At 46.2% G+C, this 131,155-nt stretch overlaps 1 protein-coding gene across 2 annotated transcripts; it reads left to right on the forward strand.

Annotated features, from left to right (window-relative positions):
* Positions 1-7,977: 7,977 nt before the first annotated feature.
* Positions 7,978-115,170, forward strand: Sel1l3 (SEL1L family member 3). Of its 2 annotated transcripts, none has more exons than NM_001427327.1 (24): positions 7,978-8,305; positions 20,787-21,357; positions 32,951-33,077; positions 35,039-35,160; positions 36,181-36,296; positions 39,354-39,412; positions 46,675-46,807; positions 48,850-48,982; positions 51,103-51,243; positions 65,027-65,238; positions 66,503-66,682; positions 74,955-75,074; positions 76,272-76,412; positions 80,752-80,814; positions 83,453-83,629; positions 85,417-85,544; positions 89,387-89,470; positions 98,059-98,149; positions 98,284-98,368; positions 100,181-100,290; positions 104,612-104,739; positions 105,371-105,473; positions 105,547-105,619; positions 113,770-115,170. In NM_001427327.1, exons 1-24 carry the CDS (start codon positions 8,132-8,134, stop codon positions 113,907-113,909), a joined length of 3,411 nt encoding a protein of 1,136 aa, NP_001414256.1. In that variant the 5' UTR covers positions 7,978-8,131; the 3' UTR covers positions 113,910-115,170. The 2 variants fall into 2 exon arrangements, with proteins under 2 accessions (NP_001414256.1, XP_006251095.1); XM_006251033.5 differs by lacking the exon at positions 7,978-8,305 and adding an exon at positions 10,473-13,097.
* Positions 115,171-131,155: the final 15,985 nt, after the last annotated feature.

A 131,155-nucleotide genomic window follows, 5' to 3' on the forward strand; every position in this document is an offset into this window, starting at 1 on the left:
GTGGCCATCTGGGCATCTAAGAGTTGAGACCAGCGGGCAAGGCATGCTCATCCCCAGAGCCACCGTGAGAGAACCCAAACCACACATTCTCTAATCTCTTAAAACTCCATGCCGCTCACCTCTCTGACCTCAGAGGTCACTTCATGAAGAACAGCTTTCAGAAGTGCCAGGAACTTCTCAAAGGATCGACGTACAGACCCAAGGACACCGCACAGGGTTTCTGTTTTTCTCCCTTCTGCTTTTTAGGGTTAATTCCAGAAAGAGGTGCGTCCTGGTTGATTACAAAGCTCAGGTCTAAATTTCAATTCTGGGCTGAAAAGTCATTTCTCCTCAAGGTTTGAATAAATCATCCAATCTGCTTTGGTCTCCACTATTTTCAGCATTTCTATTTTCGTCATTAATTCTGCCTGCTTAGGACCCTGAAGTCACTGAGCCTGTTTGTGACTTAATTTGGGAGGAGTCTGAAGCAGTAGGCACAAGAAATGGTGAAAAACAAACGAGGGGGGTGGGGGGCTTGAGCTGATCTGACAGAGTCACCCACAGGGGACTTCCTTCTTTGTGATAACCATGATTCTTTTGGTTCCCCTAGTCAGGCAGGGTACAGAGTCTGAAGGGCTGGGCTGTCTATGTTCTGGTAAACATAGCAGAGACTCCTGAGTGGTTTCAATTTTCATCCTGATTTGTCAACATTAAAGTAGGTTGACTCTGTATTCGTGTAGGGCCTTGTACTACAAGACAATGGATGCAGCTAATTCATCCTGCTCCCGTCTTTGCTTTGTATGCTAGGAAGCTCTGGGCTAACAACATATTTGAGTTAAAAATATCAAGTTGTTAGGGGCTGGAGATAATGGCTCAGCGACTGAGCACTGACTGATCTGACAGAGACCTGGGTTCCATTCCCAGCACCCACATGGCAGCTCGTAACTGTCTGTGACACCCTCACACAGACATACGTGCAGGCAAAACACCAATGCATATAAAATAAAAATAGATTATTAAAAAAATTACCAAGTTGCCCAGGGTTCTGTTTTGTTTACCCACTGCTATGGACAAGCTGCCTACAAGATGAGTGGCTCACATGACTATTTATTTTTATCTTTCATGGGTCAGCAGATGGACAAGACTTTATTCAGTCGTTTGCCTAGGGACTTCTGGGTATTGGAGGTGGTGTGCTCGTTCATCTATCAGCACCTGGGCTGGCACAGCTAGGCTGAGGAGAGACCAGCCACGCATCACTCTCGCCCTCTACGTGACTATCGTGGGCTTTCTCACCGAGTGAGGTGATCACAGCATCCCTCACACCGTACCTGGCATCTCCAAGAGGACAGACTTCCCACAGCACTCTAATGGGGCTGTGGCTCATGGGCGGAGCCATCCTTGGAGACCAGTGGCGGGCGTTACATGTGCACCTTTTTCTGTTTTCCAGGATCTTGCAAATCATGCATCTTTCTCTGTGAGCTTTAAAGTGAAGTTGGTGAACACACACAAATGCAGGCAATGTGTTTCTCTTATCCAGGGCCTGCCAATGTGCCCTCCACCATGTGGGCATAAGAGGCCAGAGCAGCCGCTGTGTTCCAAGTCTTACAGACGTGAGGACTGAGGTTCAATAATTATTAGAGGCAGTGGTCAGCTGGGCCTCGGGAAGGTGTCTGCCGTGGCATCCCATGTTCCCCTACAACTAGTGAAGAAGTGGCAGAGATCCAAGTCTGAAATCCACGTGGGACCTCACATTCTGGGCAGAGCCTGGCTACCTCGTTAGTCCCTCACAGCACGAGTCTGATATACTGGTGGGGGAGCACCAGGCCTTGTGTAAAACTGCCCTGAGTGAAACAGTGGCAGTATGCTTGCTGAGCACACACAGCACCCTTTGCTCAACCCCCAGGCCCACGATGATACTAATAACTAATAAATAAATAAGGGCCCGGACTCAAACTGGCTATGCCACCTTCCAGCCGTGGGCCTGGGACTTTCAAGTACCCTAATTTCTTCATCTGTGAAATAAGATTGATAACCGTGGCGGCGCCTGCCTCAGAGGCTTGTCATATGGGCTCACTGAATAGGTATATCAAAGGGATGTTTGATAAGAATGAGGAAGACTTGCCTCCGTGGGAAGAAGTAGGGAGAGCTGCTGCCGAGAGGACCCAGGTCTTGTTGAGCCTTCTCTGCTTTCCCGGGTTTGGTGTGGAGCTTGTTAACCAGTATCTGCCTTGCTACTGCTGTTTTCTTTGGCTTGATAGAGTACATTCCCAATAAACCAGGAGCCCCAAATCCATGCTAATGGCTGCTGGAGGACTGCAGGGTCAGTTACGAAACAGAGCCGTGACGTGTAGGCACATCCTTTTCCAGGCTTTCTCGGGAGCGTTCCTGTATATCTCTTTTTGCTGATTTGTCTGGCACTTTCTCTGGCTACAGATCAGTTTCCCCTTTCATTCCCCAGAACATCTATGCTCAGCCTCAAGTTCTCTCCACTGCACTCTTTTTCCACACACATGCTCTCAACTCACGCACTCTAAGATACCCTTACCCTTACAGATCCAGGTCCTTGGCTTTCTGCATCCTGGGTACCTTGCCTGGATGCTCTGGTAGTTTCTGCGCCCTCTAAGCCTGCAATGTTCCTCTATCCTATCCTAAGTCCCCATGAGGATGGCCAAAGAATCGGACAGGAAGGAAGCAAGATAGGGCTCTGGACACCTGCATCTACCTGACCCGGGATGTTCAGCCCTCAAAACTCTTCAGTGGTCCAAGAAGACCAGAGAAAATTTCTCCCTTTAGCCAACCAGTACTCTGCCCGAACAACCCATGTGCAGGGCAAAAACTGCCGTTGTGAGCTGCTCTTGGTGGCGCAGGTGCTCCTGACCCAAGAAAGGCTTGGCAAAGGGAACTTGCCTGTTTCTCCAGCTCAGGGTGAGGGAAGAATTGAGCTGAACACGCACCTATGCAGAAGGGCAAAGAGCCAAAAATAACTAGGAGCAACGACATTTCATTTGACAGGCCCAGAAATAGAGCTCATTCCGGAGCATACCAGGGCTCCAGCCAGAGAGATTCCGAGACCTTCAATATCCCCCTCCCTCCAAAAAAACCACCAGGATTCCAGCACTCCAGCCCTGCCTTTGTGCTTCTCAGAGCCAGGCTCTGTCGTCTCAGGAAATACTGACTGGTCATGGTACAAGGTTCACGAGGAGTTGAGGATGGAATCTGGTAGGGTGGTCTAAGGAAGGAGCAAGGGGGAGTGGCAAGAAGTGGGAGGGTCGGAAACAAAGAAGGCCCGGGTGAGAGACTCCAGGGATCACCAGAGGTGGAAATACCAAACGTGAAAAGCCACCTGACTTCGGATACAGCCGCCCCGAGGTCATCCATCTAAGGCAGAGAGGAAAGGCCATGATTTCCCTTCCTGGGAGGGCGGCCTGACTCACAGCAAACTCCTTTCTGTTTTTGCCTCCTTCCCTTCTGTTTTGGTCGGAAAGGCAAATGTTCATCATCGACCCTTTGAATAACTGAAATCGCAGAAAAGAGAAGGGAACCCAAGTGTGGAAACGGATCGGGAGATAACATGGGTGGGAGAGGAAAAGAGGCAGGGAGGGAAGGAGAAGGACAGAAAAGCAAGCAGACATGAGAGGATTCGGTGGGTGGGCTGCACATGAGGCGTGTGGCAGGCATATATACAGCAGCACTCAGGAAACATGCACTGCTTTCCAAGACACCGTTTTATTTGAGGGGAATAAGCTGCCACCCAAGCAGGATCTGAGGCAGAAGTGACCAGTGGCTACTACACAACTGACTGACTGCCTGCTTTGGAGAGGGAGAGAGAAGGTGTGTTGGCTTAGTTGGGTGTCAACTTCACGTTAACTAGAGTCATTGGAGAGGTGGCAGCCTCAACTGAGAAAAATGCCTCCATAAGAGGCCTATAGGGCATTTTCTTAGGAATTGACGTGGGGAGGACACAGCTCATCTGGGGTGGGGCTACCCCTGGACTATTGGTCCTGGGGTCTATGAGAAAGCAGACTGAGCCAGCAATGGGGAGAAAGCCAGTAGGCAGTACTCCTCCATGGCCTCTGCATCAGCTCCTGACTCCAGGTTCCTGCCAATTTGAGTTCCTGTCCTGACTTCCTGTCGTGAACAGTGCTGTGGAAGCGTGAGCCAAACAAACCCTTTCCTCCCCAAGTCACTTTAGTCACGGTGTTTCACAACATTAACCCTATCGGAAAAGAAGGCTTCCTAGAGCCACCGACTCCCTGGACCCTGGAGATTTATATAGGAGGGAGTCAGAGAAGAGACATGCCACAGTTCAGAATGCCTTTCCACCTCTTAATGCCCAGGGGTTATGTGCCTCTGTGGGACTAGATCTCTTTTTGCTGGGTACGCTCTTTGCCTGGGGCATAGTTTCCAAGTGTCCTCATGGACCATACTAGGTCAGAGGTGAGTTCCTACTGACCCTTAGCAGGAGAAGACAAAGAAAAGTTGTGAATTCTTCACAAGCAAATTACATTATAGCTAAATGATTATCTATCTATCATCATCATCTATTTCTGGTGTGTATGTGTGTGTGTGCAGATGTGGAGGGCAGAGGTCAACACAGGGCATCTTTTGTCACTCCTCCATCTTTTGAGACATGGTCAGTGCATCAGTGAACCTGGAGCTCCCTGCTTCGAGTAGACTGGATGGCCAGCAAAGTCCAAGGCACCCCCTGTCTCTGTTCCCCAATGGTGAGGTCTCAGCATGTCTGGCTTTCCCACGACTGCTGTAGTTCCAGACTTGTACAGCAAGTGTTCACCCCCGAGCCAGCTCCCCACCCTGGGAGTTAGTTCTCCTCTTCTGTCACAGCGTAGGTGCTGTGAATCGTACCCAGACCATCGGCCGAGCTGCGGAGTCGGTATCCTGTCTGTGTTCTAGACTGGCCTTGTGTTCTTGCTCCTCTTGCCTCAGTTTCACAAGTGCCGGTGAGACAGGCATGAACTGCCTCTCCTCTCTACCTCCCCCATTCTCTAATTAAAAAAAAAAAAGCCTTGTCCTTTGGATTAAATGACGTTGACAGAACACTTTTAGACTTTCCTTCTCTAAGTGTTTTTTGCTCATCAGGCTTGCTGATGTTAAACCACCTCAGGGCTTGAGAATAACTGGTTGAGAGACGGTTCTTGCAGAGATGAGCAGGGCTATTCATTCCCCATGGTTCTAGATCCTTGGCTTCTTCTCCCACTGGGTCACCTGAACTCCCTTGATTGCCTTGGTTTTGGTCAGGGTTCGATAGGGGTTTGCTCCTCTCTCCCTGTCTCCTTAATGGGGAGATGATAAACTATCTTACTTTAAGGTAGGCACAAGGGAGGCCAGATTCAAACAGCCTCCTCCTGGGGGCCTTTGTATTTTAGTGGAGTATAAAAACTTAATTCAAACCGATGAATTGTGATGATGGAGTTTCAAGTCCTTCCACAAGGCAGTGGGGGAAACAGATCTGTTTCCAAACAAGGAGCTTTCTTCTGAAATAAAGCCACACCCTTCAGGCAATCTAGTAGAGCAGAGCCTTGAGTAATAAGTGATTGTGTCTTCTAGACCCAAAGATCGCTGTGTGAAGAATTCCTGACTTTTCTCTGCCCCTTTCCAATATAGGGGTCATCAGGCAAGTCCATTCTCACTCCCTGGGCAGCAAAAGTATTCACAGGTCATTTTAGAGGAGCAAACTGTATTTAGGTCAGTTTTCTGTGCCCATTGCTCCAGATAGATGTTCCTGCCCACTTCTGAATACCTCAAGAGTGGGACAGTACCCAGAGTCGCAGAAGACAAACGAATACATGTCTGGATACAGAACACTACGTGAAGTATGGCCCAGCTCCAGTGGGACACCTCTGCATGGACTACACTTGGGAAAATGCAACTGCCTGAAGCTGACAACACTGACCATTTGGTCTCCCTGGGGATAGAAGTAATCTGGGCTCCCCAAAATAGGACAGAAACTCCAAAAAAGCCCAGAAGGCAGGTGGACACCTACAAATTCTGTCTTGCCTCTGACACCCTCTTTTCTTAAACAAGCCAACAATTCCTCATACACATATATTAACAACCTAATGTGGTGGTCCTTGCCTGCAGTCCCAGCATTCAGGAGGCTGATGCTGGAAGATCTCAGGCTTCAGGCCAATTTGGGCACATAGATTCATGGCCTGTCTCAAAAGAGGGAAAAAAGAAAGAGGGAAAAAAAGGAGAAAATCAGGGGGAAAAATCTGTGGAGTATTTTTTTTTCTTTTGATGGAAAAAATACAGATGGGATCTGGGACAAAGCCACCCCATCTTTTGTTCCCTTGGACACTAAATGGAATAAATAGTTCCCTGCATCACAGAGGAGAATTTTAAGTGCTTTGTCTCTGTGGAAGTGGGACAGGCATCCTGGCAACATCTGTCAAACTTCCCAAGTGCTTTATTGTGCCTGCAGCTGGCTAGGCAGTCAAGCATCCTTCCTGTAAGCCAATGGTTCCGAAAGTGAGACCTCCCTGATTTTGTACTGTCACCCTGAAACTCACTCCCCAGGAGGCTTCTCAACACTATCCAGGGCTGACTGAGGCAGAACTCAGGGGCACCCAGCCATCTGTTTGGTTTGCTCTCCAGGTGCCTTTAACCAAACTAAGGTCTGAGAGCCTTCTAGCTGTGATTGGCCTACAACTCATAGGCAACCTAAGAAACTAAAAATGAGCAGGGAGTCCCAGCTCTCTGCTGATGTCCTCACTGTAGCCAGGTCCGTGAACCCCCACTGGCATGACTTGGACCACAGAAGTGACAACTCCTCAGGGAAAGGATTGTGCTCCGTGACTTCCAATCTATTAATAGTTCCCAACCACACAAATCCACACCAGTGCCAAAGGGACAAACTTTTCAAGATGGGTTAACTATCCTCACAGCAGTTTTCTCAGCAGCAAGACAGCCAAGGACTTCTCGGAACTACAGGGCAAAAACCCTGAATTTCTTGCCCTGTGCACGAGGCCCACCTCAGCTGCGACTGGCTACAGAACCAGGTCTACTAGCATCGGTCCCACCCTGCCTCCCCAAAGCCTAGGATGTGTCCTGATTTTCAAAAGGGCTGTTTGCGCACTTCAAGGGCCTCACCTCCTTTCATTTGGGGCTTGGGTACGATTGTACTGGCCTAATTAATTCGTTTTCTTCACGTCCAAGTGGAAGCCACAGCTCAGGGATGCAAATCAAATACAAACCCGCTCTGGGCGCCAATACTCCGGACAATTAAAACAAAGAGCGCAGAGGCAGCAGTGGCTACACCACACAAAACCCTGGGGAAACATCCAGAACGCGTCGCCAATCAGGCGGCAGGGTGGGGCACAGCCTGGGCTCTAAACGTGCAAGCAGGAAAGCGGCCCCAAGCCCTGCAGGTGGACAGGTGGAGGTTGGCAGGGGTCAAAATCCATCCCTAAGGATTAGAAACCAAGCTGCTGCAAGGCTCAACTCCAAGAAAGCACCCTCGGCCCCCGCCCTGCCGGAATGGCGCCCGGGCCACCACTACCCCTCCGCCCCCAAGCCACTAAACAAACCCCGCTGCCTAGTGCCGGGACGCGAAGTGGGAATGAGCGGCAAGCAGCAGGGTGGGCACCGGCTAGAGATACGAGAGGGAGAGATGGAGAAGGGAGGGAGTTAGGGAGAAAGGACGTGGAGGAAACGGAGAAAGTGGGGAGTAGAAGGGGTTGGGGGGTGGGGGTGGGATCGCGGACTGCAAGGGCGCGGAAGGGGCGGAGGAGGGAGCAGGAGAAAGAGATGGGGGCGGCCGAGAGCCCCACGGACCCGGGGGCGAACAGCGGCCGAGGGGCGGGACCACGCGGTCCCCACCTGTGTGGGCGCCCACAGCCCGGAGGGGTGGACGCCGTGGGTTCGGAGGGAGCGACCAGGGAGGCGGGCTGGGCAGGGAGGCCGAGGGAGGGAGGGGACGGGACTGCGAGCGGGGAGGAGCCGGCGCTCGGTTGGGGCTGCGGGGGCGGCGGCGGGAGCGGCGGTGGCGGCGGCGGCGGCGGGTCCGGTGGCAGCGGCAGGTGGCCGGGCGCGCGGCGGGCCGCCGGCCGGGGGCGGGAAGGAAGGTGGCGCCTCGGGCGGGGGCCGGTCCCTGCACCAGGTGACCTGTTCCGGCCGGGATCCGGGCGGCCTCGCCATGCAGTGGCGCGGCGCGGGGCTTTGGTGGCCACGGCGGCGACAGCAGCAGCAGCAGCAGCCGCCGCCGCCGGCTTTCGGTCCCCGGGCCGCAGCCATGGTCCCCCCGAGCGGCGGTGTCCCCCTGAGCCTCGGCGGCCGCCCTGCCAGCGCGCTGCTCTTTCTCTGCTACCTGGTGAGCGCCGGACCTTATTAGGGTCCTTCCTTCTGCGCGGGCCCTGGGGACAGGGTGGGGGTGGTCTGGGACCCCAACCGCAGGAGGTAGGGACCTCGCCGCGACTTTGTCTCTTTTCCTTGTCACTGCGCCCCGGGCGCTCCCAGCCCTTGGGATGAGTACCCGGTGCGTGGACCGGACTTGCCGGCTACTCTCGATAGAGTCCATTCCGCTTCCTCGCTGCCTCGCTGGAGACCAGGGCTAGGTTCCCCTAGAGTACCCTTCTTGTCCCCAGCAACGCTGGACCCTCCCTACCCTGCATTCTTTTCCCGCCCCTTGGAGTGTGGCTGTCCGGCCCTATCCCCACCTGTCCTGGGCTTTTCTTTCACCTTCTTGAAGCTCCTTTCCTTCTTGTGCCCAACTTCTCCTTTTCCTGCCCCCCAACCCCGACCCTCCTTTGAGTTTGCATCGGGTCCTTCCGGCCCAGACGGTTCTGTGCCACCGCACCTCGCGTTTCCAGAGGCTCTTCAACTCCTTGGTCACTCCAGCCAAGTTGCGGGTGCCAGAAAGAAATCTACTTTGTACCACGCTTACCGCCAGAGTGGTGACTTTAGTTGCGTCTTGAACGTTGTCATTTCAGAGCTGCGTTTGGCTTATGCACATCAGTTCGCAGTTTACACACTTCTTGCCTTCTGTTAGACTTACAAACTAGATGGCAGTAACCTATTTTAAATACCACAGAAATGAAGACCCTCAGAGTAAGGTGAGGAGATATTTCCCAGTTCTTTGGATGACTTGCTTTCTCCCATTTGTCCCTGAGTTCTAAGCAAATAGTAAATTTACAGAAGGCTACACCCTTGCTGCCCAGCCTACCTTATGTTCCAGGATCCTGCGATCGAGCTTAGGTTATCTCGCTATATATTACTGTAAATAAATGAAAAGGAAAATGCTGAATCATGAAACTGATGTAATAGGAAATTCACAGAATGCTAAAAAAAACAAGCAATGTCAATGTCCTGAACCCCATTCATGTGGCGCTGCCAGTGTTCGGATCCCAGTCTTCTTCAAAGCTCATCTGCTGAGGGGATGCTGACAGGACTTGGAATTCAGGTTTGAAGAATTTTGTCGCCTATGCAAGCTTGCTGTTGTTTCCAACACTCTTTACTTGGCTTTCATTCCTTGAAGCAAGACAGTGTAAAAATGCAAATATTTACTGTGCCCCTCTCTCTACCTGTTGAACAATCTCTGCTTATACTTGCATTTTAGAATTAACAATACCATTTTTTTGTGGTTGGGTTTACTTTATATTTTCATAAGAAGATGCAGGTAATGGGAATGATTTTTTTTTGGCCCAAGGGATGTTATTATTTAATATTTATGCCACAGGGTTACAGTACACAGACTCATAAATAAGGCTGCCGTGACAGATGACAGGGGTTTTGTTTAAACAGATGATCCTGTATACAGGGCACTGCTGGTTAGTGCAGCGCCAGGATTTATGTAGTTGAGCAGTCCATGAAATAGTTCCATTCAGATGATCTGGAAAGTTCCATGCGAGACTCTCAAGGCCTGGCTGGGGGAGGGGCATTTCTTGACAGCTGACAAAATCAGAGTAACAAGTGTAAAAACCTAAAGGCTAACGTGGCAGAGAAGGAAGCTCCATGCTCACCAAGGGGGACTGGGGGTTTGCAAGGATAGATCCAAGAGGGGAAATGATCCAAGAGTCAACAGGAGGGACCAAGGGAGGTGAGCGGTGAGGAGTGGATATGAGAAGATGAGGGAGGCACCTGTCAGGGTCCATGCTTGAGTGCCTCCTTCTGGAGGGTGTGCAGGGGTGGAGGGGGGCAGCGTCTGATAGCAGGATATCAGACACTTGAATGAGCAAGAGAGCCACACATTGCTGACCTAGAGGGGTTTGCCCACCTAAGCTAAAGCTGGTTTCCAGAGGCAGCCTCCATATTCTGTTCTGAGTGGCCAGCCATGTGTTGGTGACTGTGCTGCTCTGGTATGCTTTACCTGAGACACTTGTGGAAGGTGGGGCTTCTACATCTTGGAGACGCCTGGGGCGTGAACTGGGGGAAATGTATAAATCTGTCATGGGGCGGGGACAATGAAGATGTGGTGTGCTATGTATGGGTTCTCCTTGATGAAGGGGTGCTTCCTGGAGAATCTGACTGGTTGGGAGGGAGGTAGAGGCAGGCAGGTGGAGCAGAGTGTCTAGACAGGAGCTGGTGGTGAAAGCCACTTCAGACCTTGAAAGCCATAATGGCGGCTTCCACTGTGCTAAGTCACGTGTGGCCACTGTCCAGTATGAATTAATCTTAGTATGTGAGAGAGTGGCTCTTGTGATCTCCACTCAGATGAGAGAGGAGTCTCACAGAGGTTAAGCAAGCTGTTGCAGGCCACACAGACAGGCTGAGGTGAAGCCCACATCAACCTCCTTCCCGAGACCCATGCTAGCTCAATTGTCTTCTGGAGTTTGCTTCTGGTAGACCATCCCCCCTTACACAAACGTCCTGTGCATTAGCCGAGCTCCAGCAATTGCCAGCTGCCATGCAACTGTCCAGGATGTGAGGTCATGTCTACAGTAACCTAAGATGGCCGGGCCACGGAATAGAAGCAGGATGTTAAAGAGGAAGGCAAACAGAAAGAAAAGTAAATCCAGAAACTGTTTACCATTGGTAAGGGTGAGGTAAAAACTCAGGTGCAGCCTTTGAGCTGCCTTGTGTCCCAAGTAGATGGTGACCGGACAATGGGTGCTACAATGCCAACTTGCTCACGACTTGGTGGTTCATTCCCATTTTCTGTCAGCCTGCTCACAAAGACTGGGATGCAGGTAGCTTTCTGTGCATGCCCTTCTGGAGGAGTCTGTCCCCTGGAGTCAGGGTTCTGAGGAAGGGCACCTCCCTTCTTCATTGGCTGGGACAAAGTAACCTTCAGTGTCAGCCCACAGGAGTTCTGTCCCTGTAGCTAGGATATTGCTAGAGCATGAATAATTGTGACGAGGCCTGAAAGATAGGCTGAGAAGCCATGCCAGGCAGATTGCTGAAAGATGATTCCTGGTCCCAGTGACTGCCAGAAAATCCTGAGGTCACCAAAGGTCAAGATGAAGAGAGCCTCCAGAGAGAGTAAGGGCCTCTGAAGCAAACGGTTGGACTGCTTCTGCTGAAGTCGCTGCTGCTGAGAAAGCTCCTCACACAGGACTCACCCTGCACCACAGAGCCTCCTGCTGTGTTCTGACACCATTGGGCTTCCCTTCCTCTCCTTGCCTGGCTAGAACTGCCCCTAGTCCTACCCTTGACATTGGAGCTTCTGGAAGGCAATTCTGCCAACTGAACTCTTGTCTCCAATGAGTAATTTTTTTTCCTTAAGTGAGAAAATAAATCTCACCGTAGGCAATATGGATGTCAGCTGGATAGCTGAAGTATTCAGAGCGGACATTTGAGCTTGTTAGACAACTAGGGACAAAGAAATAAGAGGACATTAGCAACTTAGATATATAGAGAGATCGTTAGCCGACAGCGACTGTGATAGAGTTCTTGTACCGGAAGCCCTGTTAAGTGTGCACATCCCATCCATTATCATCCAGGATTATTCATTATCCTTTCACAATATCAGCACAGGATGTAAAAAGTTCTTAAAAAAATGTTAAAGACCCTCAGTTACTCAGCTTGTGGAGCTGTGATTGTGGATATTTGGAATTCAGAGGTGATCTCCAAATGTCCTGTTTGTCACTGACATCCCTGTTCGTCCTGACCGTTGCTCTGGACTCCCCCACGCTGTGGTCCCCACCTTTTGTCTCCAGCTTTCACTGCCTGCCAAGAGTGCAGGAGCAATAGGAACTGTGGTAGAGAAGAAATAAAGGACCCAAGCAATTCTCCCAGATGATGGATAGGCTGGAGCAAACCATAAATAGTCCAAAGTGAATTTAGTTACTCTTTCTATTGGCTTGTCCTGTCCCTCAGAGGGAGGATCTGAGGGAAGAGGTTGAGGAATTGCTGACAGGGTTGTGCCTTGGCAGCTCCTGCCTTCTGTCTTCACCCAGAGAATGGGTTACTCATGCTGGAGTGTATACCCAGGCCCATGTGTCTCTGTGTGACATACTGTCTCTTCCCTGAAAAATGTGGAACAGATTGACCAGAGGGAGTCTTGGTCCTTCCCTTTAAAAGATGAGATGCTGGTGTCTCCAGGTCTCCTTGCCTTAAAACAAAGAGTGGAGACAGGAAGCGGGCTGAGAATACTGTTCGGGGGTGCTTCTGGAAGACAAGAGAGACTGTGCTAGAAAGTGGGATGGGGAGGTAGGCTGCACCTGCCACAGTGCCCAGCACATAGTAGGCCTCCAATCTACTTTATTTAGAAACCAAACCAACCCTCATTCGTCCTTATAGGGTGTAAGCTAGAGTGAAAGTGCATGCTAACTAGTATTGAGGGTCTCTGACACAAGCAGAAATATTGATCACTGTTGGGATGGTGAGTCTCTGGTCAGCTCTGACTGGGAAGGGGCTGAGCTTGATGGGAAATGTCTCCCCAGACGTATCTTGATGGTGAAGGCTATGTTGACATCATTGTCCGGTCTGCATAATTGCATGCTTTGTGGGCATCAAGGGAAGTTTTGCTTATTTACTCAGCAGAAATGGAACAAAATGGGACCTTTAAGCCAATGCAATTGCTTTTTTGACCGTGGAAAGTTTGATCCAGCCAGTTTGGAGAGAGAGTGCTCTGGAGCCAAAGTCTTAGGTGATGGATGGAGTGGCCAGCAGGAGAAAAACAGCCGTGGTTATTGTTTGCGTATCTGACCTGCTCCCACACACTGGTAAGTGTAAATGAACTTCCCATGCAGAGAGTGAATGATTTTAGATTCTCCAACCCCTGCCCATTCCTTCAATACTCAGTAGACCATGTAGAGAAGAAAGCTGGTCTCCCAGCTCTGTGGAACAGGGCTATTCAAACAGACTCACTCCTCATTGATTTGTTTAAAGGAATCAAATGCACTCATCCTAAAAGAAGTTTAGGCCATGTGGATAGTTTTGCTTTGTTGCTGTTGTTTTGTTTTGTTTTTTAAAAATCCGGAAGATCTATGGGCTCATCTGTCCTTGATGCCCAGGCTGAATCAATGAGTTAAGGTTTCTAACTTGGGTTCTTCTATTATGAACACACATTCATAATAGAACCGATCTATTCCATTTTCTAAAAATATTACAGTACTCAATTACAAAGGCAAAACAGTTTATGTTTTGTGACAGCGCATGACATTCTTAAATTTGACTTTGATTGGGGCTCCCTTCTGCCGGAACCAGTCATCTGAGGGCTCTGGAGTCTTTCCCCGGTCCCGAGTGAACAGAGCAATTCTTTAGTTTATGGAGTGGAACATTGATATGGTCGCTTAAACAGCATGATATGAAAGGGACCAGAATTTCCCCTTCCCACCCTGAATGCCTAGCTTAGAGCTGCAGTGCATTTGAGGTTTGTGTGTTTTTGTTGGTGGTAGTGGTCCCTCCCCAACCCCCCACATTATCTCAGAAGCCTAGAATACAAGTTCAGAGATGTGGCACTGCCATGATCAACAAGAATGAACCTGTCAGATGAATCAGAATCCAGCAGGGTAAGGGGCATGAGTGGAAAGTTTTTTAATAATAATAATTTTAAAAAGGCTTTAAAAGTTTCTAGAGGCATGGAGAAATTTCAGGATGTAGGCTGGTCGTCTGAAAGATCAGGAGGGAGGAAAAAGCTGGGAGAAGTCTATCCCAACTGGTCCAATTGGTGCCACCTTCTAGAACCTCTCAGGTCTTAGCTCAAGGCTTGTTCCTTGGCCTGGCAATGCTGATGGAAAGAGGGAGCCAGGGAGGCTTCGTGGGGAGTAGGCTGATGGTCATCCTTTATGGGAGAAGTTGGAACAGTAAGGACGGACAGTGCACTCTCAAGTTTGGATCAGCTGTTTGGGTTTCTAGGTACCTTCGAGGGCTGTGAGGCAGGAGATTGACCATCCAAACACCTGGTGGATCCTCTTTCCTAATGCTTTATTTTTTTCCAAGGGACATACTAAATCCCACCATATACCAAGGTCTCTTTCAGAATCTGGAGATGTGACAAGGATATAGGCTCTGGCCTTGGAGTTTCTAGACCTAGGGAAGTGCGGGCAGCCCTTTTAGTCTATGTTAATGCAACCTGGCACAAGAAAATACCTATGACGCCTGGACCCGTGTCACACCCGAAGCTGGAACTCTTCAAGTTAATTGCCTTATTTTCCTGGCAGGAAACAGCTGACAACCACACACATGGCCTGAGCCAGGAAATCAGCTTTGGCTTAATCAATATTTAGAGTGTGATGTGTTACTAATCGGTGTTGGTTTTGTACATAGCAGAGGTAGCTGCAGCTCATGGTGTAGCAGCTGCCCTCTGGGCCTGCTCCCTCCTGGGAGAAGCCAGCTTGCTTCGTTGTGGATGTGTCCCAAAGACTAGAGATCCTAAGGGCTGCTCAAAGGCCTTAGGCCAATGCTGTGCACACCACACGTGGGGTGATTTTAGGACCAGCGTATCCCTATTACATTACAGAGATGCCGCCCTCTTCCTGCAGTCCTGTTTATGCTGCAGCCACCACGAGACTTCTCCTACTTCTCAAATGAGCTGCCTCGCTGCCCAGCCTAGCATCAGGTTCTCATCCAATTTGAATCTTTACTAAAAGAAACAATAGCAGGATGTCAACACCTACCACTCGGGTGCCTTAGAGAACACAGCCAGGCCCCATCAGGTCACTGTTCCTGTGTCTTTCATCCTGTGTCTCCCACAGCAACTCCATACAGAGCTCAGCTTCTATCACTCTGTGTTTCAGAACTCCACCTAGAAAAAAGCTTGATGTTGTTGAACAGTGGTTGGCAAACTACGGGCCAGCCCAGACAGTGTGCCTGTTTGCGAACAGAAGTTGTGTGGTACAACAACCTCCTTCAGTCATATGTAATCCTGTTGACTGTTTTCCCACCACAAAGGAGTGCAAGTGGCCAGAGATACCCAAGATGAGTCAGACTTCACATCCCATGGCTTCTAAATCCTGAAGTTCAACCAATCAAGGATCAAAAATATTGAACGAACGATTGCGTCTGTACTGGCAGATGCTTCCTCGTTATTTTTTCTGGAACAGCATAATATAACAGCTATACACAGAACATTTATGTGACGTAAGTCACCTAGAGATCATTTACAATATATAGGAAGAGGGTCAGAAAGATGACTTGACCAGTAAAATGCTTGCCTTATAAACACAAAGCACCCAGAACGCATGTTAAAAAAAAAAAAGTTGAGCATTGAGCCGACATAGTAGCACACACCTTTAATTCCAGTACTCAGGAGGCAGAGGTAGGCAGATCTCTGAGTTCAAGACCACGCATTTGAAGCTAGCCAGAGCAACATACTTAGACCTTATTTCAAAAAAACAGATGACCAAATAAGACCAGATGAATGTGATGGTGTTTATTTTTATCGCCAGTCCTGGGGAAGTGGAGGCAGGGGGATCCCTGGGACTGTCTGGCTGAGCTTATTTGGTACGTTTCAAACCAATGAAAGACCCTGTCTCAAAACCTCAAAACAACACCACTCTCTGAACAAAACATCTAAACAAACAAAGAAAATTAGGGTGGACAACAGCAAACGTCATCCTCTAGCCATCATATGTGCATGCACACACATGTGCTCCTGTTACACACACAGTTCTACACAGTTACCCTGTACTGTGTAAGGCACCTGAGCATCCACAGACGTTAGTATTGTTTGGGGGATCCAGAAACCAATGCCTTTCAGAGACGGAGAGATGAGTGCTTTCTTACCATTTAGCCTTAAGAAAAAGAACAAGTTCAATGACCTCAAATCTCGAATAGCACGATCCCTAGAACAGTTCGAGCTACGTCTGTAATTTTACATTCAGTAGTTGCCACATTGAAAAAGTAAACAAGAACAGGTATGATTCATTTTAATACATTTCATTTAATCTGAAGTATCCAAATATTATCATTTTGACGTGCAATCAATGTAAAAACCATTAATAAGATACTTCGCAGCCTTTTGTTAAATAACAAAGCTTTGAGATTCAGGGTATGTTTTACACGTCCAGCATGACACAAGTGTCTGCTCTGCCTCCTGACTATCACAGTGGAGAACATATGTGTCGAATCTGCATTCTCTCCGTTTGCTTTTGCTGACTCTCAGGGCTTAGAACCAGAGGAAAATACAATAATCTTCATACGAGTATCCAGGCATTTTCTTTTGAAACGGAATTTGGAAGCAAGGCCCCGGAGAGGTGTGGGGTGAGGTGTGACTCCACCTCCGTCAGCCACAATGTGACGAGTGTAACGCGCTGGGCAAACTGTGGCACTCTGCCCTTATTAATGCAGGAAAGTGTGACGGGCGCATTTTCAAGCAATCAGATGTAAAATAATGAACAGGCTTATTAAGAACCACACTTCGCAGGGGAATCAAATGGCTTTCCCCCTGCTTTTCTGTTCAAAGGAGAGCTCTCTCCTTTCAGCATTGAAAATGTGCTGGGGAAAAAAATAATAAAATAAAAGCAAGAAAACTGGGCCTGGGTGAGTCTTTCAGAAGGTTTGGAAAGAATGGGAACCAGTGTTATTCTCTGGAAGAGAACATTGCTGTGGTATGCGCTGTACCAAGGTGGGCTCTGGACTCTGTGTTTGCCCGGCCTTAAGAAGTGAAAGGTTCTTGCATGGATTCCTATGGGCAAGCATCTGGGGCATCACCCAAGCATAAGATGCGCTGGCCAACTGTCTGCTGGCTTTGGGGAAATTATGTTTGAATGTTGAATGAATGCATTCTTCCTGTGGACCAACACTGGAGTCATCTATTTGTGCAAAAGGAGGATGCAGCACAGAGTTCCCAGGCAGCCATGAATCTGTCTAGCCATGATGTGCTTTGGGGTGGGCATTGTGTCAGTGGTGGGTGTGTGAAGGTGAAGAAAAAGAGTCTGTCTCCTGGGTCAGCTCTGCTAGCCCATCAGTGGGGAGACATGACCGATGCAGATGCTTGCTGTTTCCTCGTCTGCAAAGTGAAGAAGAGGGCCAGCCATTACTGATGGCTCCTGCTCCTTCCAACTATAAGATTATTTGTAATGTGTGTTTCCTCCCTGTAATTTAGTGGTATGGATGAGAGCAGAAAGCAATTAATCCTCTTCCAGAGGGGTGGACAGTTGGAGCTGTTCACACCCCTTACAGATTTCGTCCCCCTGGTTGCCCATGCTGCATGTAAAGGAAGAGTCAGCCCTACCACTCCCTTTTTGCCATTTGTGGAAACTGACACTTTCCTCTCTTAGGATGGTTGCTCTCCACTCTGAATATTCATGTGGTCTAGAATGCAAACTATGATGATATAGCCACACATATCTGCTCCCTACACTGTCTTCTGGCCACCTCGTCCTTCCACATTCCACAGCGACAACTAATCCTATGTGTATTCAAGTGATTTTGTTTTTAAACGGAACGACGCATGCATGCATGTGCTCGTGTGTGCATGTGTGTGCATGTATGCATGCGTGCACGTGTGTGCTTTGCAACCCAGTATGGTATTTATGAACCCTCTCAAAAAATGGCAAGAATAACAAAAGTTACAAACCCAAAACAGCCTTCAGAGATAGTCCCGTCGTCTGTATATAAAGATGTCGAGTCGTTGTGTGGATGTAGAGTACTCTGGAACCGGAAGTACTTCATTTACGTAAGCAGTGGACACGTACACATTTTATCTTCCACTGTGACAGATAGTGCTGACATGAGAAGCCTGTACTTACCCCCTTGCCCACAGATTTCAGACATTTGTAGGATAAGATCCTACAGGTGGGATGTTGGGCCAGGCAATGATTGCATTTCCTCTTGGGTAGGTGTTGCCTGATTGCCTTGCAGAAACAACCAGCAGAGTACATGTGCCTCCCCACGCTGCAGCCGGCAGAACCTGAAATCTAACCTTGATCTTGAGAGTCTAGTAGGTTGAAAATGCCATCTCTGTGTGGCTTTAATCTGCTTTTCTGTCCCCGTGAGTGGAGCCATCCTCATCACTGAGTTATGAGCAGCTCATATTTCTGTTGAACAGTTCCCCTAACCCTCGTGCATTAAATCCAGAAGAAAGCACCACCCCCTTCTCAGAAACCTGCAGAGGGGAGTGCTCCAGCTCTGGTCTGGCACTCACCATTCCCAGAGCCAGACTCGCTCTTCCTTTGTTTTCGTCTCAGGTTCTCTTGCCTGCTTGCGTCTTTGCCATTGTTCTAGTCTCTGGCCAAACCATACATGTTGCTTTCTCCTCAACGTTCGGATTCTTTGCTTCGTTCCCCGATTTGATTTTGCTGTTCCTATTACGTTCAGCCTCTCCCTTGCATTGTCTCCTGGAGAACCTCTTCCATCCTACAAAGCCCAAATGGAATCCTTCTAAGCCCGATCTAGACCACCCACTCCATTGTGCTTGAGTTGGTGATCTGGATTAGGCTTGATTACCATTTGATTGGCACACTGGACATGTTCGCTTTGCTCTTTTTTTTTTTTTGAAAACAACTATTGACAGGTTTGTTTCCCTGATACAAGACGTCAATTCTCATCCACCTTTGCTCCTACGTGGCTCTAAACTACAATGAAAAAGTGAAGAAGAACCCCCTTCTCTTTCTTTGTAAGACCAGAGTAGCTTTAAAGGTCTACAAAAAATATTTATTTGTTTTGCTTGTGTGTGTGTGTGTGTGTGTGTGTGTGTGTGTGTGTGTGCACGTAGGTTCCAGGATTGATCTCCGGTCGTCAGGCAGAAAGGGCCTCTACCCAGTGAGCAATCTTGCCTCCCCTTTCTCACTTTGGAAACAAGGTCTCACTCTGTGCCCAAGTCTGGAGTTCATCATGTAGAACATGTCGGTCTCGAACTTGGCAAAATCTTGCTGTTTTCTGCCTCCGGAGTGGTGGGATTGGAGACATTCGTAATCAAAGCTGGCAGGTGAAATGACCTCTGCTGTGAGACAGTCTTCATTTACACAGCTGACTGTTTTGAAGGGTGGGGTTCAGTAGGGTTACATAAGCTCACATTGTGCACAGCTGCTACTCTTCTCATCACCGGACGAAACTCTCACATCAGCCACTCATCCCCTACACACACACACACACACACACACACACACACACACACACACTCATGCACACCTTGTTGATTCCTCCTTTATTTTGTCTCCATGAGTCTGACTCCTCCACCTTCTCCTGTAAGTGCCCCATACAGCGCTTCCTGCTTCGTGCTTGGCTTCTTTCATTTAGCTTATCTTTAAGGTCCACCCATTTTATAGAATCGCAGAGTCCCATGCCACTGTAGTATGCATAGGCCACCCTGTTCTTCTCATCACTGATGAACACGAGAGCTGCTTTCGGCTATCTCAGTGTGGCTGTGAATATCAGCATCTAGTTATTTCCTCAAGTTCTTGCTTTCAACCTTTTGGGCTATGTTTGTAAGAAGAATCATGGGATCAGACCACGTGGTTCTTACATTTTTTAATTTAAAAACAGAAGAGGCTTGAATCTTTACCGTAAAGGCTCTATCATTTTACCCTGCCACCTTCAGTGCACAAGGATTACAGTTTCTCCGAGGGCTCACCCATGGTTGCCTTCTAGGCTTTTTTTTTCTTCCTATTGTTTCTTTTCTTTCAATCATAGCCATCAAAATGGGTGTGAAGTGGTCACAGTGACCTTGCTCTGGACACCTGAATCACAAAGTCATGTCAAGAAGGGCTCAGCTAGTCATAGTTCATTACCTCAGGCTAACAGCACTGCCTAGATTTTTGTAACCAAGCTCCTCAGATGTCTGGAAAGAAATGCACAGAGTGAGAGGACTTGAAGAAACAACCAACTGGGCACACTGCTAACATCTTCCTTGGCACTTGTCCCATCATGCATGGTGAAAGAACAGGACCAAGCAGCTGTGGTCCAAGCTTGCCTGTGTGGAGCAGCAGAGACCTCCTGCTGGGCCATTTGCAGGCTAGGAGGCTTGCAGGCTTGCCCTGGCTTCACTCTTACAGGAGATAAATATGCCAGACTGGCCTTCTTTTTATGTTCCCTGGTGATGCCCTTTCAACTTCTCTCCAGCCCTTTGATTGGCAGTGTCTGGCCACCATTTGAAGTAGTTTGTCCATGTCTGAAGCCAGCTTGCCTCTTTCATTTTAAGACAGGTTCCTTTCCCTGTTATTTCTGCCGGGGACCAGCCTCACCCTTTGGAAGCCAGCTCTGGAATGATTGGCATATAGCTTTGAAAGCCACATTTTGATCAGTAGATGTTCCTGACCTAGGGAGAGACTTCGGCATGGCCCAGTCTTCATTTGTGTGTGCTGGTTTTTCTCCAGTCTAATGGTCGCGTGTTTGACATCTCTTACTGTCTGCATTCATTGCCTTTACATAGATCTGTAGTTTTTAATGCCAAGAAAATAGCAATTTGTGCACGCGTTAATAGGATAATGTTTTAAAACATTGTGTGTTACCCTTTCGCTCCTTTTCAGAATTTTGTGCCATCTTTGGGCAGGCAGACTTCCCTGACGACATCGGTGCTGCCCAGAACAGAACAGAGCACAACGTACACAGACTTTATTTATTTTACTGCCTTTGAAGGGAGCGTGCGCAATGTCTCTGAAGTCTCTGTGGAGTATTTATGCTCCCAGCCTTGTGTTGTCAATTTGGAAGCGGTTGTGTCATCCGAGTTCAGAAGTAGCATTCCCGTGTACAAAAAGAGGTGGAGGAATGAGAAGCATCTTCACACCAGCAGGACACAGATAGTACACGTGAAGTTTCCGAGCATTATGGTGTACAGGGATGACTACCTGATCAGACACCCCATCTCGGTGTCCCCAGTGATTCTCCGAGCCTGGATCACTCACTGGCACAGTGGCGGGGGCTTGAACGTGCGAGGGGAGGAGAATTTGCTGCACGCAGTAGCCAAGAATTACACCCTGCTGCAGACGGTCCCGCCTTTCGAACGGCCTTTCAAAGATCATCAGGTGTGCCTGGAGTGGAACATGGACTATCTCTGGAGTCTCTGGGCCAATAGGATCCCACAGTGTCCTCTGGAAAGTGGTAGGTCACTGCCTCACGGCACAGCACATTCTTGTGTGTGGAGATTGCCGGATGTCATCGCATGACAGCAGGTGCAAGGTCCTTCTGTAAATTACGTGTGTGTGTGTGTGTGTGTGTGTGTCTGTCTGTCTGTCTGTCTGTCTGTCCCGTTGACATCAGAGCACAATTTGCGTGAGTCATTCCTCTTTCTTCCTGTCAGTCTGAGGGATAGAACTCAGGTCAGGCTTCGCCAAAAGCACCTTTACCCACTGAGCTGCCGTGCTGGGCCCAGGAGCAAATTCTTAAGTTAGCATCAGGAAGACAAGGGAAACGGAGAGGTCTATTGTGTCTGTCATTTTAGATTTGGAAACAAAAAGGAGCGAAATAAAAAAAAATGAAAGAAAAGAGGAAGATTAAGGGAGAATAGTGAGAAAGATGAAAGACACAAAGGAATCAAGGGGCTGTGGAGGGAACCTCCGAGAGAGCTTAAGAGCTGCTTAGAAACAATAAAGCCTCTGAAGGGGCACTGGCTCCCTAGCAAGAGGGAGGCTGTGCCTCAGGGTAGTAACTTGTGGCTGGGGCCTACCAGCTCTGCTGCTTCTGAGTCTGAAGCCAGCCTAGCCTCTGTTTCCTTAATCTTTAAAACAGGCTAACGGATCCTTCCCTCAGAACAAAGTAGTGAATACTGAACGAGCTGCAGTTGCCTCACAGGTCATCAGCCCTCAGCCCAAGCTTCCACACTGAAGGGAGAGTCTAAATTCTGCAATTTTATCCTAAATGTGGCAATAGCCTACACAGGATCCATACAGAGGCTCCGGGGGCATTCCACGGCCCCTACATATCAGTGCCGGAGACCTATAAAGTAGGTCCAGAGTTCTCCCACGGGAGGAGAGGCACCGGCTCTGGGGGTGCTGAGTGCCTGCCAGTTCTCCTCACCTCACTTGGAGAGTCATCATGGTTCCCAGACCCCCACCCCCCAGGTCAAGTATTATTTCCACCCATGAACAGTTGCAACAGAATCATCTGGTGTTTTTGCTTTAAACACAATATTCTTCCCCTACCGAGGATTGGAATGGACTCAGCGTTTGAAATGGATTCTGATGTACCCAATAATTTCAATCTCTGGGCTAGGGGTGGGACTGTGGATAGGACTTTGATCTTGTTTTGACTATGGCCCAACTCCCAGGCTGGCTTGGAAGGTACAGGAATTCCACAGCCGGTGACAATGGACCTTTCCACAGTCAGTTTCTCAGACCAGGTCTTTTTAGATCTGGCATGGGAGGTGACTTAAGGACATCACCCCATCCATGCTCTGCCTCTAGAGACATGCTTTTTCTCAGCTTTGGGATAGGGGAAACAGTGGTTGTGGTAATTCCTTAGTAGGTCCCAAAGTGGCTTCGTGTGTGTGTGTGTGTGTGTGTGTGTGTGTGTGTGTGTGTGTGTCCATATAGGCCCATAGTTCTTGCTGCATACATTAAACATTTGGCATCTTGAAAGCTCTTTATTTGACTCTAATTGTAGAGCCACTAGAAGTTATAAAAATGGTAGAGAAAGTCCTTTGTGCATGGCCCAGCTTTTCCCACTGTTACTGCATCCAGTAATCACAGCACACTATTAAAACTAGGGAACAAATGCCACTGTATACTGTTATCTGTGGACTAGATTCGGGCTTCATAGTGTTTGCATTTGCTTGTGGGGTGTGTGTGTGTGTGTGTGTGTGTGTGAGAGAGAGAGAGAGAGAGAGAGAGAGAGAGAGAGAGAGAGAGAAAGAGAGAGAGAATAATTGTGGGAAGAGCTAGGTAATTAAATGTCTGGAATACGGGAACTATGTATACATAGGTGTGCCATTCTCCTCCAGGCAGAGCTGCCATGTTAACACCTGTCTGAGCCTTGCACGGGGATCCCTGATTTGTCGAGCAGAAGAGAGCAGTGCAAGGCACATGCACATATAGTGTTGCTTTGCCTCTGACTTCATCAGGCTTAATGATTTCATTTCATGTTTTGAAAATGTATATCTTTCTCATTGAAAAAAATGACCAAATTGCAAGTGGGGTGTCTTGAAACGAAATCATTTATAAACTGGCTCGTTCTCAGGGTGCCCTGAAAACGGGAGCTGCCTTCTCTTTCTTCTGTTGTTCCTTGCCCGGGAATGGCACAGTGGGAAATTTCTACCTGCCTTCTTGAGAACATTACTTTTGGTGTGAGGACCAATCTAATCAAATCACAGCACACAAGAAAACCTTTCTTAGGAGTTAAAAATCACAGAAAATGGAAGGGGGAGCTTTTTGCACTCTCAAACCAGCTCTGCACCTGTAACTATGATTTGTTTATCAAAATGAGACCATTTTCCCTCTCTGTAAAAGAGAAGTCACCTGAGTGAGTGCAGCAGGCTGTGGGGCGTGTTGTGACTTTTGTTCTGGATGGGGTTGTGGGCTGGCAGGAACTAGACGGAGACCTGGTTCCTCACAGAGCCCTTCGTACTTTTGCTTCCAGGCAAAGACAGTTGAGGATATCAGGAGAGCCCAGCTGAGCTTCAGGGGTACCTGTTAGGTCTGGGCCCCTTTGTAAAGTGCAGCCCCATTGAGACAGGGCTTGGGAAATGCTTTTTGAGTCAAGCATCTCACTCACATCCTATATGGTCCTGCCTCTGTAGCCCTGTCTGGCTTCATCTTTTTTTGTTATATATGAAAAGGCTCGATCTCCTCTCGCCTGCGTTTTCCAGGAGAATGGTTGAAGTCCTCTCTATTGCCAGATTAGCTTATGTTCCAGGGTAGGACTGAGTACCTCAGGAAAGGCCCAGGTCAGGCCACTGATTTGACTATTGGAGAACAACTGGCAAGTTTAAGCCCAACCCAGATCCAAAGTCAACAGCTTTCAGATACAGTGTACCAAGACTCTGGCATGTGCCCTTCTGCATACCTGCCCCTGTTGTGTTCTGGCCATGGGGCCATAGGTGGTTGAGCAAGCAGCCCCTGTGGCTCCCCCGATAGCTGTCTCTTTCCTAGGGGAAGGGAAGGGGCCTCATCCCTTAGGTCTAGTCTGTGTCTGACTCATTCCTGAACTCACTAAAACGCAGGGTGGGAGGGGCTGGAGTTAACATTCCTGGGCCGCCCTCAGAACCTCTTCCTTGTCACACCCTCAGGAGAGATTCTGCCAGTGCTGTTGGCTACAGTCGAAGCTGTATATGCTATGTGTTCAATCCCTCTTTGCCACGTGTACCGTTGGCACCCTTGTCTAAGTCACCACCCTCCTGGACTTTGACCACAGCCTCGTAGTGGCTTTCCAGCTTCACCCTTGCCTCCTCTCTCTCACTCTCCTGGGAGTCTGTGTAGTGTAGGCTGGCCACCTCATTCCCCCTTTGAACCTCCTCACTTTGCTGCTTGGGACCCAGCTATGCTGTCATATAGCTGTCGCTGGCTCCATCTCCTAGTCACCCGAGTCTGCTGACTTCTACCTAAATGGGCCACATTCAGCCCCACTTTGGGACATTTGACTGATTGCTGCCACCTAAAATGCTCATCTCCAGACCTCTACTCAGTTTGCCTCCTTCATCCCTTCACTCAAATGCCCTCCTCCACGGCCGCCTGGTCTGAGATAGTGATTTTGCCCACTGTTATCTTTTTTGTCTCCTCCATAGGCCATAACCACTGGATGCTGTAATTAAATAGCCATGGTTTCTGATTTCCTGTAGACCATTATAATGCAAACTCCTTGAGCTGTGTTCCAGTGGGGACCGTACTATGACAACACACTATGACCTAACCCCTGTTGCCACATGGGGTGGAGGACAGGGAGCTGTGGAGCTGGCCATGAATCTTCCCTTGGCCCTCTGCACACAGAGCCACTGGCCATAGCTTCCCAGATGGCATATGGCACTGGCTGAAGCTGCAGAGTTCCAGTCACTTCTCTTGCAAACACTCATGACTCAGCTCTGCCTTAGTAGGTTGAGTCTGACACCCCCACTTTTAGGTCCTTTGACCTAGAATGCTTATTGTCCTACACTGTCCCGACCAGAGCCACCACCTCCATCAGCAGGTAGCCTTACCTCCTGCCACCTTCCATGTGTCCCTGCTGAAATCCTCCCTAAACTTTGACTGTCAGTCCATATTGCCATCTCCCCTTGTCCCAACCACAAATACATGTGTGTTCATGAGCATGTTTTATTTCCACAATCAGAAATTGCCTCTCTGACCTCTAGCTTCCCAGGCCCTCTGTGTGTACCTCTCCTGGGATGTGCACTGTGTTCAGCTAAATGAAGTGAAGATTAACAGAGCCTCTTCCAACCAAATCTGGGAATTCACGGGTGGAGACCTAGTCCCTCTCTTTAAGGTGGGTGTGTGGGAGACAAACATGGCTATGGCACAGTCACAGCCACTCTCTATTTTCAAGTCCTTGCCATGTGCCAGACACCGTGGGAAGAGTTTAGTTACTCTACCCAACACTGCCTTCTAAACTTGCAATTGGGAGTAGACTTGGGGAGTAGAATTGGGGAGTAGACTTGGGGAATAGACTTAGGGAGTAGACTTGGGGAATAGACTTGGGGAATAGACTTGGGGAGTAGACTTGGGGAATAGACTTGGAGAATAGACTTAGGGAGTAGACTTGGGGCATAGACTTGGGGAGTGGACTTGGGGAAGTAGAATGATCCATCTCAGGTCACACAACTGTGAACTCCGGAGCTGGTGTTTAAGGCTGGATCATCTCGCCTTCCAAACATCATATTTAGCCATCGGGTTAGACAGTTGCCTGGGGTTATAAAGCTCATTATTTATTATTTATTTATTCCATGACATTCATGTAGGACTAAGCTACTATAGGTGCCTCACTGGGCTTTGTCACAGAGGAGGTGACATTTGGACAGAGACCTGATGGCTAAGCAAAGTCTCCATTCACAGTCAGAAGAATGGAGATCAAGATCTCAGAAAGGCAGAAAGGACAGAGGGAGCTATGGCGCTGTGTTGGAGAGGGGGTTGCGTGGCATAGCCTCCATGTGCTGGATGGCAGTCAGGCTGTGTACCGCCTTCTTGCGGCAGGAAGTTAAGAGGGTTCTGAGGCCCAATTTGCACTGATGAGAAAGGTTATGTCAACTGACTGCCCGAACCCTCTCTGGGATGAAGATGCAGACTGGCAGGTTCTTGATATGTGTTTGAAGTCCTTTTCTTGCTCTTGAAGGCAGAATGTCCAGTGTGAGTGAAGTTATTCAGGACCACACTGTGAAGATTTTCAAGCACCACACTCACAGTAGTGACCATTCTGCCCTCATGTCTTATCACAATGGGCGTCTGATAAGAAACTCCTGAGGGATCATGGGTGATATTTAAAATTACAGTTATCTATGTATTTGGCACACGTGTGGGGGGGCATACACATGCCAAGTTGTGTGTGTATGGAGGTCAGAGAAAAACCTGAAGGGGGAATCGACTCCCTCCTTCACCACGTGGATTCCAGGGTTCAAACTCTCGGCTGCAAGCACCTTTTTCTCCTGAGCCATCTTGCCACTTCAAAGTATGGTTTCTTATAGCAAAATTCCATTACAATAAGACAACTGAAATTAAAGTCCTAACTTGGATCCAGGCTTGACTTGTCTTTGTGGGAAAAAACAAAATGGACTCCCAGACAAACTGTATATGCAACAGGATTATTCAGGCCAGTGCCGTGATGATCCATTTCTAATTATTAACTATATATTTCAACTTAAAAGAACCCCACAGACTCAGGCCCCCTATCCCCAGTTAATCACAGTGGTCTGAGGTTCCCGGTAACAACACTAATTAGTAGTTCGCATCAGCATTGCCCTTTACAATGAACAGAACACTTTTTCCAGGCACATTGTCTCGCTTAATCCTTCTAACAATCTCAAGGGAAAGACAGTATTATTCTCATCCTCCTCTTAATGAAGGGGAAAACGGAGGCTCAGGGAGATTATTTAACTGGAGTCCAAACCTCCGTTCTTTCGGCTTGGCTACGCCGCCTCTCTGAGATATGCTAATACAGCCCTAACCCAGGTTCTAAATTAGAAAGGAGACTTTTTTTAAAGTTGAATTTTTATCGATGTGAATCATGTTTCCTTCACCCACTGGACTCTGTCTCTTTGAAGCGATTGGGCTGAGCTGAACAGCCTCAGAGGCCCGGGGTGGGGAGGCCAGTGGATACAGCTGGCTTCTTCTCTCTGCCTGCATAGAAATATTCAGAGCCTTTGTTCTTGTCTTCCTTAGCTGCAAAGGTAATACACGTACCTGGTAAAAAATTCAAATCGTGTAAAAAAGGTTTAGCGGGAAGGAGAAGTTCCACCCACCCCAGTCTTCTGGTCCTTTTCCCAGAAGCAAACTCAGTACAAGCATTTCTTGTTTCTCCTTCCAGAATAATCCTCTGCACATGGAAGCCTTAAGTTTAGCCCCTTGTCTCCACAAGCAAATGATAGCCTAGGAGCGATTCTGCCTCACACTAATCAGCGACACAGCGTTTTCTCCGTAAGGACATGCTGCTTGGCTCGTTCTTTCTGACAGACCCTTAGCAGCCGGTTGCCTGATGGTCCATCACTATTTAACCTGTCTTCTTGGATGGGAGGCAGGTCAAGTGTGTGTGTGTGTGTGTGTGTGTGTGTGTGTGTGTGTGTGTGTGTGTGTGTGTGTTTGTTTGTTCTCATGTATTTGGGGGTGCACATGTGGAGGTCAGAGGTCAAAGGTCAGAGGTAGGTTTCTATTACTCTAACGAGCCTGTTGATTTGGCTTGATATGCTGGCCTAGCAATCTCCTGGCTTCCTTCTGTCTTCATCTGTCAGCCCTGTGATTACGGTGAAGGAGGCTATGCTGAGCTATTTTTGCATAGGTGTTGGGGATCTGCTTATATAGGAAGCAGCTTACACACCAAGCATCCCTAGTCTCCATGAAGGTCTTTTCTCTCTTTTGCCTCTGACAGTGTTCCTTCTCTGAACATCCTTAAGGGAATCTTTGCATATATGTATGTTTGGAAGGAAGAGTTCCAAGGACCGGAGCCTATACTCCCAGGACTCCTGAGAGTGCAGATTCCACAGACTTCCAAAGGAACCTGCTTCATCATCCAGACAGACCCCTTTGAAGGCATTTTTTGACTTAAATCATCCCTCTTAGAACATACTAATTTTATTTTCAGGCTTGGCTCTAAAGGCAACAGTGCACACAATATATCCACCGCCTTTTAGGGACCTCTGTTTGGAAAACATTTCTTCTCAAAATTAGATTGAAAATGTGTACTTTCTCTCTCCCTAGCTTCTGTTAGCCACAGAGATTCTTTGCAGGGAAATGCCTAATGTCTCCATGTGTGTTGGGGATCTTTCTCTGTGGTATATTCTGATGTGTCTGAAGCTCATCCTCAGAAGGGTCTCACTGCATGGACCTTCCCCAGTGTTAGGCTTCCAGTCCTTCAACTGGACTAGGCAATGGATTACAAGATTCCTCTAGTCCCTGCCCACCGAAAGAGAAGACTAAAACATGCAACAGGGACTGGGAAGAAAAGTGTCAATAGGCATGATGACCTAGGTTTAATCCCCAGAACCCATGTACAATGCTGGGTAGTGTGGCACCACACCCACAACATAGGTGTGTGTGTGTGTGTGTGTGTGTGTGTGTGTGTGAGAGAGAGAGAGAGAGAGAGAGTGTGTGTGTGTGTGTGTGTGTGTGTGTGTGTAAGACCCTTGATCTTACTGGCTAGTCAGTCTAGTTGAATTGGTGATTTCAGTGAGAGACCATGTCTCAAAAGAAAAGGAAGGAAGGATGAGAGAGAGAGAGAGAGAGAGAGAGAGAGAGAGAGAGAGAGAGAGAGAGAGAAGAGCCAGGCATGGTGGTTCACACCTTCAATACCAAGAAGAGGCAGGCAGATCTCTGTGAGTTTAAGGCCAGCCTGGTCTACAGAGTGAGTTCCAGGACAGTCAGAGCTACACAGAGAAACTGTCTCCAAAACAAAGTAAACCAATAGAAAGGAATAAAGGAAGACTGTTGATACTGATCTACACACACACACACACACACACACACACACACACACACAAATATAACAACCAGGAAGAGATCGGGGTCTACCTACCTCATGGGTGGGATGTTAGCCTTTGTGCTGAAGCAGGATAGTGCTGGATGACCCCTCCACTCATCCAAACTATGCTGAGCCAGGCTCTAAGCTGAAAGTGAGGCAGAGAAGGTGGTAGGGCCTTGGAGCAAGGCAGCATTAATGAGCTAACCATCATCGAAATGTTTTAGTGTTTCGGCAGCCAGTAGGCATGGCAGCTCTACAGCAGCCAGTGTTCTCTCAGAGGCTTGTAACATGTAGTTTGGTTAGTAAAACCCCCACTGGTGTGTTGGGGGGAGCTCCAGTTTGAGTCAGAGCTGGGTCTCTTATTAGCTACACCAATTTTCATCAAGACGTTGACATTTTTCTTCTCTCCAAATGAAGGGATTTGCACCATTTGATAGCCAGGGCTTCTTGCTCCTTTAAAATTTGAAGAAACAAAACAAAAAAATAGTTCAGAAGAATTTTAAACATGCATTGCCTTTATAGCAGTGTGTGCATGTGTGTGTGCATGTGCGTGTGTGTGTGTGTGTGTGTGTGTGTGTGTGTAAATGTTGTTTCTCATTCTTCAACCACATCTCATACAAGAAGAATCAAAGAAATAGAATTGAGGGAAGGATTTGAAAGGATTATTTGTCTTAGGTAGCTTGGTGCACATTCTAGAATTATAAAAGAGTGTTGGGAAAAAGAGAGACAGACTTGAATTCTAACTTGGATATAGTTATATGTGTTCATTTATTCACCAATATGTATGAACGCCTATCAAGAAGCGGCCACTGTTCCAGGCTCTGAGAATGGAAGGGAAGGAAAGAAGGAGGGAAGGAAGGAAGGTCCCTACTTTCATGGACCATGTAGAGACCATTGGATATGTCACTAAATGTGTCCCAACTGACCTGTAAGTGTTTCGATGGTAGATGATACTATCACTCTCTAGTCTAGAATTATGATAGATATCACTCATCAATGACAAATGATTCTTGCAGATGACAGATTTGTTTAGGATTTTTTAACTTCTCTCTGTGTGTATGATGTATGTATATATGTGTATGCAAGTACGATCACATGTATGTGTACATGGAGGCCAAAGAAGGGCACAGGGTATCCTCCTTTATTGCTTTCTGCCATATTCCTTTGAGATTGGGTCTTTTCCTGAACCCAGAGTTTGAATTTTGGGATTAGGCAGGTAGCCAAAATCTCCAATGATAATCAATGCTGGGATTTATAGACATGCACAAGACCATGGCTGGCTTGTTACATGGTTACCTCAAAGTGATTCCAGGTCTCCTGGTGGGCTAGCAAGGACTCTTAACCACTGAACTATCCTTCCAACCCTGGGAGTTTTAAACTTTTGACAGTGTAGAATAATACCTACACAACCATTGTGGTTCCCATCTTTAGTACAGTATTAGGGAATCATATGAGCCAACACTTCATGGTAAGGTAAGTTTTCTGAAAGATTATTTTATTCAACTTTAGGCTAATGTGCACACTTAAGCACATTTTAGGTAGCTAGGCCAAGCAATAATTATCTGTAGATTAGGGTATAAAGTTCCTTTTTTTGTATTTAATTTTTACTATTGAAATTGTTTAGGATATAATCCCATCATAAGTGGAGGAACATTTGTCTGATATTCTCAGTAGCCACTGTCAGCTAATGGACAAGCCCACATGCTCTCCTGTCTTAGATGGAGTCCAAACTGTCATTCTTGCTAATTAGTTTTAATTGCAAAGGACGCATAAGATGATACAGAGGGAAAACACAACAGAACTATTAAAGCTAGAGTTGCATTTAATTTTATTGGACACCAAGACTGTGTACATTTGCAAAGTTATTTTAGACGTTTTGGTTGAGAGTTCTCTTTCCACAGTCCTTGGCTGTGGGGCACTTTGATCCCAGGGTGAGCAAACCTCTTTCTCAGAGCTTTGTTTTCCTAGTGTTTTGTTTCCTTATGTGCTTCGGGCTTCCTGGCACAAATGTGGCTGTCTGGCCTTTTCTGCTTTTCTCAACACATAGAAGCCAAGTGAAGGTTGAGCTCAAATCAATTATTTTTGATAAACTATCCAGAGTCTGGATAGTTTTGCAGTATTTCCATTGACAACTTCCGTCTCCATGCTCATAACAGAGCAGCAAGTCCTGTGTTCCCAGATGGAGCTGAAGTTCATTTCATGATTTAGATGCTTCGAAGGAACTGGCTTGCTTAATCCTATTAAATAAATATATATACAAGGGCTGGAGACTCTAAAAACTGCTTTTGAGATTTTCAGATCATATTAAACTCAAGGTACTTCTACACCTACAACAGTTTCTCATTCCTCTTTGGGAAATGAGCTGAGCTGATTAGTGTCCCAGGCTGAGAACACCTGTAATATATACCGATACTCTATGTTTGACGACTTACGGAAGCCAACTCGTCTCTCCAAGAGTCCAAGGAAGAGTAGGCTGTTTCTACCATTGAATTATGGATGTTTAAATCCAGGAGAATTTTAGGAAAGAGGAAGGCATGGCTATTCCTAGGCCAAGTGAATATGGAGAATAGTAATATATACTTAGCCTTCAGGAAAGCAGTGGTTGTCAGATAAAGCACTGGAGAGCCTGGTTTTCCCTGTGCAATTTGTCAAGGACATACCGGTGCTCTAGAGCCCCATGTTTGTGAAGAAATGCAGAGGTGAAAGTTCTGATGTCCTACTTGATCATTTGTCATAAAGATTACTGCTAGGACCTTTGAAAGGTGCTTATCACACTGTCTGGCATACAGCATTGTTAGTTACTATGTTGGCACGGTTTGTGCCTCTGTTTCCCAGTCTGTACACTTGTCATAATGAGGATTCAACAGGGTAACACATGTGTGGTGTGTACAGCAGCGACTGCACTATCAAGAGTTCTGTCAAAGCCTTCCCTAACATTAAAGGGGTGTATGCAAGGTGGTTACGAACCCAAAAGCTGGACATGTAACGAAGTGTGCTTGCCTTCCTTGTACAAGACCCTGGGCCCATCTTGGAAATGGATGGATGGATGGATGGATGGATGGATGGATGGATGGATGGATGGATGATGGATGGATGGATGGATAATGAATGATGGATGGATGGATAATGGATAATGGATGGGTGGATGGATGATGGCTGATGGATGGATGGCTGATGGCTGATGGATGGATGGATAATGGATGATGGATGGGTGGATGGCTGATGGCTGATGGATGGATGGATGATGGCTGATGGATGGATGGATAATGGCTGATGGATGGATGGATGGATGCCAGAATTTAAACCTAAAAACCTATCCTTTAAAGCTTCTGAACTTTGTGAATTTAACCCTGGACTTCTCCACAGAATGGGACTGATAACAAGACCTTTTCTTCTAAGACTGTAATGAGAATGAATGGGGACAGTCTTACTGACGTGCCTAGCATGGTGGTTCCTGGCTCCGATTCTGTGTTCTGCGAGTGCTTGTTCATAGTTTTAGGCTGCTGCTTTAACCATTTGGCTGGAACCGAGGGTGCCAGGAAGGGTGTGAGTTGGGAAGGGGTGCTTCTCTGGAGAGAACTGAAGGTGGCTTCTGTGATGTTTGCAGATGCAGTTCCCCTCCTCAGCTTTCCCTATGCTTCCAGTGGAGAAAACACAGGCATCGTAAAGAAGCTCCCAAAGTTCCAGAACCGAGAACTAGAGGCCACCCGAAGCCAGCGCGTGGACTACCCCATGTAAGAGTGGGCCGGTCAAGGGCTGGTGGGGTGGGTGTATCTGGCCACCTGGCAGGCTAGGGGAGAATCCCTTCCAAGGTTTTCTGCACACATGCTTAAAGAGAATCGGAGAACCAGGAAACTTTAATGTTAGGTGGAAATCATTTCTGCACATGGGAGTCTTCTATTTTCCTTCATCATTTTAGGCAGCAAGGTATTGAAGCTTAGGTCTGCTGGGGCTTCAGGTGCAGCCATCCACAGCCAGCATAGATTGTAGTCATGGCCTTGGCCCATTCGGTCCTGGAAGATTGGATGATCTGCTAGAATACTCAGGGCCTCTGATCTCCTCCATTGATTTCAGCAGAATCCACATCTATTTTTCCTTCTGCTGAGCTGAAGATCCTGGAAATGGCTCCTCGCTCACCTCCGATCAGATGGATTTAGCCGAGTGATTTAATTCTTCCTGTGCTGCTGGCGGTAGAAAGATCTTGAGTCACTCGGCGAGCGTATGTTCTCGCTAAGCTTCCTTGTAATAACTTATCTTCATGAGCTTGCTCAGCTGGGTGGGTCAGGAGGGAAGTCTGTGACACCATCTGTTTGCATAATGTGACACTGACTTCAAGGCCAGCTTACAAAGCCCAGAATATTCTGAAAGAGTTCTTTGGCTGCATCCTCCAAAGAATTGAGGGTCACCGCCACCTTAACCCAGGCTTCAAATTAGCTATTGGGGTAAGTGGAAAAAGAGGATGCATTTGTTTAATATCGAGTCGTGTGTCAGACGCCAAACACCCTGATTCCCTGTCTCTGAAGTATTGGTCTCTAGCACAGCACACAGCCTACTAGTGTTCGGCAAGTATTTCCTGAGTGACTGATGTGTCACGTATCTTCCTAAAACTGTCCTAGTTGTGCTGGCTGCTGTTATCCTCGTTCCTTAAGTCACAGATGTATAATTTTTCCCCTTGTGTGCATGGGCGTGTATTTTGTTTGTGTGCAGGTAGATACAAGTGTGCATGTGTTTGGAGGCCAGAGGTCAACCTTCAGCTGTCCAAGTTGAGTTGCCCAACATGATTTTGAGGCAGGGTTTCTTACTTTCGTGGAACTTGCCAACTAGACTAGGCTGGCCAGTGAGCCCCCAGGGATTCTCCTGCCTCTGCCTCTCCAGTGCTGGGATTACAAGCAAGTATTCTTGGCTTGCTTGGCTATCAGGTCGTTGTGTTTCTAGGCAAGCCCTTTACCCACTGAGCCGTCTACTCTGCCATAGTGTCGTTGTCGTCGTCATCGTCCTCCTCCTCCCCCTTCCTCCGCCCTCCCCCCTCCTCCTCCTCCCCCCCTCCTCTTCTTCTTTTCCCCTCCCCAAACTGAAATAGCCCAGTGCAGGACTGGAATAATTAAGTGAATTGTATCGTATTAGTTGGCTGGAATTGGGCTGCAGCACCCAAGCATGAGAGTTAGAGTGATACATTTGTGTCCACGTGTCATGTGGGGATGCCATTTGCAGAGTGTTACATTTAGGGCTTTTTATCTTTGAAAGAAACAAAATTGCTCAAAAAGCCCTAATTATGTTTTTCCCCCCTTCTAATCACAGATATTAGAATAGCTCCTTATCACATCACCTCTTATTAAAATCCATATTTTTATTCACTGTCTTGCTTTATCAGCCTCAATCAAGAATTCAGATTGCTGGCACGTGAGCGTCTCAGAGAGCACCACTTCCACCCTGCCCCCCACCCCAAACGTCTGGGCGCAAGGTAGAACATCAGCGATTCCATACAAAGGAGCTTAACTCCTATCTTTGCAGTTACTATAACTACCTCTTTTGTCTCAAAATCTCAGGCTTTGCAAGCTGATCTCCCATGATGAACACTAAGGCAAACCCACCCCTTCGTTAGAGAGAAAGCAATTTACTTGGTCATTGTTAACTGTAATTACCTGTTCTTGGATGATATCAATCTGCGGAATTTTCTTCTGCCTCCCTCCTTTAGGGTCACCATTTCACTGTGGCTTTATTTACTCCATTATTGCGAGGCCAGCCTCTGTGGAATTCTGTACTTTGTTGATTCTAATGAGATGTACGGCACGCCTTCTGTTTTTCTTACGGAAGACGGTGAGTATAAACAGAGGCTGGGAATGATCTTGTACTTTCCTTACACTCTTTCTCCTGGCAGAAGCATCTGTGTGGGATAAGGAAGCAATTGCCAGTGCCACAGTCCTAGGAGGGTTAAAATGTGCTTTATTTTGCAAGCAGCCAATGGTGATTGTATGGGTATTGTAATTATGGCACTTAGATGTGTAACCCAATAAAACAGGAGTGGGAAAGAGAGGCGTTCCTTCCATTAACACACACACACACACACACACACACACACACACACACACACACACAGAGACACGTTGATTATTTTGGGTAGACTCAGCCTTACTAAAAATGATTCTGGAATTATGACAACTGTACAAAGTTGGGAGAAATAAACTGGAGGGAGACAGATGAATTTTGAGTTCAGGTTGTTACAGAAAGGTGTCTTTGTTCTCTTTTCATTTGGAAATAGAAATTGAAACTAGAAACTGGGTGTTGTTTATGCAGACAAGACCATAGGGAATCAACCATGAGCTTCGGATTAAGTCTTTTCTCTCTCCTTAAGGGCTCAGAATAAACACCACATTTACAAAGAAATGTATGTCCAAATGCATTTTGGAGTATGGCTCATTTTGTTTTGTTTTGCTTTTCCCTGTGCTCACTCTCTCTCTCTCTCTCTCTCTCCCTCCCTCCCTCCCTCTCTCCCCCTCCCTCCCAACTTTCTTTCCCTCTCTCCCCCCTCCCTCTCTTTCTCTCTATCTTTCTTTCCTTCCCTCCTTCCTTCCTCTTTTTCCTTTCCTTCTTTCCTTCCCAATCAAGGACTCCCTGTGTAAGAAGAGGGGAACTTACTGTGTAAGGCCAACTAGTCTGGGACTGGGACTCCTGCCTCAGCCTCTCGTGCTAGGATTACAAGGGTTCAGCAGACCTGGCTTGGGGGGATGTGGTTTAGTCTCGTAACTTCTTGAAAGGGTTATTGAGAAAGAACTGCCTCTTCATACACCATGAAGTGTTCCCCGATCCCATGACCTCTCATTTTTTTTTTCATTGTAGGCAGTTTGCATATTCAAATGCATCTCATCAAAGGAGAAGACCTGGCTGTAAAAACAAAATTCACCCTCCCTTTGAAGGAGTGGTGCCGACTGGACATCTCTTTCAATGGAGGCCAGGTATCTGCGTTTTCTCTGCCTGGAGTCCTGGGGGCATCTCTTTGGAGCTAAACATTGTTTCAAAGGCAAAGGAGCCACAAAACCTGGGAGGGAATTTGGCAAACGATGAGCCCTTTACAATTACACACTTGCTAAATCGAACTTTATAGAAGGAAGTTTAAATCATAAGACTCTCATCCCATTTAATTAACTTTTAAAGTGCTTCTTTCCCCACTCTGTGGTGAATGAGTAAATAATATAGCCAGCTCTGTAGCCACAATTATCTGAGTTATTCAGTCCTTCTCCCCGAGGGAGATAGGTTTTGTGCACCTAAGTATCAAAATCACATCGGCCACAATTTACATGGCCTTATGAGATCTAAAACTTTTTTTTAAGGGAATTTATTGGTTAGTTCAGCCTGGAAATGATTTGACTGCTTTTGGCAGTTGAAACAATTGCTTATGCTTGGCACTAAATACACTCGTAATAACCAACACATATAAGTGATGATTGTGGCGGGAGGGAGGGTCTTTATCTATTCTGTACATAAAACATCGCTCATAGCTCTTTCAAACCCTCCATAACAGAGGTTTTTATAGACTGTGGGAAATCTGTTGTTGTAATTGAAGACGATTCCATTTCTCCATCGATGCGATGCCAGCATGCAAGCTTTTTCTGGTTACTTTATTTTCTCATCAGCTTTTCTTATTGATTTGTGATTTCCCCGGAACAAAACTGGAGGAGGCGTTTTGTTTGTCTCGTGCATCACATAACGTATGGCCCTCCCTCGTGCTTAAGGTTCCCACCATTCTGAGTACTGAAGAGAATAAAAAAATTAATCAGGTCAGCTCTTGCCACCTTCCCGAGAGGACCGCGTAAGATGCTAGCTGGGAATTTTTGTATGTTACTTCTTTCTCCTTAGAACATCTTCAGTAACATAGCTGAGGTCCACGTCCCCCATGCCCATGTGTGTGAGGCACACGCTGTGTCACCAAGACAGGCATCACATCACCAGAGCAGATTCATAGATCTGATTCTGCACCTGCTGTATATGTATGGCACCAGGCACCAGGCTCCAGTTACTTATAGGCTATTTATGGAAGTAACATTAAGCACGTGAAGAGAAGTCATAAGGCAAGCTTAATTGCCAAATGATTCATATTGATTTCTAGAAGGAAGACAGCGTTCCATGCTGGGATGCTCAGGGAAGCGTTCGTGTACAAGGCTTTTATGTTTGGGCAGAATTTAAATGGAGAGAAAGGAGCAGGGATTTCTGCTATGATTGGGAAGTTCACAGATAAGCCAAGTGGACTGGTGTTACAGACTCTCCGGAGACAAAAAAGTTAGTTCCTCATCGTTTTGAAAGCTCTCGCTGGCATCCAGTGGGAGCCCTCTTGCTGCATTCCACCACAGTACGGGCATCACTAGATGATGGCCAGAGAGAACATTCTGCCTGAGGTCTCTCTCTCTCTTCTTCTTAATTTTTTATTACATCGATAGACATATACTTGGTTTAGTATGTACATATGATATGTACATGTGAGTGCAGGAATTCTCATGCCACAATTATTACATGGAGGTCAGAAGACAACCTTTGGGAGTCAAGTCTTTCCTTCTACCTCGTAGAATGAAACTCAAGTCTTGAGCCTTGGTAGATCTACCTTCACCCATTCGGCCATCTTTTAGGTCTTCTCAGGTAGCTGCTAATCCCATCAAAGGGACCCATCCTCATGGCTTCATATAATATGAACCCAGAGTTTTCACCTCCAAATTCCATAAACATATACATTTAGGAATTAACTTTCCGGTATATAAATTTGAGAAGCATAGAAAACTAATAAAGTTATGTCTTTGGAGCTAAATGTGAACTTCAATTTGGACTTTAGCTTGCAAGGCCGTAGAGAATCATAGTGTGAACAACTGAAGAATACAGGCCCTTAGGTAGAGAGAAGAGCTGCATAGTGTTGTGGTGCAATGAAGCCACAGAGAAGTAAAAAGAGCAAAAAGGTGGGAAAAAACCCAGGGCTCCCTGGTATGTGTGTGTGCGTGCGTGCGTCTGTGTGCGTGCGTCTGTGTGCGTGCGTCTGTGTGCGTGCGTCTGTGTGCGTGCGTCTGTGTGCGTGCGTCTCTCTCTCTGTGTGTGTGTGTGTGTGTGTGTGTGTGTGTACGTGTATGTATACTCTTTTCCCAGTGGGTTTCAGTTACTTCCTGACTGGCCTTTCTTGCTGCCTCCTCTGGACCCCTTCATGTACATAGGTTTAAACCTCTGGTGGGATTGCCATACTTACTGCTCTGGTCCAGTGGATCAGCCACTTAAAGTGGTTGTTAAGAGAGACAACTAGTTGGGTTCTTTTTGCTTCTCACATGCCCTGTGACTGGTAGGGGTGGTTTCATTTGAAGGTTGATCTCTAAGTCTTTGAGACTCTAAAAAGGTCAGGATACATTTTAAACACTTCCTGTGGAAGTGTCTGAGAAAAAGTGTCCCCGTTAGTCTCAGGGGCCCACACAGTAGTCCTAGATCTAAAAGGAACCTACTTGAGACAACACATAGCGTCACGAGCAGAACATCGTTCTCACACCGAAATGAGGGTGATGACTCTTGTTGCTTACAGGGGAGGTGGGTTCAACAAGCAGCGAAGAACATAGAGCACCAGACTTCTCTCCCCTTCCTCACCCCCGCCATGGCGCTGGTAAAATCAGTAAAACTTCTACGCCTACTGTACTGTCAGATGTACTTGTCCTCTTCACAAGAAGTTCAGAAGCACAGATGGACACATTCAGAGCACAGACAGACAGACACATCCAGTCAACCTCTGGCTTGAAGTCTGGAGCATAAAACCCACTGGCAGAAATTGCATTGTAGATATTTTTAGACACAGCATCCAGTCATTTGGGGAGAGCTAAATTTATTAAGGCTTAAAATATACACAGGGCTAGTAAACTGTTAATTTTATTTTTGTAGAAATTAATCAGGAGAAGGACAAGCACATTTCATGAGTAATTTATACCAAAGATTGTATATATTTGTAGCATGGGGTGTGCTGCCTTACCTGACCTTATATTTCTCTCCCGATGTAGATAGTGGTCACTGCCAGCATTGGATGGGACTTGAAAAGCTACCATAATCAGACCATTAGGTAAGTGTCATTTTCGTCCACAAGTAGTCTGTTGTAGGGCTAAGGAGTCTTCACACTGTAACTTTCAACCCTAAGACTATTCTGCACACAGCATTCAGCCTTTCCAAGCCAGGCTGTTGTTGTTGCTGCTTTTATTTTGTCCTTGGTTTTTACATCTTATTTCCCACCAGCCCCCTCACGTGTCTGTGCACCACACATACATGTATACAGATACTATGGTGTACATGTCGAGGTCAGCCATGTTGTACATGCAGAAGTCAGCCACCATATACATGTGGAGGTCAGAAGTCAATGACCTTCAGGAGTTGGTTCTCCCTTCCCACCATGTAAGTCCCAGGGATCAAACTCAAGTTGTCAGGCTTAGTAGCCAATGCCAGAACCCACCAAACAATCTCTGGGTCCAAGCTAGGCTCTGAATTTTTATCTTTTAACAAGCATCCATTCTTCCTGCAAGTATATATGTATATTTATTTGGTACTAAGCAAGGGAAAGTAGCCAATCCTTTTTCCAAATCTCACCGTAAATTCTTCCTTCGTGGCACTTCGTAATTTATTTTCTTTGAGAATTATCTTCTACGAAGGATCCTAAAGAAAATAAATCTAAGTATTAATGTTGCTCATTGAGAATGGGTGGAAAGTTTGGTGTAGTGTAGAGCATAAAAGGAGACAGTCTTCATATTTATGTTCATAATCTAGATTTGAAATGTGCACAGCTATTGATACCGCCACAGCTTTTCATCCCTCTGCAACGGTCTCCATAGCATTTGCAGAAGCTGAGAACTGGGGCCCTTGCCTTGCACTTTGTTGGTTTCTAATTTGTTCCTACACCCGCATGTAATAGTGGGTTTTATAGGGTCAAGCACAGACAGCCTTCATTAGGTATTTGGGAAACCCCATCAGAGCTGGATACCCAGATTCCCTCAGGAACGGGCTACTGAGGAAACCAGAACAGAGAGGGAGTGGGGTGGGAAGAGAAACCATACACTTCTTCAACCTTGTTCACATGTAAAGCTCACTGGTTTCTAGTAGGCTCCAGGAGTTTAGAGCAATTCTTGTTTTTTGTTTGTTTTTGTGGTGAGTGTGTGTGTGTGTGTGTGTGTGTGTGTGTGTGTGTGTGTGTGTGTGTGTATTAAAGGGTTAGGGTTTTCTAGAAAGGCTAAGGATGTATCATTGCCTAGCTGCCATGAGGTAAGAGTAAGTCCATAGTTATATGGAAGCATAGAGAGTGAAATCATAGAGGATGAAGGCTAGGAATGAAGCAGAAGTCTTAACGTGTGCCAAAATTGGAAGCACCCAACACAGGCAGGTTTTCTTTATGGAAGTTGCTATTGAGACTAGATCAAGGGACAGAGAAGCTCGACAGGATCTGAGGCTCCTTTGGAAATCTGTTCTGTGCAGTAAGCCCTAGATATTAAAAGTTGTCTCAAGATCCTCTCCAGCCCCGCCCATCCCGGTCCCAGGGCATTTTTAACAACTGGTTAGATTGCGAAGGTGCCCTTTCATTTCTCACAGGAGGGCTTCCTTTTCTATAAAATCCCAAATCCCAGAGGCCCACACAAGTGAATATAGCTGGTCACAGTGTGAGGGAGTGAGGGGTGGCATTCCAAGACGAGACATCATACGAGTGACAGCAGCTCAATGCTGGCGTGGCCAGAGCCCAGTACCAAAACCCAGAGTTGCTGTGGCAACAGAACTTCATCTTGTCCATTCTCCAGCACCTGTGGTGTTAGCAAGACCACATGCTAGGAGAAGCAGCCAGGACATTCCTCTAGGTCCTAGTGTGATGTCCCTGTGTGGCTGCCCCTATACAGTGTCTCTTTTGGATAAAGCTGGTCTTGTGGGTTGGGAGCCCTTACTGGTGATGGTGGGGTGGGAGGCAACTCAAGAGTGATAAGAAAACGACGTTTTGATTCAATATTTTAAAAAAATGGGGGCTGGGGATTTAGCTCAGTGGTAGAGCGCTTACCTAGGAAGCGCAAGGCCCTGGGTTCGGTCCCCAGCTCTGAAAAAAAGAACCAAAAAAAAAATATTTTAAAAAAATGAATGCAAAAAAAATCATCTATGAACAGGTCTCAGACCCTGTAAAGACAGAATCAGTATGAACATGGACTGATCGGCAGGTTTGTACCAGTTCCATATCCCCGGTAGAGCATCCGACACGTCATACCGACTCATATTCGCCCCAGCCCTGCGTGTTCTTCACTGCCATCTCTGGGATCTCAACCAGAGCCCTCCTGTTACAGTGATGCCAGCCAGGGAAGTGAACAGCATCACGTTACAGGCTTCCCGGTTGTGAATATTGTGAGGACACCTTGCTAGCTCTCTTGTCCATTCTTGAAATGGAAATGTGGTATTGGCTTTATGAAGGGTTGGGGACAGTGTCACAGGAACAGAAATTAAGTGTTCAGCAACTTGGGCTGGCACAAGTAAGCGACAGGAATACCTTCAGGTTACATCCATCTGTCCATGTATCCATCTGTCTGTCCATCACATATTTATTGAGCATATTTCATATTCCAGATACAAGATTTGATTCTAGGGTTGGGAGAAGATTTTAAAAAAAAAAAGGAATGCAGTCTCTACTTCCAGGAAATTGGGGGAAAATCCGATAAAGGAGAATTGTTTGGTAGAACAATGAATTCACAAATAAATTTAAATTTACAGGCTATCAGAAATGATAGAAGAAAAAAAAAACAGATAAAGTGGCTTGAGAGACTCAGAACTTAGATTAGGTCCTGAGGAATTTACCCCAGACAAACACTATGAGCAGAGGCGAAGGGTCCTCGAGTCTCTTCTTGAAACTGCAAGCCTGGCTATCTCCTAATTCTGAACAGGGCTTATCCAACAACATCAGTCAATCTTCTGGGCTCCGGTGCTCTCCGTAATAAACCAGGGCCCTATATGTCCAGATAAGAGAAAAGACAGTTTGCCAGAGTGTCTGGGGTTTTCCAAAGAGACTAGTCGGAGCTCTGGAAGAGTCTAAGTCAGCTTTCATGTCAGGGAAATTGATGACCATCAAACCATGCACATCACAGGGTTGTCTTACAATCTTGTGCAAACACTGAGCATTTCAGAAGAGAAAAATATAGGAACATGACATAGAGATGTAGATGGAGACCAAGACAGTTGTATGTACTGATGGTTGATAATGATGACAGTTTAAAAATTACTGGGCAGTGACATAGAGAACAAGTTCTCTATGTTTCTTGGGGGAGGGAAGAACTGGGGAAAGCAAGAGCCCTTATCTTAAGCATTGTGTACTAACTAAAAGTCATACAGTGGTTCCCCATTACCCAGTTCACTTTCCATGATTTTCTTATGCACAGTCAGCAGAGGCCCAAAACTATTAAATGGAAAATTGCAGAAGTAAGCATCGTGTATATTTTAAAGTGCATGCTGTGATGATGTCTTTTGTACTGTGCATTGTCCTTGTGTATCCACGAAGTGGGTGTTACCTGCCCGTTACGTAGCTGTGTCTTCAGTTATCTTGCCAAGACACCAGCGTTCATTCCATTCTCTCTCCACTTTAACATTCCCCAAAGCACAAGAGTAGTGGTGCTGGAAATTGAGACTCCCAGAGGAGCTGTTAGATGCTTCTCCAACATATCACCTCACTCACAGAGAGGGTGAGCACAGCCCTGAAAGATACTTCAAGGGTATGCAAAAGATAGCACATTTGCATACAATCATCATAGTATGCGGCCCAAAGTGCTCTACTTTGTCTATTGTCACTGCTCGCCCTTTACTGAGTGGACTTTATTGATTAAAGCTGATCATTGATGTGGAGATACAGGGGCAGGAAGCCAGCATAGGTAGAGTTTGGAGCAATACAAGGTTTCAGTCATCCACAGGAGTTTGGGGGCTGCACCCCCTGAGTGATTAAGGACTATGAACGGGGACTGCTGTATAAATTTGCATCAAGCTTTCGAGACAGGGCCTTCCCTTTGCTCTGAAAATTGGAATGCTGTTCTCTCTCTCTCTCTCTCTCTCTCTCTCTCTCTCTCTCTCTCTCTCTCTCTCTCGTAATAAACACACACAATTTGTTTTCTCCCTTCCCAAACAGGAGGAAAGAAAGAAACACTTATGAAACAGTTTCAGCCCCAAGCTCTTCCAGATTTCTTTCATCTTTAATAGTTGTTTATTATAATTCCACTACTAAAATAACTTTCCTTTATTGAACCTACTCAAAGTAGTAACGAATTTGCATACGGGTGTGGGTTTTTGGTTTTTGTCTGTCTGTCTGTCTGTCTGTCTGTCTGTCTGTCTCTCTCTCTCTCTCTCTCTCTGTGTGTGTGTGTGTGTGTGTGTGTGTGTGTGTGTGTGTGTGCCTGTGCTACTAGAGACTGAATATATAGGGTCTTGCATGCCAGGTCCATGCTCTCCCACTGAACAACTTTGTTGTTTTATTTTGAGGCTGACTCTCAGGATGTTGTCTAGGACAGCTTTGAATTTTTGGTCCCTCTGACTCATGTTTCTGAGTAGCTGGACTTACAGACCCAGCTTAACTTGCTCTATGATAGAAGGAACTGTCTTTCCCCCTAGTTCTATTTTAATTGATTGCATATTGAGGTCCATGGCAGGATTACAATGAACACGGAGTTGGCAGTATTTTGTCCGAGGAATGAACACATGTGTGTCTCACATGGTAGGAGTAGAAGTCCAGCGGGGAGGTGGGTATTCACACCTATAGCCAACAGTCATGGCCTCTGCCATGTGCCTGGCACTGTCTTAAGTACTTTATGTATTAACTGCTGAGGAGCCACAAATCTAAAACCTAAATGCTCAAAGTCTGGCAATGTCTGAGGGCCATGTCAGATTTTAAAGCCTTTTAGACTTCTGATTTCAGAGAATTGGGGGTTTCTAAGTGTGCTGATTCCGGATGTTCAAACAATTGTCTATGCACACACTGCAATATCCCGAGTCCTCTGAAATATGCAACCTTTTGAAGCATTTTGATCATTCAACTGGTAGTCCAGTCAACCCTCACCACAGCGCAATAAATAGACATGGTTATTTTCACATTTAAAAGGAAGGGGAAGGGATGAGGGTTCCAGAGAGCCTCTACTAGGGAGCACCCCCAGCGTACTGTGAGCACCAAGAGAGTTGCAGAGAACTGGGGACCTCGACAAGCTGAGTCAGGATAAAGCTTCTCATCCATTCAGCACCAAGCACTCACATGAGAGTTAGAACATTCCAGGGTCCTGAGAAACAGGGTCTGTTCTGTAATCAGAGTTACTAACTTGGTGGTCTCTCTTGATAAAAAGGAAGGAGAGAGGGAGGGGGAAGAAGAGGAAGGGGAGGGAGGGGATGGGAGCAAAGGTGGATGGAAGAAGGGAGAGAAAGAGAGACAGAGAGACAGAGAGGGAGATTCTGAAAAGATAAAAACAGGAGTGGAAGGAAGGCCTTCTCTTCCATCAGTGTTGCATGTGCCTAAGTGGATTTATTTCTTGAGAAAGTGGTTCACATTCACACACGCTCATGCGCACACTCGCGCAGTCGCACACACACACACACACACACAGACATACACACACACACACGCACACACACGCACACGCGTGCGCGCGCGCCCCAATCCCCACCCTCCCCAGCCTCCTCCCTGACCAGGTATTCCTGCTAGAGAACAGGGTCTTGCTCAGAGGCAGTCAGACCATCGCTGTCCTGGAATAACCCCGGGCTGCCTGGCTTCCCGGAGCCACCTGTCAGGAGCTTGCTGTCCCCTGGCTTCTGGCTTCTTCAGCTCCCTGGCTTCTGGCAGCCTGCCTGTCATTTTGTTCTCTCTTCTTGGCTTTTCCATCTGCCCTCTCTGCCCATGGCTCTCTCCCCTCTTTGGCTGGCTTCTTACTTGACTTGTCTCAAGTTTTACCTACCCTGCTGCTCACATATGCTCTGGTCACACGGTCACCTAGTCCTAGTTTGGTTTCTAAATAGGTAATGAGTGCACGAGGTTTACCAAGCCAACGCTAAGGAAAAGAAAAATAACAAAAACGAAGATATGGCCAAGCCTCGCCTCCAGCTCTCCTGACTAACTCCAGCCTCTACCTCATGCCCTATGGGGAAATGGTTTCATTAGTTTATTTCAGAGTTTGTGCAAATACAAAAATACCTGCTTACTGTCCCTACACAGATAGAAACTATCCTCTCTCTCTCTCTCTCTCTCTCTCTCTCTCTCTCTCCCTCTTACACACACACACACACACACACACACACAGAGTTTCACGTGGCTTACACTGGCCTTGTCTCACAGTAGTTGAGGGTGACCTTGAGTTGTGAGTGAACCACAGAGAGCCAGATTCAAGAGGGCTTTGGACCCTGAGGTAATTCACTGTATCCAAGACACACATCCTAACATTCCCACAGAGGACACAGCCGTTCTAGTAGAGGACTCACCCTCCTTCCTCTTCCTCTTGAGCGCTGGGATTTTTGTGGTGCCGGGGTGCAAACCGAGAGCTTTGTGTGTGGACCAACTGAGCAACCTCCCCGGGCCTCCACATCTTTACTTTTAAACTTAGCAGCACATTCCTTTTCTCAGGTCTACCCCCTTTTCAATTTACATAGTAAAGAAAGTTGTGCCCGAGCACCACAGGCTGACTGTCCCTCATGGGGAGACTCCTGAAGTTTTCAGATCTTGAGTATAAAGAACACAGCAAGAAGCACCTTGGTGCCCTTCATATACACCAACTGTTTGGTCCCTGTCTCCTTCCCTGCAATATGGGCACAGGCACGTCACATGCTGCTGGCCTCTTGTATCTGGCCATGACCTTTGGCCTTGCCGCGATGCCTCCTCCTCAATGAATTTAACTTCCCATTCTTATCAATCAGTCTAAATTCTAAGTTTCCCCTTAACCTGCCTTCTGTCTACTCAATAAAACAACTTTTCCTTGTAAAGCAAAATATTAAAGGAAAATAATTCCCAATATTTCTCCCAATTCTAAACAGTATCACTAACAGACGTTAGGTGTTTGTTTACCTGGGACCACAGTACATCAAATCCTAACAGTTCATTATGTAGGAAACTATCATTTTACAAAGGACAATAGTCTTTAGGGCTTAGCTTGTTGGGACAAGTTCACACAGCGGCTGACTGGCAGAGCCAGGATGTAGCCCAGGTCCACCTGACCCAGCAGTGGGCTCATCTGCAAACCAGACTGAGAGGCAACTTGAGTTAGGTCAAAGGGTCTGGGGATGTCCACGCAGAGTCTCTTTTACGATAACCAGGTCCCAGTCCCCGGGGCTGCCTCAACCCTCTGTGTTCCTCTCCAGCTTCCATGAAGATTTCTATTACAATGACACAGCTGGATACTTCGTTGTTGGAGGGAGCAGGTATGTGGCAGGCATCGAAGGGTTTTTTGGACCAGTGAAATACTATCGCCTCCGCAGCCTACACCCCGCACAGGTGAGCCGTGGGGATCGAGAAACTTGCCAGGAGTGTGTGTGACAGTGGGCCACTGAGAGCAAGGAACACAGTGTAAACAAAAGATTTACCCAAGCGGACTGAGCCATGCGTGGGCTCAGCCACCAAGCATAATTAATATTGAGGCTTCCCCTGAGCCAGCCCAATAATAGATTTCTGTTACCGTGCGGTTCATTTAGTACTCATAAAATGAGAACCATTTACTTCCTCTGTTTTAATAACTACTAGCTTAATTATAGAGTAGATTTTTATCAGGCGGTTGCCTATCCAGTGATTAAGCTAATGAAAGGAGAGAATCTTAGTTATTTGGTAAAGCTTCTCTTCTACGCTATTATTTAAAGTATCAGAAGAAACTACACCCCAGCAAATTAAAGCCCTGTGCCAGCCAATCTTTCACTCATTTTCCCAGAAGCCCTGCCTCAGCTCATGCTGGGATGGGTGGACCACAGAGAGCCAGATTCAAGAGGGCTTTGGACCCCGAAGTAATTCACTGTATCCAAGACACACATCCTAACACGCCCACAGAGGGCACAGCCATTCTAGTAGAGGACTCACAGCCCCCTACCATGCAGCCTCTGAACAGTGTCTTCTCATCTCTGCTAAGGAGATAGAGGACCCCACCAGATGCCTGAGAGGGAATTGTCCTCTCTTTCCCTTGACCCCGTGGAGTCCAGGCAAAGACACAACAACAAATAGGAAGCCTGACTCCCTCGCTCCCTCCGTCTCCCCCTCCCTCCCTTTGAGATAGCTAGGAAAGGAAAAATTCATGTATCTACTTCTGCACTAAGTGCTTCAGAGTCCCTACTGCAGATCAGACCTGGAGCTGAGAGGAGAAGCAAGAAAGATGGGTGAGGCTGAGCTTCAAACATTTCACTGTTGTGGCATGTAGTGGTGGTGCACACTGGTAATGCCAGTGGTCAGCAAGTCGAGGCAAAGATCAAGAGCTCAAGATCAAGTTGTATGCCAGTCTGGGATACAGGAGACCCTGTCTCGAAAAAACAAAATAAAAATATTTCTTGGTCCTGGAGCTCAAACACCGCCAAGCTTTCTCTCAGCTTTAGACTCTTTCCTTTCTTAAAAATATTTTTTAGATTTTGAGACAGGTTTTTACTAAGTTGTCCTGGCTAGCCTTGAACTCACCCTGGAGTTAAGGCACGCTTTGAACTTTTGATTTTCTGGCCTTAGGCTACTGACTAGCTGTGATGACAGATGGATGTCAACAGACCCAGCTTTAAAGGATGTTTTGAAGATACTCTAATTAATATAACGAACAACAAACAGATATACATATATGTATTTATCTATGAAACTAAAAATAATTTCACTAAGACTGCCTCCTCTTCCTTCTCCTCTAGTGTGCTCTAAAGTTTTGGATCCTTCTATATATTAAAAAAAAAAAAAAAAGAAAAAAGAAAAAAAAGCCAGGACTGGTTACAACCCAGTGAGCCCGTTTCTTGAACCTCTCTTGGGTCCAGACATGCATTTGAAAACAGGGTTAAGTCCCCTGGCCCCAAGGGACTTGCTCTTTGGGACTCCGACCCATTTCTCTTAATAAGTCACATGACATGAGTTGATTCCCACGAGCTCCGGCTCACTGAGGTGCACATGCACATCTGGCCACATGATAAGGTGGTAGGGAATTGTGCTTTGGAACAGAGGCCCATCTTTGGCTCTTGCTGACTGAGGATGCTGCAAGCAGAAGGAAACAGGAGGGCCTCAGGTGGCAGGCACCGCTTGGGTAGAATTAGCATTTGGAAATGGAGATGGATGTAATTTTCTAGGGACTACACATGGAGGGGGACAGGTCTCTACTGATGTGTAAGAAGCTTTGCAGATGAGAAGGTAGCACACACAAGAGGCTGGCAGGCCTCGAATGGATCCTAATGGCATCAGTTTGCTGATCCAGGTGGGGTGGCAGCTGGTGATGCCAAAAGGACCTCAGCCAAGCTGAACACCTCCGTAGGTATGAGCCAGAGGACGTTTGATGACGACTACAGTTCGTGCAATCTCTTACCCTCCTGCAGGTTCTTAATCCCTTCCTTGAGAAGGAACTGGCTGAACAAATCAAGTTATATTATGAGCATTGCGCCGAGGTCTGGGACATAATATCCTCGTATACTGCAACAGTCCAGGCTGGGGGTGAGAGGCGAGAGACATGTAAGTACGGCACTCTGGGGGCATTTTAAGCTCTGCATTTGCATTGACATGTTTAGCTTTGCTCTGGGGCGGACTAAAATAGAAACGTATCCCACGTACCACTCGGCCCAGATTCCAGCAGGATCAGGTGCACCTCAAGGCTTCCAAAGACAGATGGGAGCCACAGTGTGCATTCCGCCTTGATCCTTACCCCCACCCAACCCCCCAAAGCACCAGCAACCGCCATGAACGGAGACTGTTGGAAGCCCCCGCCACACTTGATCTTGTTTAAGAATACAAATGAACCTGGCATGGCATTCTTTCTACCTAGAAGGCATGCCAAAGGGAAGGGAAGGGAAGAAGGGAAGGGAAGGGAAGGGAAGGGAAGGGAAGGGAAGGGAAGGGAAGGGAAGGGAAGGGAAGGGAAGGGAAGGGAAGGGAAGGGAAGGAAAGGCAAGGCAAGGCAAGGCAAGGCATTTGGATAATATAAATTAATCACTAGAAATTATTATACACATCAGTGTATTTTGCCTTGGACCATTACTATCTCTGAACAGTGCCTCTGCTCTCTGGGGCCCTGTTTTATTCTTACATCCTCAGATCAGCTCAGGAAGGCACCAGTAAATTGGGCAGAAGGAATGGCTCTCAAACAGACTGCAGAGCTCACCTGGCCCAGGCTCTCCTTCCTCACCCAGGGTGTGGGCAGAGCTTAGTCCTGTCTTGTCTAGTAGGGTCCCAGCACAGAGTAAGCACTTAGTAAAGTTTTCTGTGCTCTAGATCTCCACGTTTGATTCGGTAACACCACAGTTAGTCACATATGTTCCTTCTGGAAGAGAAATCCCTGTGGGGCGTTTGTCATCTGCAAGAGCTAGTTCAGCATCTCGATCTTGCCTTGCTTATCTCATGCCCCCTCCCCCAAGTGGAACTCCCAGTTCCAGGCTAGGGAAGGAGAGGCCATAGATGTACCTAAGCCATGCGGGGCTGACAGGGTCACATAGTGGTCTGAGTGGGTGGCAGGTGCTCAACCCCCTGCAGTTCTCTTCAGAGGCAGGTTATCACGTGGAGAGGTGGCTAGGTAGGTAAAGGCATCTAAGACCAAGCCTGACAGCCTAAGTTCCCCAGGAGCTGCACTATGGAAGAAAACTGACTTCTCAAAGTTGCCCTTTGATCTCCACCTAAGCCGGGTGGAACACACAGGATCCCCCACCCTAAACAAAAATCTAATTTGAAAATAGTCTTGGGCTAAGGAGATGGCTCAGTTGGTAAAGGATTTGCAAGCATGAAGACTTGAGTCCCATGCCAGGTGCCCATATAAAAATGCTGGCTATGACTTCGCTTTGCTGGAATGCCAGCTCTGGGGAGGTGGAGACTGGTGTTGCTGAGGCTAACCTCACTGACAGCTGACTGGGCTAGCTCCAGGACAGTGAGCAACCACATCTCAAAGGCTCAGTGATGTTTCTGGGAATGATGCACCCCAAAGGTTGTTCGTCCCCCTGCCTCTATATGCAAGTGCATACGTACATGCACACCTACACACGTGTACCCCCTCGCCATGTACATGCAGGTATTAAACATTAAAAAGAAGCCACTGTCCTAATCCCAGCTGCTGCTCTTACCGCTTGCTGAATCACACAGAAACAAAGATGCCGCCAGGAGAGGGGGCAGACACACAGGAATAGTAACGTCCCCTTGATTGTTCACACAGCGCCGGGAGTGAGGCCTTGAGTTGAAAAGCCAGCCCTATATGCCGACCTGTTTGGTGGCATCAGGGAAAGTCTCCTAAAGTCTTCAATTGCCTCGCCTCTCTGGGGGATTTGGGGCCTTGTTCTTCAACATACATGCCAGCAAAATGGCCTAGACTATTGGCCTCCTGGGGACAAGTCAGGGGTCAGCTGCTCATTCTGTAGAATTAGTCAACAGCCGTCAGCATCTTTGGCATGTTTCTCTTGGACTTGGCTCCATATGCTGACCCCCAAGGCAGAGGTATCATGGCCAGTTTCAAATCCCCCCGAAAGACCCAAGTCAAATCCAGGAATATTAAGCCTGCTCTCCCATCCCAATTCTCTTTTAGGAAGGACAGCTTTTAGAGGGATAAGATCATTGCCACTCCTGAGCGGGTGATGTCTTCTGCTTTTGTGTAGGTGACTTCCGTAACTCCTACCTGGACCTCAAGCGCAAGTATGGGAGAGCCGAGGTGTGCAGAGCCTTACCCTGGGAGAAGGGGCTGAGAGACAGGCACCCCAGCTTGTTCCAGACTCTGCTGCAGATGGACCTGCTGACCGGTAACTGGGCCTCTGCCTGGGGTTTGGAGCTAGCTAGGAAGGCGCCCTGCTTTTCTGTCTACTCACTCTCTCTCGGTGAATTATGCCTTAATGTTATTTTTAACCCTAGTGTTCTAGTTTAATTTCAGATTTAAATTCTGCCCTTGTGTGTCCACAGCGCTGAATATATCTGTGCGCATTTCCAAAAACTTAAATTTAGGGATCACTCAAGCGATGCTTTATCTAAAGCCAGGGCTGCAAAACGGACAGACCGCCGCCAGAATTGGCCTCCAAATGGAGTTAGTTTGCAAAATACCTTTCTGTGTATTTGAAAAGAATTTCATTATTGGTATCTAAAAACTTTCAGAAAAATGCAAATTTCTAGCTTTACTTGGAAAGAAAAAATATCAAAGACGTAGCTGCTCTGGCCCTCTGTTTCTACAGTCAGTGATCCTGGAGGGGAGGCCTGAGTCCATGCATTTTTCTGTCTGCCCATGGTCCCTCTTCTCTGAGTTTTCACCTCCTGTCATGTACTGTCATGGACGGTTAGATGACGTCTAACCCTTAGGCATTTGAACGTGAGCCTCCTGGTTTGAAGTACACTTCAGTGTCATCTCAGATTCGAAGGTCGTTCTTGGATGCTGATGGCTTCCTCTTAGGCCCAATGCAAGTTGTATTTGTTTAGTTAAGTACACACTGTAGGGCTCCAGGAGATCTTGAAGTCATGCCTCTTAGAAAGAGGAGCTGGTCCCACGGAGCCCGTACTTGTGTCAAGCGATAAAAAGGCTCATTGTGTTCTGGTTGGGGAACCAGCCCTTTGAGTGGAGGAAATTCAAAGATGTCCTGCAAATGGCACTGTCCCAGAGCATGGGCTTTCTTTATACGCTGGCCCTGCCCATCCTGGAAGAATTCAAGCTGTACAGGATATTTGATCTCCCGTTCTCTAATATTGACTCACTTGGCTGAGTAAGATGGCAGGAGGTTCCTCCCTCTTGAGTGACAGGCTTAAAAACAAAGACAAGCTGTAAGCCCTTTGAGTAAAAGCCATGGAAGTGGAGGCACAAAGAGAGGAGTGGCTGCTTCTAGACTCAGGTGTCCCAGAAGGGCTTCCAGGAGGAGGTGACATTGAGACTACTTCTGGAGGTATTTGCCAGAGAAGAAAGACAGGAGTGGGTTCTGGAGACAGGGCAGAGGCAAGGAGGAGGGACAGCATGTATGCTAAGGGATGGGAAGCCAGAGATGACCCAGGGTTTAGCCAAAGTTTAATGGCCCACTGGAACCTGTGTGGTTTTTCCTTTCAGGTGTCTGCAACTAGTTGGAGGGCTTCAGGCTGTAGGCAGAGTGTAACCAGAGGGGAATTTCTGATGCTGGCTGACAGCAGTTGGGGAGAAGGAGGTGAGCTAGGAGAGTGTGGAGCAGGGAGGGGATTGCAAAGTCCTGGAAGAAAGGCTGGAGGTCTGAGGAGGACAGAGTGATGGAGACAGAGAAGGTGGCATTGCAGTGTCCACGACTGCTGGGTGATCTGAAGAGTATGTCCCGTGACACCGTGGTCTCTGGAGCTGGGCGAGCTGCTTCCACCTCGGCTAACACTCACTCACTGTGCTCCTAAGCAAGTGCTTGTTTTCGCTGAGCCCTGGTTTCCTCGTCTACACAACGGAATGTGGTGGTAGTGATGGTGTTAAAAAGACCCAAGGAGAAGGAGTGCATGCAGAACTTCCCACCACATCTACTAAAACTCGTGTCTGTGATTTCTAATCACAGTTAAATATAGTTTCACGGTTGGGGAGGAGGATCGAGTCATTTTCACAATACGTTCTTTTTAAAGGAAATACTCTCGATACAAATGTTTTCATGTTATTTTTACAGCTCGAGGTTTTGTTTGTTTGAATCTAGGACTATTTTATTCTCCATGGAAGACTGGAAATAGAATCAAAGGAAAGACTCAAATCATGAGCTTGCAGGACAAGCTAGACCAAGCAAGTCCTGTAGGCCAAGGTCAGGCTGTGGGACTGGTAGAAATGGGGAATGAGTCCCACCGCCTCCAAAGCCACACCTCCACATTAGGACCCACTATGCTAGGCTTGCCCGTCAAATGCAGATTCCAGGCTAAATGAGATCAGCAGGAAGCAATGCCCCCAAGCTCTGTGCCTCTCCACAACCATGGCTTTGGCCTCTTTAGGGCACACAGCCACTGCTTGTCCCCAGTCTCTCAGGGCAGGGGCACTCAGGAGTGGAAAAGAAGGTAAATTTGTGGAGCTAATGCCCCATTCTGCCAGGGGCGTCTACTTTTTTAGGTTGTGTTGGAAGGGCCCAGCGGCTACTGCAGAGGGAGAGCACACATACCGTCAAACTCTTCTCTGCTGGGGTCTATAATAGCATCATCTGGCTAGCCCAAGAGACAGAAAGTGTCATATCTCATACCCAGCTTCCTAACAAGGTTGAGGAAAATGCAGAAAACTTGATCTTGAAAAGTGAAGGCAGAAAATCAGTTTACATATTTAATGGACATTTGCCACGGTCCCTTATCCAAAGAACAGCTGTAAGGCTGCTGTGCCCATGTTCCTGGCTTCTGGAATACCATTTCTGACAAGGTCATTCTGCTGCTAGTGTCTGGCCAGCCCCAGCATGCTCCTCACAACTCATTTGTAGAAAGTGTGTGCTCATTATCTCTGTACTGTCGTCCTGGTACGTCTGACCTCATTGACCGGTAGACAAGATCAGACCTCCCTTCACTATGGTTTGAATGTGGCTTGTCCCCTAAGAGTTCATGTGTCAGAGGCTTGGTCACTAGTGTGGCATTGTGGGAGGAAAGGGAAGGTTTGAGAGGTGGGAGTTGGGGGCTGGAGAAATGCCCGTACAAACATGAGGACCTGAGTTTAAATTCCTAGCACTCAGACGAGGCGATACGTGGCTATAATCCAGGGTCTGGAGAGGCAGAGACAGGAGGATCCAGAAGACTGGCTGGCCACGTAGTCTTCCTGAATCGGTGAGGTCCAGGCTTGGTAAATGTCACAGTCTCAGATTTAAGGCAGAAAAGGAAGAACCTTTGGTTTCCACACATGTGCATACAGGCAAGAAGTAGGCACGAGTTGGAGTGTCTCTCAGACTCTGCAGGCATGGCTCTCAGAAGGGATTATGGCCACTCTCATGGGACCTCTGACCTTTAAAGACGTCGAATTATTGTAAGAGTAAGGCCAGACACAGACTCTCTCCCTAGACTCCTGTTTGGCCCTGTAGAATCTCTTACTTGCACAAGTCCCCATTATGAGATGATCCTCAGGGCCAAGATGACGCAACACTGCTTTAACTTCTACAGATGGGCCTTGAACCAAACCTCTTTTCCAAAAGAGAAAGTACCACACTCCAAGAATTTCACCCACAGTAATACAAAGCACATGAATGCATGCATATTGTGGTATTTCCCACATCTGAGATAAGCTGTGAAAGTGGACTCGAGTGCAGATGCTCCATGCTTGGATCTCTTGTTGTTGAACTGGAATAGACACAAAAGATAAGGCCAAGTGTCGTCCTAACTCATTTCCAATCGTTTATCCCTTTATTCATGAAACAGGTATCGGCCGAATGCCCTCCCTAAGCCGGAACAGAACAAAGAATTAAGAAAGACTGTTAATTTGTTTCTCCGTGTGTGTGACTGGTGTGTCTTTGTGGCTGTTCTTGACAGTGCATGTGTGTGAAGGCCAGAAAACAACTTTGTGAGATGAGATTTTTCCCTCCCACCTTCACATGGACTCTAGGAGCCAACTCCGATCGCCTCACCCCCTGAGCCATCTAGCCTGCCCACGTCTTGATTAGACAAGATGGTTTTATTTTCTTACACTGACAGTTGATTCCAGGGCTAAGCAATCACGCCACCACTGAGTCACATCCCCAGCAAGGCCGTGCTGTAACATGAGTTAGTCTGGCCAAAAGAAAAGATAAGCCACAGGTTCCTTTATGTCCTTAAAGAAATTAATTTGTAGAATTACTATTTCTGGGGTGTGTGTGTGTGTGTGTGTGTGTGTGTGTGTGTGTGTGTGTGTGTTGCCTACATATATGTATATCACATGCATGCCTGGGACCGAGGGAGGTTGGAGGAGGGCATTGGATCCCCTGGAACTGAAGCTATGTTCATCTGTGAGCCACCATGTGGTTGCTGGGAATCAAACCCAGGTCCTCTGGAAGAGAACTCGGTGCTCCTAACCACTAAGCCATCTCTCCAGCCTTTGATTTTTCTTTTTTTAAACAAGAGAAGATGAGACCAGACAATGGCACTTCTGATTCCTTATGAGGAATCCTTTTTCCTTGGAAACATCTGTTCCCCTCCAACATTCTGCCCCTGGGCCTGTGCACATACACATTTCAGACTTGAGAGTGATTCCCCACTACACACACTGTGTGACTTCAGCCAGCTCATCAGCTCCCCATTGAAGCCAGCACTTGAAAGCAGAGGTGGAATTTGCAGGGGCGGAGACATGGTGGTTCCATTGGCAAATGAGATGAGCAGAGAGTGGACTGTAGGTCCCCAGCTAGAGGGGTCAGCCGCTGTTTACTCTTTAACTATTTGAGGGCTGTGCCAAAATGTTTAACATAAAAACTGCCATTTTTTTACTATTTCTTTATTGTACAGGTTCAATATTATTAGGAGTATTTGCATGCTATGCATCAGGTCACCAACACGATATCTTGAAAAACTGGTTATATGCTTGTTTTTAAAAAATTTCCATCTGTCTGCCACAGACACTGAAAGCCACCATTCTACTCTCTGTCACTGTGAGCGTCACTATTTCAAATGATCTCTAGAAGTGGAACCATCTAGCTTTTAGTTGTTGGTTCATTGCACTTAACATGATGTCCTCACCCACGGTATAGCATGTGTCAAAATCCCCTTCCTTTTTTAAAGATGAACAGTCTTACGTTGTGTGTCCTGGCCACATTTGACTTACTTACGCATTTGTGCATAAATGAACACTTGGGTCCTCTGCTCCTTGTCTATTTTAAGAGATGCTGCTTTGAACCTGGGAATATAAATGCCTTTGGCCATATTTGCTCTCCATGTTTTGAGGTGTGTATCCACCAGTAGGATTACTGGATCATGTGGAAGTTCTTCTTAGCCTTTTGAGGAACCTCTACCGTTATCACAGTGGCTGTGCCATTTTCTGTCCCTACTAACCGTGCACAATGAATTCAATTCCTCCAATCCTAACCAACACTTATTTCCCACTTATTTTGATGCTAGCCACCATTACGACTATGCGAGTTGATAAGTTATATGCAGTATTTTAATCTGTGGAGAGTCTGTCTGGCTTTATGGTGACACACTGTCTAGAAAAGAACTTCACAGGCAGAAAATGGCCCTGCGGGTATGAGGGACAGGCCCCTGTGGATGGACTGCTTTGACTTAGGGCTGTTGGATCTTCTGTGTGTTCTTATGATCTCCTCAGGGGATAGCTTGTGCAGGGCAGCACATAACATCCACATGATCAGTGTGTGCCAGCCAAGCTTATGGGGGCATGATAGCTACTTAGTGACAAATTCTTCCTCCACATGATCCTGCCCATACTGTTCAAAGAACCCAGCTCACTTTCCCCTTCCTTCCTGATAAGCAGCCTTCAAGGCCCAACTCAGTACACCTTCTCCTGCCTTTCGCCACCTCTGTAGGTCCACAGCTCCCCTCTCATGCCCCCTTGTACAACCGCCCAATTGCTGCCTTCCCATATTACAGTGATGAGCTCTCTTGTCTCCTTCCACTACATAGCTTAGAGTAGCAGTTCTCAATCTGTGATTGCATGAGTAACCCTTTCACAGGGGTCACATATCAGATAGCCTGCATATCCAATATTACGGTATGATTCATGTATCAAAATTACACTTATGAAGTAGCAACAGAAATGATTTTATGACTGGGGGGGGTCACCACATCATGAGAGACTGTATTAAAAGTTTGTGGCATTAGGAAGGTTAAGAACTATTGGTTTACAATCCTCAAACATGGAGGGCAGTCCCTCAGCTTCCCTTATTTGTGTGTGCTTGTGGTTAGGCTTGTTCATGGAGAGTTTGTGCATGTGTGTATGGGGGGTACGCATGCACATGTGCACACACATGTGTGAGGCCAGAGGTCACTCTCAGGCACCATCTACCTTGTCTTATGAGTCTCCCTGTAGCCTGGACGCTCATCAAGTAGGCTTGTTTGACTGGGTAGTGAGACCCAAGGATCTGCTTCTCCAGCACTAGGATCAGAAGCATGTACTATCATGCCTCGATTTTTAATGTGGGTTCTGGGAATCAAATGCAGGTCCTCTTGGTTGTGCAAAAAAGCACTTTACCAACTAAGCTTTCTTCCCAGTTGCTGTTTGCTTTTAAAACAGAGTTTAGCATGTAGCCCAGGTTACCCCTAAGCTCACAGAAAGCTTCCTCCCTCAGTTTCCCAAGGGCCGGGGACTCCAAGTGTCCAGTACCACAAACAGTTTTTCCTGCTGTCTTAAAGACCCTCACTTCAAAAGTCTGGAGATGCCAAGAACCTCCCAGTACCTGGGAATCAGTGTTCTCACCGTCCTTGCACCTTTGGCAGAGGCCTTGCATCAATGAAGGAATGATGAATTTGAATTTGACTCCTAGGAGTCCCAACATCGAGGAGGTCTGCTTTGACAAAGCTACCGTTCCAGTCCAGCCTGACAGAGTCCACTGGGTTCCCTCTCCTACCTTCTGTATTTCTCTCCTTCCCCTTTCGTCATGAACCTATTCCATCCGGGAAGCTACCATCTTGGTACTGTAAAACACCGCTCAGGTCCTTGGAGCTGTGGACCCCCTCTAGAGTTCAGGAAAGTAGACTGGAATCGTTTCAATTCTATGCGTACCAAAGGATTTTGGAAATGTGGCTTTCATCCTGGTCCTGGTACCAAAGCACTCTTCAAAGGGCTTTTTGGCTATAATCTGGTGGTGAGATGTACAGGTGCCCAGATGTAAAATAGTCCTTGACGTACATTGCACAGCCAGTTTGGAACCCATAGACTGAGTTCCTCCTGGCACTGTGCTAGGCCCTGGGGCAACCACACCGAGAGTGGGACCAGCCCACACACAGCTCTAGGCCAAGTGCCCGGGGGCGCTGTGGGGGAGGCTTGCTAAACGTTGACAGCTGATGTGCTAACATGCTGTAAAACTCAGCTGTTCCCAATGGTGTCTGCAGTCTCAATGTATAACAGGGCTTGTTCTTCACCTCACAGAGTCTGCAAGCCTTTGAATTAAAGATGGCAGCACTCCTGGGGTACCCAGCTGCAGTGCATATAGATGCTCTCAAGATCCCCCTCCCCCAGCGTTCCAAAGATGAGCTCTGCATCCTGATTCCGTTTCTTGATCTGGTAAATCTATCCCTGCTCTGTCCCTGAGTTTCTACTGTGCAGGGCGCTGGGGCAGCAACCAATACAAGATCCTCTGATTGAGATTTCGGTGCATTTGGATAGGTCAGCTTTAAGGCTGTCTCCTGAGCATTGAATTCTCTAGGAAGATGGCAGTTGCTGGAGCATGGAGATAGCCCTGTTAACATTTGGGCTTTTTTTTTTTTCCTGATGCTGCAACAGTAGAATTTAGCCTACGTGGTTTTCATTACTTAAGAGTTGTTTTGTCCGTTTTGTTCTTATATTCTCTTGTCCCACCATCCTTGTCAAAATGCAGTAGTTTGAAATCAAAAGCCCTTTGAAGAGTGCTTTGGTACCAGGACCAGCAAGGTGCCAGGTAGCACTGGAGGCTGGGCTACAGGCTTGAGAGCTGCGGACAGTGAAGAAGACCTCAAAGGCTCACATCCCGGTTAGGTAGGGCTCCATGGTTAGGACCAGGTGCCATGAAGTCAGGCATGTGTGAGTGAGGCCGGTGTGATAGCTGTGTACCCATGGGGATATCTACCCCTGCCCAGAACTACGGATGGTCTTCTCCACCTCCATTCTGCAAGGGTACCATTAAGTCATATTGCTGCTGCCAGTGCCTAGAGGAAGTCTAGAAGCTGCCAATAAATGGTGCTCTGGGATGAGGCCAGGTCCAAGCCTGGGCTTCTCTCCCAGGGCTGCCACCATCTGCCTTGCTTCTACAGGGCCTCTTGCCCCAGGCTTTGGAGCACAATTTAGAGAAGTGTCTCCATACAATCTGCCGAGGGGAAGGCGGCCGCACCAGAATGCTACTTTAATTTCGATTTTGCCAACAATTCCACTGTTTGCTTGAAGACCCTAAAATACAGAGGACGGACAGAATGGAAATGCAGTTGTGTGAACCAGTAACGGCAGAAGCATCACTTGTCTTAAGAGCTATGCTTGGCTGTGGGAGAGACGTCACCTTTATTACTGGGAGTTGAAAGTATGTATTGTTAGGTTTTAAAATACATTTATACAGAGGTTATGAAGAAGGAAACAAAGACATGGGCTACAGTTTTCCACCTCCACCAACTCCCCAAAAAACAATGCTGAAGGGAGATATGGAGGAAAGGAAGATTCGGGAAAAGAAGAAGGGGGGAGGAGGAGGAAGGAAGGAAGGAAGGAAGGTCCTTTTTGTTTTGTTTTGTTTTGGTTTTGGACGGTCTATTTTTTTTTAATCATAGGTAAATATTTAGAAAATGATGATTGACGGAGCTCTGGGGTAGATGTGAGGCCTTTGGGCCAGTCTTCAGCAGTACCCCAAAATAAAAATCACAAGGGAAGAAATCACATCTGTCATGAACATGTTCAGACATTTTTTCCCCTGTTATTTGCTCCTAAGCCACACAGAGCAACACCTATTTCCAGAGCATTCCCATTGTGTTAGAGGGAAGGGGAAGGAGACACAGCGCGGATAGAACTGGTGTCCCGGTGCTGAAAGGCACAGTGCTGTACTTGAGCACTCCATCAGCCGGCTCTTGAAGCTCCTTGGAGCCATCAGGACCTAGGATCGGAATGCAAATGAGAAGCTCGATGAGTGTTTTTTAAGTCCATAAAGTTGATGAAGAGGGCTCCTCATGACAGTGGCGTGATAGTTCCTCTTCATTCTGCTCTCTTCTTGCAAACTTCTACTCTGGATGCATGTTGCCATTCAGAAGCCCGACACTCAAAATGACTTTCCTATTGATGTCTCCGTCCCTCTCACAAGGAGCAAGGCTGCCTCTCTCCTTCTGAATCCTCAATCAGAAACCAGCTCCAGCTCGTGGGCCTTAAGTGGGTGGTTATCTTCTTCCATTTGCCTCTTTGAACAATCAGCACACACCGTCTGATGGGAAGGAAGAGTAAAATAAGCCATCGCATGCTTAAGCGATGGCGGCTACGGCTTTAATTCCTTACTGTCTGGGATAGAGAGGAAAAGGAAGTGGAGAAATGGGAATCTCCCACTCTGCTTGTTTGTTTCTTCATTATACCATTAATCTCCTCAAACAAGACATGTTTTCAGTTACAGATCGGCTAGGAAAAAAATGCATATGCTAAACCAGATGGATGAAATTAACAGTTTCATTAAGCTGGCTTTAATATCACCAAAGACACCACGGCGTTGATTTTTTAGACAATAGTTATCATCTAAACTTTAACTATTGTGCGAAATGAGTAATTTTACCTTAACTTTATTATTTTTATTAAATTCACCAGTGCAGAAAATTGTTTAGAATCTTGGGCAGAGAAAATACCAGTTGGTGATATTTTTCTGGGAGGGAGTGAAGAATTTTAATATAAGGGAGAAGTGAGCACGCTCTTTTGGTCTGCAGGGTTTTTTGAGCCCGGAGTCGAGACTGGAGAATTCCATGTTTGTTCCAATTTTCCCAGCAGCCTCAGCTACCTGGGTGCTCCTGATGATTTCTGGAGCTCTGCACCAGGGGTCAGAGGGGCAGGTGTTTCATTTAGAGTTTCATTTCTTTTGGAGTCCTCCCCTCCTCGAAGCCTACAGAGCTGCATCCCTGTGGCTCACCCATCATCTTAGTTAGGGATTTGGCAGGGAGGCAAGGCCAAGATGAATCATTAACGATAATTCAGATGCCACTTTGCCGGGAATGTGCACACAGGGGCATCTGAAACGAGCACGTTTAAAACTAAATACGTAAGTAAGGAGCAGTAGGATCTCTCTGTACTATCGTGTTCGCCGCTGAATCCATGGTCCCATAGAGTGGAGTGCTTCCCTCAGCGGACAAAGAGAAAACCCAACAAAATAAGATTACCAGAGTCCTGGTGGAAAGGGGCGTTATTATGTAAATATCATCAGGAAGACAGAAGTGTCCAGGGCTGACTACCCTGCCTTGCTGTAGCAAAGTCACACAAAGCAACCCAAGAGTCTAAAAATAGAGAACTTAGTTCAGCCGTAAATGCAAATGCGGTTGGCCCTCCGTTCCTGTGGATTCAGCATTAGTGCACCACGGACCATGGATCGAGGCTATTTAGAGTATCAGGCTGGGGGTAGAGCTGTGATCTCCAATGCTTGATGTGTGTGAGGGTCCTCAGTCAATACCCAGCACTGGAAAAACAAAACCTACAATAATCAGTAATGAATATGTTATAGACATGTTTTTCTCATTGTTAATCCTTACAATTCAGGGTAACACCCTCTTCCTTAGCATTCCCAATGTATTAGACACAAGGAATCTAGAGAGGGTTTACCTCCAAGGGTGTGAACAGCCGATTAACAATGTCATAGGACGTTGTCATCCACAACATTCATGCTCTAGAACCATGCAATGGAGTTGAGAAAAAATAATGATCACAAATATCTCAGAATGTTTCAAGTAAGTTTAGATTTCCTGTTAGGCTGAGTTCACACTGTTCTTGGCCACAAGCTGCAGGTGGGACATACTTCACAGAGTGTGCAGGAGGACGAGTATGGACAGGGAGATATATGCTGGAGTATATATAGGAACACATACACTGGAACATACTCTGCCATGTTTAACATGCCACTTGGATGACCGAGAATGGAGGGAACCGGAGGGAACCCTGGAAGTAGTGTCCCAATTACTACCGTCTGTTTGTTTATTTATGTATGTATCTATTTATTATATTGGGAAGATATGTACATGTGTGTACCAGTGTGTGTGAAGGTCTGAGCTCATCATTGGTGTCTTTCCTCAATCATGTCCCACCTTTATTTGTTTTTAGACAGGTCTCTCATTGAACCTAAGGCTTCTGGATTAGCCTATGCTAGCTGGCCAGTGAGCTCCAGGGATTGATCTGTCTCACTTGCCCTAAGGCTGTGCTAGGGGCATATATCACAGTGTGTAGCTTGTGTGTGTGTGTGTGTGTGTGTGTGTGTGTGTGTGTGTGTGCGTGCGTGTGTGTGCGTGTGTGCTGAGGATCTGAATTCAGGACCACATGCTTGCACAGTACACATTGCCAACTGAGCTGTCCTCCCCTTCTTCCTCCTCCTCCTCCCCCTCCTCCTCTTCCTCCTCTTCTTCTGAGTTACTGGAACATTAAACAGAGCGGACTTGTGATAGCCATAGAGAGATGTTAATAATACATAATTAATTTAAAAGAGAAAGTTGGGCCGGTGAAATGGCTTAGTCGGGTAAAGGGGCTATCACAGAGCTGAAGACCTGAGTTTGCTCCCTGGGATCCGGAGAGGGGAAGGAACGAACTGACCTATGCCCCTCCACATATATACACACAAACACATAAGCAAATCTTAATAAAAACTTAAAACATATAAAAATGAAGTCAGAATCTACAGTGGCATACCATGCCACCGGGGAAATGTATATATGTAAATAAATGTACACATGAATTATTGTGCGTACAAAGGAAAGTCTCCACACAGAGGGAGCAAGGCTTTTATCTCCACTGAGCACAGAGTGGAGGAGCAGAGACTTCTGTTTTATTTAATACCATGTGCATTGTTTGATTTGCCTTACAAAAACAAACAGTTATGTTTCTTACATAACAAATAGTTATGTCTTTGGAGAGTAAAGCAAACAAATATGCAAACGGAGAGGATATGGAAAAGGCACACTGCTCTTCAGGCAGTGAGATGACTTTCAGTTACCGTGGGTCTGGGCTTTGGGATCTGAAGAGCCCATGCAGAGTCTGTCTGCCTTTCAGGGGTCTTTGGGTCCAGATCATAGCTGCCTTTCCGAGGCTCAGGCTCCAGAAGCAACTTGTAAAAGAGTGTATCAGCTTCCATGATTCCAGGCCTGGATCTTTCTGGTGTGTGTGTGTGTGTGTGTGTGTGTGTGTGTGTGTGTGTGTGTGTGTACGTGCACCTCCATGTGCCGATGTACATGTGCCATGTGTATCTCTACTGGGCACCTCTAATATTGTTGCGCAGAAGTCACGTCATGTCCCTTGTTTGTTGAGACAGGCCCTCTCATTGGCCTGAGGGTCACCAGTTCCACTTGGCTGGCTGGCTTGCAAGCTTTGGATAGCTCTGCCTATCCAGTTTCAAGTAAATGTCTCTATACCTGGCTCTCTGTGATTGTTAGGGGTCAAACTCAGGTACTCATGCCTTCTTGGGTAAGTACTTTACCAGCTAAGCCATCTCCCCAGCCCTTCTGTCCCTGTTTCTAAAGTGAATCACTGCAAGGGAATTACTCGTCAGCAAACTTAATCCAAACTTCTCATTCTCCGCAAAAAACTTCTCAGCTCATTCCTTACTGCTGTGCTAAGAAACTGGTGGTTTATCCATTGGCCCCCTGGACACTTTTTTTAAAAATAACTTTTTTAATAGGATGAAGAAAATAAAAATGTTGGAAGCACCAGTTTCTAGGCATGTAACACTTTAGTCCTAGTTGACATCTAACTTAACATTCAAGCTGATACTGTTTACGCTTCAGTCCTGTGTCTCCTGTGAATAACGTCTTTCCATCCTGTATGGTCTTTTGTCGCATGTCACCTACAATAGTGCCTTGTCTGTCCTAGAGGCATTTCTTGGCTGCATTAATAAATAAAAGAGATGGGTCGCAAAGACAAATTTTAGAGAATCCTAACAGTCACACTTGGTCTCTCGGCTTGGACATTGATCAGCATATAGATCTATGAGAGGTTTCGGAAAAGAAAGCACCAAGCGTATTTAGGTAGACCTGACAAGTCCCCATCCCTGCTGGGAGGCCTGGTGAACATAGCTGCTTGCCTGTCCCCAAGGGGCTGAGTGTGAACTCTGGCTTGTGTGACCTGCCACCAGGGGTCAAAGGTTGGCCGGCCCTTTGCCAGCCTTCGTAACTGTAGACAAGTTGTTCTGCTTCTTCAGGCCTTCCTTAATCCCCTGTGGTGAAGGAGGAGGTTAATAATAGTATCAACCATCTAAGTCTGTGCAGGTCCAATAGCCTCATTTGCGTAGGATGCCCGACCCCGAGTGTGGCGGCTTGTAAGCCTTCCATAGGAGTTGACTCATTCTTTTCATTATAGCGAGAGACCCACAAGCAAAACTGGAATCGAAAGATGGTGAGGAAGCATCTCAAAATAAAATGCTCCTGCTCAAATTTTGGGAGCGGCACCAAGGAACTATTTCGGGGATAAAACACATTCTTCTTGCGAGTCTGAGAGGAAGAGTCTCTCTGGAAGTTTCAGCAGCCCTGATTGGGCGGTGAATTACACTGAGTGAATTACTCTCTTGAGGCATCTTCTCAGCTATGTGAAGCACATCCTTTTCCCCGGGATACTAGGCTGTCATTTAGTGCCAGCGGAAAAGCTTTTTACACAGTGACACCATAGCTTCCCCCAAAGGGTTTAATTTACTTCCCCAGAGGGTGGTATATTTCAAGGTACTACAGGACCCACCTTGTCAATAACAAAGGTTTTTAATTGGCTGTCCTTCCTTCTTCTCCAGCCACATCAGCCCCGTGGTAATTAATTCTGTGTGCTGTGAATTGTGTTATTTACAGCGCCACGGAACCAAAATGACTCCGTATTAGAAATCGGTGCGAGGATATTTGAGAAGGCTGTAAAGAGACTCTCTGGCGTTGATGGCCTTCACCAAATTAGCTCTGCCGTCCCCCTTCTGATGTATTCCAGCTGCTGTGGATACCATAAAGCATCCTACTACCTCACCGTCTTCTATGAAACTGGGTTAAATGGACCTCGGGATCAGCTGCAGGTGGGGTATTTCATGCTCTCTGGAGCACCTGTCACCTGGGTTATGTGTGCCGAGAGATGCCCCTGCTAGCACCAATGTGTTGCAGCTCCTCAGAGTCCCCTAAAAATCTCTACACCCAGGGGAAAAAAATGTCCTTGGGCTGTGGAACTACACAATAACCTGTTTTCAGGGAGGAAAAAGAAAAACACTTCTCCATTTCTGCACATGGCTTTCATGTTTTGGTCAACCATCCAAGGGGCAGTTTGAGGAGAGCAGACTGGAATCCTGTCCATCAAAATCACGAACATCTTCCCTGATGAATTAACGGTCCTCAGGTCGAAGCCCTCACCCCGGTTTACTTTTTAGCTAATAAAAGTCTTTGGACCTCGTTGTCACCACATCTATCCTTCTACTATCAAAATAAATGCTGCAGTAGACAGTTTTACTTTGGGTCTTGAATCCAAATTGATTATGCAACGTGCCTAACATTTAGAGTCACATTTCCCTAAGTGTATTAGTCAGGGTTCTCCAGAGGGGGAAAAAACAGAACGAATGAGATTTTATATATATAGGAAGAGAGTTATTCTGAAGAATCAGCTCATGCAATTATGGAGTCTGAGACGTTCTCTGCTCTGCCATCTGCAAGTGGGAGGCCAGGAGAGCTGCTGCTGGGCGGGGGTGGGGGGGGGGTTCTAGTCAAAGCCAGAAGGGCCTGCTGACCAGGGAGCTGGTAGTGTGAATTCTACCTCTTCTTAGACAGGAAAAGATCAGAGTCCCAGAGCGGGCAGGCAGGCAGGCAGGCAGGCAGGCAGGCAGGCAGGCAGGCAGGCAGGCAGGCAGCCAAAAGGGATGAGTTCCTCCTTCCTCTGCCTTTGGTTCTTTTCAGGCTCTCAATGGGATGCTGCTCCCCCACCCTGAGGAGGACCATCTGCTTTACTCAGATGCCCATTTCCAAGCTTCATTGGAAACAGCCTACCAGACTCCCTGAGAAATGACTCTGGGCCCCTGCCAGCATAGTCACGTTGACAGATAACACTATCACCAGAAAACACTATGTTCTCCAATCACTTTTAATTTCTGATCTCTGCATATGATTCTTGTCTCTGTGTGTGTTTTGTTTTTGTTTTGTTTTGTTTTAAGGTACATTAACCTTATAACCCAACCTAGGATGGCTGGGATTATAGAGATGGAGCAAGGCAAATGACCTTTAGGCTTTAGGGGGTTTTATAACCTTATCTATACAGTCTTGCGAACACTTTATCGATTATCGGTTTCTTCCTAACAGGGCATGCTATACAGTCTGGTTGGAGGCCAAGGCAGTGAGAGGCTGTCATCAATGAATCTCGGGTACAAGCACTACCAGGGTGTTGACAGCTACCCCCTGGACTGGGAACTGTCATATGCCTACTACAGCAACATTGCTACAAAGACACCCCTTGACCAGCACACACTGCAGGGAGACCAGGTACGCTGGAGATGCTTACGGCCTGGTTACCAGGGCCTTCTGAGCAATGTGCTAGCGTCTGCACCTGCATCTGGTTTATGTGTTGACTCTCTGAGGATGTGCATTGTCGGATGGAGAGAAAAGCGTTAGTGCCTTATCTTCCGTTCCCATTTCCTACATCTGTGCAGGGTTGAAGGCCGACTGCCGGCAAGAGCCTACATCTGTGAGCTGTCCATGAGTGGGCAAAGTGCTATGTGAAGGTAGAGGTGGGCTCCTGAGGCAGATTTTGAGCTTGAAAAAAGAAAACATACCAGAAACATAAGTATTTTGGTTCATATGAGATGCTGGGGTCTGGAGGTGTCAGGAGGGAAGGAATTGAATTGAGAGGAGGCATTAACCTCCCAGCACCTCTATTTGTACAAGCACAGTCCAAGCACTCACAGAAGCCAGCCTTATGTCCATCCCTGTTCCCAGTGCTGGGGTCTGAGAAAAGGCTCCTTTTTGTGGATCCTGCTACTCACTGCTCCCAGGGGGCTGATGCTTAAAGACATCACCATGGCATAGGAGGCTATAGATGAGGGGCCCTAGCGGCAGCCTCTGCTTCTTAAAGGCTTCCCAATCTTGCTGACTCACTGGACAAAGACATCAGTGGCTCACATCTGCCAAAAAGACATAATGTGTTAGATTAGAGTCACTGATGTTGTTTCCGGGATGAGAATAAAAGGCTGCCAGTGAAGGTGTCGACACAGGAATAGCAGCAAAGCCTTCTGGATGGCACAGGCCTAGGCCTGGGAGAGAGGACTGTGGGCTAGTTGGCTTCAGGGACACAGAGTGGCTGGTGAGTATTTCAAGCTTTGACTATGGTGGAGGGTTTTTGGTTTTTTTTGGTTTTTTTTTTTGTTTGTTTGTTTTTTGTTTGTTTGTTTGTTTGTTTTGCACCTGCTGATCTCCGCCAGAGAAACATGGAAACAAGTGGGGCATCTGAGTCTTCGTGGCCACAGACGGTATAAAGCTCTGTGGCAGGTTTTGTCTGTGATCTATGCCATGAACTTCACCTTTCCCTGCCTGCTGGGCAGGCCTGCTTGAGGGACAGAGCTGGCCAAGTCACAGTTGTTGAATCTCAAGCTTAGTGATTAACTGGAAACCAAAACTGCCCTGGGATTGAGTCAGAAGCCCACAATGCAGAAAAATGCTGTTTGATACTTGGAAATGGATGGTTTCTGAAAGAAAAAAAAAAAAGTCCATCACCAGTGGCCGCTCTACTGTTGTGAAATAAGTCACTCGGAGAGATGAGCCCTTCAGTGAATGTTAAACGTCACAGCGTGGGCCTAAGGATGTATCTCAGCCAGTAGGCCGCTTTCCTAGCATGGACACGGTTCAATCCGCAGCACCGCATGAAACCAGGTGTAATCAGAACCAGAGGAGACAGGAGGATCAGGAGTTCAAAGTCATTCTTGGATACAAGCAAATTAATACCAGCTTGGGATTTGTGAGACTCTGTTGCAAGGAGCAGGGAGGAAGGAGGAGGAGGAAGTGCAGAGAAGAAAGAGGAAGAGGAGGAAGAGGAGAAGGAAAAAGGACGGAAGTCATAAAAAGGAGTCTGTCTCTAGAGAGATTTTCTAACTCCTTTAGATGATATCAGTTTTTTTTTTCAAACAATCCTGCACACACTTAAGCTGACTATTCTTTGTGTGTACACAAATAATTTGCAAACTTTGACCTCCGCCTCACAGCAATTAACCAATATCTTTTTGTCAAAAACTATTGCCCTGCAAAAACACATTTTTACAAAATCAGGTTGTAAGGCAAGAGGCTGCCTTTACCTTTCTACAAAGCCCAAGCGTGTTCACCACATCCTGCATGTATAGATCCCACGTTTAAGAGTTCGGGTTCGGTATCAATTAGCAGCAGGAAGCGGTGCTTTGCTGACAAGCTCCTTTTCTTTTGAAGATTTGGCATGTGAAATGTTATGATTATGAACGAAAATGTTTAATTGGTCAGAACCGGAGGAGATGAACAGAAAAGATGTGTCTCGCAGCTGAAAGGCCGTGTGATTAGGCACTGTGGGTAGGAATTATACACTTAGAGCTGTGTCATCGCTCATTTTCTTAAGAATTCATAATTAATGGCTTCTTGAAGATTGAGGCAGGTGTCACACGTTCATTTAAATGTCCTTTTGTTGAGGTATCTATTAATTCACCAGCGTGATGTAGCAAACGAGGAGCTCTCGAAAGCCAGACCCCTGATTAACAAACGAAGGGTCTGTCAATAAAGCCTCTCCATGCTCGTTGCATCTCCGCCTCTGTGGTCCACATCGCTTCATCTTCATCAGGATTCTCACTTTGCTCCCTACTTGTGACTGATCGAGACTTTGCTTCAGGTAAAACTGGAAGGGCTTCTTTTTTCTGTGGCTTAAATTCCAAATGAGTTCTTTTTCTTCAGCCCAGTTCTTATCTTAGATCTCTCTCTCTCTCTCTCTCTCTCTCTCTCTCTCTCTCTCTCTCTTTCTCTCTCCCTCCCTCCCTCCCTCCCTCCTTGCCTCTCCCTCCTCCATCTCCCTCTCTTCCCTCCCATCTCCCCCTCCCTTCCCCCTCTTTCCTCCCCCTCTTCCCCTCCCCCACCTCCCCCTCTGTTTCGTCCCTCCTCCCCTTCCCTCCCTCACACCTCCCTTCCCCTCTCTCTTCTTCCCTCCCTCTCCCCCTCCCTTCCCATTTCCCCCCACACTTTCTCTCTCTGAGGCTTCTGGGAGGCTGGAGTCCTATGGCCACAGCTGTCTGCATATTCACAGTACTCATCTTTCTCTCTACCTCACAACCTTCTTACTCTTCATTACGTCACAAAGGAAGCTTGCCATCCTCGTTCTCTTCCTTTACTGCTCATACCTCCCCAGAGGACACCAAAGGTCACACTAAGAAATGGGATGGCCTCGACCCCTCAGCCCCTCTAACAACCACACCAGTTTCTCTCTTTGCTCCCACCACTGCCTCATGCCCTTCCTCATCTATCCCCTGAGCTGCTGTGACACATCTTAGGGGCAGGATTGTGTTCCTCCTAATTCAAATGTTGATGTCCCGACCCCCCAGTATCCCTGATTATGATCACACATAGACAAAAAAGTAATATACGTGTGTGTACTGCTGTTTATTTTCTTCCTGAGAAGCCACCCTCTCAGATGCAACCTCGCGGAGACTGGAAACATTCCAAATGAACAAGGTGTCTGCCCTCAGGATGTGTTGATTTCTTCTCTTTTCACTGCTCCCTAAGAAACACAGCATAATAGCCATCTGTATGTTGCTTACACTATATTAAGCCTTGTAAGTAATCTAGCAGTGATTAGGAACATGGAGGAAGGGTTGGGGCTGTGGGACTGAGGTCAAGTACATTTAAGGCACATTTGAAGCTCTAGGTTTACAATTATCATATCACTTTAGATAAACAAGAATCAAGGATTCATTGCTTGTAGGGGTCCTGGAACTAATCCCTGTGGGATACTGAGGTGTGTGTGTGTGTGTGTGTGTGTTCATTTGTGAACAATGCACATATGTATATGTGATATGGTATGTGTGCATTTATGTGTGCATGAATGCATGAGTGTGCATGCACACATATGTGTGTGCATGCGTATATGTGCATGTGGTGGTGTGCATGCTTCTGCACATTAGAAACTCATCATTATAATGTGTGGTTAGGATTAAGACCCCATAGTACCCAATCTACTGCAGAGCGTGTAAGGCAAATTTTTGGTGAGTCAGTTCTTTATACAGGTAGACACATAATTGGATGTATTTATTACGTATGGTGCAGTATTTCAGCACATACAATGTAATGGTGACAGCGGGGGAAATTGGCATAGTGTCATCTCAGAGACCTATCATTGGTAATGTTTAAAATTCCCTCTACTACTTCTTTTTAAATATTGACAGCCATTGTTCCCCTACTGTATGACAGAACATTAGATCCTCATTCCCTCTATAGCAAGTTAACAATGGGAGCGGGGACTGTTTCTGACTCCTACCTACTTGCAGGGCCCTTTTCCTCTTACTGGGTTGCCTTGTCCAGCCTTGAAGTGATGGTATGTGACTGGACTTATTATAGCTTGTTATGCTGAGGTTGGCTGATGTCCCCGGGAGCCCTGCCTTTTCTGAGAGTAGGGGGGAGGCGGGGGGGGGGAGGGGAAAGTACAGTCGGGATGGAATGTATGAGACAAGCATGCAAGTCATTTCTTTCTGGCACTTTCTCCCTCTACCCATCCTAACTCTTGGCTCCCCAGCCTTGGCCACAGTACACTGTTCACAGTCCTGGCTCTGTCCACTCTTCTTGCCTGGCTTTCTCTCTCCTCCCCTACAATTTCCTCTGGAACCTTCCTCCTGTACCTTATGATCAGCCACAGCATCCTCTATGGCCTTGTTGGAGCTTCCCACACAGCGCCCGGTCACATCCCTGTCATGGCTCAGTCATGCCTGTAGAGAACATGTATATTAAAGTTCCCCTTATAATGTGTCGTTAGGGTTTAGAGTCCTTCCACAGACAGCCAGGGCGAGGACCTTGGCAGGCTCTAGCTGTGAGCATCCATGGAATCTTTCTTCCTTTCTCTCTACCGGTATAGTCAATACTTTTCCCTTCTTCACTTTAAAACAAAAATGTTAAATTTCACCTAAGAACCCCCCCCCCTTTTACACAGGGAGCCAGCAGTACAACTGGCTAGAGCTGGCAACGGTTAGCAGGTGTGCGCGTTGGCTGGGACCCTGGCCCTGCCTCTTGCCAGCTTCTCCTTGGCTCTCTGGGGTTGCCTGGGCAGCAGCCCACAAGTCCTCAGAAAGCTGCATTTCCAGAGAATATGGAGCTGCTGAGGCTGTCCAGCTGCTGCTCAGCCAGCTGTCCCATCCCGAGGTCTGTCTCTCCCCTTCAGTCCGGTTTCCTCTCTTGTTCTGGTCTTCTTTTCTATCTTCCCCATTTCCCAGCACCATCTTCCTTCCCTCTTTCCTTCCTGCTCTTCCTATCCCTGATTCATTTTCTCATCTCCCTCTTCTGCCTCTCTCTCTCTCTCTCTCTCTCTCTCTCTCTCTCTCTCTCTCTCTCTCTCTCCATCCCCCTTCTGGGCCCTCCCCTCTCTGCCTTTCCTGAAACCAGTGACAATAGCCTTTAACAGGAACAGTACCCTTGGCAGCCTGCAGTCTGGGCAGAGGGAAGGAGGTGAAGTTTCTCCTGGACAATGTGGCGCCTTCCTCTGATGCTTGGTCCAGGGGTCTGAGGCTGGCAGTTTCCAGACACTGGTCCTCCTGGGACTTGGCACCAGGCTCTAACCATGTGATGTAAGGCATGAACTTTAGGGCTGCTCATTCTGCTGACACTGATTTATGAAAAAAGCAGTTAAAGAAAATTCCGGAAACCTTGGCCTTTCTCAGAACAGTCCGGTATGGCGTCCCTAGCTCTGCATACCTTCCTCACTCCAACCACAGCTCCTCTCTATCCTACCCCTCCCCTGGCCACAGCATGCAATTTGAATGGGTGATCAACATGGAGCTGCCCCTCTTACGGCCATTCTGACCCTAGGTGGTTTTACAGGCCTTCTTTCACAGAAGGCGCAGCACCTGATGTGGTTCTGGCTGCCACCTTAGGGTTCCCCGAATCTGCAGAGGCAGCCCTTCCCTGTCTGGGTGCAGCACACAGTGTGGCTGGTCAGATTTGACTGGCTCACTCCAAGTCTGTCTACACTAGGGGTGATGCCCTGGGCCATTCTTGCTCCCCATTTCTCTCTCCTCCATGGGCACCATGACTGTCTGCCTCTCACACAGTTGTTAGAGCACGCAGTAGTCCATCCGGGTGCCGAACGGGGCTCAGTATGGGATATGAGCTCACAAAAACCTTCTCTGGCCTTTATCCATCCTCTCCAAATTGTATTCCTTCTTTTTTCTTTTTCATAGTGAAACTCATTATGTAGGATGACCTTGAACTTCTGATCCTATGGCTCCTACCTCACCAGGGCAGGGATTATAGATATGCATAAACTATATATAGACTGTAGATATGTATAGATTACATATAGGTCTGTAAACCTGTAAGGTCAGTATATTATTTCCATCTTATTGAAGAGGTAGCTCAGAGAAGCTAGTCACTTACAGTCGCCCAACACATGAGTAGCAGATTCTAGATTTCAGCCTAGATCTTCCTTTGTACAGCACAAAATAATGGGTCACATCTTGAGTGTTTTGGAGGTGGGAGGTACTATACTAAGCCACTTTCCCTGGTTGCAGAAAAGCAGGACCATCTAAATAAAGTAACTGGCCCAAAACTCACATTTAGTTAGTGGTGAGTCAGAACTGAAGTCCCCTGTGTCACACAGGAAAGGACATGGCCCTGATATCTTTCTCTTGCTTCAAAGCTCAACGGTAGCCACACAGCAGTGTAAGGGCCATAGAGTCAGGAGCAAATCTGTTCTTTTCTTACAGCTATGCATGCAGAGACAGGGACTTAGCCAAGACCTAGCTGACAGTGCCCGCAGAGAGTCCATGTGTATGGGACAGCAGGGAACATTCAAGCAGTCCCATACACTCCTTTTCAGGTGCACTGCTCCTACAAGGGAGACTAAGGGCCAGACATGAATGTGAGCCAACCTGGACTTGACTCCTAAACTTAAAGCTATGATCTGGGAAGTTTAGTTAACTTCTGTGGTCTTTGTCATCCGCATGTGTGCAATGGGAGCATGGATCGTGATAGTCTCCTCAGATTACCCAGTGTGGGTGTCCACTGGGGTAAGGAGTGGGATAGTGCCTGGTTTACCACTCATGAGGGTCACGGGCAGCTGCTCAGTGCCACAGTCACAGAGACCCATGAGTCGAAGTTCCCAGGGAGAACTGCTTCTGTGTGTCTACTTTCTTTCACTTCTAAGGATAGGAAGGAAATAGAAAACAAACAAACAAAGCAAAGAATTCTTTACCAAGGCAGGTTAAGCTTCTGCCCAACCCAGACTCCACAGAAAACAAAAGTGTTCTTGGAGTGCCAGCTGAGGTCTCATCACTTGGTCAGACTTGCTCTCTCCCAGCTGAGATTGAGGATCTCTGTGGAGTCCTGACTAGCCTGGCTGTCGGGGCAGAACGATGTGAGCTGAGCTCATGTTTTCACTTCAGGAGCCTCCATTTATTACTTTGTCTGTAAGCTGGGCGTGTGTGGAGAGGAGGGGTGAGTCACACTTGGGTGTGGGGATTAAGTGAAGGTGTGTTAAACACTCTGCCGCCATACTTGACTTCAGTAAAGGGAGGAGGCCATCTTTATTGTTTCTGGGTTGCACTTGGCAGGATAAATTGCACTGGGTCCTGAACCTTACTCCTCGGTCCCAGTCCTTTAATGACCCCAAAAGGGACCCTGGGACCCACACAGTCCCAGACAGGAGGCAGCTGAGAGACCTTCTAAGAGATGGAGCTACAGACCAGACCAGAACCTGCAACTGAATAATTTTCTCAATGAACAAAGGCAGTCAGAAGGGAAACCACACTTGGTTCCTCCTTTGCTAAATAGAGCTTCTCTCTGGACAGCTCACACCTGACTGTATTGTGGCAGAGCTGGGGTCGCTTGCTCCAGGGTCCCCTTGTGGCATGCATACGAGCAGTCCACAGAACAATGGGAGCTGGTTTCTAACACACAGCCAGAATGTATACACTGGGATAGATCTTATTTTCTTCAAAGAAGTCAGCTATCTGGCTGGCTGTGTCCCAAATTCCAATTCCCTGTGAACTCTCCCTCTAGGTTCGTCATTGAGAGCATACAGAACATCCCCATCTCAAATTCTTAAGAATTTAGCATGTTTGATTTTTTTTCAAGGTACATTCCTAAATTGGGGGGGGGGATATAACAGAACTGAGGCTGAGCCTGTGAAATAAACGTTTATTATGTCAGATAATGATGCTTCAGTAAAGATTCAGGCCATAGTTAGAAAATATCAATTTACCCTTTTTGGTGCTGTTGGGAATGAGAGCTGGCTCCGAGAATCATGACACCAGGCAGACTTTTGAACAAGCTTGAATAATGAAGTGGGAGTGGAAAAAAAATCCTGACTTCCCCAAACAAATACTTTGATCGGAGCAGACGTCAATGCAGACATGCAAGGTGTGGTACATTCGTTTAAAAATAAATTCATTCCTGTGACGGTGTAGTCACGCCTAAGATCTAAGTTATTCATATGGGTTTTGCTTGAACAATTGCTGGCCTGAAGATGTTATGTCCATGGATGCTCCTGGCATTTGGGTGTTTACCGCCTCTCTTTCCCTCCTCCCCTTTTGCTTCTCTTTCTTTTTAGGCGTATGTTGAAACTATTAGACTCAAAGATGATGAAATACTCAAGGTCCAAACCAAAGAAGACGGAGATGTCTTTATGTGGCTGAAGCACGAAGCCACCCGCGGCAACGCGGCAGCACAGGTGTGCATAAGCCCATGTTGGAGCGTCTGTCAGTGGCTTACAGCAGTACTGCTGTATCTTCCGTTTGCAAGCATGGAGCTTTGCCTCCTTACAGCCAGATGGATGAGGCTTCTCCATGTACTTAGTTCTTTATTCTCAGCCTAAGACATGTTAAATGTTATTATTAGCATATATTAATTGTTATGTGATATGGGTTCATTATATTTTCACACACGTGCATAATGTATTTCAATTTCATTTACCCCTCCCACTATTTCCTCTCCTCTTCCCAACTACTTCAGTGAGAGAGGGGATGGAGAGGGAAAAGAGAGGGGGGAGGAGGGGAAAGGAACAAACCCCACTGAGTTCCATTAGAGTTGTTTACAGGAGCATGCGCACACTGGAGACAGTGTCTCCCTAGCGCTCATCAGCTGTTAGCCCCGCCCCCTTCCATGGTAGCTCTCCCTGCCCCCTTCTATGGTAGCTCTCCCTGCCCCCTTCTATGGTAGATCTCTCTGCCCCCTTCCATGGTAGATCTCTTAATAGATGTCACGTGCAGGTAATCACACCTGCTGTGGCTTCAAGAGTGAAGGTGCAGTGGGAGGACTGGAGCACAGCTCAGTCCTCCAGAGCATTTACTGCTCCTGCAAAGAGCCCAGGCTCAGTTCCCAGCACCCACGTGGCGACTCACAACTGCCTGTAACTCAACTCCGGAGGACCTTGTGCCCTCCTCTGGTCACCAGGGACTCCTGCATGCATGTGGTGCACCCAAACTTTCTTGGGTACACACACATACCCATAAAAATAGTAAGTAAACTTTTTAAAAGTGTACAGTGGCCTGGTGATATGGCTCAGTGGATAAGGTTACTTGTCACCAAGCTTGATGCCTAGGTTATCTGAATTTGATCTCTGAGACTCAACTGGTAGTAAGAACCAACTCCTGGAAGTCTCTCCATACACACGCACACACACACACACACACACACACACACACACACACACACACGAGTGTAACAGCCATGCCGTGCCTAGAACGCTGCCCCCCCCCCCCACTTCTAAAACATTCCCTGAGCCTTCGGAGGTTGATACAGATGTCCTATTTGTGGCCGGTCATTCAGCCCAGAACATTTTACACTAGGCTTCTTCTCCCCTTCCCTCAAGTGTCGTGCAAAACATTACCCAGGAAACTCACTGTTCTAAGTTGCTTTTGTCTTTAAGCAACGATTGGCTCAGATGCTCTTCTGGGGACAGCAAGGGGTGGCCAAGAACCCTGAGGCTGCTATCGAGTGGTACGCTAAGGGGGCCCTGGAGACTGAGGATCCGGCGCTGATATACGACTATGCCATTGTGTTATTCAAGGTAAGAATTGCTTAATTTGAACTAAATTTTTCGATTCTCATAATAGACATCCTGAGACATTTCCTGTGGGCGTGCAGGCAAACAGAGAGTCTGAGAACAAGTGGCTGACACCAGTGATGGAGAGGGGCGCCCCTGAAAATGAAGAGTCGGAAGCTCTTCCTTGGGCACATCTTTAATTGACAATCTTACGCTTGACACCCGGCTTCTCTATACTTCTGTGACATTCTGAAGGTGACACCCATATATCATGGTTTGGTACTTGGCCCGCCAGCCCCACGGTGCTGCCCGTTTGTCACTGGTTCAACAGAGCGTGTTTAGGCCAGATCTCAACAGTCCCCGTGATGGGGAATAAATGAAGCTGGTTCCAGGCTAAGGAGGAAGGTCAGGGAAGAGCTCAGGAGACAGAGGACAGGTATTAGAATCTGACCTCTGTGACCATGTGGACACCTCTGAAAAGCTTATATATTCTGGGGTGATGCTCAGACTAAATGAAACAGTATTACCAGCTGGCTTTAAGAACTGTAACATGAGTATGTCTTCCACAAGAAAGTCATTGTTCCCACTGATGAATGGAGGACCCTGTGTAACACAAACCACAACAGTGAATTCTCATGGCCTGGGAGATGCTATAGGTCATGTTAGTGTCTTATACGGATATAAAGCATCAGAAGCACCCAGCTGGTCCATTTCGAACCTGGAACAGGGACTCAGGCAGGCTGGCTTTAAAGCCTGTGGTCTGCAGGTCCAAATGCACGTGTATAAAATCAGCAATCCCAGAAAAGTCTCCCATCTGAGTGTGAAGCAGACCTGACCCTGCTTAGCTTCTGAGGTCAGGCTTGAACAGGTGCACTCAGGATGGTATGGCTGCAGACCCAAGCTTGGAAAATGGAGATGCTTTGGCTTTGGTAAGGAAATCCTTGGACCTTACTTACGCCCATGCCCCAAATGAATGTCATCAAATAACCACGTGCCGCCTGTGCGCCTGGCCGGGCCTGCCTCCAGATCCACAGCTGTGGTCACTCACTCACTGACAACCACGATGTTGCTACAGCTCTATCCTCTACGTCCTAAGTGGAGCCTGAAAGCCTATCGGTTGTTATGGTTTCCAAATTGAGGCCTAGACCTTCTCTTTCCAGGCGCCAAATCAACAGAAATTATTTGAATCTTCTCCATATGCCAGTGTGTTTATCTAATACAGATCCATTCTGTGCTGGCCACATGCCAACCTGTGTGCTCGGTGCTCAGTGGAGGGACATATGGAAGCGTGAGTCACATCCCTGGCCTCAGAGGCCTCATACACTGGAGGAGAAGACAGGGCAGGAGTGGGATAGGGCAGAGACACCTGTCCACCGGAGTTGGGGCTGGACACTGGAGAAGGAGGTGTGGTTCAGGCATCGTTTCTGCCCACCAGGATCTGGCAGTGTAGAATGGGATACATTCTGTGTGTGTGCGTCTGCGACTGGATGCTTCCTCGCCTCTCCTTTCCCAGACAGCAATGCTGTCTGTTTTCCCAGTGCTGTTGAATTCTAGCTAAGCTCTCTCTGGGTCGTAAGCAGGAAGCCTTCCTCTCAGGGAAGACTGGTGCCTGGAGCAGGGAGCTCTTTTTAATGTAGTGCACACAGAAGGGCCTTCCAAGGAAATGGGCATTCTGGGCGAAAAGGTGACGATGTGCATTGGCTGGGCAGGTCACCCAAGGTACCACGTGCAATGATGGTGCCTGAACGAGGGTTATGGCGGCCACATGCATCTCATTTGGCATCCCCTGACAGTGGAGCCTTGACTTTGACTCCCTATTTGTCTTCTGTCACTGTATTCAAAGGCTGCTCACCAAGCACCCACTCTGCTGGTGTATGCCATTGGTCTCCCTTAAGAACTTTCGGTGCTGCTCAGACTAGCATATGGTGCTGCAGTCTTTGTGCAAGAAGTTGTGTGATTAAGCTGACTAGAATACTGGATTAGCTAGCAAGGATACCGGAAACATTTCTACCCTAGAAACGGGAATATCTGGATTCAGGGATGTGCTGCAGTTCTGTGAGACTTTGTATAAGTCAACTACTCTGGGCCTGGTTACTTCCTTCAAAATAACTGGGATAGATGAGCCTGGGTTCCATTAGTCTGCAGTTTCTTATTCTTCTTGGGGTCCAAAGTTATCATGTTCCCAATCTAATTCTTCCAAGTGCCCTTCTGTGTTGTCCTTCCTCTTCCTCACTAATTAAATGGTGTAATGGCATTGTCTTAGTTAAAGCTTCTATAGCACCATGACTAAAAGCAAGGTGGGGAGGAAAGGTTTGTTTGACTTACACTTCCACACTGCTGTTCATCATCAGAGAAAGCCAGGACAGGAACTCAGCCGGGTCAGGAGCCTGCAGGCAGGAGCGGATACAAAAGCCATGGAGGAGTGACCTCACTGACTTGTTCCTCATGGCTTGCTCAGCCAGCTTTCTTAAAGAACTCAGGACCACCAGCCCAAGGAGGGCACCGCCCACAATAGGCTGGGCCCTTCCCTGTTGATCACTAATTAAGAAAAAGCCGGATCTTATGGAGGCACGTTTGTGTGTTTGTTTGTTTTTTGTTTTGGGGGGAGTGAATCGAGACAGGGTTTCCTTGTGTAGTCCTGACTGTCCCAGAACTTGCTCTGTAGAAAAGACTGACCTCAAACTCAGAGATCCACCTTCGGCCTCCCGAGTGCTGGGATTAAAGGTGTTGGCAGCACCACCAGGCCAGAGGCATTAGGTTCCCTCCTCTTAGGTGACTTTAGCTCGTGTCAAGTTGGCATAAACTAGCCAGCGCAGGCATACTCGTTGAAAACATTCTCATCCTTACTTTTGCTTTGGTTTCATTAAATGAGTAAGTTAGAGTCCAGTAGACACTTGGATAGAATTCAACCTTTACTTGGATTTCCACTTTTATCGGAGATCCTGTAAACTGTAGGGCTAAGCACACACGGTGTCTTTCCCATTACCATGCAGGAAGTTAGGAGTAATTTTACTTTCTCAGAGTAGAACCAAACTGCATACTAGAAAGTATAGTATGGGGGTTGGGGATTTAGCTCAGTGGTAGAGCACTTGCCTAGGAAGCGCAAGGCCCTGGGTTCAGTCCCCAGCTCCGAAAAAAAGAACCCCCCCCAAAAAAAGAAAGTATAGTATGGTGGTCAGAGGCTCAGTCTGCTTGCGTGGGTTCGAATCCTGCCTCCCATATTGCCATACCATACAGTTCTGGGAGTCTGAGGTGTATGGGAATGTCAGTGGCTCCCCTGTGGGGTTGGGTGTGGTGATGTGGGTGCTGGCCCATGATCACACTGTATGTTGCTCACCACCTCCAGTTCTTATCGAGCCAACTAAACAGAGTGATATCCCTATTCCTGCAAAGAAAGTCCTCTGCACGGTCACATCATGCAACCCCATTAGTCTTATCTAAGTTGAGGAGGATCCACTGGGGCATTGGGAGAGTGGAAGGGGTCCATGATTATGGATAAATCTGGAGCAACAGAGATTTTCAGTTGTCTCCCCTCAGGGACCCTTTTCTTCTCCACACACCAACCCACCATTTCCCTCACACAGTCCTCTAGATGCCCAAGCTAGGTGCTTTTTGCAACAAGAACTCCAAAGCCTGTTTCTATACATAGAGGATGAGCCATCTTTTCTGGAAATCTCACATTTGCTAGAAGGAAATTTGTCAGCTTCTGCCTCAGACGCAGGCAACTGATTTCTCAGGATCCTAGCTCCTTTTCAGCACACTCTCAAACTGAGTCAGAAGCCCCAGTGTCACCACTGGGGAACCTGAGCCAAGAACCATTGATTGATAAACCGATAACATGTTTTATCTGGGTGTCAGATTAGATAACCCCAGAGGAAAGCACCCAGGGTTGGCCAAATTCATCCAACCTGCTTCACAGCTTCTCCCCCAGCATATGTGAGTGGTCGGGACACAGTTCTTGCCACAATCAATGGAGGTGATTGATGGCTGATGAAGCAGAAAATTGGGGCTCATTGCTGTTCCATATACATGAGCAAGATGATGGAGATGATGATGATGATGATGATGATGATGATGATGATGATGGAGATGGAGATGATGATGGTGGTGATGGAGATGGTGATGATGGAGATGATGATGATGGTGTTGGTGATGATGATGATAACAATGGTATCTTGAAATACTGTGGAGCCTAGAACCACTTAAGACTGTGGAGTTTTTGTTTTGTTTTGTTTTGGTTTTTTTTTAAAGGTTCAGGGTTTATATGTAAGCATTTTATATTGAATGCTGGAGTTTCTGTGTGATGCTTGTGAGGATTCGGGGTTTATTTTTCTCATAATCATTGCTGTTTATCAATGTTTAGGGTCAAGGAGTTAAAAAGAACAGACGGCTTGCCTTAGAGCTCATGAAGAAAGCTGCTTCCAAGGTAACCCATGCATATTGTCAGGAGGAAACAGCTTCTCACACACCCACGCTCTCAGAAAGCTGTGCAAGCAAATGGCCAGTTTTCTTCCACAGAGCTGAGGTGGAAGCGAGATGGGGAGGGGTCCCCCAGCCCAGCGACTAGTCATTTCTAAGTTATAACACACACTTACTCTTGCTACAATGAGGACAGCACCATTCAAAGCCTGAATGTGCCTTGCCACCAATAGAACCCCGGCTGACTTTGTTTGAAGGCTAAAATTATAATCGCAAGTAACCAGCAGTGCGACTCCTTGGCATTGAATGAGGAGAAAGGCCATTGAATCAGGAAAACCCAAGCCTAATTTCCTGGAAAGTTAACCCTCTTCTGGCCACTTCCCATCCACTTCTTGTGCTTCTTCCATGGGCTGTTTACCAACATCAGAGCTTCATGAGTTATTGTGCCTCTCTCGCTGTTTATATTTCAGCCAGCGGTTCCAATGGAGCCCTGAAGGCTGAAATAGCCCTTGAATAAAGACACATACAGGTGCGCACATGCACACGCATGCACACACGCTTGTCCTCACACACATGCACCTGTGTACAAATATGCAGATGAGTAGATTCATGGAAGCCACTCTGATACTTTTCGGTCCCTGGCTCGTCCTTTCTTCCCAAGGCTTCTGAAACTAACGACACTAAGTTCGTTTCTTGGGGAGAGCTCGGGGCATCCTGCCCCTTAGACTAGGAAGCTGAAGCAGGAAGTAAGAGATTCAGAAGGCGGGGTTGGGGATTTAGCTCAGTGGTAGAGCACTTGCCTAGCAAGCGCAAGGCCCTGGGTTCGGTCCCCAGCTCTGTAAAAAAAGAAAGAGAGAGAGAGAGAGAGAGAGAGAGAGAGAGGGAGAGAGGGAGAGAGAGACTCAGAAGGCTTTTCTATCTAGGTGCTAGCAGTGCACACGATCCTGTGTGTTACGTGCGTACCTGCTACTGACCTAAGCCAAGGGATGCACAGAAATAGACATAGCAGCTCAATGATGGTCACTGCATTTACTGTGTCCAGGGCATCCTCAGGTGAAGTCCTGTGAGGCTTGTTGGGGCAGATGTATCTCTTTAGTCCTCCACACAGTGGTGAATCCCCCTTTAGCCTGCCTTACTTCAGATTACAAAGCAGACCACAAAGAGTCCGTGTCCTTAAGTGATGTGTGGCTCTCTCTCTTTCATTCAGCAAGGATTCACTAAGAGCCCAGCATTTCACAGAGACTAGAAGGGAAGGTTGCCTACAACAGTTTTGGAACTCGCAGGCACACAGGGGGCAGATCTGGTGATCCAGCTACAGAGATGCTCAGAACAAGGGTTGAGTACAAAGTTGAGTACTCTCCAAGTAAGCCACGAGAAGCCATTTGGATGCCTCCTTAGTATACACATGTCCCCCAAAATATTTATTACCATTTTATACACTGCCTTAGTCTATTGCTTCTTTAGACAGAGTGTGAAGCACTTACAGGGAGTTTACATTGTCCAGGCTTAAAAGAATTCGCCTGTGGGTATCACAGTGCTGACTATGCTCAGTTGATGCCCTGAGTCTGGGTATCTCGGTGACCTGCAGGTATGACCCTCCACCTTAAGGGTGTAGGGTTGTGTTTTGCTCCTGCATTCAAAATGTAGCTTCTGTTCATACTATTCATGGCACTTAAGTGTCTACCCTGTGCTGGGCATAAAAACCAAGATGCCAGTCCTTCCCTGATGAGAGGGGAGGCTGAACTATATGCTTTCACAATGAAACTCTGTCCTCACAAGTCCACAGACACAGGGCACTGTTGGTCCCACTCCCCATTCTTTTGGTCAGGCAAGAAGTGAGAAATGAGAGCTCAGTTTGTACCCAGACATCTTATGGCAGAGCAGGAGTTTCTCTCAGGATCATTCTTGTCCTGTAAGATACCCAAGCGCTCACAATTTAAGCATCTAAACTCAGTAAGAAGGATGCTAACACAGACTGACATAAACCGCTCCTTCCTTAGAGCCGACATTACCAGCTCAGTTTTGAAACCGTCCTCCTCATCCCCCCCACCCCTGCTGCTCCAGTCCCTGTCAGACCCTGAGTCCCATCAGAGCTGGGGATGCCAACTGATCTCAGAGCACCAAGGCTGCTCTGCGATGCAAGTGGATAGTCACAGCTGCTGCCCTTGGAGACTCGCTGGTGTTTAGGGCAGAAAAATCAACAGATGGGCAGGCGGGTCACCTAGAAACCATCCCAAGCCAGCTCAGGAGTCAAACTCAAATATCCTGCCACAACCCATTTCTCATAAATGTGAAGGGCACGCTGGGTCCGGCTGGGTGAGGAGAGGCATCTGCAGGTCTATTACATAAGAGCCCATAGGCGTGGAGTGATGATTTGGGGACCAGCATCACTACTGAGCTGGAAGGCAGAAAACCCAGCAGCAGCCGGGCAGAATCCGCCTGGGAAGTCTCTTAGGCGGGCTCATGCTGTCTAGCAGCTAGCTTTCTTTAATGCCATCTGCCCCTCGAAAAAGAGAAAGGGGAAGATTTGGGAAGAATGCTGCCACAGCAACGCCTCCAGATGCCTTTAGATTCCGTTACAATGATGATGATGATGGTGATGATGATGATGATAATAATAATTTCCCTCTTGTTCTAAAATTTAGGGATTGCATCAGGCTGTCAATGGCCTGGGATGGTATTACCACAAATTCAGGAAAAATTATGCCAAAGCAGCAAAGTACTGGTTAAAAGCTGAAGAAATGGGAAACCCAGATGCATCTTACAATCTTGGGGTCCTATATTTGGACGGCATTTTCCCAGGACTTCCTGGGAGGAATCTGGTGAGTGAAACTGAGAAAGTTCTGTATCAGGTCAATGGCTGGCCAGGAATGATTGTGGATGGGATGCTGAGTGCCCAGCCTGGACTAGGCGTGGCCGGGGTTGGGGGAGGGTATAAGAGGAGGCCCTGAGGTGTGGGCCTGCCCTCAAGGATCTGGGGGTGTAGTGAAGAAGGCGTGAGGGCCTTGAGGAAAAGACATCTTAGGCCACATGGGAGGTGATCTAAGTACTTCCAGGGGCAAAACCATGGAAGGCCAGAGCAGCCATAAAGTTCTTGTAGAGGAAGAAAGGTTACATGAAGGACAGAAAGGAAAATGATCTACTATTGGAAAAAAGAATTGAGGTCTTAGGTAGACCAGGCTGACTTCAAACTTATTTGATCAAATATCCTGAACCTCCTTCCTCTGCCCCTCAAGGGCTAGGATTACAAGTGTGCATGCCACCATGTTTGTCTTCAGAAGCTACATTTTACAGTTGAAGACAAACACAAAAGAGGTTTGGAGAGAATAAGGCCACAGAGATTGTCAGAAAGTGTGCTGGGAAGCCCATGCCTTAAAAAACAAAAGTTCACCACCTTCTGAAAATAATGGTGATCAGTGGGAGTCAGTGTACACACACACACACACACACACACACACACACTCACATACACACTCTCACACACATATATACACATCCACACACGTATACACACAAACATATACACACATATACAGATGGACATACACATACACACTCACATACACACACATACATACACATCCACACACATATACACACAAACATATACACACACATATACAGATGCACATACATACTCACATACACACTCAAACACACATACATACACATCCACACACAACTATATACCCACACATACTCAGATGCATACACACACACATATACACATATGCACACAGACACACATACATACATACACACATACACTCACACACATATACATACACATACACACACATACATAGATGCACACATACACACACATACATACACAGATGCACACACACATATACACATATGCACACAGACACATACATACACACATACACTCACACACATATACATACACATACACACATACACACACATACATAGATGCACACACACATACACACACACATACACAGATGCACACACATACATGGACACACACACATACACACATAGATACACACGCACACACACACACACACACACACACACACACATCCCAAACGATTGTTGTCTTTCCTCCCTCCACCCCTCCCCGACTGCACTAAAGCTGAAATTTTTATGCATTGCCAATGTCTGGTACCCCTCCTACACATCTGTGAGCGTGTATTTATTCCCCATTATGTTCTAATTCTCACTTTGCCGCTAGAAGTGGTTTTTGTGCATGAGCGTAAAGAAAGGTATTAAGCAAGGTTACGAAAGCAAACGCTTGAGTTGTCACCCGGTGTGACTCCTGTCACGCCCCTCCATGGAGCATGCAAGAGCTTTTGTGAGGACCCAGTGAGGCCGTAGTACATTCCTGGTTACATGGTGTCTTCTTTATTGGCTAAACTTAATCAATAGAATAGCTCTAGGAGACATCCTATATCCTGGGCCTCTGGGATGGGCTGTCTTTTTGGAACTATTTCTTGACCTGGTTTGCTTTAAAGAATCAGAAGACATAAGCCCGTGACAGCGCTGGCCTTAAGGTACCTCCTGCCCTTGGCTCTGCTGAAGCCAGTGTGGCCAGGAGGACTGTGCACTTATGAGAGGGACTCTTGCTCATCTCTCTTTACAGACACTAGCTGGCGAATACTTCCATAAAGCTGCACAAGGTGGGCACATCGAAGGGACATTGTGGTGTTCTCTTTACTATATCACCGGAAACCTGGAGACCTTCCCTAGAGATCCGGAGAAAGCTGTTGTGTAAGATTCTGTCAGATGTTGCCTTCCATTGAGAAGCCGTGTCCTCTGTTCACCTTGCCTAATAAAAGGGATCTCTTTCTTTTCCTCTTGCCCTCCCTCCCTCTCTCCCTCCTTCCATCCCTCCCTTCCTCCCTCCACCCTCCCACCCTCTCTCATTTCATTCCTCTTCCCACTTCCTTCCCCTTTCTGCTGATTTCTTTGTCTCTTCGCACCTTTTAAAAGTCAGTTTTTACCTTTATCAGTTACACGTGAGTGTAGATTTAAAAGAAATAAAACCAGCTAGGGCTGGAGAGAGGGTTCAGAGGTTAAGAGCACTTACAGCCCTTGCAGAAGACCCGAGTCCTTTACACACACACAGCAGCTCATAACCATAGGCCCTCTTTTGACATCCTCAGCTACCAGGCACACATGCGTTACCCAGACACACATGTGGGTGAAACCAATAAAATTAAAACCTACAATTCGTGTATAAAAGAAAACCAAATAGTTGATAGGAGAAGTATTTTAAATTTTTAATTTAAAAAATTCAGCAAGGCAAAACAAGCAACCCCTGCCTCCACCCTTCACCCCATTCCAGTTCCTGGTCCATAGAATAAGACCCTGACTATACTTATCCCTTCCTGGCCCCTACCTCTAGGCAGCGCGTCCTTACCACTGTTTTTAGTATTTTCCCTGCAGGCCTTGTGTAGGGATGCTTCCTGGGAAACAGAGACACGGTTTTCTCTGCTACCTTCCAGGATCCTTCCTGGTTTTGGTCCTGGTTAAAATAGTATCAGGGTTGAATTAATATTGCAAAGCCATGAGTCACACTATCCTAGCTTTTTCTTTCTTGTCTAAGTATCTTTCGAGGATGTATTATTGTTGTTTCCTATATATGTCTGTGTGCATCATTTTCTATATCATTTAAAAAAATAAACCTCTATTTATTTTTAGCCTTATTTTATTATTTTATGTGTCTGGGTGTTCTCCTCCACGTATATGTCTGTATATGATGTAGTATGCCTAGTGGCCAAGGAGACCAGGATGGGGGTTCGGCACCCTGGAACTGGAGTTATGGAAAGTCGTAAGCATGATGTGGAGGTTAGAAATGAAACCCAGGTCCCTGGAAGAGCAGTGGGTGCTCTTCACCGCTGAGCCGTCTTTCCATCATTTTCCAGATTCTTGATCAAATTCGTGTGTCCCTTAAATCCCGCCTTGGTTTGCCCAGATACACAGCGGTTTCTAGCAATTGATCTCTCAGCATTATCTTCCCGGAGTCTTTCTGGGGAACAGTGTGTGACCCTGCACTCCCATCTTCCCATCTGACAGTGCTCCCAGGCCGACCCGCCCTTTCCCAGTCCTCCTCTTGCCAGGGTTTTGCTGGCACAAATCCTGCAATAACTTCCCGAAGATAGGTGAGGAGGCTCATTTTCAAGCAGGACTCGCTCCTTTGTATTTTACGTGCATGTACACCTGTGTACTGTGTGAATGCAGTGCCCACAGTGGTCAAAAGAGGGCGTCAGATCCCCTGGAACTCGAGTTATAAACAATTGTGAGCCCTGTGTGGGCACAGACTCAGGGTCCTTCGCAAAATCAAAAAGTGCTCTTGACTACTGACCCGCCTCTCCAGCCACTAAGGAGGGTGACCCTAGCTTACCCAAAATGCCTTTTAAAGTCTGGCCCGCTGTGGCTCATGGATGGGATATGGGCTGCTGCCTGCTGGGCTGGGCTCTGCAAGCTCCTTGCATTTGTAACACGATACAAAGAAAACAAAGAAAGCCCGCCTGTGGCCTACAAAGTTAAGATATTTCACCCTTTGTAGGAAAAAGGAAACACCCCTCTGGCTACGTCTCACCTGTAGCCTGGCTCTCTAAAAGGATGTTTTCCTAAAGAGGTCTGGGATCAAATCCATCTTGACCTTGCCTTAGTGATAAAACTTAGGCTAATTTGAAGCCTTTTCTCATTGTTATGTAGGGTATCTGGGGTGAACATTGGCGCGGTGTAGATTTTCTTAGTACTCTTTTGTCTTTGATGATCAGACAGCATATTCTAGTGACCTCCGTCCTTGTGAAGCATTCTTGGTGAGCAGTGTATGAACAGTTCTGTTAGAAGCTTTCTTCTGTCTTTAAAACTCTGTTCAAAAGTCTGCACACAAAGTCTACACCAAAGTTGTTGATTACATTGTGCAGAGCTTCTGTATTCCTTCTGCTCTTCCTGCCCTGCTTGTTAAGCCATTTGCTGAAAGAAATGTGTTAGAATTCTCTCTGTATATAGACTTAACTTGTTTCTTTATATTTATAGACAATTTTATACTGTATATCTTGAATTTATATAATTGGATCACATAGATTTGTTTTGCTTTTTGAGTGAACTCTCATATAATTTTTTTTAATTCTTTATTTTATTTATGTACATGGGTACACTGTAACTGTCCTCAGACACACCAGAATGGGGCATCAGATCCCATTACACATTGTTGTGAGCCACCATGTGGTTGCTGGGAATTGAACTCAGGACCTCTGGAAGAGCAGTCGGTGCTCTTAACCTCTGAGCCACCTCTCCAGCCAGAATTCTTGTATAATTTTACAATGTTCTTTTTATCTTTGTTAGTGGGCATGGCCTTAGTCTTCATTTATTTTAATTTTTTCTCAGTCCTTTAATGTATCACTTTTTTTCTTTAATGTATAATTTTTTATAAGCAGCATAGAGTTGAGTTTTATATGAATGATTCCATCTGACAGCTTTAGAGTTTATTAATTTGGAGTAAACATTTTTTAATTTTTTACTTTTTAATTGGCATATTTAGCCCATTTACTTTTAATGCAGTTTGTAAATATACTTGGCTCTAAAATCTAAGAGCACTTATTGTTCTTGCCTACTACACTCCTGGGGACTCACAGGCATCTATAACTTTTAGAGAATCCAGTGCCTTCTCTTGACTTCCTTCAGAGAGTACCAGGCATGCACGTGATACACACACACACAAATACTCATACATACCAAATAAAATAAATAAACCTTTAAAATATACCATATTATTATTTTCTGTTTACCTTACCTGATTCCTTTTTCATCTTTTGTTTTGTTTTTCTTATCCTTCTTTTGTGTTAATTAATTGTTTTATAGTTTATTCTATTTTTCCCTTCTACTAACTCAAAGCTATTCATTTTTACACTTTTGATTTGGTTTGGCTTGGTTTGAGCTCGGCTTCTCTGTGTAGTTCTGGCTGTCCTGAAGCTCACTATGTAGACCAAACTGGCATCAAAACTCACAAAAATTCTCCTGCTACCTCCCAAGTGCTGGTACCACCACACCTGGCAAGACTTCATACTTTTTTTTTAGTGGTTTAAGTCTACAGATTACAACGTAGTAATTAATTGTTAATAACCCCTCTAGGGTACATTAGGGAGCAGATTAAAGAACACAGGAGCCTTGACCACTGTACCATATGTCAGTATTTTTTTTTTTTTTTTTTTTTGTGGTACCAGGGATTGAACCCAAGGCCTGACACGTATTAAGCCACTGCTGTACCTCTGGGCTGTACTGACGGGTCCAGTAATCTTAGTTTACTAGGAGAATTGTCGGAGATGTCTCTCTGTCAGTAGAATGCTCTAGCATGTGTGGTACATGTCTTTGTTTCCACAGCCAAGTGCTACTCAGCATTTATAAATGAGGACGTTGAACGAGAGCTCTCAAGATGTATTCTCTTTACCTTCTTAATATTCCGTTCTGCTTTGCTGCTTTATAAAAATTCAAACAAGAAAATATTCCCCAAGTGGGATTTATGACGATCGTATGAGGGAAGGTGATTGTTTAATCTGCTGCAGCCTGCAAGGTTCCCCTCTCTTTCCTTTCTTTTTCAGATGGGCAAAACATGTGGCTGAGAAAAACGGATACTTGGGACATGTCATTCGCAAAGGCCTCAATGCCTACCTGGAGGGTCTGTGGTAAGCTGGGGGCCCTCCCCAGAGTAAACTTCCCCACCCCTTCATGTTCAACCTGTCAACATAGTCTTAGAAGAAGGAACCTTAAAATGCAACCCAAAAAGCAATTTGCAGGGAAATCACAGCCTCCCAGTAATGATATTCAGAGTCACACAGACTGATTGGCTGTTGATTGGAAAACATTGCATTTCCATGTTTAATTATACACAAAAATTAGTTCTCTAGGGGGGAGTGTCCACATTCATCAAGTTGAGAAACTCGCAGACGCCAATTTCTCTTTCCCTCAAACCTGTTTTTCTTGGCTGTAGAGTTAGAAACTACAAGGCAGTCCTGGGTAAGACCTCTCTTTCCCCTACCAAGTGACTAGTAGCATACCCACTTGGTTGGTGGGAAGAAGAAAGGCCAGTGCGTCTCCTTCACAAATAGTTGGCCATACCTGGGAACCCAGGATTGTTGGATGTCACTCACTAACAGATGCCCCCTTTCTGAGCTTTGCATGGAGATGAGAAAACTTTTGCAACCCCATGACTGTTTGGAGATCTTATAAATCTGTGGGTGGGCAGCTTCCAAGCACCACCTGCCTCCTCCCCCCCATTTTGCTTTCTTCTGTGGAGCCTAGCACTCCATCTTTGCTCCCTTGGGCCACATTTTCTTGGCCGGCTTATTGCCTAAACGATCTGGGTATTTCCATAATAACGAAAATGGATATGCAAATCATCAGAAATCCCCTCGGTCCACTGCCTCAAAGACATTAGACCAGACCTAGAATAGATCACACTCTGATACGAACCTTAATTAAAAATAAAAGCATAGACCCAAAAGGATGCCATTTTCCCTTCTGGTCCATAGCTGAACCAACAGATCAGTGAGCAAGGACCTTAAATCAAAGCATGCTGGGAAATGAAGCTCTTGAAAAAGCACCACATACAAATGTTTGTTTTGTCATCCCGGAGCAGCTCATTATCTGTAGCTTCCCCTCTCGTGATCAGGAAGATGTTTCTTTAAATGAGAGAACTGTCCCCAACCATGAACATGCCTTGCCATGTCTGTGTTGTGTTATATCTTGTTTCCCAAGTGAAATTTACCTCATAAGAATCTCAACTCCCGGAGCTGGGAGTGGTGGTGCAGGCCTCTAGTCCCAGCACTGTGGAGAACCGAGACAGGAGCATCACAGCAAATTCAAAGCCAGCTGAATGTGCAGAGTGAGTTCCGGGTTAGCCAAGGCTACACTGCAAAACCCGGACTGCAAAACAAACAAACCAAACCTCCTCGAATCTAACTTTAACTTATTTCCCAACCTCCCTGACTCTGCTCCCAAGCTTCTGAGGGTGAACTAAGCACCCAGTTATCAAAGTGCTCCTTTGTGGTGTTTTCCTCAAAGAGGAACGTGTCTATGAACACATTCAGGCCTGCAGCACACCCTCAGATGACTGAGGACTGTCTCTCCATACAGAGGGTTTGCTGATGGTTTTGTTTTCTTGCCTGCTTTTGAATTAAACTTCACAAAACACTTCAGCTCACACATTTCAAAACTTGCCACAAAGGGTTGGAAGATTAGGGGCGTTGCACGGCTCGTTTTCTTTCTTAAAATCCAGCCGTAGCACGGGGTCCCCTACACATTACAGGTCGCAGGGGAAAAGAAGGGGACTCCTGCCCTCTGTGCGTTTCTGATTCACTCTCGTGGGCTGGAAGGTTGGCTGAGTTTAAGAGCACACACTGCTCCTCCGGAGGACCTGAGCTTGTCTCCCGGCACCCACATCAGGCATCTCACAACCAACTCCAGGGCAATATCGTACATTCCTGTGGCCTCTGTGGGCATCTCCACTCATGTGCACATTACTACACAGACAAACACATACACACAATTAAAAATATTAAAAATAAAAATTTTTTAAAACCTTAACTGTATGAAAAAATACTATCAAAGAATAAAAAATGCATTATTTAAAGAAAAGCAAAAGTTTAGCATAGTACCTAAATATAGGGTACCTTGCCACCAGCCACAAGGATGGCAAACGTCGTCTCTCAGCTGTTCACCGTCCTTCCTCTTCTACACTGTGTTTTCTCACGTGGCCCATGTTCAGTCTGACTCCAAGCCTCTGCCCTTATCATTTCTTCTACCCAGGCAGGAATCCTGCCCAGCTCCTCCCTGTTCTTGTTCATGGGGCACGCCTGCTCCTAGCTTGCTGGTTGTCACAGCCTGTATCCTAGTGCCCTGCATGTAGGGGCACCTGGGAAGCGTTCAGAAACTGCTAAATGAATTAACTAAGGAGAATGAAGGATGTTGGCAACGTCTTTGGAAATGTGGATGAAGAAATGATGCTACCTGGCTAGGGAGGCTTGGGGAAATCTTAGCGACAGAATTAGGGCGAACACAGCCCTGAAGGATGGATAGAAGGTCCTCTTAGTCATGCATGGAGCAGAGTTTCTAGCAAAGAAAACTACAGAAGCAGAAGTAAAGAAAAAAAAAGAGCAAGGTTGGAAAATTTAAGCCATTCCATTTGCAACAAGAACAACTCTTAAGAGATGTAAAGCCTAAGACACTCTGTTTGATGGGATTACGAGTGACAAAGTATCTACTTCTTACATAATTGATGACAAAAATAGAAAGGGGGATAGTTCAGAAACCCAGTTAAGGGAGCCAAGCTTGTGAACTGAAGATGTGGTTTGAATCTGTTGACTGGTTCTCCTTTGTTTACTTAATAGAGACCCACACAAAATAGTGTGTTATGTCAGCATGAGTTCAGAAGCTAACAGTAAAGGTCAACAAGGTCTACTCTATCTAAGAAAATGAGTGTGAATATAGGACCCAATCAGCCCTACGTCAGGGAGGTCCCACTCATGGAAACACAGAGATGGAGATTGATGCAATAAACAAGAGGTTTATTAATACCAGTACACTGGGGTGACCCTGCAATTGGGACAGAGGTGACCCCGAAGAACAAAGGCCCACACCATTTATACTGTTTCGGGGTGCAGGCTTTAGGTTACAGCATGAGTTGGTTATTTCTCATTGATGGGGCCTATTACCTTTTGAATTCATTGGTGGCCGCCTATTGTCCTTTGAATTCATTGGAGGCCCTTGGTGGGGAAATAGCTTTGGCACGCAGACTGGTGGTGACAGAGGGGGTGGTGAAGGATCCCTGCTAAGGGCGGTCAGCTCATTTCCTGGAGCACGGTGTTATCCCAAATTCCACCTCGTGTTTACCTAGGGCAGCCTTTGTCCTTAAGTTTGAATCGTACATGAACCAGGGGTAGGGTACATGCCTTGGATCCTAGCACTGAGGAGCCTGAGACAGAAGGTTCTCAGGTTCAAAGTCAGTCCGGGCTGTGTAGTCAGTTCAAGGGCAGCCTGGGCAACTGAGTGAAATCTTTCATCAAGGAAGAAAGGAAGGAGGGAGGAAGGGAGAGATGGCTGAGTGTGACAGCAATCCCAGCAGGCAGTGGGTAGAGGCAGGGAGATCTCTGTAAGTGCCAGGCCAGCCAGGGTTATATGGGGAAGGAGGGAAGACAGGATAGGAAGGGAAGGAAAGGTGAGGAGGCAGTGCTCTGATCCTATGATGCATGTCCCTCCCAGACTGAACAGCAGCAGCTCCACCCTACGACCTGGAAGTACATACCCCTTGGCTGGATCTTCTTATGCACCCACCTCTTGTTTGCTTTTAGACTCTTCTGTCCATGGATGTTTGTATGCAGTGGGTTTAGTTTGGCCTACTTCCGACCTTAATATTACTAAGATCATTATATAGTCTTCCACCGCTTTTCCAAGAGGGCATGTCTCTACAGTTCGATTCCTGCCTCTAGATAGCACTGTGGCGCATCCACAGCTGTCACTCACCAAGGCTGTCTTGTTAATGCATGTTTGTCTTTCCTTTTTGTTGTCTTGAAACCCCGTGTGGCTTGAAACTTGCCAGTGGGGTCCCTGCACCTCTGCAGAGGTATCCGTTACCTGTCCAGCCTCACATAGCAATGCTACTTGCCTCCCCAAATGGTTTCCCTTTGCTGTCCTGCCCTCATCTACGCGTCTCTGTTCCCCCTCGCCCTTGCCAGTATGGCTGATGCAATCAGTCTGGATTTGAGGCCTCAGTCTGACAGGAAAAAATATCATCTATCTCCTTCACAGTGGGAGGATCTTTGTCAAAATATATTTGGAGCAAAGTGCTTCTAAGGTTTCCTGCTCTCCCAGCTTCCCAGCCCTCCCCACAGGTAAACAGGAAATAGACAGTGTTTGCCCCAACCCCCGACTGTGAGATGCCTTCTATTTTGCTGTAATAGAACTAAGGCATCCATCAATGTCCCCAGCCTCTGGATGTTATTTCCAAATTGCCTGTGTCAGTTTGATGTGCTTGTGGCTTTTTCTGTTGTTCTAAGATTTATGTGGGATTCTCCAAGAGAAGACTGTGATGGAGAAACAGGCTTTGCTGCAGTGGCACAACTCGGAAGATAATGTTGTCATGCCCGAGGCGGTCCTCGGACACTGGAAGGAGTTAGCAAGGATGGGCCAGCTGTCATGTTCCATTTCTGTCCGCTTTATTTGTGTTGTTTTATCTTTGAGTTTGACTGCCCTTTGTCATCAATGTACCCCACAAACTTAGCCCTAGAGGTTAGCCAGTACACGGTTGCCTTGCTCCTGGCAGAGAAGCACGCCAAGCTGAAGAATTCCACCGGAGACTCTAAGTGTTGGGTTTTTGGTTTGGTTTATTATTACTATTATTTCCCCTTCATCTTGTCTGAGCTGCTTCAGGCATTAGCACAAAAGAGCACAGAGGAAATAGTATAATTGTTGGAGAAGCCACTCAGAGATGCTCAAGCCCGTCATTCACAGCAGGTGTTCAAATAAGCCGTTATGAAGATGCATCATCAGGAAAGTGCTAAGAACTCTTTATGCCAGTCTGAGGCGAGAGGATAGAAACTGTCTCAGTCCATTGTCTGTGAATCCCTTCTTGTTCGTGCCCACCGCTCTCTCTGTCACAGTGACTGTCCCGGAAGAGTTGTGCTTTGATGCATGGGAATTCTAGTTGCCCTTTTCAATCTTGAGGGACTTCAACGGAAGAACAGGGGAGCTTTGAAGTCTGCCTTTTGGATTCTGAAGAGGAGCAAAAGCTTGTCTCAGAGTGCAGGAGTAGAGATATCTGTAAATAATGCTTCCACATGATGTCGGTTGAGATTGTCAACTGAGTGCTGGGAGGTTACATGTAGAAAGGTCTGTGTGTGTGTGTGTGTGTGTGTGTGTGTGTGTGTGTGTGTGTGTGTGTGTGTGTGTGTGTGTGTGTTATGTGGAGGTCAGAGGTGGAAATGAGGTGCTTCTTCTACTGATCTCTTGTTCTCCGCCTTATTTCTTGGGTTCTGCTGACCGAACCTGGAGTTCTTCATCTCACCTGGGCTGTCTGCCCAGCAAGTCCCTGAGATCTGCCTGTATTCGTTCTCTCCCACCCCAATCCTCACAAGCTCTAGGGTTACAAACACATACTGTCATGCCTGGCTTTTTAGGTAGACACAGGGAATCTGAACTCAGGTCCTAATGAGTGCACAGCTAGCCCTTTCCTCACTGAGCTGTCTCCTCAGCCCTTCCAACATTTTAGTAAGTGGAGAAGGTTAGCCTGGAGTGACTCATCCCTTACACAGGCATCAGGTGATTGGTTCTGCTGGAGGGAAGATGAGGTGAATTCTGTTGAGCACCTATATTGCCTAGATGCTTTTAGACATCTCATTTTGATGGATTTCAGTTCTTCCTTGATGGAAATGCTTCAGAGTCCTGTAAACTTCCCTCTTGGTTTATTTATATAATAATTGGACAACAGAAGTCTCCTTTCTCCCCCATCACCAAGGTAACCTGAGAGATGAGGTACTATTAGAAGCCTTCTTCTAGGTCTGCTCTTATGTAGAATGTCAATCTTAAGCTCACCTCTCACTCAGTTCTCACAACCGGCTGAAGTTTCTCTTGCACAAGAGAAGCTCATAACATTATGTTTTAATGTCAACCACATTCCATCTCTTCATGGCCCAGATCTTGACCTTGGATTGAAAATCAATATCATGTCCTTCCCTTGTGCTACTGCTGCTGCTACTGCTCCTTCCTCCTCCTCCTCCTCCTTCCTCCTCCTCCTCACCTTCTTCTTTCTCTTCTTCCTTCCTTCTTCCTCCTTCCCCCTCTTCCTCCTCACCTTCTTTCTCTTCTTCCTTCCTTCTTCCTCCTTCCCCCTCTTCCTCCTCACCTTCTTCTTTCTCTTCTTCCTTCCTTCTTCCTCCTTCCTCCTCTTCCTCCTCCTCTTTCTCCTTCTCTCCCTCCTTCCTCCTCTTTCTTCTGTAGTCCTAGCTGTCTTGGAGCTCCTCATGTAGACCAAACTGGCTTCAAACTCAGATATCCTCCAGCCTCTGTCTCCTCCAGAGTGCTGGGACTAAAGGCGTGTGGTACCTCACCAGGTTCTTGTGCCTTTTGGGTGGAAACCAAGGCATGAGTACAACCCAAGTGTCTCTGAAGCAATTTGAGATGTTGAGAGGGCTAAGGTTGTAACTGAGTTGGTAGAGTGCTTGCCTAGCATACTAAAGCCCTGGCCTTGGGCCCCAGCACCAGTGGCGGGGATACAGCCCTGTAATTTCAGTACTTGGGAAGTGAAAAAAGGAGACAAGGTCACCCTCAGCTACAGAATAAGTTCAGGCCAGCCTGGTGTACAGATACATAAAACCCTATCTTAAAACGAAGACAGACAGACAGACAGACAGACAGACAGACAGACAGACAGACAATATGTAAGAATAGAACCTTGTTACTGAAGGAGGTAGCTTTCTGCTGAGTTCCACTGACATGATATGCTCTCTGGGGGCAGCTCTGTTCTGGGGAATCTGATACCAAAGCATCGTGTTGCGGCCTTTGTGGTATTTGCCATCCAGTTGCCTGCTTGTTTCTTGTCTTTGCAGGGGACACTGCTTAGCTGACCTTGTCTCTCTTTAGCATGAGTCACAGCTAATAGGTCTGCTCTCTTGGGTCTCTTATAGCTAAGAATTAACTCCTTGTTTAGTCACAGGGCCCATGGCCCACATGTGTCTGATTGAAGTTCTAACCACCCTAATTTGACCTCCTAACACCTCTTTGTCCCAAGACATGATGACCCAAAGCTGTGTCACAGACATGACTTTAGTCTGCTTACCTGGCTTTGTCTCACCCATACTCTCCCCTCCCCCATCCACTTCCATAGTAGAGCTAAAATGAAGGAAGTGTCACCAATACCAACAGCTCTGAGTGAAGAATAAGCTTCTGAAACAACTACTTATGATTCATTTTTACTCATAAATTGGGTCATATACATAATTAAGGAAGCAGGTAATTAAAAAGAAAAAAATGAAAATTACATGCACTCTCACCAACTGAGATAGATAAGGAGAGATAATTTAGTGTTGGGCAGAAGAGTTTTGTCTTCTGTGTGTGCATTTGCATGTGTGCATGAGTGCAAACACATGCTTTCTGGTTATTGTTATTTTTTGTTTTTTGCAACCCAGACCTTTGTGTTTGGTAGTCAAGCACTGTAACAATTGAGCTTCAAGCCCAGACCCCAGGTTTGTTTGTTTTTTAAGGCAAGGTCTCATATCACTCAGACTGGCCTTTAACATATTGGGTAACCAAGAATGACCTTGAACTATGAATCCCCACCCCCACCTTCTGCCTTGCAAGTGCTGAGATTATGGGCAGGCACCAGCCACCATCTTGTGCTGTTCTGAATGGCCACATCTGAAAGCAGCTACACATGGAGTATCTGTACCACTCACTAGTTGTTAGATGTTTGTTTCCTGTTTTCTTTCTTATGGTTTATATGAGCAGCCCTCCCACAAACTCCATGACTATGAAGTCCTTGTACATAGCTCTGCTTTTTCCCTTTAGAGTAAACCCCACGGGTGAGGTGTATAGGTGGTATATGTGACCATGTGGTACATATATTACTGATGCTTTTTGGGTTGGCATGACGACCTCATCCTCCAGAGCCATTGGGTTCATTGCCCTCCCTCTCCCAGTGGATGTAGGACCACTGATGTAGGATGTATAGCCCCAGGCCTTGTGACAATCCCCTGCAGAAATCCTAGAAAGTTATTTACTGTGTTCACCATCTATTTTCTTGTGTATTTTGACAACGCTCAAGCACTTGTAAACCTGCCTACTTTTGTCAAACTTCTAATGCACAACAAAAGCCCAGATTAATTAAGCTTGTTAGAACTCTAAGCCCCAGAAAACCTTTCAGGCTGTAAAGCTCTGGGATTTTTCTCAATACCACTCATCCTAAATGATGAAGGAAGGCTTCAGGGACCTAGGACCTGAAGAAAGTCCCCAGCCAGCATGGCCACATGCCTTTTCAACCAGTAGAGGTAGCTGTTGCATCAAGCAGCTCCCGGCCTTATCTGTTCCTTCAGCTTTTAAGAGAAAATAAATCAGTGCAGGCAGTATTTTTAACAACAGTATTTATTTAAAGGGGGAAAAAAACTCATGATTTTGTGGTTTTAAAAAACTGCTTATTTTGTGCCCTCTTATGTCTGAATATAAAGCTCTTTGAGTATTAGTAAGAGCCACTATATGAAATTTATTATTAATCATCTATTTTTAGGCACGAGGCTTTGCTGTATTATGTTTTAGCAGCAGAAACTGGAATTGAAGTGTCACAGACAAATTTAGCACACATCTGCGAGGAGCGGCCAGTAAGTAATGTAATCTATTCTTCTCTCAGTAGAAGCTATGAGGTTAAAGATAATGAATTGAGTTTTACCGGGGCCAAATTAGTCACTGGGCCGAAATATTAGTGAATTAACTTTCTCTCTCCTTTGCCTCCTAGGACCTGGCTGGGAGATACTTGGGCGTTAATTGTGTTTGGCGATACTATAATTTCTCTGTTTTTCAAATCGATGCTCCTTCATTTGGTATGTATAGAAAAACAGGTGCTAAACTGGAGGGTTGGGGGAGGTTTTAGTAACAGGGACCATCTAACAGTTTGACACAGAGTGTGATATTTCTAAACAATTAGGGGAGAAAGTGAAAAATGTCTGCTATTAAGGTCATGGCTAAACTGCTGTCAACCCCCTGCTGTGTACTTCCTGCAAACTGACAACTTCTTCCAAACCAAGACATTTGCTGTTATGATGTGGTTCCCTGGCCTAGTCCTTTGTCTTTGTGCTCACAGAGGGGCTCCTGGACTCTCCACTCTGGTCTCTGGGTAGAGGGCAGCTTCCAGGAGCTACTGTGCCCAGACTCCATTGCTCAGGACATTTGGGTGAATGTCTACCAATTGGAGGCATTGTTGGAAGATTGCGTCTCGGGAGGAGGGGAGAACCTCAGGTTCACCCCCATCTTGTTCTTTGCCCTTAGCTTCTGGCAGTAGCCCTCAGTGTTCTAGCCTCCCCCGTGCATCTCTGTTATCTTTGGTCTCAGCTCACAGAGGACCATGATGCCCTGACAGCATCACAACTGTCTTTTGATACTATCCTCTTGTACCCTAAAGATGACATCTGCTTCCTAAATGCTGCTCTCTGAATCATCTCCTATTTCCCATTCACCCCTATGCTCTTCCAACACCAGCACCCACGAATTCCACATGGTGAATGTCCCCTGTGCAGCCTTCAGAGATGGATCCTGCATTTCCCTTTTAACATTGAGTTATAGCTATACATCTAGGAAGATGAACTACATGGCTGAGAGAAAGTCAAAAGATGCAGGACAGGCAGCACAGCACTGCAGCTGTGACACGGTGTCAGAGGCAACCTCAATGGATGGGTTATAAGTCTGCTGATGGAGATTCTCCCAGCGGATCTGTTCAGGGAGCCAATAGGGAAATACCGCATGGCTACAGATGGAGGCACTCTGGGCATAAGACTTCCACCAAGGAAAACATAAAAATGTTCGTTCTACTTTCCTTGTTGCTGTGACAGAAACACCCCAGTTGAAAGCAACTTGGGGAAGGAAGTATTTATTTGGCATATATTTCCAGGTCACATGGCATCAATGAGGTAAGTTGTTGTGGGAGCTGGCTTGCTGGTTTGTTCCCTGGTATTCTCATCTGTAGGCTTATGGACTGCCTAGGGATGGTGTCACCCACAGTGGACCCAACACCCCTGAACCAATTATTGATTGACCTAGGCAATTTATCAGCTGAGATTTTCCTTTCAGATGACTTTAGGTTGTGGCAATTTTACAATTAGAGGTTGACATTTAAAGCTAGAACAGTGATTTACAAGCCTGTATAAACATATTATAATAGGAAATATCAGTGATTTAACATGTTGGTCTAAAACAGGGGTGTCCACTTGTGACCCAAGAGAGTATAAAATAGAGCCAAATCAGAATCAAACTTTTTAAAAATGATATGACCTTTTGGGGTTTGTTTGTTTTATTCTTCTTTGTTTGTTTGAGACAGTGTCTCACTATGCAATTCTGGCCAGTTTTGGAACTCACTCTGTAGACCAGGCTGGTCTCAAACTCACAGAGATCTTCCTGTTTCTGCCTCCCAAGTGCTGGGTTAAAGTGTGTACCACCACACCAATCCACTATTGTGGATGTTTTTGCAAAATTTTTGTAACTTGATTGCATGGTTCTAGATTCTGAGATCTTAGATGATAATGTCATATCACAATATAACCCCAAATAAGTGTATATGCTCTCGCAGCCTATGAGAAACAGATTAGATACCCCTGGAAATAAAACCATCCGACAAATAGATACATGGTTGTGTTCTACAGCATATTTGAAAATGGGAGACCTTTACTACTATGGCCACCAAAACCAGTCCCAAGATCTGGAGCTGTCTGTGCAGATGTACGCCCAAGCAGCCCTGGATGGAGACTCCCAGGTAAGCATCAGTAACTGTCTCTCGAGGCCCTGGACCTACCAGCCTGTTCTGTGGCTTCAGGAGCATGACTGGATGTCATCTGTCCTCCTTGCCACACACCCTTCCCACAGTTCTATGATGAATCTTGAACAGAGTATTGACTGTGTTCCCCCAGGCCAATCTCACACCAATCCTGCACAGCTGAAATTTTCACACTGTTTTTTCACCCAGACATAGGTCAAAGTAATAAATTTCCCAAAGCCAAATAACAGATTATAAGCAAAATAGCCAAGGCCACATCTCTGCTGGAAACCTACAGTATTTCTACCATGTTCCATAATACTAACTCACGGGGTAGAAACTCCTCAAGACCCTAGAAGCACACAGGAGGAAGTGGCTTGCTCATACACTGAGCCAAGACTTAAGTGATGGGACATGATCCCCTGGGACCTTTTTTGGAACCTTATCTTTGTAAATTTCAGGTTTAAAGAAAGCTTATACGAAGAACCCAGAGAGTCCACCGTGCATCCAGCTTCCCTAATGTTTACCTCTTACAGGCACAGTTCCCGTTGACTGAAGACATTAACAGAGGGCAGTAGCATTACCTAACTCCAGTCTTGATTTACGTTTCCCCTGTTTCCCACAGTATCCCTTTTCTGTTCTAGAATCTCAAGCAGGATCCCACATGACATGAAGATGTTGTCTTTCTTTCCAATCTCCAAGCTGTGACAATTCCTCGGTCCTGTGTCTTCATGACCTTGAGTTTCTGAAGACTCCGGGTAGATAGTTTGTAGGACAGCCCTCTCTTTGGGTCTGTTTCTTGTTTTCTAATGATTCTATTGAGGTTATGTTTGTGGGACAAGAATAACATGGAAAGTACTTAGTGCACCCAGGAGGCAGAGGCAGGAGGGTTGTGCGTTTTAAACCAGCTTAGGCTACACAGGAAGGTCTTGTCTTGGTGGAAGGCACTGCAGAAGTTAATACCCTAAGCATGGTATCAGGAATGCATACAGTCAGAATGCCTTATCAGTGGCAAACTTATTTTAGCTATCTGGTGTGACAAAATACCGTAACCAAAAGCAATTTAAGGGAGAAAGGGTTTTGGCTTTCCTCTATGTGACAAGAAGGAAGGGAGGCATGCTGGGGAAATAGGAGTTGGCTTATTACACTCTGAAGGCAGAAAGTGAACAGGAAGGGAGCCTGGGCTGTAGAGTATGAAGACCAGTTCCCCTGGCCCACTTCCTCCAGTGGGCCTACAACCTTTCCGAACAGCTCTACCAGTTGGTGTTCAAGGACATGACCCTGTGGGAACATTTCACATTGAATTCACAGCAGGTGATTTCTGTAAAGTTAATATTTTGTATTTCTAACTCATAAATATCTCAGAGAGATAGCTGAAAACTATTCAAGGATTTTGCTTACCTTCAATTTTTCCTAAGAAATTTAGGAGATCTTGTGTGCCACAATTACTAACAGTGTCTAATGATATTTCTTTTTCTCCTCCCCCTTTGGCTTCATAATTGAAATTATGGAAAGATCTCGGGTTCTTTTCTATAATGAAGGAATAGAAGGTTGCTGCCTGCTTGTGTGGGTGGCTGGTTTGTGGTCACAGAGCAAAGTTTGAAGTTTATTTCTGTCACAGCCTTTTTCTTTTTCTTATGTCATAGAGGCATTATATCAGTAAAGTCGGGGGCCCAGGTTAAAAGTCCTGCCTCTCTCCCACTGAGATACTCTCACATGACAGGTCACTAGACCCTCAGCTCTCTATTCTCCCACCTGTCAACTGTGGTCATTATAACCCTTCCCCCACAGGAAGTGAGTACTGAGTGAGATGTCTGTTACAAAGCTCTGATCCCATGCCAAGTACACTTAATGAACATGATGTATCAAATATTACTTTTCCAAGATCTGCTAAACAAACACTCTCACTTGGCTATCAGCCATTGTTTAAAATCAGGCCTGCTAGCTTGTCTTTCAGTTTTATTCTTGTTTGTTTATTTGTTTAAAGAAAAACTGTGTTTTAAAACCAGTAAAATTTAATCTTTAAAGGCAAAAACAAAGCAAACAAACAAACAACAACAAAAACAACCAACCAAAAAACAAAAAGACAGTGAAAACAATAAATGTATCTACAGTTCCATGGAGGGCCTTTTATTTCTTAATATTTATTTGTTTGTTTGTTTGTTTGTTTGTTTATGGGAGGGGGCAAGCATGTCATAGCATGCATGCAGAGGGCAGAGGACAACTTTAAGGGAGATGGTCCTCTTCTTTCCCCATGTCGGTTCTGGGGATCAAACTCAGGTTATCAGGATTGGTAACATCCTGATACATTTACCCATCGAGTCTTCTCTCTGGAGACTATGGCTGCCTTCCACTTCTTCACACTGTCTTCATGTCCCCCTCCAGTCCTGCTCATCAGATGTGTCTGTTACATCACCTCGTTGTTGACTGATGCACTGCACCTTCTGGTACACAGCCTCTCTCATTGGCGCTCATTATGATTGCTCGCTTACTCTTTCATGGGGTGGCGGGGGACAGACAACCCACTATTCTTGCTTTCTTGGGATTGGGAATCTCCTGGTGGAGAAGGGGAGTGCCTCCTCTCTGGCTGTAATGAATAGTTTTGGGTCTCCCCCTCTCCCCCTCATTTGAATACCTCTCTGCTGAGAGACCCTGTTATGGAGTGTCAATGGTTTTCTGACTACACGGTAGGATATTGCTGGTTTATATTTTCATCTCAGGGAGCAGCAGATAAGCAGAGGACAACAACAGAAACCTTGCTGACTTGGGTAGTTTAATTCTGTTAACTTCATAACTACAGGCTGACACTTGACTCTCATTTCAAATTGCTTTTTATGTAATGCCTGGTAAAGAGGGCCATTTCATCTCCACTTGTTGACGATGAACTGCTTTTCATATCTTCTTTATGTGAATTCTTTATTCTTGTTCTCTGCCCGGTTCTTTATCTCTTGGTCCTTTGATAGTTTTAAAAACTCAAGTCATAATTAGTTCTTTATAAAGTCGCCTACTTGATAATGAACCATAAGCCACTGAGCTGCATACAAACGCTCATTCCCCTAGTCTACTTACTTACCACTTATTTTGATCTCATTTCCCCATTGATCAGAGTCCTTACGGTTTTATAACCACTTTCTCTCTTTTCTTCTAACACTTCAAATTTTAAGAGTTCCTTTCAAAGCCAGGAGAATGGTGTGCGCTCTGCTGAATGTGTGTGTGCATCTTAAAGACACATCGCACTCAATTTAGAGGTTGTGTGCTGAAGGTTGAGTGGAGTCCCTGGACCCTGTCCTCTCTCATTTGAATCCTAGATCTGCCATTTTGCAGCTGGGTGACTCGAGCACATCCCTTAACTTCTCTGTGCCAAAATAGGGAGGGTGAGAAAAGGACCTAAATGGAGTCACCTTATGAGATTACGTGAATGTTTATAAAGCAGAGCACTGCCTCCCACACAGCAGGTCCTCCCAAGTTAGCTGCTATTGTGTCGACCATGACTGCATGGGCTGGTGTGTCCTGGTATGTGCAACATGGTGCATCTTTATGGCCTATTAGTTATTACCAGTGACCATTGAAATACAATGTCAAAGGGAGGCCATTAAAATGTGACCAGACATTCTTTGAAGGACAACACCAGTTTGTCTCTGTGGATCTCTAGTCGTAAAGGCCATTTACTTCGGGGGCATCCTAGTCTGGCCACATACCCTCATGTTGAAGGGGTTGTCTCTTTCTGATAGTTTACTGGTACCCATGTTTTAGACACATCCCTACCATCTGGCTCTTGAATGACATTCTTTTATTAGAACTACATAGTCCAAAAGATAGGTCCTGCTCTGAGCGTTGGGAACAAAATATAGAAGGAAGAGGTGGGAAAATTCCCCATAGTTGAGATTTGCACCAAGAAGAATCATGGGAGGGTTTCCATACTTACCTAGAACATCTCAATCATGTGCTCATATATTGTTTATCTTATTAGGTGTCCAGTAGGCTAATGGTTATAAAAGGCATGGCTTCACTGATGATACAAGAACTCATTTCCCCAAGTTCTGTGTGGGCTCTGGAGAAGGGAAAGTTGGCTCACTTTCCTGGCATTTGAGCAGATGGGTTGTAGTGTTCTTTGAAAACCTCCCCACTTTCCTGCAAATAAATTTCTCAGATGCATATATTTAGGGGAACAATTCATCAATGAACATGACAAAACCATCTGGGTCTAGGGACCGTGGGAAAAAAATTAGAGGTTGTAAAAGTTTATATCTTGATGAAGGGTGTGTGTGTGTGGTGGGGGGTATTTCAGGAGTTACTGAGTTCGACTTTTCTCATTTTTTAGGGATTTTTCAACCTTGCTGCACTGATAGAGGAAGGTGCTGTCATCCCACACCACATTCTGGAGTTCTTGGAAATCGACCCATCACTCCATCCCAGTAACACCTCCATACTCCGGGAGCTGTACGAAAGGTGAGCTCTGAGCCACTCTAATCCTATGGAAGGCAGGGAGGGGGCAAGTGGGTGATGCTTTGGCCTTACTTCAAGTTAGCTCACCCCACTTTTGGGATGTCGAATGGTAGAAAGTATTGCCAGAATTGCTTCTGTCAGAGAGCCTTCAGCTAAGCCCAGGTGCTCTTCTCTTTCCATTGAGCACCTGGTTTGTCATAGAATGTTCTAGATCTGAAGTTCAAGTGCTCACCAAGATTTTCTACAAGAGTGGACAAAACAACAACAGTAACAACCACCAAAAAAACCCAATGGAGAAAACAAAATCAAAAACACCTCACCTAGTTAGCTTTTCTAGAAGATAAGGAGGCCATCCTACACCTGGACTTTGTACAGACGCTCAGAAATATTTGTTTCAGTAAACCCTATGCCCAGGGCCTTCCTTAAGAATGAGGTATGACCTTTCCAGAAGTTTCTGCTAGGATCTCCAAACACTAAGTCAGGCCTACGGTGCTTAGAAGTGATTAGTTTCATTCTCCATCATCATCTTGAGGGAGTTTGGGTATGCAGAGCAAACACCTGTGGGGATGAGGGCACCGGTCATGGTTGGTGCCACCAAAGGCAGTGACACCAGTTCCCCTGGGCTTTGTTGCAGGTGCTGGAGTCTCGGTAACGAGGAATCCCTGAGCCCCTGCTCCCTGGCTTTGCTCTACCTTCACCTGCGGCTTCTCTGCGGTGCCCTTATGCACTCCACCCTGGTGAGTATCCTCCCCCAGCCCTACCAGCTCCGCTCTCCCACAGTCATCTGACGCATGCTCCAAATGTCTGCAGATCTACTTCCTGGGGACCTTCCTGCTGTCTGTGGTGATCGCCTGGATGGTGCTTTATCTCCAGTGTGTCTCAGGTAAAGCTTCCTTCAAAACCACGGCAGGAGGGAAGGACAGAGGAGCTTCTTTTTCTCTCCCATCAAGTGGCACACTCTCTCCTCATAATCTTGGTCATGCTTCATTTCTTGAGCATGGCCGTTCATGGTACAAAGGAGTCCTTATGGTGCCCCCCAGTCCCCAACTGTCAGGGAGCCTTAGACTATTACAAATCTTAAATAAAAATGGTGATTTATTGGTTTATCTTTTGAGCTTAAAAAAACGAAAACAAACTAAAGTATTTTCTTTTCCCCTATATAAGCTTGAAACCCCCATTTTAAACACAGCTACTGTGTGAAGTATTCCCAGTCATTCCAGTCATACAGTCAAAAGTGTGAGAGAATAAACTAATATTTATAGTGCATAAGTGTTCCTAGCTAACTTAGAAAGGCCACTTTGGTTCTTGCTAGACATGGTTCTTTTTCAAGCTAGCATAGGAAGTAGTTAACGGAGTAAGCACTCTCTCATCTGTTCTGTTTGGGCTTAGACTCCAGACTTAGCCACTTGGTAGCTGTGTGACTTAGTACAAGTTACTCAACCTTTCTGATCTCCCAGTTTCTCATCAATCTAGAGAGAGTCTAATATAACTTCTAAAAGATGTAAAATGAGGGGAATTGTTTTAAAAAATGCATATAAGATGCCTATCCTAATGGTGACACTGGTTAAATGAGAGCTGTTTTACTTAAGTAGCACATTAAGCCCTCTCAATGGATGTTAGCTACTTTATTTGTCTTTCTAGGGTTAAAGATGGCCCAAATTTTACCATTTACATTAATATTTCACACTCAGCAGAGGCTCAAACCCACAAACATCTCTTGGTGGAAAGCGACAGATTTTCACCAATGGCAACAAGGAAAGGAAGCAGATCACAAAGACCAACAGAAACACTTACAAATGGGCAATTAGGGGCGGAAGGCAGCGGAGTGTTCGCATGGCTGTTATTTGTGTAACAGATAATCAAAAGTGAGAGGAGTGGGCTGGCCTCTCTCTGGAGAGGAGCGCTGGCGAATGCAGAGTCTTCCTCTCATTTCTCCAAGGAGGTGCGGGCTGCCCTCCATAGCCCTGGCAGGCTGGAGGCCTCGTCCTCTGCACCGGCATAAATCTCCCTGGGGCGCATTCTGTCTGGTCCCCGAGTGTGCTACCAGGTAGGGCACATTTATTTTGTATCCTGTCAGTGTTTTCCATTTCAAATTATCTTTGTCATTTTTACTCTGTGGAAACGCTGTTGTGAATGCAGCTCTGTTAAGGTTGCTGAAAATTGCCTTGATGGTTGTAGCCAGCTGGTGGCCATGAAAATTCATGGGCAGGTGGGAGCTCCTCTATCAGATCCTGGCTTCTTCCGGTCTTCATTGTCAGCCATCAGCATTCTCATCTCCCTGTCCCTCCTGCCCCTTCATATGCCACATATATTTCCCTGCCCTGTCTCCCTGGGCCACTCTGTCATTCTCTTTCCCTCACTTTTCAAATTTTTTTCTTTGCTTTTTCCAGTATACCCCGCCCCCCTTTCTTCTTGATGGCCACAGAAGATTTAGTTGGGATGAGATCTTTTAAAAGAACTTAATTCTCCTTGTAGCATGTTACAGACAATGAAACTGAGGCGGGAGAGGTGAACTGCCCTGTTCAACTAAGGAAGTGAGGCCAAGAGGGATGTAAATTAGAAACTAAAAATGTGCTTTCAAAACCTCCACACTTTAAAATGTCTACCTCAAACTAATTACCCCTTTCGCAGGAGGAATCTTTCCTAATTGGTTTTAGTATCTTGAAATAAAATTCATAATCAACCTGCCCACACACATATTGCCTTAAACGCACTATAATGGATAATTAAAAGAAAATAACTTATTAAAAAATAACGTTTCTATATGTAAGTTCTAGCCTACTGTGTCTTAGTTTTACTGGGCACGTGAATCACACAGGAATCAGACCCCATGAGGATTCTGATGGAATGAGCCTAGATTAGACATTTGCAGCAAGCCTCTGGGGTCATGCCCACACTACCGGCCTGTAAAATGTGCTTAGACCAGGCATGGCAAGAATAAAAAGGGGAGGCTCACTGCTTCCAGAATGTGCCTGCCCACAGCAGCCCCACCAGCCCCATGTGAACTCATGCAGAGAGTGGAAGTGTCTCTCTCATTCCTTTTACTGATGTCTAAAGTCCGTGTTCAGAGTAAAAGCACTTCAGCCATTTTGAAATAAGATTGGTCAACCCAGAAGAGCAAGTGACTAAAGAGGTGATGGGCAGAATGATAGGGGCCCAGAAGAGTGGGCTCCCTGGAGACTAAAGCCTCTGCCACTGGCATATCCTTGGAGAGCTGATGGAACCCACATGTTCCTTCCTGGCACCACAGGAATTGGGGGTGTGGATTACTGGTACTTGTGGTAGATGAGGGAGTGGTGCTGGTTAGTAGTGAGTCAAGAATGCATGGACTTGAAAGCTGGGAGCTTCCCCAAAACAGCATGGGGCAAGGAATGTTCCTAGAAATTGAAGTTCTTATTCATCCAGGATTTTAGAGTTGGTTTTTTAATCAATTGATTTTACATTTTAATGGTTCATCAGGAAGTTGTTCACATCTGTTGTGTGTTCAGCTCCAGCCAGTCTCATTTTCCTCCCAAGTTTGTATGATGCCCTCTGACACAGAGACAACCTGCCACAGCCTTTGCCACATGAAATGGTCTCGTGTTCGGTGGTGCAGGACAGGAGTTAGCCCCTCCAGAAATGGGGAAGGGACCTGCTAAGATTCTGACCCTGTTGTTACTTGTGGAACAATGCTGACCAAGGGAGAAGCTTGCTTGTGCCTCCATTTGTTCTATAAAATGGAAGAAAGAATATTTTGCTTACTTCTTTCTGTAGCTGAGAGAACCAAATGAGATGACTTGGTGTATATAAGCTGGTAGCTGTTAAAGAGTCCATCCTGTCCTGTGGGGCATTTTGCCTGCAACTAGAGAATTTTGCCACAAGGAGGTGATCATACTTAACAAGACTCATTTATTTGCCTCTGTTAGAGTTAAACAAAACCTAGCATGCTTTTGCTATGCTGTGGGACTTTTACTTTAGAAGCATTTAAATGAATGTGTAACCAATCCATCACAAGTAACAAGATAAGGGACATGCACTGCACATCTCTTACTGCCATTATCGTTTATGGTTACTTGCTTCCTCAAAGCAGCCACATCTTTTAGGAGACTAGTGCTTCTCAGAGAAAGAATGTCCCTGGAATTACTTGATTGCTCCTAGGGAAAGGAGGGGTGCACTTTGTCAGAACAATCCACAGACAGTTCAGTCCCCCTCTCAGACTCCAGAAAGAGCTTTATTTCACTGCTTGAGATTGTTGCAAAAGCATCACTTCCCACTCGTACCACAGACATCAAGCCTAATTACCTTAATGGAGCAGCAGCCATTTTGAAACCCCAAATATCCCAAAGTAAAGTAAGTCCAGAGTAAACCTCCACCTGTGTCTGCTGCAAACATCCCTCAAACAAAAGAAGCCTGGAGCCTGACTGCTTGCCTGAAGGGAGGAGAAAAAAACAGAACAAAACAAAAAGACAATAGGGGGGTTGGGGATTTAGCTCAGTGGTAGAGTGCTTGCCTAGCAAGCGCAAGGCCCTGGGTTCAGTCCCCAGCTCTGGAAAAAAAAAAAAAAGACAATAGGAAGAGAAAGCAGAAGTGCCATTTCAAAGAAAGAGTCCTCCTTTTGAAAAATTGACATTTGAAAACAGAGTCAGGACGACACTAAATCTTGAGGAGATATATATATTTACATTTCAGTGGTTTCCTGCTAGTGTTCACCTCTGTTAAGTCCTGGGTTCTTAAATCCTGAATCTTGAGTGCCAGCACAAAGCCACAAGAAGAAAATTCTACACCTGACTTCACGTAACAGGTCGCAGTCAAAATGCAGAGGCACTAAAAATAGCATATGAAGTTACCTTTCAATTTATGCACATAAGGAGTATATATGAAACAATGGATTTCACATTTTGACTTGAGGCCATAAGATACTCCATTAGGCATAGTCTAATTTAAGCCCCAAATCTGAACTCTGAAACCGTCTGGTCTTGTTCATTTCAGAAAAAAAAAAAAAAAAAAAAAAGACAAAGCTCCATCTGCAGCAGGACTCTAAACTTGATGTCTAAAGAATACACCGCATAAAGCACGATGTGTGGCGCGTCCAGCTCCCAGGGATGACTGTGTAGTCTAAGTCCCGGCCAGTCTGTCCTCACACTGCCCATGTACCCCCCCACACTGACTGACTCATCCCTCAGGCTGTGGTTAGCCTTGGTGTGTGTGTGTGTGTGTGTGTGTTTTTAACAGAATGTAAAATGATCTAAGTAAGACTAATTAAACCTTTCTCTGCTCTGTTCCTATCACCTACATTTCTAGCTAATGAGGCCTCCGCTAAAAGCACAGTGAAATGCCACACAGAGTGCTCGTGGAGAAAGTTGATAGTCTTGAAGTCAGAGATTTTTGCAGCAAGGAGTCTTCCCCACCTCTCCTATTCCCCAGCATTTGGTGCCTTCCAGTACCTGCGCTTAGAACCCCCCTGGTGACAGGAATCTTGTACTGTCCGGGACTCAGCAGGCTCCTGAGGACAAACACTCATGGTGTGAGATTTCCAGGACCACCTGTGTGTCCCTCATTCTTCCCAGTGGCCTGCCACTTCAGTATACGCGCTCATATTTTATTTTATTTTTTTGTTACAACCCACATCTGATCAACTGGCAGCTGGCAGCCAAATGTAAGCAATGACTGTAACAGGGGTCGGCAAAGTCCCTGCCAGCCTCAAGCTTGCCCTGTAGTAGAGCCTGACCTCTGAACCTCCTGCCTCTCCTTCCCAAATGCTGGGCTTATAGGCCAGCATCTCTAGTCCAGTTTAATGCTAAAGATGAACTCAAGGGCTTCATGCACATTCGGCAAGTGCTCTACATCCGAGCTACCCCCCAGCAGCACACTGTTAGATGACAATTGCACTGCCTTTTCTACTCTGTCCCTGGAAATCCGAAGCACCTCTCATGGCTAGGCTTCTAATAAAATCGTACTGTGGACACATTTGAATTTCAAATGCTTTCACACGTCACAAAATCTTATTCTTGTTTTGATTTTTTTTTTTGTTCTCCCCTTTAAAAGTGTAAAAACCATTCTTAGATCGTGAGCCATACAAAAACAGGCAGTGGCTGCCCTGGGGTCCTGTGTGTGCCAGCTCCTGTTTATTCTCACTAATGTACAGAAAATGATCCCCTAGCCAGCAAGTAATCCACGAATCAGTCCTCTTTGGCTCAGGAATTACTCTGTAATTTTTTTAAGCAGCCTGATGACATTCCTGGGTACCTCGATTCTAGCCCAATAATAAAATTAGCATGGCTTCCAGGCGAGCAGCAACAAAGGGGCCACTTTAAAATTAGGACGTGCAGTAGGAGGGCTCATGTAGTGATTGCAGACCCTCCCCCCCCCCCCCAACAGAAGGGAGAGAACCCTCACAAAGATAATAACAAACTTGCTGTGGAAACAGCAGCATTCCTTGCTGTCCTGGTCCAGGGGCATTACGTGGTGGCAGTGCTAATTAGGCATTCTTTCTACATTAACACATTGGCACTTTTTGTTTTCATCGGAAAACCCATTGCTGGTTTATCTTGTTACCATGGTGACTTAGACATTCCCTAAGCTTGAAAGTCCATGCCTTAGTGTTGTATTAACTCCCACAGAGGTCACCGGAAAGGCAAATCTTATGGCAAAAGGGGGTCCAGACACCAGCTGCTCCAAGTCCTTCTGTTCCCAGGAGAGGAAACAGAGGAACCAGTGACTCTAACCCATTAGGAAGGAACTATCCGCAAGTCAGTATCTAGCCCAGGGGTAGATAACAGCAGGTAAAGAAGACACACCCAGACTAAGCCTCCTGACTGTGGCACAGTGGTCTTTGAACCTCCTCACTTGGTCAGCTGCCTCTGAGCATATAATAGCCCTAGTAATGTTCCACCATCCCACAACACCTGGCCTCTCCTCTTCCCTCCCCTCCTTTCCCTTCCCCTCCCCTCCCCTCTTCTCCCCTCCCCCTCCCCCCTCCCCTCCTCTCTGGTTCCACATCTCCTGTGGGTGTTGAAAGAGGCCCTAAAGAGAAGTCCTGTGCATCCGCAGAAAAGCCAACCCTCTAGGAAGCTCATGCCCCGATTTCCCGATGTGGCCCTGGGGGCGGGGGTGGGGAATACAAAGATAGGCATTGAAGAGTTGGATTGTCAGCACAGAGTGGCATCTTTCTATAGTACATACATTTCAGAATGGCCTTTAAAAGTGGCTCCAAAGAGCCATCAAGATGGCTTAGCAGCTAAAGAGGCTTGCTGTCAATCCTGAAACCCTGCATTCGATCCCTGGACCCATGTGTTGGAAGAGAACTGGCTCCTGCAATCTGTTCTCTGACCTCCACATGTGCCTGGTGCGTGCACACACTTATACATATGCATTATAAATAAATAGGTATAAAAATGGTACATAAGATAAAAGTCTCTCTCTCTCTGTCACACACACACACACACACACAAACATACACACACCCTGCTCTCTACAAAGTTAGTAAAGCTAAAACACTACCAAGTTTAATTTAGATCACTGCTGACAGGTAAACCAGCTGTGTCTGCACAGACTTTGACCACTGAGCTAACCATTCATCACAGCTCTGGATGTCACTGTCCCTATTTTTATAGCTAAAGAAACTAAGGCTCGGAGTAGTTAAAAGCCGGCTCAAGATTACCTACCCAGCTGGTAAACATCAGCACTATTCAACTCTCTTCTGGCTTTGATGTTCATGTTGTTTTTATCCTGGAGCGTCAAACAGGGGACTGCAGGCATCCAGAAAACAAATACTTTAATACCTAAAAGGACAGATCTTAACACATTTCCCCAATAACACTTCCCGCATACCTACACCTGCCAAACACTGTTCTAAGCCTCTTAAGTAAGTGCATTTTCTCGTTTAAGCCGTGCCACAGAGCCACCCGTTTTCTCTGTTTCTTGGAGACATGTGGATAACTCACCTAAGTCACACAGCTGTTAAAGGTCAGAGCTTACCATCACCTGGGGCACCTCTGGGTTTTAATTCATACAGCAGGCTTTGTGGACTCCAGCATGGACGGCATTCAGAGCTGGTCCCTCCTAGCTGCAGGCATGTCATGAGTCCTGCAGGAGGCTTAACAGGATTCTTGGTTTCTACTCAGTAGATACCATCATCCTATCCCCAGTCCTGGGGCCAGTGTGACAAGTGGAAATGTCTCCAGACTGGCTCTGTCCTTGGGAAGGAAAAACCAACTACCCTTTGAAAACCACTGACATGGCGGGTGGAGAGAGATTGCCTTAGTTTTTAAGAGCATTGGCTGCTCTTGCAGAAGACCTGGGTTCAGTTCCCCAAACCCACAGGACTGCTCACAACCATCTGTAGCTACAGTTTCGGGGAATCCAGTGCCCTCTTCTGTAGGCACCAGGCACTCGAGCGGAACAAAACGTACACACTGGCAAAACACTCATAAGATACAAGTGGAAAAGAAAAGAAAATTGCTCCTGACATAGACTTGATATGCACTCCTCTAAAAGCTGGGTCATTATCTTCTCTTTTAAAGATATATTGAAAACCACTGAAACCTAATAATTTTGTGGAAAGGCAACAATTGTATTTTTTCAGTTGTGTTGTGCAATTATTTAAATAAAATAACTTGGGCTGAATTTGACACATCATCCAAATGGGATGAGGATGTAAATAAAACTAGCCCTCCTCTGACTGTGTGACACTATTTATGGTGGTATTATATTGACATCATGGGGGAAGGGAAGGGGACTAGGGTCTTAGCTCATGAAACTGATCACAGCAACTTTTTACCTGAAAATCCTTGCAAATATACAGCGACTTAGAGCCGTAGGCCACGAGAACCACCAGGGATCTTTTCACAGCTGTTCCAACCTGGTATTTTATAGAAGGGAACAGCAAAGTTCAACGAACCTAGATAATGGGTCCAAGGTTTTCTCTCTACCTAGAGTTTGGGCACCCCGCCAAGGAGCACCCCTCCTGCTTACTAGATCCTGGGTGGGACTTGGTGTGGTATTTTGCATGGGCCTCTTTCAAATGCTCAACTCTGTTTGTATGTGTCTCTGCAGCCAGTGGCTCCTCTCCAGCACCAGCCTGGGTCTTGGCAGACCCCGCCTCATCCACCCCAAGTCCAGCTGTGCCTCCAGCTGCAGATGCCTCCGACCACGACCCACCTATGATGGCTAACAACCCCGAGCCTCGTGGGTGAACTGTGCACCTCTGACCTCTCCAGCTGAGAGACCACCCTTTCAACAGTTGGTTCTGGAAGGCTGGGGCCAGGCGTTATACTGATAAATACCTTAAAGGTCTTGTGAACTGGATGCCGACTTTGCCCTTGGTGTCTTTTTGTTTAAGTTTAAACAAGAACATACCCAGAGCAAACAAATTCAAGGATTACTTTGAGAACAGGGGCATGGAGGGAGGTGAGCTGAGGCATCCGACTTTCATTCTTGGTGATTGTTCTGGGAACCACAGTCCGCCTTGCCAAGCGTTCGTATTCCCACCCATGGAGAGACATTTTTAAAAGTTTTAGTCTTTCTTCATCCCCTTTTACCAGGGAACTGGCTGATGAGGCTTCAGTACCTCTGCTTGCCACATCCTGCTCCTCAGAGGCCCAACTGGCAGATTGCTCTCTGAGTCCCAAACCCAGCAGATAGAAAGAGCCTTGAAACAAACGGAACAGCATATATTGGGAAGGCGATAGCATTGCACATTGGTTTACATTTCTTTCCCTGCGGATTTTTCTAGAGGTCATAGTGCTTCCAAATCGTTTGATGACATTATTGGGTATCATTTATGTTTCTGTCATAATACATGCAATAACATCTAGAGAATCTTCGCAATTTAAGTGTAGTCTTCTTCCCATGAATCACCGTTAGCATAGACTGCAACAATGGAATACGCAGAGAAACAAGATGTTAGTTCATAGGTTCCTCACCATCCCCTATGCCTGCCTGTGTCTCTATAGGGGTGTGTGTGTGTGTATGTGTGTGTGTGTGTGTGTGTGTGTGTGTGTGTTCTATGTATGTGTGGTATGTCTGTATAGGGGTGTGTGGTATGTGTGTGTCTATATAGGAATGTGTGTCTATATAGGGGTGTGTATGTCTATATAGGGGTGTGTGTCTATATAGGGGTATGTGTGCTGTGTGTGTCTGTATAGGGGTGTGTGTGTGTATAGGGGTGTATATGTGGTGTGTGTCTGTATAGATGTGTGTGTGTGTGTGGTGTGTGTGTGTATGGTGTGTGTGTGTCTGTATAGGGGTGTGTGTGTGTCTGTATAGGGGTGTGTGTATGTGTATAGTGTGGTGCAGTGTGATGTGGGTGTGTAGGAGGGTAAAAAAGAACAGCGTGTCTGTGCACCGTATGCTGCTACCGTAGTAAATAAATGAGCAACGCAATACTGTGGGTTCAAACTACTCTCTGCACTGCTTTATTTACAGGAGTAAATAAAATTATTTTTCTACAGTTGACTCCCAGGAAGTGGCTTCTTTTCCTTTCATTGTCACTCTGGTCATTATTCAAAGTGCTAAGGTCCAAGTGTTTTCCTTAGGAGCCTCCCCACCCCCAACATACAAAACAACGCCTGACAGGAGAGCGATTGTCCTGCTAACCATTGACAAGGTGGAGGTGAAGGCGGCAGGAAGTTCCCTCCCAAGAATCCTAAGCCAACACCTGTGATGTTTGCCCAGCCTCACACTCTGTTAGGGCTGAAATGAGTGTTTTCTTGAATTTTAGATTAGCCTTCCAGTTTACCCTCTCTCCTAGGTGTGTTGTTCTTATTTGAGCAAAAATATCTAAGCCATTTGTGTAAAAGCCAGACTTCGGGCTCTAATAATCCTGGTCCTGCAACTTACTCAGGAATGCTGGGATTAACCCTCCTTGGGCTCCATATTCTTGTGCTATAAAATGAGGATATTAAAAAAAAAATCTACTTCTTGGGCATCTCACAAGGCTTACACGAGATATTGTGTGTGTGTGTGTGTGTGTATGTGTGTGTGTCTGTGTGTGTGGCCCACAAGAAAGTGCTCTGAGTGCAGGTTGATAGTGCTGTTGGCATGAGAAATATGAGGAGCCCTCCAAGGCACTGGGCTCTGCCTCCAACATCCATGGAGAACAAACACACCCGTTCCCTTTGTGCTGGCATCTAAGACCGCTGACGGCTCACAGCTACACAGTGGGTCCCACCCTTGCAAGAGTATCCTCCGTCCCACTGCTCATGACATAGGAGCAGTTCCTCAGTCTTGCCTTCATCATTTACTTTTCCGTTTCTGCGGTAGAACACCATGACCAAGAGCAACTTAGGAAAGTTCTGGCTTACAGTTCCAGGGCATGAGAATCCCTGTCATGGAAGAAAGGTAAGACAGTCAGTGATAGGTGTGGAGGTTGGGAGAGCGCATCTTCAGTGTAAACATGAACCAGAGACAGTGAACCAGCAGTGAGATGAGGGTATGAACTCTCAAGGCTCGCACCCCGCCCCCGTGACCCCCAATGACATACTTCTTCAGCAATGCTATACCACATCACTAAACAGCGCCACCAACTGGAGACCAAGTGTTCTACTTGGACTGGATGGTTCTTTGTCATCCAGGGTTCTAGAGTAAGAATCCACAGCAGCAGGGTGTGGATGGTACCAGGTAGCAGGAGCAGGAAGCTGAGGGGTCACCTCTCCTGTCATACACTGGAAGCACAGAGAACAAACTGAAGTGGGTCAAGGCTAGTAACTCCTGAAACCCACCCTGAGCGACATACTTCCTCCAGTCAGCCACCGCCTTCTAAAGGTTCCACAACTTTCTCAAACAGCATCACCAACTGGGGACCACGTCTTTAAATACATGAACCTGTAGAGAACATTTTTTCTCATTCAAATTTCATTCATACCTGTCTTCTCTGAGATGTCCTCAGTTCTTTTGCACAGTTTGAAGGTATCCATGCATCTGCATGTGACTTGGAGCAAGATGCACATGGGGGTGGGGGGTGGGGAATGGGGATGGGGCATGGGGCTTCAGGATACGGGTGTTGGCTTTAGTTGCTGCCGCAGCAGCTCTGTTCATAGGAATCTGTAAGCACCAATGACACTGGAAGCAGGACCATCAGTGAGAGGAATCTGAGGAGAACGGCCTGAGCAAAATACTACGTTGCCTCACAGTAGGTGCTGCCATGACAGGCCTGCTGTCGTGGCTGGACAGTATCTAATACATCCCCACCAGGCTCCAGCATTATACCAGCTTCCAGAGGAGTGAGGGTTATGGGGACACATTCCGAGAGTGATGGCATTTGACTTTAAGAGACTATGGGTTTCCCAAAAGAACCTATTAGTTTATTACGTTGGACAAAATAGTGTTTCCAACCTTGCAACCGCCTGCCATTATTGACGTCCAGGGACTCAGAAGGAAAACTTGATTGTAGATAAAAGAGAAGATATTTCAATGTACATCTGAGCGTTGTATAAATACATTTCAACTCCACTACCACGACAGACACAGCAGATGTTTCAAGGTATTCAGCAATGAGTGTGGCCATTTAATACAAAATGATTACAGAGGTGGAGCTGAACCTTGGCAGGTGGGCAGGACTTCTACAGGGTAGATGGAAGAAGGAGGTGTCACCTGCTGTGAATTACCTAGCCATGGGCCTTCACAGTACTGCAGGAACAGTGGAAGGTGGGGGTGGGGTGGGAGGACATAGTCGAGCACCTATTGATTACGAGGCCAACAGTATCCCAGTTGGTCAGAATGGCCCAGAAACCCAGTCATGCATGAGCTCAGCAGACAAGCTCTCCACTGGCCCATACTTGCCTTCTGGAAACTGCGGATAGAAGCTAGGGATGTGTGGCTACCCAGGGCTAGCTGCCCACTTCACAGCTCTGGAAACTGAAAGTGGTCCATCTGACATCTCTCAGAGTGGCAAACAGCTTCCAAGAGTCACTGAGAGAAAGTAGGATCTGTGCTTCAGGGGCAGGTCTGGGACATACAGTCCCCAAACGTTGCTCCCCTCCCGGAGAGCAGCATTAAGAAGCCAGCTGACCCGGCCAAGACAGCTCATATTTTATGCTTTCTCTTTGCTCCACAAAGATGCATTGGATTGATTTTGCAGAACTGGGCTCACATTCCACATCACCTCTGTTGGTGATTGAGCCACTCAGCCAGGCAGAACGTCTTGCTGGAAGAGCATAGATGAGAACAGTGCCAGTCGGTACAGGCTGAGATCTGGGCGTGGCCACCCCTCAAGGCTCCAGTAGGTTCTGCTCAACAGCCCCTTTCTGAATCAAACAATCCCCCCTCTTTCTGTCCTTCCCTGTCTCTTTCTGTCCCTCCCTCCTCTCCCTCTCTCTAACACACACACACACACACACACACACACACACACACACACACCTGTCATGGGACACATGCAAGTCTATCTGCACAGGATGAATCAGTGTTCTTTTAAAGTGATGAGGGCATGTGAAGCCCAAGGCTGCCCTCTGCATGGCTCCAAAGGAGAATGGGGGGGGGTGCATGACTCCCACCCTCAAGGGAAACAGATCAAGGAGGGGAGGAGTGGGCTCTGCCTTGATGAGTCTCTGGCTCCATGGAACCATACATTTCTGTTGCTCAGGCCACCCAGCCTGTGACAGTTTGATATTGCAGGCTTTGCAAATAAATACAGAGACACGGCTGTAAGAATTTTGTACACATTAGGACTTAGGAGATGTCTGAAGAGATTCTGGAAAGCCTTAGAAGAATTTTAGCACCACAAGAGGGCTGAGTTGTCCTGCAGAGGACAGTAAGCACCCCATTCTACCAGATGCACAACCCAGAGGTCAGCTTCCAGGCCCCTCCCAGGCCACTGGGGTCTATCTACCTCAGGCCTCGAAGCACTAACATAACTTCCGAAACGCATTCCAAATGCTCAGCATGCAGCTATTTCCTCTCCTCCGGAGTTAGAGATGCTGCAGATCTTGCTTGAATGTGCTCTCTCAACAAGCTGCTGCTTTCCTTGTCACTGTGTGTGGTTAGCACTGTCAAAATGGCACAGACTAGAGTCGCCTAGAAGAAAAACCCCTGCATATCTCTGAAGGAATTTTTAGATTAGCGTTGTGAGAAGATCCATTCTAAAAGTGAGCCACACCATCCTATGGGCTGGGGTTCAAATAGGAGAACGTGAGTTGAACTCCTGCATCTATCTCTCTCAGCTTCCCGACTGCAGATGCCACCTGGCCAGCTGTTCTGAGCTCCTGCAGCTTCCCCTCCCCTCCCCTCCCCTTCCTCCCCTCTCCCTTCTCTTCCCCTCCCCTCCCTCCCCTCCTCCCTAGTGAACCGTGTCCTCTCTTATTGTAAGACGAAACAAGTCCACCTTCCCTCCAGTTGCTTTGCCACACCTGTAAGCAGGGATCCTGGTGACACCCAGTGCATCAGGAGGCTTGGTTGTACCCCACAAGAATATACAGACTTGGACCAGCATGGAGACTACAGTGTCCTGTGGGAAAATATCTTGACCTCTGCTGGTGACTAGGGTTCAGATCTCTCAAGTGACTCTCAGTACTCTCAGATCTGAGGACCATCCCATCCTTCCCATCCCACAACCCAGGGGCCAGCATCCAGGTCACTTCCTGGTCTAGCTCTTCGATCCCAAGCACAGACTCCAATGGTGGAGGTGGGGCAGACACTGACAATCTGGGGCCCAGACCCAGCCATAGGCCCTAAAGGCTGAAGGAGACAGGGCAAGTGTATTGTTATTGCTTTCAGAGGATCTAGAAGCTTCTCAAAATCAAATGAGTTGTTTCTCCAAACTGACTTCCTGAGGTCTGAGGAGACTTTGTGGTTCATTCCTGAGCACAAGGAGACAAAAAAACATTTTTGTCCTTGTCCCCATGTCGCCATTTTAATAGTTCTACATCTGGCTCAGTGTAAACTTTCTACAAGTGTGGGACAGATGTGCCGTCCCACATGGTGGAACTCAACTCTTCTACTCAGTCACAGTAGCTACTGCATTTGCACTCACGACCAGCCTGAGTCCATTCAAGGGAGCTGAGCCAACTCAAAACGGCCATCTGGCAGAGTTTCAGTCAGCACTTCGTAGGACCTTCTTCTGGGACGGTGTTTTCTTCTGGTCTGGAGAAACCATGGTAAATCAGCCTTCCGTGTAAAGGTGACCGCAATTGCATTCTTGGAGTGTCGAAATCTGAGACTCTGGATAGATGTCTGATTCCCACAATACCACTGCAAATCAAGATACACACTTCCCGCATCTCACAGATGAATTAGCCATTGCTACAGCAATTCTGAAAAAGAAACAACAGCAAGATCTTTAGGCTGGAAGCCAGGCACCTGGGGGGCATATGTGGTTCAACAGATCCAGGCCGGACTCTACTTGTGGTTCCAGCCCGTGGGTGTGGGGATCTGCGCATGCTCTATACAACTCCTTCTTCTGGGGTGAGTGGGCAGCCGGACCTTACTTCCCTTAAATAGACCAGGATATGCCACACGACTATGCTACTTAAGAAGTCTTCAGAATCAGTAGATACAGAGGAAATGTCTGCCTTCCATTTCTCTGCCTAAAAGCAAGGCAAGTGTTCTCCTTGGAGGGTGCCCTCTCGTACCAGGAGAGGAGACTCGTGATCAGTAAGACTCAGTTCAGAGTTGAGCGTGCGTTAAGGCAACCTAACACATTTAAGGCCTGGAGACACTGCTCAGAGGCAGAGTCCCGAGCAAAGCCTTGGGCCAGTAGAAACAAAACAGAACAAAAAACTCTCTGAAACCTTTCTCCTTCACTAACACCCCAAGGTGTCCTAGGGACTTCCCATGACTCACTCTTCATTGAGGTACAGACTCCCTTTCCTTGGTTACAATGATACTCAGGACCCTGTTTCTGCTACCTAGGTTTCTCTTCTTCCTTGGTAAGCTCCCATGCATAAACACAGTCATGAAAACTGTGTCTTTTCACCTGTTATTCTCTTGTTACTTCAATTGGCAAACCTCCCCAGAATAAAACAAAAGAATGAACACACTTCTGTCCTTAGTCAGGCCTCCCTGTTCCCTGATATTTGTTTTGTCTCCTGCATGTCACTGCTGGGTTATTAAGACAAGGGAATTTTCAAATCACTCCTTATTCTAGTTTTCTTCCTATTGAGGCAAAAACAAAACAACAACAACAAAACTCAGCTGCCTACTTTCAGTCCATCATGGAAGGGAAATTCAGAGCAGGAGCTCAAGGCAGAAACGAGAGCGACTCAGAGAGGAGGGCTGCTTACTGGCTTGTTCTTTGAGACTCACGGAGGCTTACTTTATAATACAACCCAGGACCACCTGCCTAAGGGGAGTTTTCATATTAATCATCAATCAAGAAAATGCCCCCAGAGGCTTGCTTATTAGTGTCCCTGATGAAAACATTTTGTCAGTTGATATTCCCTCTTCTCAGATGTCCCAAGTTTGTCTCAAGTTAAAAAACAACTAGCCAGCAAAATTGAACCCTAATCGACTAGACATACAAATACAACTTGACATACAATGACACATGGACACCTGGGAGTCAGGGAACCCCTCATCTCAGACTACATTTTCCCACCCCCAGAGCAGTGCTCAGCACTTCCCAGAAGCACAGCAGCATGGGATAAGCACAGTCTAGCTTCCTGTGTTTTGCCTTCCCAGGGGTCATGCTCACACTCCAGAGCTGGGGCTAAACTCGGTCCCACAGGTCTCCATCTATGTTTAAAATGACAAGCTTCCTTTTAGGAAAGTACTTGACTGAAGATCTCAGATTTTCTCTTCTAAAAACAGCTAAGAAACTCGGGCTTTATCTTATTTTTGCATGCACATGTATATTTATATTATATCTGTCCATAAATAAACATATATTATGCATTTATGATTTTTCATATTAAAATAACATGCAAATTATAGGAAAACCTAAAGATTGGAAAAGCACAAAATTTTCCCTGATCCTCCATAGTTTTTAGCCTTTGGAAATTATATCAGCTACCTTTCTCTTTGCTATGATGTAAATACCCAGCATGAGCAGCCTAAGGAACGGTCTGTTTTGGCTCATAGGTTGAGACTGCAGTCTGTGGTGATGGGAAGGCATGGCAGTAGGGAAATAAGGTGGCTGGTTACACTGCACCCTGTGAAGAAGGAGAAAGACAGAATGCTGGTGTTCAGCTCACTTTTCTTTGACTCAGTCAAAGACCACAGCCCATGGGATGGTGTCAGGGTAGGTATTTCCACTTTAGTTAAACCTCCCTGGCTACAGATACACTCAGAAGTGTGTCCCCTAGGTAGTTCTATATCCCATTAGGTTAAAAGTAAAGATTAGCTATCATAGTGATAGATGGAGAAAGAAGAGGAAGGGAAAGCAACACTATACACCTTTTCATTTAACTCTTCTTTTTCACTTACAACAACTTTCTTTTTAAATATTTATCTTATTTTTAAATCTATGCTTATATGGTATGGTCCAGTATCCATGTGTTTTCAGGTGCCTCTAGAATACAGAAAAGGTTGTCAGATCCCCTGGGGCCAGAGTTACAGGTAGTTATGATCTGCCCAAGCAAGTGGGGGTAGGGGGATCAAACTCTGGTCCTCTATAAGAGTAGTTTGTGCCCTTAACCACTGAGCCATCCCTCCAGCTCTAGAACAACTTTGTATTTCAAAACATGACTTATCTTTTTAAATGCTCAAATTGTATTTTATTTGATTTATTTTATCCTTTACATGAGAATTTTATGTCACTTCAGATCTTGGTTATTATTACATAATCAATTATGAAGGGAAATTAATCATTCAAAGTTTGAAACCAGCTTAGACTGTATAGAGTGTTCAAGGCCAGCATACATTACATCTTTAGATTTGTCTCAAAAAAATCAAATCAAAACAAGCAAATAAGCATAACAAAACCAAAATATACATACCGCATACCCTAAGCCCATCTTATCTACATAAATTAAAAGACTTAGCTATATTGGCTCTGGTCTAGTTGACTGGAGGCCTATACACGATTCTATTTAATTGGCTGAAATATATATATAGGCAAGAAAGGCTCCAGATTTAATTAGTTGGGTCTGTTTGGGGCTTATTTATTTATATTTTTGTATTTTAACTAAGATTGCTTGGGTTTTCGCTGACATTCTCTAGTGTGGACCCAGAGCTCAGATCCAGTTCTTATATTTTGTTTTGTTTGGGGTTTTAGTTTTTCAAACAGGATCTCCTTCTATAGCTCAGGCTAGCCTAGAACTCACTATGTATCCCAGGCTGCCCTCAAACTTTGGGCCATCTTCTTGTTTGACCACCTACATGTTCTTTGGATTACAGGCATCTCTCAGCTTCATCTACCTCTTAGAAATCTGCCTTAAATATGTAAATATATTACTATCAAAGCTTCCTAAAATATATACATTTACATGGATTAACGAAAGAAATCTGTCTTAAGAAAGAATATTAACTTATTTTTGCTTCTTGTAAGCATTGATAAGAATATTTCACAGGCCACAGCAAAAATGTGCATTCAGTAAAATGCCAGTTGTAATGACAAGATTGGACCATGTTTGGCATTCAGAAGTATTAGGAAAGCAAATAAAGGAAGTGAACTGTTCAAGTGATGGGAAATCATGTCACCTCCCCTGTCACATGCATGAGCTCCAACTATTGAACTTAGATATTATCATAATGATTTGTATCATTAGTCTTATGCATTTTATGACTCAAATCATTCACTGTGCCACTCGAGTTACTTTTGATAAAGGCATCAACCAAACCCTCTTCCCACTTACAGTAAGTCCTGCAGCTCTGGAACCCCCCCCCCCCCAGTGTCCTCTGACATGCTGAGGAGCCTATCTCAGCATCTTCCCTGTGGCTAGACCAAAAGAGGGGTCACCAACTTTTCTCCACTTGTTCATGCCTACTCCAGAGAGGTGGAAATCATAGAGGGAGACCATTCAGTGGGGTTTTTTGTAATATTGGTACTGGGAAAACTGAGTTTTTCCATTGGTGGTGGTGGTGGTGGTGGTGGTGATGGTGATGATGATGATGATGATGATGATGATGATGGTGGTGGTGATGATGATGATAGATCTCAAAGTGAATAAACATTCTGAATGTAGCAGCTAAAGCCATGAAGATCCCGTGGAAACCTGGAATAAAATGCTACGACTTTGGGTCTGGTGATGGACTGTGATCTGTGACATCACAGCACATGCAGGAAAAAAAGAGAGAGAGAGAGAGAAATTGGTTAAACTAGACTTGATCAGATATGAAAACTTCTATGCATCAAAAGGCACTATCAAACTAGATTTGGTGGTGTGCACCTGTAAGCCCAGCCTTCAAAGACTGAGACAGAAGGATTACCATGAGTTCAAAGCCATCCCAGGAAACACAGGAAGCACCAGAATAGCTAGGGAAACCTAACAAGACTTTATTATTATTATTATTATTATTATTATTATTATTATTTTTACAGTCCAGTCATTACCCCCTCCCAGACCATCCTTTTACAGTTTATCATCCCATTCCTCCTCCCCCATCTTCAAGAGGATGTCCCTACCCCACCCTGCTAAACCTCCCTAACTAGACTTTTTCAAAAAGAAAAAAGAATGAAACAAAATTAAAAAGACATTATTAATGAAGTGAGAAGACAACCTACATATGGGAGAAATTGTTTGCAAACTGTGGTGGTTCAAAAGAGATGTCCCCATAAAGCCTCTGGCATTTGAATTTTTGGATACCACTTGGTGGCTGTTGGTGGGGGAGTAGGAAGTGCAGCTTTGCTGGAGGAAGTATATTACTTGGGGAAGGGGGCATTTTAATGTTTCAAAAGACGTACCATTTTGAGTTAGCTTCTCTTATGTTTGTGGATAGAGATACAGGCTCTCAGCTGCTGCTTCAGCTGCCTGCCACTGCTTCTCCACCACCATGGGCTGTTATCCCAGTGGAATCATAAGCTCCAAATAAACTCTTCTGTAAGTCACCTTGGTCATTGTGTTTTACCACAGCAATAAAAAAGTAACTATCCGTATATCTGGTCAGGGTTTAGTATCTAAAAACCTGGCAAACCTGGGGCTTGTGTTGAGAAGTATTGTACCATACGTTTTGAATCGCCATCTCTTCATGGGCAAGCAACATTTAATATAATATCCTATATCCTCTCAATGTTCGCAGTACTGTGGATTATTCTCTGAGTTTAAGCCAGTACAAAGTCTTTATTATCCTGCTGGCGACTTCACGCTGCGTGTTAGGAATCCCAGTATATCCCCAAGCCTTTCTCAGGTTGAGCTTTTAAGCACAAAAACCATATCCTGGGTTGACTTATGTAGGGGGCAGTTCTGATGCTTTGATCGAGAATCTGCTTGTGAACGCTGAAGGCCCTGTTCCCCAATTAGTTCTTGATCAAGCAATAAAGATGCTAGCAGCCAATGGCTGGATGGAAGAGGCAGGACTTCCAGGTTCCCGTGGACAGGCTAAGAGATGCAGGAGGATAAAAAGGATTTACCATGCTTCAGAGGGAGAGATAGCAATGTGAGATCTCAAGTGGAATAGCCATTGGCAGCTTCCACTAGGGTAGCAGGAGGGAGATTAGTAATGTAACTAAGCTGAGGGAAGATTCAGTGTACTGAGCAAGAAGATAACTGAGCCGAGGAAAGATTTAGAGGTGTTGAGCTGGGAGTGAAGGTAAGGGCACGCTACCTGAGGAAGGCTTAGAAGAGCTGGGCCATTGAGCTAAAAGTATATTAAAATAAGTGTGTGTGTGTGTGTGTGTGTGTGTGTGTGTGTGTGTGTGTGTGTGTGTGTTTCACCCGCAGACCCAAGGGAACCTGGCTGGTCAGGGGCTAGTAGTGTGGTCTGCCCAGAGCCTAAAGCAGTGTAGTAGAAATTACACTCTACAGACATATTTCAGTTAACAGAAACAGGAAGAAGCAGGGCTAGAGAAGCCAAAGAGGAAGGTTAGTACATTTAGAGATTTTTTTTCCATAACTATGGACTTTATTTTCAACGCGGCTGGTGATATTGAGTTTCATGGCCTGAATGGTATTGCCATCATTGTGTAAGTTGTGCTAAGGTCTGGAGACCAGTTACCAGTAAAGCAGAAAGATGAATTCTGGAAGATAATCAATGCTTCATTGTGCTATTGCTACATTGGGGGTATTCAGTGCATTTTTTGATCTATGATATTTTCAATTTATGTTGGCTTTATCTGGACATAGCCCTATTCTAAGTCAAGGAATTTGGTCTAAAGGGCTCTCATAACTCAACAAGAGTCAAAAGTCACATTGAAATTGGGTTGCATTGTAGACATTAGGAGTTGGCACCCTTAAGAGGTAATTACGTCATTGTCGTACATTGTGGACTAATTAGTGTCACTATTGTGGAGAGGATTATTAACTGCAGGTGTAGGCTCCTGCTAACAAGAGAAGTTCAGTTTTCTTCCTGTCTCTGCTCTCCTGTGTGGTTTCTCATCATTTACCTCCCACCATATCATTGTACAGAACAAAGATCTGGTGCTAAACTTTTAGATTCCCTAGATTCCAAAACTATGAACAAAATAAACCCCATGTACTTGTAAATTCCTAAGTCTGTGCTTTGCGTTGTAACAACAAAACTGGTGAAGACACGAATCAATTTAAAAAATATGTCTACTTGAGGAGATGTTTCTCCAAAGGAAATACACAAAGGGATAGTCAGGAGAAGTCAGTATCATTAGTTAACCACAGTGAGATACAACTTTCTGAACCCATTTGGTCATAAAGAAGGAGAAGGAGAGGATGAGCAGGAGGAAGAGGAAAGAAGAAGAAGAGGAGGAGAAGGAGGAGGAGGAGGAGGAGGAGGAGGAGAAGGAAGAGGAGGAAGAGGAGGAAGAAGAAGAGGAGGAGGAGCCAAGTATTGGGACTCGGGACATAGTACTTGCCTAACCTGCACAAGGCTGTGGAGTCAGTCCCTATCATCACAAAAATAAATGAAACATGTTGTTGAGCATGTTGAGAAATTTTACCCGTGGAACTGTAAGGTGACTCAACTTCTGAGAAAAACGGTTCAGTGATTCCTCTAAAATGTTTTATGAAGAATCGACGTACAACAGCACAGTACTCTTCCAAGGTATGAGCTACAAAGAATTGAGAACAGAAATGAAAGCAGGTGCTTGTACGTAAATGTTCATCTCTGTGACACACAAGAGGCAGAAATGACCTAAACATTTATCAAAACAGACTGTACTTTGCATACATAATAAAGGATCTCTTTCGTCATGAAGATGCTGGTGCATCCCATGATATAGAGAAACCTAAAAAACACTACATTAAGAAAAAAAAAAAAAAACCAACCCAGAAACCAGAAACGACAACAAACGCAAAATTAACACCTTGAGCCAAGCATGGTGGCTCTTACCTGTAATTCTAGCATTCAGGAGGCTAAAATGGGAGGATTATTATGAATCTGAGGCCATATTAAGGCATAATGAGTTCTAAGCAAGACTTAGCTACTAAGATCCCATCTCTAAAAGAAATTATGTATATGATTCCCTTATACACAATGTCCTGAACAGGGAAGTCTAGAGACAGAACACAGATCTGTAGGTCCCAGTGTCTGTTAATAGGAAGAATAAGCTTGCATATTCTAAAGTAATTGCATATATAATCCACTATATGCAATGTCCTAAATAGATCAATCTAGAGACAGATTTGTGGGTTACAGTATCTAGAATGGAATAGGAGGAATCTACTTAATGAATAAAGTAAATGTTTGTAAGTTAGACAAAGCTGATAACGATACAACATTGTGAATATAATAAATGCTGTTGCATTTTCCCTTTATAGTAGTTCATTGTGTAAAGATTTCACCTCAGGGGCCTGGAGCTGTAGTACATCAATTAAGAGCACTGAACGCTCTTCCAGGAGACCCCAGGTTTGATTCCTTGTGCCCACATTACAACTCACAGCTGCCTGTGACTCCATTTCCAGGGGATCCAATGTGTGCCCCACCCTTACTCATACAATTAACAATTTAAAAATTAAATTTAGATTTTAAAAATTAATTGGCTCCATCCACATCCTTTATTCCTTTCACTTACCTAAATACCTCTTTAAAAAAAAATAAGTAGAGGGACAAAGATTTTCTCCAACAAATAAAGATCCTAGCAGGAGTATAGTTGAACCTGCTTTTCTATTTTTGTTTTGTTTTATTGGGTTTTTTTGTTTGTTTGGTTGGTTGGTTTTGTTTGTTTGGTTTTTTGTTTTTTGTTTTTTGTTTTTTGTTTTTTTTTTGTTTTTTTGTTTTTTTTGAGCCAAGACTACCTCAGACTCTCTAAGTAGCCAAGGTTGACCTTGAACTCCTGATCATCTTACCTCCACTTCCCAAGTGCTGGATTAGAGGCATGCAACACTCTTGCCAAGTGCTATCCTGTAAGCACAGCAACTGTCATCTTCAGGAGAGCAGCTATGACTCCCTATATGACATGCTCCAGATTGGGACTGTTGACTGCTCAAGTCTGCATGCAGAAGGACAGGGTGGGCTCCCTGCCAGCCTTCTGATTGTGCCCAATTGTCTGGGCTTCATAGTCTAGGGAAGTGCTAGAGTTCATAAACAGTGGAAAGTTAACTGAAAGGGGATTTTATGTAGCTGTGGGGTTACCCTTGTCCATGCTGGGATGAGACTTTTCAGTGGTGCTGTGTTGGGAGTCACACGGGCTCTGAAAATAAGCTCAATAAATTCACAGTTGCCCCAGTTTGGAGGAACAGTCCCTTGGTTTGCTGTAGTGCCCTGTCTGAGTCAGGAGAGATTTGATCACTTCTTCTAATGGAAAGTTCTTGCGTGAGCCACCACTCCTGGTATACACAAGCCTGCTCTCTGAGCGGTGTTATTTCCTCTTGTATAAAATCAGATTGCAGTGAACCCTGCTGGTACATCGTGTGTGCAAAGTACCAAATCAGGGCTGCAATGTGAGAAACGCCCTATCTATTGGCCACTTTTCTCACCACTGTGACAAAATGCCTGACCAAAAGGACCTAAGAAAGGAAGAGTTTGGTTCCGCTTGCAGTTGAAGGGGACACAGTCCATCAGGGCAGGGAAGGGTTACTAGCCCAAGCAGGGGGTGGTTCAGGTCACAGGGATCTGCAGTCAGATGCTGAGAGACTGGAGGGCTGGCTCCTCCTATGCTTGGGGCCCCAGCCCAGGACACATTGCCACTTACAGTTAAGGTGATTCTTCCTAGCTCAATTAACCTAACTAGATCATCCCTCTTAGACACACCAAGGTGATTCTAGATCCTGCGAGGCAGGCCATGTAAGACACCATACACTGGAAAGATCTGGTATCATTATCACTAAGCTTTGTGGAAGGAAAACTTCCTCAAAAAACCTTGTGCTACAATCACTTCCTCCATTCATATTAAGATTATAGAAATGAACAACCATCGTCTGAAAAACAAAACCCAGACACAGTAAGTAAACTCAGAAGTGACTATCGTCACTGGAATGTGAATGCACTGCCTGCCAAACACATCTCAGGTAGAAGCCATTGAACCTTCCACCCTCTTGACAGCTCCATTCCACAGCTGCAAAAACTGAGACCCAGGAGGCTAAAATAACTTTGCCCACACTCTCTCTGATGGTCAGTGGCAGTCCAGAATTCAATTCAGAACCCACTGCTGTCGCTTCATCCAGAGGCTCCACTCCATGAGATGCTTTCTTTCTGGAGCAAGCTGACTGGTAGATCTGGGATGAGAGGTGAAGAAGGAAAAACCACGGGACCAATGGCAAGTCCCCAGGGTGAAAAAGCCTGCTGACTTTCTAATTGGCTCCATCCACATCCTTTATTCCTTTCACGATACATTAATCCCAAGTAGCAAACTGGGAACAACCTGATATGGTCTCGCCTCGCCACATTACCCCACTGATTTGAAAGGAGTTCCAAGACATTGGCCAGGACAGATGCATGGCAAGTCTGAGACCTCTCCCTGTCCTCTAGTTCTGTCTCACTCCCATCCTGTGCCCTTGCATAACTCACACAGAAAATTCAGTAGCATTTAGTGTGCTTGCATGTGCAACCGCTACCCCTTCATCTCATTCCAAGTTAGATCTTCTTACTCATCACTTCACTCACACTGGATGTGGTGGGTTCAAGCAGAGTTGTCCACCTGTCCTCCCGTCCGTCCATCCCAGAACCCCAAGATCCTACCCAGTGGTGTCTAGAGTTCTCTGTCATCAGCAACCCATGGTTGATCAAGCCATGAAAAAATAAAGGACTTCCACCAAATTCCACACTTCATAATGACTTTTGGACAGGGCTAACCAATGGCTGAACTGGGGAACCCCTCTGTTAGCAGACGCTGAGCGGGAAATGAGAAAATGTCTAGGGCCATGTGTTTGTTTTTACACTAGAGGACACATGCCTGTTAGCCAGCCTGGTGTGGTTGGGACTGGGTGCAGGTTTCTACCCCTGGACAGTCCTGTTGTGTGGGCACTCAGAACACTGATTCTGTTGAGTCAGTGGAAACCTTTATCACCCGAGGACTCTTTTTGCCCTGTCCTTGGAGTGATGGTGCATCTAAGAGACATGAAAGTTTGCCTGTTTTTTTGTTTTTTGTTTTTTTCTTTTGTCGCACCAGGAGCCCGTTCTTTGTTCAAAGGACCTCTCCACCTAGAGGCAACTGGAGTAGGCCTTAACCTTAACTCAAGGCTGTCCTCCCTCTACAGCAAGACTGTTTGTGAGTAGAGATGGCTCTGCGTCATGGCAACTCCTCATGAGTGTCCCAGGCTGAGATTATTAGGGCGAGGCAGACGATCAAGGGCTCAAAGTCAAAGGAAGTGACTGGAAGGTTCTGAGCTGAACGTCTTCCTCAGACCTTCCATCCGGTTGCCTCCCTCTACTCTCTCCAGTTTAGAGTCCCTCAGCCGCCACAGGCTCAGAAATCTGAAGCTGCCCATCAGGTACACTGCAAAGCAGACTGGCTCTCATCTACCGCCCCCAGGAGGCTGGTGATGAATGCCAGAAATTCAGTTTATTCATCTGTGGGGAGATATGGATGTGTGTTGGTAGTCGAATCCCCCCAAAGCAGCGCTTACAGTATGTTCTCTCCACACAAAACGTGGGAGCTGGAGAAGCTGAGCACGGAGTCACTCAGTCAGTGGATCCCTATGGCCACTGTGGGGATTTCAGCATGGACCCTTGCACCAGATCTCCTCTCCCCTGATACTCACTGGAGGGGTCGGTGAAAGGCCTCTGTGGTTCACCATACACACATGCTTTTAACAAGCAGAAGTCACGAAGTCAGTTCTGAGGCAGTAACTTTTGTTGTCTTTCTAGCCAAGTGTTTTGGGTGGGAGTTGTTCTCTTCTGGGTGTCTGTATAGGTCTACTTTGACGTCATTGTATTGCTCTGAAAAGTTCTTCAAATGGAAGCCATGTTCCCCATTACTTCCAAGGAGATGCCACACTGACAATCCTGGACTCTACATGGTCTAAGGTAGACAGACAGGACAGCAGAAATCAAGGCTCAG

Source organism: Rattus norvegicus, chromosome 14 (assembly GCF_036323735.1).
Source record: "Rattus norvegicus strain BN/NHsdMcwi chromosome 14, GRCr8, whole genome shotgun sequence".
Taxonomy (NCBI): domain Eukaryota; kingdom Metazoa; phylum Chordata; class Mammalia; order Rodentia; family Muridae; genus Rattus; species Rattus norvegicus.

What these genes read in the sequence shown, in the direction of transcription:
- Sel1l3 (NM_001427327.1), top strand. Translation starts at nt 8,132, where the DNA reads ATGCAGTGGCGCGGCGCGGGGCTTTGGTGGCCACGGCGGCGACAGCAG. An exon ending in GACTTCCTGGGAGGAATCTG is followed by an intron (nt 83,630 to 85,416) that starts GTGAGTGAAACT and finishes CTCTCTTTACAG; the next exon opens with ACACTAGCTGGCGAATACTT. An exon ending in ACATCTGCGAGGAGCGGCCA is followed by an intron (nt 98,150 to 98,283) that starts GTAAGTAATGTA and finishes TTTGCCTCCTAG; the next exon opens with GACCTGGCTGGGAGATACTT.